This window comes from Jatropha curcas, chromosome 7 (assembly GCF_041381405.1).
Source record: "Jatropha curcas cultivar XTBG-Jc1 chromosome 7, XTBG_Jcur_1.0, whole genome shotgun sequence".
NCBI classification, from domain to species: Eukaryota; Viridiplantae; Streptophyta; class Magnoliopsida; order Malpighiales; family Euphorbiaceae; genus Jatropha; species Jatropha curcas.
In genome coordinates, this window is record NC_143157.1 from 26,778,080 (window position 1) to 26,880,490 (window position 102,411).

The 102,411-nt window shown below is 33.5% G+C and overlaps 15 protein-coding genes and 1 pseudogene across 20 annotated transcripts; 7 read left to right on the plus strand and 9 right to left on the minus strand.

The window, feature by feature from the left end:
• The first annotated feature begins 334 nt into the window (after positions 1–334).
• Positions 335–2,704, plus strand: LOC105632189 (Ribosomal protein L14p/L23e family protein). Its single transcript, XM_012214515.4, has 4 exons — positions 335–474; positions 661–945; positions 2,219–2,260; positions 2,448–2,704. The coding sequence occupies exons 1-4, from the start codon at positions 462–464 to the stop codon at positions 2,528–2,530; spliced, it is 423 nt and encodes a 140-aa protein (XP_012069905.1). The 5' UTR covers positions 335–461; the 3' UTR covers positions 2,531–2,704.
• Positions 2,705–3,608: 904 nt separating this feature from the next.
• Positions 3,609–5,744, minus strand: LOC105632188 (peroxygenase). 2 transcript variants are annotated; one of them, XM_012214514.4, is made up of 6 exons: positions 5,590–5,744; positions 5,160–5,309; positions 4,609–4,694; positions 4,337–4,431; positions 4,113–4,238; positions 3,609–4,028 (listed from the first exon to the last, which is right to left on the minus strand). In XM_012214514.4, exons 1-6 carry the CDS (start codon positions 5,693–5,695, stop codon positions 3,875–3,877), a joined length of 717 nt encoding a protein of 238 aa, XP_012069904.1. In that variant the 5' UTR covers positions 5,696–5,744; the 3' UTR covers positions 3,609–3,874. The 2 variants fall into 2 exon arrangements, with proteins under 2 accessions (XP_012069904.1, XP_020534220.1); XM_020678561.3 differs by having other exon boundaries at positions 3,778–4,041.
• A 1,518-nt stretch (positions 5,745–7,262) lies between these two features.
• Positions 7,263–9,500, plus strand: LSP1 (Eukaryotic initiation factor 4E protein). The gene is made up of 5 exons (XM_012214513.4): positions 7,263–7,594; positions 7,809–7,977; positions 8,075–8,200; positions 9,092–9,157; positions 9,238–9,500. Exons 1-5 carry the CDS (start codon positions 7,401–7,403, stop codon positions 9,283–9,285), a joined length of 603 nt encoding a protein of 200 aa, XP_012069903.1. The 5' UTR covers positions 7,263–7,400; the 3' UTR covers positions 9,286–9,500.
• Positions 9,501–9,714: 214 nt separating this feature from the next.
• On the minus strand, positions 9,715–11,043 carry PGR5 (proton gradient regulation 5). The gene is made up of 2 exons (XM_012214512.4): positions 10,605–11,043; positions 9,715–10,036 (listed from the first exon to the last, which is right to left on the minus strand). Exons 1-2 carry the CDS (start codon positions 10,863–10,865, stop codon positions 9,932–9,934), a joined length of 366 nt encoding a protein of 121 aa, XP_012069902.1. The 5' UTR covers positions 10,866–11,043; the 3' UTR covers positions 9,715–9,931.
• Positions 11,044–11,736: 693 nt separating this feature from the next.
• Positions 11,737–14,257, minus strand: LOC105632185 (Pentatricopeptide repeat (PPR-like) superfamily protein). Its single transcript, XM_012214510.4, has one exon. The coding sequence runs from the start codon at positions 14,191–14,193 to the stop codon at positions 12,049–12,051; it is 2,145 nt and encodes a 714-aa protein (XP_012069900.1). The 5' UTR covers positions 14,194–14,257; the 3' UTR covers positions 11,737–12,048.
• Positions 14,258–17,065: 2,808 nt separating this feature from the next.
• Positions 17,066–19,944, plus strand: LOC105632184 (putative metal-nicotianamine transporter YSL6). Its single transcript, XM_012214509.4, has 2 exons — positions 17,066–17,319; positions 17,768–19,944. Exon 2 carries the CDS (start codon positions 17,816–17,818, stop codon positions 19,814–19,816), a length of 2,001 nt encoding a protein of 666 aa, XP_012069899.1. The 5' UTR covers positions 17,066–17,319; positions 17,768–17,815; the 3' UTR covers positions 19,817–19,944.
• A 138-nt stretch (positions 19,945–20,082) lies between these two features.
• LOC105632183 (uncharacterized) lies at positions 20,083–21,636 on the plus strand. Its single transcript, XM_012214508.3, has one exon. The coding sequence runs from the start codon at positions 20,605–20,607 to the stop codon at positions 21,472–21,474; it is 870 nt and encodes a 289-aa protein (XP_012069898.1). The 5' UTR covers positions 20,083–20,604; the 3' UTR covers positions 21,475–21,636.
• Positions 21,637–23,296: 1,660 nt separating this feature from the next.
• On the minus strand, positions 23,297–28,463 carry ARPC2B (actin-related protein C2B). Its single transcript, XM_089724292.1, has 10 exons — positions 28,304–28,463; positions 27,389–27,455; positions 26,970–27,177; positions 25,856–26,022; positions 25,146–25,223; positions 24,915–25,047; positions 24,554–24,645; positions 24,394–24,450; positions 24,019–24,070; positions 23,297–23,628 (listed from the first exon to the last, which is right to left on the minus strand). The coding sequence occupies exons 1-10, from the start codon at positions 28,378–28,380 to the stop codon at positions 23,432–23,434; spliced, it is 1,128 nt and encodes a 375-aa protein (XP_089580418.1). The 5' UTR covers positions 28,381–28,463; the 3' UTR covers positions 23,297–23,431.
• A 696-nt stretch (positions 28,464–29,159) lies between these two features.
• Positions 29,160–33,307, plus strand: LOC149495083 (uncharacterized). Its single transcript, XM_089724143.1, has 2 exons — positions 29,160–30,021; positions 32,827–33,307. Exons 1-2 carry the CDS (start codon positions 29,789–29,791, stop codon positions 32,882–32,884), a joined length of 291 nt encoding a protein of 96 aa, XP_089580269.1. The 5' UTR covers positions 29,160–29,788; the 3' UTR covers positions 32,885–33,307.
• A 340-nt stretch (positions 33,308–33,647) lies between these two features.
• LOC149495084 (FK506-binding nuclear-like protein) lies at positions 33,648–35,205 on the minus strand. Its single transcript, XM_089724142.1, has 3 exons — positions 34,955–35,205; positions 34,788–34,873; positions 33,648–34,683 (listed from the first exon to the last, which is right to left on the minus strand). The coding sequence occupies exons 1-3, from the start codon at positions 35,039–35,041 to the stop codon at positions 33,927–33,929; spliced, it is 930 nt and encodes a 309-aa protein (XP_089580268.1). The 5' UTR covers positions 35,042–35,205; the 3' UTR covers positions 33,648–33,926.
• Positions 35,206–37,195: 1,990 nt separating this feature from the next.
• On the plus strand, positions 37,196–40,654 carry LOC149495085 (heterogeneous nuclear ribonucleoprotein 1-like). 2 transcript variants are annotated; one of them, XR_016321697.1, is made up of 3 exons: positions 37,196–37,583; positions 38,093–39,412; positions 40,012–40,654. XR_016321697.1 is itself a non-coding variant. In XM_089723934.1 (2 exons), the coding sequence occupies exons 1-2, from the start codon at positions 37,362–37,364 to the stop codon at positions 39,269–39,271; spliced, it is 1,401 nt and encodes a 466-aa protein (XP_089580060.1). In that variant the 5' UTR covers positions 37,196–37,361; the 3' UTR covers positions 39,272–39,629. The 2 variants fall into 2 exon arrangements, 1 of the variants encoding a protein (XP_089580060.1); XM_089723934.1 differs by lacking the exon at positions 40,012–40,654 and having other exon boundaries at positions 38,093–39,629.
• A 257-nt stretch (positions 40,655–40,911) lies between these two features.
• LOC105632242 (uncharacterized) lies at positions 40,912–44,208 on the minus strand. Its single transcript, XM_089723935.1, has 14 exons — positions 43,992–44,208; positions 43,805–43,910; positions 43,572–43,667; positions 43,431–43,468; positions 43,207–43,330; positions 43,045–43,107; positions 42,852–42,911; positions 42,605–42,766; positions 42,459–42,532; positions 42,287–42,380; positions 42,043–42,179; positions 41,880–41,960; positions 41,275–41,380; positions 40,912–41,173 (listed from the first exon to the last, which is right to left on the minus strand). Exons 1-14 carry the CDS (start codon positions 44,072–44,074, stop codon positions 41,087–41,089), a joined length of 1,311 nt encoding a protein of 436 aa, XP_089580061.1. The 5' UTR covers positions 44,075–44,208; the 3' UTR covers positions 40,912–41,086.
• A 3,990-nt stretch (positions 44,209–48,198) lies between these two features.
• On the plus strand, positions 48,199–65,320 carry LOC149495086 (uncharacterized). Its single transcript, XM_089723936.1, has 2 exons — positions 48,199–48,910; positions 64,533–65,320. The coding sequence occupies exons 1-2, from the start codon at positions 48,418–48,420 to the stop codon at positions 64,859–64,861; spliced, it is 822 nt and encodes a 273-aa protein (XP_089580062.1). The 5' UTR covers positions 48,199–48,417; the 3' UTR covers positions 64,862–65,320.
• On the minus strand, positions 50,729–60,256 carry LOC105632178 (uncharacterized). Its single transcript, XM_089723937.1, is given in 15 exon segments — positions 50,729–50,999; positions 51,101–51,206; positions 51,440–51,520; positions 51,603–51,651; positions 51,654–51,738; positions 51,846–51,939; positions 52,018–52,091; positions 52,164–52,325; positions 52,411–52,470; positions 59,111–59,173; positions 59,273–59,396; positions 59,497–59,534; positions 59,638–59,733; positions 59,862–59,967; positions 60,054–60,256. Coding segments are annotated over 15 exon segments (1,308 nt in total). The 5' UTR covers positions 60,137–60,256; the 3' UTR covers positions 50,729–50,912.
• Positions 65,321–66,555: 1,235 nt separating the features above from the next.
• LOC105632241 (uncharacterized) lies at positions 66,556–71,168 on the minus strand (annotated as a pseudogene). The gene is made up of 14 exons (XR_016321698.1): positions 70,964–71,168; positions 70,772–70,877; positions 68,883–68,978; positions 68,742–68,779; positions 68,518–68,641; positions 68,356–68,418; positions 68,190–68,249; positions 67,943–68,104; positions 67,797–67,870; positions 67,625–67,718; positions 67,382–67,517; positions 67,219–67,299; positions 66,880–66,985; positions 66,556–66,778 (listed from the first exon to the last, which is right to left on the minus strand). The product of XR_016321698.1 is annotated as an uncharacterized LOC105632241 (transcript).
• Positions 71,169–73,579: 2,411 nt separating this feature from the next.
• On the minus strand, positions 73,580–81,086 carry LOC105632176 (Cyclopropane-fatty-acyl-phospholipid synthase). Of its 3 annotated transcripts, none has more exons than XM_012214498.3 (23): positions 80,684–81,084; positions 78,694–78,911; positions 78,471–78,576; positions 78,191–78,352; positions 78,000–78,078; positions 77,704–77,854; positions 77,184–77,307; positions 76,887–77,067; positions 76,727–76,755; positions 76,350–76,498; positions 75,968–76,070; positions 75,774–75,869; positions 75,639–75,694; positions 75,421–75,544; positions 75,267–75,329; positions 75,093–75,152; positions 74,844–75,005; positions 74,694–74,767; positions 74,516–74,609; positions 74,231–74,367; positions 74,048–74,128; positions 73,865–73,970; positions 73,580–73,769 (listed from the first exon to the last, which is right to left on the minus strand). In XM_012214498.3, exons 1-23 carry the CDS (start codon positions 80,867–80,869, stop codon positions 73,698–73,700), a joined length of 2,613 nt encoding a protein of 870 aa, XP_012069888.1. In that variant the 5' UTR covers positions 80,870–81,084; the 3' UTR covers positions 73,580–73,697. The 3 variants fall into 3 exon arrangements, with proteins under 3 accessions (XP_012069888.1, XP_012069890.1, XP_089580059.1); XM_012214500.3 differs by having other exon boundaries at positions 77,704–77,851; positions 80,684–81,082; XM_089723933.1 differs by lacking the exon at positions 75,267–75,329 and having other exon boundaries at positions 80,684–81,086.
• Positions 81,087–102,411: the final 21,325 nt, after the last annotated feature.

Sequence of the window (102,411 nt, forward strand, 5' to 3'; positions counted from 1 at the left end):
ATATATAGAATGTGTAAATTCATTGTAAATCTATAGAAATAAAAATAAATTTGTTGCAAATCTATAGAAATAAAAATAAAGAGAAGATTTAGACTTACATTTCAAATAAAATTTGTAGAAATACGAAGTTTAAATAGATTTTAATTTTTAAATTCTCATCTATTAAGACCAATCCCAATGAATAACGAGTAATGGAGAGGAAAAAGGAAAAAGGAAAAAAGAAAAGCATTTGCAAACAATTTTTGGATTTTAACCTACAGTTTTATTTAGGCCCAAAAGCCTTACAAGGCCGACAATTGGGCCACTCGTAGCGGAATGACATTATACAGAAAGGCCAAGGAGTGAACCGGAATTACATAAAGAGAAATCAAAACACAAGACAAAAACCCTAGATATAAAGCCGTCTATATAAATTCCCAAAACCTTAATTCCAAACTTCGTTTTCCCTTCAGCAGTCGAAAATGTCGAAGCGAGGTTAGTCCTTTCGTTCTCCGCCTTCTCACTCCCTCATTCTTCCACTTTCCCTAGAAATGGAAGCATAAAAAAGTTTCAATGAGTCATAATGGATCTCTTGCCTGTTTCAATTCCTATAAGATCTGTTTGTTTTGCGGTAAAACAAAATCACTGACATTAGCTGCTGTTATTTTGTTGTCGTAACAGGACGTGGAGGATCGGCAGGTAACAAGTTCAGAATGTCACTGGGTCTGCCAGTGGCGGCGACAGTGAACTGCGCCGATAACACTGGTGCTAAGAACCTCTACATCATTTCGGTGAAGGGAATCAAGGGTCGTTTGAATCGTTTGCCCTCTGCTTGTGTTGGCGATATGGTTATGGCCACTGTCAAGAAGGGAAAGCCTGATCTCAGGAAGAAAGTCATGCCCGCTGTCATTGTTAGGCAGCGCAAGCCATGGCGCAGAAAGGATGGTGTCTACATGTACTTTGAAGGTATTAGTAGTGACAATTTTTGTTTTTACTGGGATTTATATTGCTTGCTTAGAACGCTTAACTGGTGTTGATGTCTCTTGTTAATAATCTCTATTATGTTTGGCTTGAATGGATATTTGAACATAAATCAGTTCATTTCTTTATGGTTACTGTGTATTGTTACGAAGAAGCTGTTGTCTAGTTTGGTGTTAAAGTTGCAATTAGTTTTATTTTGAGAATTTTTTTCATTGTAAAAAGGGGAATTGGGATCAAAACTTAACTAGTTTGGTGACTTTAGGTAGAAAGAATAGTGTGCATGCAGAAGTGGCTGGTTTAAGTGGCGTTCTGATGGGTGCATATCTTAATTCAAAGACTGTGCCTACTATGATATGATGCTTCATGAGACCAGCAATAGTGAACCACAGTCGAATATTTATTGAGTGGGCTATCTCTATCGTAGAATCTCACTTTTCGCAATTCGACATAGTCGATTTTCATTTCTCCTCCATGTTTTCCTATTCTTAGGATTTTTCAAAACTATGCTTTTGATGATCTTTATATGGATTTGCTGGTGATGTGGCGGGGAAGATTTTTTTTTCCTGTGCTTCCCATACCCAGCAATATAGTATCTACTAATCTTACCCCTAATCCAGATGGTAAATTCATTGTCATCCCTGTCACGGTTGGTATATGCAATATCCATAACCTTCATTTCCCAACTTCTGTAGTTTTTGATTTTTATATTGCTTTTGATGAATCTACTTATCTATATATGCCTTTTGCATTGAGGCACTAAGCCTTTTACCGGTTCAAATAATATGCTATGTTAAAAAATTCAATTGAAGTTTTCCCTGTTGCTGAAACTCCTATTGTCTAATGATATAATATGTTATCACCAGACATAAGTCAGGTATCCACCCAAACATGCAGTGGTTGATACAGTTACACGTCTGGAAAATCAACTGTGTTCCTCGTTACAGATATGCCTAGGCTATCAATGCTCATATCTGCTCCATTTGAACCGTACATTCTCTTTTAAAAAATATTTTGTTTTTTCAGATTATCAAGTTTTTCAATGTGTTGTATGTCTGTGTGTTCTTTGTGTTAGTCTGTTACTTCTTCTTTCTTTCTATGCATTTTACTTTTTTGCTTGTCTAGTTAACAAGGATGGTACGCAAAGTTTGTCATGCATGTTTCAAATTTGCTAGGGTCAATGCTTGTTGCATATGGGAAATTATTTTTTCTATGTATTTTGTGGTTTAGGTTTCTGAATCGGAAAATTCTGTGTTTGCAGATAATGCTGGTGTTATTGTGAACCCCAAAGGTGAAATGAAAGGTACAAAGCTGTATATTTAAATAATCACTATTTCTGCAATTTTAAGTACTAAAAGGTAGTGTAATTAAAGATGAAATCCTGGTGAATCTCTGGTTCTGATGCTCGCTTTAGGTTTGAGCTTTACAATTCAGCTTTCTAGTTATTCTTTTCTTGATCTTAAATCTCACTGATTACCCTGTTGATTCAGGATCTGCAATTACTGGTCCAATTGGAAAGGAATGCGCTGATCTGTGGCCAAGGATTGCAAGTGCAGCTAATGCTATAGTATAAGAGTTTGCTACTTTCTTTCCCCACTGGGTTGGGAGCTATATTGTCACAGTTTTATTCCTTGAGAGTGTAGGATGTTCCTTTGAACTTCAGCAAATTTTGTTTGTGGATTATGCATTTGGTTAATGACATGGAATTTATGCAGGAAATGTCAATTTTATTGGTTTTGTTTCTGAATTTCAAAATTTTCGGTTGCTCATCTCTATGTTATAATATTTACTATATAATTAAGTGTTCTATGATTAATTTCACAATTGATAATTGGAGTTATCGCTAATTACTTTGGATCATATGGAAACCAGAAAAAATGAAGAAAATGTTACAGAAGTTAAAAAAAGAAACAACAAACATTACATACATAACCGTAACGGCAACATTTCCGACCATTCGATACTAACTTGACGCTTTCCTCAACAGCGGATGGAGCTGGCATAGAAAGTCCTCTTAGTCTCGTGAAGCTTCAGCAATCTCATTAAGCTTGTCTTCAAGCATAACAAACTTGAGATGGATTTGACGTTTTAGGTCATGCTCAATAATGTCATTGTTAGGCTTTCTCATCAAATCTTGACTGCTAATATCCTTATGCCTTCACCAGGAATTTGTTCTTCTGTATATGATCAGTTGCCTCCTGACCCTCTTGGGATTTGTATTCCCATCCTATTTTACGGAATTCCACACGATAAGAGAATGCACCTTCAAAATTCTATGGAGTCGTTTTCTTTATCCTTCAAAACAATCTTTTTCTTATCCTTATCGGCTTGGTATACGGATAATCTCGTTTTTTATTAGCTTGATATATGTATAATCTCATCTCTCAAAAAATTCCCATAAAAACACAGAGTTTTAACTCTTATAGGAGGCAAAAACATGAGTTTTAACTGCTATAGGAGGCCGAATTTCGCGACAACATCCGAGACTTCCAAAATTTGCCTCAGGAATGCTATCAGACATTGCAAACTATGTAATATCAACTCAGTATCAGGCGAATTCTGGGGGGACAATTAGGGAGCGCCGGGTTAATCTCAGCAACACTAGCTCCACCTCGAACATAGAATTGAAAAGCTAGCCTTTCGAATTAGAGTAGACAAAAAAGAGACAGAGACAATGTTATAGCTGGAAAGAGGAAATATTTACCTCACAGACAAAAAAAACTAATAAACGAGTAATACATTCAAGGACACGCTAAGCTTGTACATATGACGATTTTTTTACTGGCTCTAAGATATTAATCTGAGATGGTTTGCAGTATCTGCACAAGGTGAATACCATTTCTCAATTTATTACAGAAGTAACAATTTGCTCATATCAGCTTTACTTCACATATAGCAGCCACCATTGCTTTACATTCTAATACATCTTAGACTCGCTACCCATGTTCATTTTAGCACAATATTCGAACAAACTACCATCAAAACAGCGCCGAACAGCTTCTTTAGATAGAAAGCCTTCTTCATCTCTAGCGAGAACATAGAGTATACCCCACTCTAACTTGGCTGCAACCCTGCAGGCCATTGCTGAAACGTAAAAAACCAAGCTTGAAACCAAGAAATCGCACAAGAACCTAAATATTAGTCCTGAAATATACCATCCAAATAAATCGAAGGCAACTCGCTGTCCCTGTGTCATGTCCCACAGCTCGCCAAATGTTAACTTATCAGGAGCTGTATTAGCATACTTGCTGAAAATGTTCTCAAGATTCACGGGCATATATCTACATGGAAGTTCGATAAACATGCAATAGAGTTGTAAATATCAAGGATTAAATTGAATGAGATATATTGACAGGGTAAATATATGTATAGTTCCTACCGTCCTTCCGTGTCGTAAGTTCCTGAATCGCTACCATGCTTGGCTTTGTGTATGTTGCGTATGTATATGGGTAAAAAGGGCGACGGAAACCACCCCTGTGCGAAAACAATGAAAGACAGACAAGAAGGGCAACATATATCTTATCTTCAACCTCAGATAACGTATAAGTTACAATCATACATTACTTCATTCCTTCTAAAGGGTGATGATTAAGAAGTCATTGCGATTTAATTGCTTTTAATATCAGAAATATTGAAGTCAAGTTTACTTACGGGCAAAGTAGGATAGCTCAGGCCTCCATTGATGACCAGGGCCATAACAAGAGAGACAATTGGGTTAAAACCAACTGCACGCAATCCTGTGATAATTGCAGATGGGAGAAATTTCATATTAGAGAGGAAAAGAAAGAATCATAAGCTTCGGCTAAGCTCATACTCGGACTCATCTACTAAACAGGTTTTCAATTTAAGCTCAAACTTGGTTGATTTAATAAATGAGCCAAGCACCATCCTGTTCATATAACAGTCAAGAGCCTAAACTAGACAAGATTTGAACATCACATTGAAGATGGTGAGTTTCTTTGAAATTTTAACTCAGGCTAGAATGCCAATCCAAAGTGGCCTATCCCTGAAGATTTTATGAAGTCGAAATAAAGTACCATAAAGAAATTTATTAGCAATCAACATTCAGCAGTATAGTTTTTTCCCACTGTTTTAGAAAAAAAGCATATATGATTAAAAACAACCTTGTGCCCATTCATTTCATCCAAGAATTAAATTTTACAAAAAAAAAAAAAAAAAAAAAATCCATGTATTCTGTTTACCAGTATAAGTCTCCCATGGGTAAACTATTCCATTGTCATCTTGGTCAAAAAAGGCCACATGTTGTTGAAGGACACTCAAGCCATAATTCTTATGACCTGGTGTTCCCTGAGGATGTTCAGTATCAGGAGCTTGCAATGCTCTTGCCATATCTGTTTTACACACAGTAAACTTTAACATATGAAAATTTACAATCAAGAAACTAGAATTTGTGTCCAAATTACATTCACAGAATCTGTTCATAGATCCAAAACACACCCACTTTTTCTTTTGTTGTAAGTATTTTAGATTCAGATTAATTAAAGATAACGACTTGACAAATTCTGGACTTGTTGCAAGAAAATTCAATTTTAAACAATACTTCTAATTCTTTTTAAACAAAAAACTGAAATTTAAACGAAAAAGGAAAAGAGAAGAAATAAAAATACTCACAAGGCTTGGGCAAGGTAGTCTCCAAATCATCTCGAACAGGTCTGTGGAAAGTAACGGGTGCAAAAGGGGCTGCTCTATCCAGTGAATCGTCCGTTCTAGTAGCCATCTTTCTCTCTTAATTTCTGTTTCTCTCTATAACAAGGTTTCATTTTTGCGTCTGTAATTTCCATTATAAAGAGTTGAAGAAGGGTAGCGTGGCATCCATGCAGCGAAAGATGGTCGCTTGGCATCTTATGGTTTGCTTGTGCCATATGCTGTGGCACTTTGCATGCTTTCAACCACTATTGCATCTGTTTTCTGTTTAAAAATTAGACCAACTAAAAAAATTAAAAATTTCAATTTCAAAATCGATGTAAATTAATAAAAAAAGCTAACTTGGGTTAGAATTATTTTTATGGCTGTAGTAAATGTGCTTTCTAATAAAATGTATAAGTAAAATATTTCTTTGAGCCGCAAGTCATTCGTAAATGAACTGCTGCCCACGGTGCCAGAACTTTCACGCATAGAGCGTAAAAATTCATTCTATACAATATGGAATTGCAAAAAAAAATAACTGTTTCTTTGAGTTACCAAATACCAATCCAGCTGCGTATGGACAACCTTATGAGATTGACAATAAGTGAAAATGATTTTTTCTTTTTCTTGTAGAAGACACAAATGTCTTCAACAAACAACATGTCTATATGTACCATTTGATTTTGGTAATGGCATTTCAATCTTGTATTTTCTTTATGTTTACATCATCAAGTAAATCATATGCATTTGTTTGCTAATAAGAAACCTCCTATCCCTTGTGTAAACATACCCAATTTCTTTCTATTTAAAAACAAAATAAACTATTATAAAGATAATAATTTAGAAAAATGAATGAATTGAAGGATGGTTGAAATGCATTTGATTACAAAAATTTATTCATTTAAATGTGTGATTGATAAAAAATAAAATTGAGATGATAAAATAATTATAGGTGAAATTGTAAAAGAATATTGAGATGAGTGATTCAGCATTTTTTTTTTTTCTTTAAGTGAGATTGAGAGAACAATCTTCGTAGATGCATCAAATATTAACTCGCTCACTTTATGCATTATTAGACTCGGCACAAAGAGCACTTGATCCTATAGTGTATGTTGAGGACATCTATTGTTAATAGAAGAAAATAAGTAAGTCATAGTTAGGGCCTTCTCAAAATTTAATTATGCTAATTTCTATTTTTGGCCTTTATCTCACATTAATAAAAATATAATTAAAGCATTTTTTATTTGAATTTATATTTAAAATATCCTCTATCTTGCTCATTTAGATTAGTTAGTTGATTTTGCCAGTTTTAAATTGCACAGAACCGTATGTCAGAAGAATGTTTGCTCGAGTTTAATGGCTGAATTATCCATGATATAATAGTTGTTGCTTATTAAGGATGTGCTTATAGTTGCTGTATTTTCTCTTTTATTTACCAAAAAAATATCTTTAATTATACTGTATTATGTTCCATTTTGATAAATTAAAGATTAGTGGTAATATAATTTCCCGATAAAACTTGTTTAAACCCAGCACAGGAGATGCAAGTAGTAAATCCTATTCTCTAATGATGGACATGGACCCGTATAATGGGCCAGAGAGCCCAATCCAATACAAATCTAATGCCGCGACCAACAAATTTGGCAACTGCAGAACACAAACCCTCCGTTTTAATTTAAGAAGTGGAGAAAAAAAAAAGAAGAATTCTCTGAATTTAGCATCTAGCCTCTCCAATCCACAGAAACGCAAATCTTTAGCTTAAGCAGAGACAACATACAGAAAGAGAAGGAAAGAGAATGGCGACCGAAACAGCAATAGAAGGAACTGCGGCGGAGGCAGCAGCGATTGTAACAGAGAAGCCACCGTCGCATAAGTTAGAGCGGAAGTGGACGTTCTGGTTTGATAATCAATCGAAGCCTAAACAAGGCGCCGCATGGGGCACATCTCTCCGCAAAGTCTACACCTTCGACACCGTTGAGGAATTTTGGTGGTATTTAATATCTCCCTTTACTTATATGCCGGTAGATCTGGTGATTCTTTTTCCTGTTTGTGTTTGTGAGGATTTAATTACGTTTCGTTTCAAATAAAAATTTTTCCCAACGTGGAGATAACCAATTTCATTATGTTCTTAGTTGATTTAATTTGGTGAGCTTAGGAAAAGGGAAAAAAAATTTCACATTGAAAGATTGTTGTTCTTTTTTTAGTCTGTATAATCAGATATTCAAGCCCAGCAAACTCTCAGTAAATGCTGATTTCCACTTATTTAAAGCTGGAATTGAACCCAAATGGGAAGATCCTGAGTGTTCTAATGGAGGGAAATGGTCCGTTGCTTGTGGCAGGAAGCCTATCCTTGAGAACATGTGGCTAGAGACTGTAATTCTCTGTCTCCAATTTTGAATTTTTACTTGTCTTAATTAAATTTTAGTGGAAGATTTATTGGCATATGAATAATGGGTTTATAATTGGCTAGTTGATGGCGTTGATTGGGGAACAATTTGATGAGTCCGATGAGATTTGTGGCGTGGTTGCTAGTGTGCGCCAAAGGCAGGATAAATTAGCTTTATGGACCAAAACGGCAACGAATGAGGCTGTCCAGGTTCAAAATCTCTCCTTCCTTTGCTGTATATACCATTCGGAAAATTGAAATATATATTTGCATGCTGATTTTAAATGATGTCTTGGAGCAATTGATTTTACCTTTTGTTTGGCAACTTGTATAATGATCCTAAGACTAAAATTGCTATTGAGCTTGCATGTTATGAAATTCATATAAAGGACACGCTTGGCTTCCTTGCATATGCTGGGTGGTCTATATCCTATCTGCACTCTGTCCTTGCTATTCCAAGGAGAGTGGAGAAAGTGTGATTACTTATGTCATGTTGGTTTAGCAAAGATTCGGATGCAAGAAAATTGTCTGCTTCCTCTCACTGTCCATGGCAATGTAGGTTCCAAACCTAAAGTACAATTCACTTAATTCTACAAAAGCATTAGATTTTGCATCTGGAAGAGAATATAGAATGTAACCTGATGATGAAGAGACATGGAATTAGTTCTTGCCAAAGCTGACATCCATATAACCTGGAACTTGGTTATCTATATGAATCTCTTGCTTGCTCTCTGTCTCTGTCTCTTTTTCTCTTTTATCACTCTGCTTTGGATGGGATGTCATGCTACTAATCCTGTTGTCTTGGTTTCTCTGTTTTGCTGATCACGTGTATGCTTATCTCCTTTATCCAAGCTGCTGGATATGGTGGTAATGCAAGAACTCTCCCTGGTTTACTTGATGACATGCATTTATCACATTTATTCAAGTTGGTCATTTTTGTTGTTCGCAAAAGTTTCCATGTTGCAAAAGACATTTGTCCTGGGTTTTTTGTGTTGGTGTTTATTGTCCTTAAATGCTTTGTGCTTAGGAGTATGCACTCTGTTTATTGTGGTTCCCCACCAGGTCCTAACTGAATAATGTCATTTTGATTTTGTTGTGCAGATGAGCATCGGCAAGAAGTGGAAGGAGATTATTGATGTCACTGATAAGATCACTTACAGCTTCCATGTAATCTTTATTTTGTTGTTCTATCAGATTCTAGGAAATTTTACTTTTCCTTGGAGGTCTAATTATCTTGATAATTGCAGGATGATTCTAGAAGGGAAAGATCTGTCAAAAGCCGATACAGTGTATAAGCACTCTTTGATAGTTTTGCATGATCAGCAATGCCAAGAAGTGGGACATATTTGGATGGAGATGCCCTAGATGGGATGTATTTTAATGTTTCTTTAGTTATTGACAATTTTCTATTTTTACCAAAGCATTGTAGCATCTGGAAAATCTGTATGAGAGATTATTGTGTTGTGCCTTATACATGTCGTAGAAGAAAGTACCTTACTTATTTTCGGTACTTGATTATTTAACTCCAGATGGAGTTATTTTTGGAAACAAGATAGATATGTTGCCACATGAATGATTGTCAATACTTCCAAACTGAAGGCTGCAAACAATAGGCTACTACGCTTGGGTGGGCATATTCTTGATTATTCATTTGATCGCTTGGCTTTTGTGATTTCTATAGGCTGAAAACTCGAAAAAGTTTGCAGATAATTGTGGCCAGAAAATGGAAAGGCATCGTTACAAGTATTATTTAGATCCAAGTAAAAGTTTGGAGACAAAGTATTACAACTAAAATTAAGAATGACAGAGTACTAAGCTTCTGATTCTAAAGTACTCAGATGAAGAGAACATTTACATCTGAAAGTGCTTGAAATAAACTATGGATTTGGAACATTTTAAATGCTGATGACAAATTTTTTGAGTATTTAATTGGCCCTTTACTCAAGCCAGAAATCCAAGTCTTTCTCCATTCTTCTTGGCCAACCTAATCAGTCCCTGCCTTTGTTTTGAGTCTGCTCCTATTGATTTGCAGAATTCAGTAATTACCTGAACAATTGCCATGTTATCAAGTTAAGCAACTTGGTAAAATTTCTTTTAAACACCAATTAATTGTTCCACCAAAAAAAAAAAAAAAAAAAAAAAGAATGTTTATCACTAAAATTATCTAAAAGCAGCAACCAAATTTTTTTGAAAAATCCACTAAAATGTGTGGTCTATAAGTGAAGTTAATGTTTCAGTTACACAAAACAGAACTAATAATAACAATATATACATTTTGGAAATGTTTGTGGTGATTATTTTCCAATTCTTTCTCTGAAACAGTCTATTTCTCAAATTATGAGGATTCAAAGAGTTTTCTGTTTCAGAAAATTAGAAAAAAAAAAAAAAAAAAACATAGAAGATAGCAGCAAAGCAAATCTAACCAGAAAAAAAAAAAAAAAGTATTTCCCGAAGAAATTAAACAAGAAAAAAAAACGAAAAAAAAAGAAAAAGAATCTGTGAGTCTGAAAAAGAGTGAAACTTTAGGAGGAAAAAGAAGTATAGAGCTACTGTAATTCATGATTTTGAAAAATTAAAAACTAGAAGAGAAATCCAGATAGATTACATAAAATACCTGTGAGTGTAAGGCAATTGCTTTCCCTCTAAGCTGATTGAACCTTTTCTTGCCAACTATATTGCGTGTAACAACAACAAGAGGTGCAAAAAGACCTTTCCCTTCATTAACATTTTTCATCATTGGAGCCATTCTTACTGGCTTTGCAACCCTAACATGGTTAGGCACTGACTTAGCCAACATGGAATAGTCTTCGCCAACCTTAAATGAACTGGTACCAAAACCTCCTTTAAACCCAGTTGCTGAAATTGAAGTAGCCATTGAAATATACTTCAAAAAATTAGTTCCGCGAGATTTCTTGAGCTCTACCTTCTCTTCCTACGGAAAGTAGTATAATTTTGGTGGGTTTCCCTTCTTTTTTCTTTTTGTGTATGTTCTTTGGCTGTGGAATGATATTTTTTGGTGTGAGATATGAGAGCCTTAGGTTTTTTATTGAAGAATGGTGTGAGAGAAGGTTTCATGGAACAATAATAGCCACAAAACAGAGATGGCTTGGATTTTAGTGGAGATTTCCAAACACGTATATTACTTGTACTGCTCCTGTTGTAAACTTATGGTTGCAGAAAATCTAGATCTTGAATTTTAATGGTTCTTTCTTCTGGGGTAGGGCCCATTAAACCATCTGTTCACACGCTGGACATTACCTGGCCGTTTCAATTTAGGTTGGAAGATTTACCTAATTAACTTGAAAAACAAAATTGAATAAAATCAGCAAATAAATGAACGACACAGGAATTGGAGTTGAATAGTTCTTGATATTGACTAGGACTATTGAATTGAGAAACACAATCAAATTGCATCTCCGTTCCTATATTCTTGGAAGGTACATAAAAAGCTGCTGCAACCTGCATGTGAAGAACATGCTTGTGGAATGTTCATATCATGTTGAATCCTAACTTTAGCTCATACGGCGAAGAGTTTCCGTAAAATGTTACAGTTGTTTCCAGAATTGTGAGTTTGTGACTCAAACCTTGATCAGAGCCTAACTAATAGAAAGTAAAAAAGAACACAGAAATAGGATAAAAAAAAAATCAAATGATAAATTATACAATATAAAATCACATCTATAGAACTCCAGCTATTAACCGGTTAACCTTTCAAAAAAAAAAAAAAAAAAAAAAATCCTCGGTCATAAAGAATTGTTTATTCTGTTTTTTCTTGTTCAATTTCAGTTGTTCTGTAATTGCTATCACAAGCCACTGGTACATATAACATACAATTGAGAAAATTTTCCTTAGCCTTTTCCATTCCACTTCAAATGACAGCACAGTTTTTGTTGATTGTTTTTGATACGGTTGTATTCTTGACGCCTAAGGAGCATCCATGCTTTTTTAAACGACTGGGGAACTGACTGGTAAGTAAATGAAATCCCCTTGAACAGCCTGCTTAATCTGGTCAGTTTCTGAAACAATGGAATTTACCAGTTCTCAAAAAATTTGGGCTGCTAACAAAATCCTTTAGATATCTTTTCAGTCAAGTCAGAAACAAGAGCATATTTGTTGCTCTCGTAACACGCAGTTTTAAATGCAGCCAAAGTTATTCTATCCACGCTGCGCTCCTTCTCCAACAACTTATGAAAGAACAATGCAGCAATGCCTACTTTCTTCTCACAACAGAGCTTCCTGATCAACGTATTAACTGTCCGAATCCAGAGTTTTTTCTCTAGCCTCTCCAAGATAATCATAGCAGTAGCAGAATCACCCTTTTTGCAATACTCATAAGCCAATGTCACCCTAGTAACTTCACATGGGATTAGCCCCTTGTCAATCATGGTTTCATACAACTGACAAGCCTCATCCAACTTTGATTCGTTGCAAAGCCCACTTATTAGAGCTCCATATGCAATACTATCAGGTGCGCAACCATAATCACTCATCTTATGGAAAAACTTTACAGCTGAGCCAACACGCCCATCTTGACAGTACCCACTTATCATTGATGTGCATGTTTCCTTGGTTGGAAGCAAACCAAGTTTCATAGCTTCCTCAAAAAGTTGCTCACTTTCTTTTGTTCTTTTTTGCCTACAGAAAGTTGCAATCAGAACATTATATGTATGCATATCAGGTTGTTGGCCAACTTTAAACATCCTGCTAAGAACCGCCAGGGCCTGCCTATAATCAGCCTGCCTGCAGAGCTCAGATATGAGGATAGTATATGTTACCCTATCAGCCTGTAATCCACATTTTAGTCCCTTCTTAAGCAGTTTATAAGCCTCTGGAAACCTTCCTTTTTTACAGAGGCCATCGATAAATGCATTATATGTAAAGTTATTAGGAGAGAATCCTTCTTTACCCATTAAATCCATCAACTCATATGCTCTTTCAAAGTTCCCTGCTTTACAATGCCCGTCAATGAGACAAGTATAAGTGGTGGTGTTAGGAACCAATCCCTGTTCTTTCATCCTGCTCAACAGCATCTCTGCTCGATTCAACTTTTTTTCCTTGCAATACCCATTGATCATGCAAGTATATGTACATGCATTCGGTTTGTAATTATCACTCCTAACAAGCTTAAGAAATAATCTAAATGCCCTTTCAGTCCAACCCTTCTTACACAACCCATCAATTAATGCTGTATGAGTGTATACATTTGGTTTCCAACCTTTTCTGACCATTTCCTCTAACATCTCAAATGCTTGCTTAATGCTACCCCTCTTGCACATCCCATTAATCAAAGATGTAAAATTGATCAAATTTGGTCTCAAACCCATATCAATCCACTTATTAAAATACCAAAAAGCTCTATTAACAAAACCTTTCTCACAAAATGTGCTAATCATTAAAGTACATGTAGCATAATCAACCACGAAACCTCTATCAAGCATATCCTTTAACCACCTATCAGCGTCTGAAATTCTGCCCATTCTACAATAAGCAACAACCATCAATTTATAACTGATGGGATCAGGACTCACTCCTCTATCACGCATTTCGTCAAACACGTTCTCTGCGTAATCAACCAAACCCATATCACCGGCAATCTCAAGAACAAAATTCAAGTTTCGAGAATTCAATACCAAGCCATGATTTTGCATTTCAATAACCATACTAACAGCCTCCTTCAATCTCCCAATATCAGCAAAGCTCCTTACCATATATTGCATCACTTCACGGGCTCTATCCAAATTGCCATTATGAATAAAAGAAGTAGCACAAACGATGTATAATCTCATGAAATGCCTAAACTTGGCAAACCCAATTGCCCAATTGAAGAAACTCAATGCCACCATCGAACCCGCTTCCTCTGCAAGTGAAGCAACAACTGTAATGGCCTGATCATGGGTCAAAGAATCGGGGTCGATTTGGAGATTAATCTTTGGAGGGGATGGTTTTAAGTAGGAGGTCTGTTGACAATAAGATTCCAAGACCAGTGAACAAATTGACCTGGCAGAAAACTGCGGCGGCGGCGATGAAGATAACGGTGAAGTGGGCTTATCGCTACTATATTCATCGTTGTTGTGCTGGTAGAAACGTAGCGAGTTAGTAGAGAAGACGGAGAACAGAGAGTAGTAGCAGAGAGAGTTAAGTGTTGGCGAAAATGAGAGTTTCATTTTAAGTCCATTGGATTTGCGAATGAGAAGAGACACCATTAACTCATCTATGCATAAGGAAATGGATGCTTCAAGAACTCGCTATGTGTGTTTTTGTGTTTATAAATGAAAACTTTAATTCCGAATATTTAATATTACCTCCTTAGCATTATTTGCAGTATTAAAAATTTAATGATAAAAATTATTTTATTTTTTTATTTTTAAAAATTTTTTAAAATGTCAATAAAAGTTTTTCATTTAATGAACAATCATAAAAATTAAATAAATTATTATGAAAAAAATTATTTTTTACATATATAAATTTAAAAACTTTATAAATATTTTAAAAAATTTAAAAATAATAATAACAAACAAATAAAATAAATCGGACGAAGTATTTATTACTTAATAATGCTAGTAGAAAAGAAAATTTTCTTTAATTACTAAATGTGCAGTATTTATGCACTATTATTTGAATCTTCGCTGCAGTAATTGAATATTATATTACTCATCATTTCAAAAAAAAAAATGATATTACTATAATTTATTATTTTAATTTAATATTTTTTATTTGAAAAATGCGTGGCGGTAGTGTTTCCTTTTCCAGAAAACATTCTTTAAATCGATACGAATTTGTAGTAAGAAAAACACGAATCTAATAACTTGCAGCCTTCACATATTCTTATAATAAAATTATCTCATTCCTAATACTTGTCAAAAAAATATTTTGTTCCAATATATTTATTACATTTATAATTTTAAAGAGTAATAATTTTTTTTATATATACTCTTTGTATATAATCAATAATTATTACTTCAATTTAATGTTTTTCTCAGAGAAAGTAGTATTAAATTAAGGGTATAGTCAATTTATTCAATAATTTATTGTAATTTTGACAAATTTAATGATTTTTTAAGGATGTGAAATTTTAAAATGTGACAAGTATTATGAACAGAGTAGTACTCCTTCGGTTCTCTTACTTTAGAGTAAATTTTCATTTTCAGTGTTTATTTTATATAAAAAACTTTACTTTAAATTGAAATTTTAAAAAGAATATCAAAAGAAAAAGTCTAAAATGCCTTTCAATAATCTCTCTTACCACCTCTATTTCTCTTCAATTAATAAGAATAGGGGCAAAGAAAATGTGGGTTGGAGAATTAATGAGCAGTTCAGTAGAATTGTGCTCAACTTTACAAATTTAAATACGAATAAAAATATTGCACCGGCTAGATATTCTAATATGATCATATATTTTAATTATTGTGGGTTAATAATAATAAAAAAAAAACTTTATAATGGAAGAATCTTTAGCACTCGCATCTCCCCAAATTCAGCCACCTGTAGCAACCGCCGGCAAGTAACCTTCCATTGACACCGTTTGACTATTATAAATGGCGTCAAGGTTTAAGAAGTAAAAAACAATACCTGACAACGATGATTCAACATCTAGGATACTTAATCAGAATATTTAATCAAAATCTAACCACACATTTTAATTGTTGCACGCTATTTATGAAAAAAAGTTTTTATATCAATTTTACACGTCATTAATCTAGGCCAAATTTAAAATTTATCAAACAAACTGAATTGAAATTCTTTCGTGAACTATGTATATACACGTTATATAGAAGTGTGTTCAACTTTATACATGTGAATATGATTATATCTATTTTTCTTGGGAAATTTTCATAACACGATCATGGATTTGTATTGTTATATCCTACCTTTAAAAATTGACTTTAAATCAACACTGTATCTTACTAATATGGGCACAAATTTTCTTTGTCATAATAAACAAATTCAATGCCCTTCCTCCTGGATTTAATGTATGAAGAAGATGAGTTCGTCATATCTGAGGACAACTTTCTGCTTACTAGTGCTTTATTTTTGGAAACTATATAAATCTTGTGAATTTGAAGTTGAACAAACTTTTGTAATCCTCAAATATTTTGATTTAATAAATGCATCATTGAAAGACTTTAGTAATGAGTTTGTTTCCTCACCATTACTTATTTAAAGCTGATTAGGGTATTGTTGGCAAAAAAATGGATAAAAATTTATGTTTAACTACTTTCTTAATTTTAGAGTTTTTTCTATTTTCTCTAAAGTAAAATAATAAAGGGAGTATTTTATAAGAAATTTATTCCTTAAATTTGAAAGGGGTATGCAATTTACCAAAAAAATAACTTATTTGTACAATTTATCCTTGAACTAATGCTAAAAGAACGAAAAAATCTAATTTCTTACTGAAAATAATTAAATATTTGATTTAAATCATAATCAAAAATAATTAATTAATTAATTAAATACAATCAAAATATAATTAAACAAAATTAGTAAATATCCTTCAAACCAAATATTCAATGTAATTAAATATTTTTCTAATTATATACTTTTTTTTAATCAAATGTGTTGTTTAATTATTTTTTACACTAAAGATAAAGACGCCGTAAATTTTTATAATAATTAATATATTTTTAAATATTTTTTATTTCCTAATTTTAAATTTTTAGAATTTTATTAATTAAAAATATTTTTATATGAAATAGGAATTTTTAATTATTTTGATGCAAATTTTGGGGAAAAAAATCATATATTGCGCCAAATTGAACTTCATTCCCTTGTATAACAATTGGATGGACAAAAATACTTTTATTATAATGCTTAAAATAAAAATATTAAAAAATGGAAAATATTAATTTAAATAAAGGAATACGTTTTATAATATTTTTTGAGAATTTGAATATAAAATAAACAAAAATATTTTGGACTTTGGATATAAAAAATGTTGGTCGGTTGTTTTTTTTTTAAATTAAAATTATAGTCTACTCCTACTCATTTTGTGGCTGGCAAAAGACAAACAAGGAACAGACAAAGATGTCATTAAACACAATTTTATATAGTCAACTTCCATCAATTATAAAATCCAAATGAATCAAATAAAAAAAAAATACCCACTCTCCATGGTCAACTTTTAAATAAGAATTGTTATTATCGTGCTCTGTTTGAAACATGACAGCAGCCAAACTGCTAAAGTCAAGCTTGGATCTTTATCAATTAGAAAAGAGAAAAGGTTGTAACTTTATTCCCTCGTCGGCGGCCAGAGGCGCCACCGTAAGCGTGGAAACGAAACTACTCAAACCCCCTCTCATGTCCAGATGTTTCTCTAACCAATCATAAATCAGGTAAGCTTTACTTTTTTTTTTTTTTTTAAGAAAAAAAAGTTGAGGGTTATTTTGTTTTTGTTGTAATTGTTTTCTATTTCTGGATCTTTAATTTTATTATTTTTATAATCTTGCTTTAAATTATCCCTCGATCTTGATTTGTATATTGGAGATTCCATTTGTACCATTTCGTAGGGTGTGTTTTTCGTTTGCCTTTCTTCTTTTCCTGCATTTGCTCTGAATTATTTGTTAATGGGGATGCTAACGTACAATTCAGTAGCTTTAACTTAAATGGCTAATAATATTGCTATCAAGATAATATTCAAAAAGTTGTTGGACAAAAATTAAAAGTTTCCTGTCACAGTTACTTTGTATTGTGATTTTATTTCTTCACCACACCCAAATATATACTACTTCTTTCTTTGTTAAATTTATACGGAATGATCATAACCAGATTCCCTACATGCAGCCTTTGAAGCCTTAAGATAGTTCTCTTGATTCTTGGGGTTGAAGTTAAATGGCAGCTAAGAAAACAGTTGTGGCTGATACCCTGGAGCCCTTGATTCCTCTGTCTCAGAATATGAGTAACCTTAATTTGAACACCTCTGACTTTAAGAGAATACCTCAGTGGAAGGATCAAATCACATTTAGAGGGTTGGTCGTGAGTGCTCTTCTAGGGACTGTGTTCTGCGTCATGGTGCATAGACTCAGTCTAGCAACTGGCTTGGTTCCTGTTATGAATATAGCTGTTGCATTGCTTGGATTTTTCATAATTAAGATGTGGACTCTTTTCTTATCGAAATTTGGTTTTTCGAGTGCCCCTTTCACTAGACAAGAGAATACTGTCATACAAACTTGTATTGTCGCTTGCTATGGTATTGCAACTTCTGGTGGGTTCAGCACATATTTGCTTGCAATGGATGACAAAATATATCAACTCATTGGTGTTGATTACTCTGGCAATCGGGCAGAGGACGTTAAGAATCCAGCCCTAGGGTGGATGATTGGCTTCTTATTTGTTGTAAGTTTTCTTGGGATTTTTAGTCTTGTTATGCTACGCAAGGTCATGATAATAGACTATAAGCTTACTTATCCTAGTGGAACTGCCACAGCAACGTTGATTAATAGCTTTCACACAAATGCAGGAGCAGAACTTGCAGAGAAACAAGCGAACTATTTGGGAAAATGTTTGACCTTGAGTTTCTGTTGGAGCTGCTTCAAGTGGGTTTTCAGCGGCGTTGACAATGCATGCGGATTTGATCATTTTCCAAGCCTTGGCTTAACACTTTTCAAATACTCATTCTATTTTGATTTCAACCCTAGCTTTGTTGGTTGTGGTCTCATCTGTTCTCACATAGTCAACTGCTCTATTCTTCTCGGGGCAATCATATTTCATGGATTTCTATTACCTTTCATTTCGAAACATTCTGGGGATTGGTATCTGGCTGATCTCCATGTTAGTGATCTTAGAGGTCTTGGTGGATATAAGGTTCTCATGTCAACTTCGCTTATTCTTGGTGATGGCCTCTACAATTTAATCAAGATAATAGCAGTCACTCTGAAGAAAATGCATAGCAACACTATCTATGAAAGCTCTGAACTCCATATGGAACAGAATTTAGGAAATGAGTTATTCCTCAAAGAGAGAATTCCCTCTTGGTTTGCAGCTTGTGGATTCACGTTTGTGGCTATAGTTTCAGCTATTACGGTACCAATAATCTTTCCACAAATTAAGTGGTATATAGTTCTTCTCTCATGTATCATTGCACCGATCCTTGCTTTCTGCAACTCATATGGTACTGGGCTCACAGACATGAGTATGCTTACAACATATGGAAAGATTGGCCTTTTCGCTATTGCGTCATTAGTCGGAAAGGATGGCGGTGTCATAGCAGGCTTGGCAGCATGTGGTTTTATTGTAACCAGTGCCTCTACTGCAGCTGATCTAATGCAAGATCTCAGGACAAGTTACCTCACTCTATCATCGCCTAGGGCTATGTTTGTGAGCCAATTAATAGGAACGGGGATGGGTTGTGTCGTTGCTCCATTAACATTCTGGTTGTACTGGACTGCTTTTGACGTTGGGTCTCCTGACGGACCTTATTCAGCTCCATATGCAGTTCTATTTAGACAAATGGCAATTCTTGGAATTGAAGGCTTCTCTGAGCTGCCTAAGTATTCATTGTGTATATTTTGCAGTTTCTTTATCTTGGCTCTGGTTATGAACATTTTGAGGGATGGAATTCCATCGAAACTATCAAGATATATTCCTATTCCAATGGCGATGGCAATCCCAGTTTTTGTAGGAGCTAACTTTGCCGTTGACATGTTTGTTGGGACAGTAATATCATATATTTGGGAGAGAAGAAATAAGAAGGATTCAGAGGATTATGTAGGTGTAGTTGCTTCAGGTTTAATATGTGGTGATGGTCTTTGGACAATACCATCAGCTGTCTTCTCAATTTTAAGGATCAACCCACCTATTTGTATGTCCTTTAGGCCTTCTTTGAATATCTGAATAGGGAAATTGTATTCTCCATTGAAGGGGTCATGTTCTTTAAAATTGCTGTAAATTCTTTGAGAGCAACTTGCTTAGGCATTATTGATTAAATAGATTTGATTAAGTGGTACCTGCAATTTCTGGTAGATCATATGTTCTAAATGATGGTAATTTCTAAGCACCTAAACCAAAAATTAGTTTGTTGCTGCAACCCAGATGATTTTAAAGCTAAAAGATTAATTGAAAACTGAAACGACATGACATCCCATTAGTAAATTACACCTGCAAGGGGTTAACTATGATTTATTTGACTCTTAACGTTATGGTCAGTTCTAACAGACGGCAATACTTTCGACTCTGTCGTTTAACTTTACAAGCGGAACGTTACGTGTTGACTGTAGTGTTGACGGCAGGCTGATTGAAACAAGCGCTCTTTCCGTATTACTTGTTGTGAAAATACAGACCCAGAGGGCCGTCGAACGACCGAACCGCAATTTTTCGCGTGCACTCAATCGGCGTTAAGGCTAAGTCTAGAGGACGGTTATGCTTAGACGACACGACTTTATGGCTGTCGTCGAACCACCGAACGGCAAAGTTGCACTTGTTTTCAGAGTGCCGTTAATGTTTGGACGACACGTTGTTTGAAACCGAAGCAGGCCAAACTACCGAAGAAAGAAACGTTTATGGCATTTTCTCAAACCTTAAAGGAATCCAAACAATCGAAGACCTGAAAGTACGCAGGAACAGAAACAGAGAAAACAGAGGAAGCAAAACATCACCGTTCCAATAAGAAAGAACAGATAAATATGGCATCAATAGCAACCCATTTCTCCACCGCCTTGATCCTTGTTCCAGTTGGGCTACGCCGCCTCTTCTGCTCCTCCTCCCTCTTCCTCAAGAACCCATCTTTATTTAGATCGAAAACGTGGTATCTATCTGATACTAAATGGAAGAATGTTGATTTATACATACTCACCATAGCCCTTCCTATTGCTTCTTTCTCTGAAATCTTCCTTTTCTTGTCTTTTTCTGGTCACCCAACTTACCGTTTCTCATTCTTGCATCAATCGCTGGTTCTTCTCCTTTACTGGGTGCTGACCTTTTTGTTTCTTTTGCGTAATAGCATTGACCCATTAGCTCTTAATGATAATTTCTTGTTTGCATTTACGGGGATCGTGTTCTTCATAGAGTATTCAGTCATTGGCAATGGAATTTCTGGTCTTATTGATGGGGCTGTTTATGGTCTGTGTCGTGATTTGACCATTATTTGTGGTTGCTGTTGCTTATATTTGGCTATTAGGCCTAATGCCTTTTTTGTGGAGTTTTGTTTTTGCTGTGCGTTGCTTTTGAGGGGGACTTGGTTTTTGCAAGCTGGATTGTCTTTATATAACGACTTCTTTGTTTTCAAGGGGTGTCATAAGATAATGGTTTCTCCAGAAAATGAAAATGCTGATATGAAGTGTGATCTTGAAGAGGATGGACTGAGGGGTGTTGCATTGGCTAATTTGTTGTTTATTGGCCATGTAATTGCGGTCTTGCTTGTGAGCTTTGGGGTATTTGGTTTGTTGACAACTAATAGAATTTCAAGGCATGGTGAGGCAAGTGGTGCATTGCTGGCAGGGCTTGAATCTGACAGTCATTCAATACGCCAACTTCCTGAATTTGAGCTGGAATGAAGCGCATGGCTTTTCTTTTTTCCTGTAATCTTCCTTGTACAATATTCATTTAATCAAGTTTAATGGTTTCTTTGTTCTATAAATATAAACATTAACATAGTTGCTGTTCCTAAAAGAAAAATGCTACATTGATCATCTCTTGATCATGAAATAACTTTCATACATGAATGTTCATGTTCAAGTTTTTGTTTTATTATCTGAGATTATTGAATAATGTTTGCAACTTTGCCCCTATTGTCCTTATTTATGTTCTTTGTGAGTAGTCTCTTATGCAAATGCCACAAAGAAGTCCAAAGCAAGAAATTTACTGTTTACTCAAAGTGCTCATATTTATTTAGCTTAATATGATGTTAATGCTGCACAACGCAATCAAATAGAAGTTGTTGTTTTCGTTAGTGTTTCTGAAGTTAGATTTCCTTTTTAACCTTTAATTATGTTTAATTCAAAGAATATGATTTGTACTTCGAATAGTGCCTCAGATTGAATGCATCCAAGGTAGCAGTTGGAGTTTATTATGATTGTATTTGTGTTACAATGTTTCAAAGCCATTTACATGCAGGAAAGAATTGCAAACAAGTTGCTGTCACTGATTTAAAATAGTAGAAACAATCGGAAAATCATAGAGATTGCTAACGTTTAGGTTGTATGTCAACAGCGATGTGAACTCCAAGTATTTGAATGCATCCAAGGTAGCAGTTGGAGTTTATTATGATTGTATTTGAGTTACAATGTTTCAAAGCCATTTACATGCGGGAAAGAATTGCAAACAAGTTGCTGTCACTGATTTAAAATAATAGAAACATTCGGAAAATCATAGATTGCTAACGTTTAGGTTGTATGTCAACAGCAATGTGAACTCCAAGTATTTGAACTTGAGATTTTAGTTCAAATTGTATGCAGAAAAAACAGGACATGTTTTTACCTACTTTGGTGTGTAGTTGCAATTACACTAAAAATATAGAAAAAACCTTGATTCATCTAGTTGTGAAAGGAAATTAAACATTTTCTGGACCTTTTCTCTTAGTTTCGTAACCATGTGCCAGAACTTAGAATAACTAAAATATATATATATATTTTTTTTTGAAAAAAAAAAAAAAAGCTTTGGATGTTATTTGTCTCTTCATGAGTTAATTTTAGCATTCTTTTAGTGGATCGCATATGATATTTAGCAGGCTTTGAGTAGCATCATATGTCTGGTCTTCATTTTTTTCATCATCATATTTCCTTCTGGAGCTGTAAACGATTTAAGTTGGTGTTCAGGATGAGCATAAGCAGCCTAAGCTTCAAAGGGAAGTCCCACCAGCACAAGCAAGTCTTGTGAAAATGTATTACTCCATTGTCCCACGAACTGATTTTTATCAGATAACATCTGATAGATTGGCTTACCTGCTTGCAGGAGTTTTTTCTTTCCAATACATGAAGGGTGCATACCAGTAGGAAGGAGATAGCTGTCAAATGCTTTATTTACTAGTCCTTTGAGTTTTGTAGGACTTCTGAAAAAGTTTAGCTTTCACAAGAATATCACCAGAATAGTAATTTCTTCATTGCTTTATTAAAAGATCCTTCGAAGTTCGAAGCAAGGGGAATTGACATGGGATTTCATTCTCAAACTTGCATAGCATTAGGGGCAACAGGTAAGGAAGATTTCTTTGTATTAAAATTCCATAGGACAAGAAACTGCATAATTGCTTGTGTTGCGTGCAATTTAATTGATATAACCTATGAACTTCTTAGCACGTAGTAACGTCATATGTAGATCTTGATATGGCTAGTTAATATTTTACTATGCTGTCTAGTGGATACTGAAATCATTTCGCTGTGGTTTCCACAATTTAAGTAGACTTTATTATCATACAATGCCGTGAGAAAAGGCTTATACTAACATCATGGATGATGTAGAAGTCCTCCAGTGCAATATTGCATGTCTTAGTTGCAAATAAAACATATGGACTATAAATTAATCTAGTTTGGTATATCTCATTTGGGAAGAAAACTTTGGGATTGTCAACCATCTTCTCTGAAAGCGCCCAAATCCATGGATCTTGATAAAACGAATTCGCTTGATCTTTCTAGTAACCTCACCACATCTTTGTTTAAGCATTTCAGATTTTGGGAAACGGACCAGTTTCGTAACATACCTGCATCTTGCCTTTGCTGGAAGGAAAATAGAATATGAATGAAACCAAAATGTAAAGGAACATTTATTTCTTTTGTTCTAAAAGCTAAATTTTCTAATGATCACTATGCTATAAATGTTATGCTGATGGGACTGATATATTATCATTCCATTATATTATAAAACAGCCTGTTTCAACACCAAGCAAATTAATTATTGGGGGGGAAGGGGGGGGGGGGGTGGTGTGGGTGTGGGGGGTGGGAGTTCCTTAATATTTCTCATCTCTGTAGTATATTAAACTAGAAACACATTTTTGGTGCCTCCGAAGGATAGAATTTTCCCTTTCCTTTTCTTTTTTTTTTTTTTTTTAATTTTTTAATTTTTTTAAGTTCATCTAAGGTATCCTAATAGATTGGCTGAAAACATACCTTTAACCCTTTTAACTTTTTCACCTTCCTCCTGATTTTCCTTGTGCAGGACCTGCAAAATGCACATGAGAATTAGTTTGCCATCTTGTTAGCTCAGTCTCTTGTGAAGGTTGCTCAAGCAATCTTGACTAATGTTTGCTTGTTTTTGCAATATTAGTTCCTAGGTTCAGTCCATATGTGCTGTTCGGTGTGTAGCAAGAGGCATATAAGAAAAGGAAAAAAGAACTTTGTTTTTTTTTTTTTTTTTGGAGTTTTAGAAAAGGAAAAAACTCTAGCCTAAAATTTTAAAAAAGAAAAGAAAAGCCTTTTGGTTTCTTCAGTTGGTTTGCAATCAACTATTGTGCTACTTTCGTTGTCCTAGTTCCAGTTTAGCACCTCAACCAAGCTTTCCAAACGCTTTTGCATCTTCCTCTTTATGAAGCCTCTGGTGCACTATTCAAAAAATTTTGTCAGCCAAAGATACACTCCACCATTTACACACTCTGTTTTCCCCAACAAAATATACACAAAAAAGAAAGCTATTGTTGAACCTTACCTTTACATGGTTTTTCACATAGGCATAGAAGTTTAACAGACTCCATACCTTCTTATCTAGTTTTTTACCTTCAACATGCCGTGATGAAATATCTGAAATATTATAAATATGTCAGTCTGAAGATGCTCAAAGCTTTTTCTTATATGGGATGTAGCTCAATATCTGAGAAGAATTAAATGCAGCCATTGATATTCCAATGAGAGATGTCAAATCCAAGAATTCATAGTTGCTGTTTGTTAAACTATGATTGGCACAACATGACTACTTTCAATGGACAACAATTTTTGCCCAAGGTAATTGTAACTTTGTAATGATATTTGCACCATGCTTTGTTTATATTTAGGATAGTAAGATAGGATACCAAAAGAAACAAACCCCCCATTTGTGCTCAGATCTTCTAAAGATTCTCCTCTCAATTCTGGTGGAGGAATGGGTGACCAAGTGCAAGGTGGTGCTTTGGCCCATTTTTCTGAACTTCCCACATCCATAAGCTCCTATAGGAAAACGAAAATAGAGAGAAGGCAATGAGCTATTTTGTTCCTAAGACAGCCAAAAAGAGGATTTCAGAGTCAAATTATCTAGTTTTGCAAACCTGAAAAAAGGCCGTTGCAATAATCACATCTGAAGGTTCTTTGAAACGCATAGGAAATACTGCAGTGATTTTCAGTGGCTGTGCAACATATCAATTTACTTTAATTTAGACAATCTAGATTTGGATAAAAGTATGCAGTGATCTTTATTCATTAGAATTCATAAGAGGCCGTGTTCACAATCCTGAAAGGTGACTACAGCATATTATTGGTTATATCAAGCAAAGAGGGTGGTTTTCCTAGCTGTGAATCTAAATATTAACTTTTGTCAAATCTTTCTCTAATATTTTTGAACGTGGTTTTATGGAAATTTACATAGAGGCCATAAGAGGTTGAATTAGCTGATTGTTTTAAGTTTTTGAAATATTTGTAACTTCCTGGAAAGTGGAAACTTTACAAAATAGCTAAACTTTATCAATGATAAAGGCTAGAATGAATTACGGTGTTTTGGATGGAGTATAAATGGTTGGAAAAATATTTCAATGAACTCTTGGATTTATACAAAATTCTGAAAGCTTTTCTTAGCAGATTGTAGTTCATCATGTACATGACCAGAAAATATTGACCTACTATGAGTCTCTGAGTCAAAATTAATGATAAACTGACATATTTGTGTCTGAAAATTATCATTTTGTTGCTAATATCGCTCTTTAGGCTTTTATGGACACCTTACCTATTTTAAGAAGTTAACAATTCCTTGCATCGAAATTACCTGTTTGATGACATAAAAGGGCTCTCTTGGGTGATATACGAGTTTGATTGGCTTATGCATCCCCTGAGATATTTCCTGGGCGTTTACGTTCATCAACATTTCTTTCAGCTGGGAACTTAGTATCAATGCTTGCACTGAAGAAATTTGTCTAATCACTTTTTCAGAATCTGAAACAGAAATACATGCATAATCATGAAAATGGAATGTGCAGAAATGACAGCTTGATATGAATACGACCATCAGATAATTTCTTAGAAAAAATGAATATGAACAGGTATATAGCTATCCCTTTAATGTTCTTTACTTATTCCATACAAATTGCTTAGAGAAGGAAGATTGTGACACAGCCAATGGATTTGACTTGCATGTTTTTATATTTGCTTAGCAGAATCATATGCTTAACTGTTTTCACTAGCACTGGTGTTATTAATCTGAGTTCTTTGACGTCTTTCAGATTTTAATCAATTACTGAATTCCCACATTCAAGTATCTGTGAAAAGTTGGTGGGGATGTTGAGCGTGAAATGATGATTCTGGAAAAGCAAGAAATATTTAAAGGACATATGTGTTCATGTACTTGATCAAAATGGCAGGTGTGTGCTTTGTACTTCCTCTAATTAAACTTTTGCTTTATATTATGATTTTGTCTTTTGGTGTGTGCATTGCATTGAGGCTTATATTTTATGTGCATACACTCATGTCTTATGTTGAGTATGAAGCATGGAGAATAACTTAAGACTTCATTTATGTAAAATTGCTTTTCTACTTCATGTTTTCAGTGAAAGTAAAATATTTGCAAATTACTAAACCCCATGTCTAGTCATTCCATTTTTCCTTCAATATGCAGCTCAGAACCTTTTGATTTCTAAGCTGTATCTTCTGTTCTTTGCAAACCATAATTTTACCTTGTTGTATTAGTGTTTTACAGTCAGTGAGATAGAAAATTAATAATGAAAAGACAAAGTCTAGGATTACTCGAGGAATGATTTTAGCCCAACTGAAAACTGCTCTTAAATTTAGTAAGCATATAATCTTGAAAGCGAGTTGTATGAAAATGTAACCACACACAAATATGCTATTATGCATCATATGGGTGATTTAGCATAGCAGCAAACCTTTTTCATTAGGAATCTTGGCAAAATTAAGTTTTAGGGTGAGCTGGTATCCTTCTCTTGAGGGTTCAACAATTTCCACGGCATCAGAACAAACTTCCTCTATCATCTGTATAGTGTATTGTGAAAGCCCGTATGATTGCAGAACCCCTTGGGACAGCAGTGGAGTAGATATTGAAAGGTACTTATTGTGTGGATCTGCTGCTGAAGACTGTTAAACTGATCAATATAATTCTCAAATATTTTGTAGAAGGTAGTTATTATTATACGCATACGCACACTCTATATGACAAGTAATATACTGAAAAAGTCTCTAGCCTCCAATCTTGTTGTATTTCAATGAAAATACAATTAAAATTGTTTTATGAAGTAGGATCTGGATGTTAAAGAAACCAAACTCTGCCAAAGTGTTGAAGACTTGCCTGAATGTGGTATTCTACAGACCCAAACTCATACAAGTGATGATCAATCTCCACAGGTTTCTCCGCACTGCATGAAATAAAAATTATCTATTGTCATTTACTTTTTTGTGTAAAATGCATGCAACTTGAAATACAAGTCATTTAATTGCAGGGAAGTGAAGAAGAAAGTCATGCACGTTAATCACAGATAATAATCTTTCGCCTTCAAATTAAGAAAGTCAAATCATTTTACATTGTCCAATCCCTTCAATATTGGAACTGTTCTGGTATTTACTTATTTTGCTTTCTTTGCTGACATGATGCCATCCACAATAATACCATGTGTTTATTTCAGCTGACTATATTTATGGGCTCAGTTTTTTTTTTATCTAGAAACATAAACGAGAGAGCCAATCAGAAGGCTAGCTCCACTTGCTAATATGAGTTTGTGAGTGGCACTAGAAAATGGCAAGAAGTATGTGGTGGAAAATGGTTTATAAGGTCTGTAGTGAACAAACTATTCAGTTTTGTCCCTCCAACCAACAACTGTAGGCTACTTCATTGGTTATCTACCTGGAAAACATATCTTGTCTGCCATATTCTGGTAGTTCAATAGTCGACAAGAGAAGCTACCTACAGCTTCCATGGTTGGTGATATTTCTTTGAACTATTAATGGATTGTCTTTATTTTTATTTCTTTTATCTAATGTTTTTCTTCATTTTGTAATCGAGTATTGAACTTATTCGACAGGTAACTTCAGAATATGGTGAATAATGAAAAACAAATACAACTCAAGTGAAGTTTAAAGGGGTAGGGAAATCAGAGCTCGATTGTTTTACAAATGAAGAAAACGTATGCAAGGAGCGAAATGAAAATTTACCATGAGCCTATTTGCTATTTTTATTTTTTGAAAGATGGATTTGGTGGTTACTTACTGGTATAACTTGAGCAGAATCTCCTTGAGAGCAGGCGAGGCCCTCTCGAAGCATGCCATCCTGAGCTCTCTTCTCATCTTCTAACCTTAACATATGAACTTCTTGTTAGATGTATGCATTTTGCCCATTATGAACTTTTTGAGTATAAATTAAGTTCAAGTGTTGCAATCATGCTTAGTTGCCTTAGAAGCAAGTACCTACACTTCACTTCGTTTCTCCACTGTAACTAACTTTTGTTTGTAAAACACGCTAGAAAGACATGGATCATCTCTCCTGTCTATATTCTCCATTTTTAACTGTATCATCTTATGATAACTGATTTGGCACTATCTAAATAGGCAATAATTTTTCTTTTTAATTTATTCATTAATCTTCACATATATATATATATATATATATATATATATATATATAAAGAGAGAGAGAGAGAGAGTAATAATGCTAAATTGATTCTTCGAACTAATATCATAAACTTCACTCTTTCTTATTATTGTAGGATAATTCGATTCCGTAATATTAGGATTCATTCAATGTGTGAAAATACATTTATTACATAAATAATCACAAACCTAAAACGAAATCAAAAGGTCATTATCTAATTTAGCAACACAAAGAGAAGTCAATGGGCCCCACTAAAGCACTTCGTATGTGTTATTACCCCACTCACTCAAATCAACGCCACAGTAACGACAGCCAGACCGTACTGTATTAGCATAAACAGACGCGTATTATATCGTCACAACGAGATTAACTAACATCAGCCAGTAATATCTCCTGGGCACCACACGCTACCTTATCACAGCCGTCCGATCCGATCTCCGCACACAAAAATATAAATTTTGAAATACAAAAGATATTCTATCCAATTAAGAAATGAAAAGTAACCATTTTTCCTGCTCGGCTCTGTTCTGTCTCTTCTTTATTTTTATCTTTTGAGCTAAATGCAATTGCGTTGTTGACTGGTTAAATGGTTTCATTTTCATGTTGTCTTGATTTGCTTTTATGGACGTTTAATCGGATTTTCTCGTTCTTTGCTTTCCTTTCCCTTTTGGTGTATCTAATCTAAACAGCCACTGTATCTTTTGCTTCTCAAAGCTTCAACTTTTTTCTGTCACTTTCTCTGGAAAATCGTTTTATTTTCTGTCAATGACTTACCTTTTTCGCTCTTGTTGTGTTAGGTTTCTGGATTTTATCTTTTCTTGATTCATTTCCAAGCTTGATCATATCGAAAAATGAGCGTTGACCTTGAAGCTGAATTGACAAAACTGTATCTGCTGCCTTTACCAATTAGAAAATCTGAATTTTAGGGTTAGGATTTGCTAATTCTCGACGTTTAGCGATCTGGGTTAACTAGGATTTCAGTTGAGCAGTAAAAGAAAGATCCTAGGTTCTTCAGTAACTATCTGCCGCTTCATCTTTCTTCCGCAATTTTGCTTTGATACTTTCAGCTCTCTAAGTATTGTGTTTGTGTGTGTGCAATTTTCGATGGATACGGATTGTAAAGATGCTAATGGGTTCACAAACAAGCCTTTGATAACTGTAGACTCTGAAAAACTTGAGAATCTTACTGATGATAGAGAAGATTACAGTGAATCCAATACTTTGTTGCCTCCTAGGGGAGGTGGGATGTCAAGAAATCCAGAGAGAGTGCGGAGAAAAGTTCAGTGGAATGATAACAATGGAAATAAGCTGGCAGAGGTTCTAGTATTTGAACCAAGGTAATTATATAGTGTTTGCTTTAGTTTAAAGAATTTTTTGTTGTTTTGGCTTTTTGCTTGCTATGTTTTGTTTTTATCCTATCTTTACTCAATTTGTTCGAAGTTTTGGTTTTTGGTTTAAATTTGGTGTAATTGATTTATACTATGTGAGTAAAGACTAACAAAGTTGGTTGAACAATCATTCTAATAGTGGAATGTGGATGCATGTGTCAAATGCTATAGTAGGATAAGGCTCAGTTTGACTGTTAAATCTGGGTGGTTCTTAAGTTACTTTTACCAATATACTTGTTGTGACTCTAAATAGTTATTGCTGTACCAGGCTAAAAACTTCACAGGATATGTTTGCATGTTTATCTGCATGCATACATGTGAGTGCTTAAAGTATTTGCTTCTATTTAGGGCTAAGGAAGTGAATCGAATGCTAATGGCGTGAAAATGCATTTTTGTTTGTAAATTATTTTTGCTTCCTGGTCAACGCCATTAATAAAATTTCAGGCTATTCTCACTAGATTTGGCTGACCTAGATAGTGAGTGTTCTGCATTCAGCGCAAGTAGACACCTAGTCTTGTTTGTATATGTTTTAGAAACTTGATTATTTTAGTTGTCATTTGAGAATCTTATTTCGTTTTGTTTTCATCAATGGCTATACCCCAGAGTATGTGACTTGTGAGTTATGTGATGGATGAACTGTAGCTGTCCTTTTTACATTTAAGCGGCTTTGTTGAATAATAGATAAGGATCGTTTTAGCCGAACCTATTGGAATGAAAGACTCACAAATGATTCACCAAATTCATATATACTTGATGAATTTTTTTTTTTTTTTTCTTTTTGTCATTGTCTTGTTGAAATCTTCCAACCATAACTGACTTAACGTTTGCTTGAGTTACAGTGAAATTTAGATTTATTTTAAGTTTCTCCTGAGAATACTTGGTCTTTGCGAATGTGTCTATTCACTGTCTACTCTTCTATGCATATGATTTTTAGCCATTACTGCTCCCTTTTAACAAAAATGGACTGTGAACTAAGTTTACTTTTTATGAAAGGGAGAGCTATTCACTGCCTATCCAAACTAGCATTTTATAAAGAGGCTGCACTAAGGCTAAGATACGGTTAAGCGAAGATTTGGCCGTTGAGCAGAGGCATTAACTATGGTTTTGATGCAACTCCTGCAACATTAGCATAAATGCTACTTTACCTTAAACCAATTTTCTAACTTATCCATCACTGAGAAGGCTTTACTGTATCAGTTATCAGTAGGCATTTTTTAACGATGAGCAACATATAAATTTCATTTGAAATTTGAAATTTGAAATTTTGAATCTGTAGCATAGATGATAATTGTCTTACCTTCACTGCTGGCATGCCTATCTGTCAAATGTCTGTTTTAACTTTTGAAAACCTCTAGCACTTCTGTAAGCTATCTACTTGAGTTGCATGTTAGCAGCAGTAGCATCTACTGTCCTACCTACTTATTTGTCTTTCAAGAGACTCTTCATGGAGAACTATGAGGTTAAGAAGAGAAATACAAATAGCATATGAGAACTTGGCTTTCATTTAGATGTAGCTTATGTGGAAATGTTATTCTCTGGGTTGGATCATTCAGCTAACATCAAGACTTTCCCTCTCTGTCACTAACAGATCTCAGTATGTTTCTTTAACTTAACCTAGTCTGACTCCTGAACTTTTCGGTTGGCTGCATGAATTCCTTTCCTTTTTTCCTTTTCACTGTTGGGAGCAAGGTTCTCTCCATTGGATTTATCTTTCTACAAGGCTCTGTCATAGTTTTCTGGTGGATCTGGGAATGTCATGTTTTTTTGCATTGATTCACTGCAATCTAGTCGCATGGTTTATTTCTATGTTTTGGTGTCATCAACGTCAACCATACAAAAAGACAGCACTATGGATAGAGCCCACATATCTACCAAGCCTTTGTTCTCAAACCATCTAAGCTCCCTTTTGGCATCTTCATAAAAATACTGGTTCGACCTAGTAAATGACTCAAGTTATTGCCTTTGTCTCTTCCATAATTTTTATCTTCTGCATAAGCCTCTGGCCTATTCTCATATTAATGCATATGGGAAAAATCAAATGAGTGAATGTTTTATCATATTTTTTATGCTTGCTTAAAATTGGAATTGAAAACAATGGAATTTTGGGAAGGATAGAAAGAAAGAACGTGAAGGATTGAAGTTTTTTTTTTTTGGTTTTGTTGGGGTGGGGATGGGTTGTTAACATTTTGTAATTTGACTATGAGGTACATGTAGACCATGTAAAATTCCACTCTATATCATGTTTCGCAGAACCATGTATAATGTGTTGAGTACTTTAAATCATGCTTCATAGACCATGTCAATTATGGTCAGATGGATAGAGGCACCCAAGTAGCTAGGTCAAACTTTCTCTAATTGGCCACTGTGGGTTACCTTGGATGCTATTCATGGGCCCTTCATTTTGTAAGGCTGCAGGAATCAGATTCTGAAGAATCAACTACAATCTGTAACTCCCAGTTGAACTGCATGCATAACTTATGTTAGAAGCATGACCCTGCTATCACGATAATGTTTCTCTGTTGTCACTTGACATGGCTTGTTGGCCTTCCCTCTATTGTGATGTGTGGAAGTCGTTGATGATGTGTTACAGTTGAGCATTCAACAAGTAATATAGGTCCTAACTGACAAAACCTGGTGAAACACTGAACTGCAAATGAGAATAGAATATATTAGAGGATTTACTTGGGCATTGAATACTTATTTCTAGGCTTTAGAGTTTGCTCCTTGCTCACTGTTTTCTGTTTGTGCCTGCAGTGACAATAGTGATACTGATGAAGAAGATGCTGATTCTTGCATCTGTAACATAATGTAGATACTTCAGCACAATAACTTGTAGATATCTGTGGGAAAGTCAATGAAGCATCCTCTAGGACCACAAATTTGATAATTACAAGTGAAAATGACCCTGTTGTCAACTCCTTGTTGCAAGGACCAAAGGTCTGAAGGCTGAGAAGGCAAAATGAAGTTTGATACAAGTTCATAAATTTTGCAGTGAGTTTTATCTTAAGCAGCTTCAGCTATACAGAACTCATCCCAGATTGTAACAGATAGCAATAGTTGTGATAGAGCTTACATATATTTAATGTCTGAAAATTCTTTGCCATTACCACTCTTGTTGATATATGAGAGATGAACACTTGTATTGCTTTCAATGATTGTTTGCTGATTTTGCTGAAGATGCAGTTACTTCAAACTCTGATAAATTTATTTAGATTGCTTTGTGACCTATTTGACATATTATGAGCTCTTTGTAGTCGCTTAAGTTATATTTGCCTATTTTCTGCAAGCTTTCATAAAACCTTATTGATTCCTGAATATTGATTTGGATTCCTAACAACATTCTCAGGTATGTAAGCATAAATTCCAGTTCCAAATCGGTTCCAGAATCATTTGAAAAAATATATTTAACAATGCAAGTACTTGTCGTTCCTTAGAACAGATACCTCCATTTAGCTCATTATTGAACGCCTTCTATTTTTGCCAACCGATTGTAGAAAATTCCTTTTAGTATAACCAAAAACTATTCTTTTGGAGGAATAAATGAACAGAGAATCAAAAAGAGAACAAAAAAAGAGTTAAAAAAGAAAATGAAACTCACTTTCTGAACACTGCAGAACTGCCAAAAAACAACATTCTTCTTCTCAACCAATCAGAAGAAGTGGATCAAAGAATTAAAAAGAAAAATACAAACAATAACATCCCAAATTCTTTCACTCCTGCCAACAGAAAATAACAGAAACTAACTTCTGGTACGATTTGGATTCAAACTTGCTATTTTCACTTCTGATCTGTTCAGATCAAATGGTGTTGTATAATTTTCTCAAATGGAAGGGTTTGAACAATGTGAGTTATTCTTAAGGCTCCAAGTTGGTGATATCTAAAATAGGCATGTCTTCTGTGCTTCTCCAAGAAAATGGCCTAACAGATGCACTTTTCTTTGAATCAACAGAAACTAACCAATTTGAAAGGCTGGCATCCACTGCGATTTCTTTATCTAATGCTACATTTTCTTTTCTCTGTCTCTTCACTGGCGGTAGCGTTCCCTTAGCCTTTACCGCTTTCCACTGACCAAGATTTTCTACTGGATTCAGCACAGGGTGAACATATTGACTCCTATTTCGAGCATTTTGATTCATCGAAACCAATTTTAATCCTCCTTCATTTGAATCCTGAAGAGGGTTCAGGTTTTTAGATTTGTCCTCAGCTAAAGAATCTTTTTTATTTGAACTAACTGATAAAGACTCCAATTTTCTGAAAAATTCTTCTTGGCTTATTCTCAAATCATGAATATCATCATCTTCATCAAAATCATCGTCTTCCTCATCATCGTCCAAGTCACTTTCTTCACATGCTATTTCATCTTCTTCATCATAGCTGTCACTGCAGTTTCGATATCTGTAATTTGATGGATAAGATGCCATTTTCTCAGAAAGAGACAAACATTGGCCTTCTTTTGCAGTTTCTTCGTTACTTTCTTCTTTCTTCTCCTCTTCATCACTTTCCCACCAATTATTTTCACTTTCTTTTGGAATCGGCTCATAACTCTGTACATTCAAGTTAAAGCTAACTTTCTTTCTAATTTTGCAGTTTAATGGCTCCTTTGCTTTATTTCTGTAAGCAATAAAAAAAAAAAAAAAAGAAAGCAACAGACACACTGAGCACAAGATGCACGAACATGAAAGAAAGAATTTTGAGACATTAGATGAAGAAGTGACCTGAGCTCAGAATCTGAGTTTGTGGGTTCTTGTGTTTTATCAAGATTTGCAGAAGCAGAATCCAAAGATTGATAACTGCAAAGTCCCTGCAAAAGTAACAGAGAATAAAAATTGAAATCTGGTAAAATAGAAACAGACATCAATTGAAAGATTGAAGAAAAACTTACTTGGTCTCCAGGTTGAATTCTGTTAACTGGCTTTCTGCGCTTTCTCTTTGAAGAAGAAAATCCAAAGCAACCAAGAAAGCAACCCATTAGAGGTCTCTAAAAAGTCTGGCTAGAGGTTCTTGTTCATGGCAAAATGGCTAAAATAGATAGATAAGAAAGAGAGAGGTTAGGTTGTTCATGTGATGTGTGGATTTGAAAAGTAATTTTGGCTCCAACGGTTTTTGAAAATAGGAACGTTGGACTTTAATAATGATAATGGAAGGTGTGGTGCTGTGGGTATAGACCAGTTTTAATAAAGAACTACAGAACAGAGGGCAATACAGTATTACAGTTTTGTCTCACTCACTATTTCTATATGTATTTGCAAAATTGCGGCTCTTTTTTTCTTTTTCCTCGCACCTTTCTTGCCCTTTTTCTTTTTCTCTCTAGTTTCAGTCTTCTGTTTGTTTAAGACCATATTATAAATTTAATTTATTTTTGCAAATTATGTGAATACTTTGTATTTAATCAAATACTAGGTTATTATGTGATCTATATTCCTTTTTTTGAATGTTCAAAATGTTTGTAAAGTTTCTAAATTTGTATATCTAAATAATTTTTTTTTTCAATAATAACATCTATGATTGTTCATTAAATGAATGACTTTTATTAATATCTTAATAAATTAAAGGTAAAAAAGGATAAAATAATATTTATTGACTAAATTTTTAATATGCATGTTTCGTTAAACCTACAAATAAAATAAAATGGTATAGAGCGAGTAAATGATTTGACATTAAAATCTATATCCCATAAATGCATCTAATTATTGATATAAATAGTTAATATAATTGATGTCGCATTGTTGATTTTTTTTTTAATCATTTCAAGTTTTTTAAAAAATAACGATAATACCAATTTATCCTTTAATTAATACTCATTTGATTGAGGCAAAATTTAGTATATTTAATTACGTAAGAGTAAAGTTTAAATAAAATGATTAAATTACAGGAAAAAAAAAATTTAAGTGAACAGAGGACATAATAACTAAGAGCTTAACAAATTATTTAACTTGTATGAAGGTTCTAATTAATATTTTCACACGACAATGTGAGATGGGAGATTGAATAGACTTTTTTTTTTAAAATAATTTTTGTAGCAATGATTAATTACCATATAAAATCAATATAATTGCATTATATCATTAGTTTAAATGTCTTTATAAATATGAAGGAATTAAAACTGAAACTACAATGCATTTATGTGTCGTTTGGCTAATTGCTAGGATAAGAAATGATGTGTTGCCAAAATTGTTTTCTTGAACCTAAATATTACTCCTACAAAATAATTTTAATGGGGCATTTTTCTAAAAAAAAAAAAAGAGAATTTTAATTTAACTTCTTAGGTGAAAATAACTTGAATTTGATTCATGATACATACTACAAAAATAGTATTTATAGGAAACTTTTATCAAAATTTTTTCGAAATTAGAAAAAGGCAAATTTTATTACATAGCAAAAAATGTGCATCTGTTAAGAATAAATTTTATATCTATCTCAAAAAGAAAAACAAGTTCAAGTTAGAAAAATAATAAATTTGACCTTGAAACTTTTGTTATTGCCTAATTTGATTTAAAAAATAATTTTTGGATATAAATATAGAATTTATGATAATTTACTCATTTTTAATAAAAGAAATTGAAATTTCAAAAGACAGAAAATAAGGATGAATGTAAAAAAAATATTTATAATTTATATTTAAATATTATTTTTGTAAAATTTGAATATTTTTAAGCTCTTATAAAAATATGAAAATTGATTTTAAACTCAAAATATACGTGTTAAAATAGTCAACAAAACTATTTTAAAACCAAATTGAATATTTAAGAAAATTTTTAATGCCAAATTAAACATTATTGCAACAAATAAACAAAGCAAACTTTTTTCTTTGATTTTTCTTTTAAATATTTTTATTCCTGGAAGAATAATTAATTTTAATTATTTTTTATTTAAAAAATGATTTTTATTGTCAGTGTAAATGTGTAATACTAATTGATTTTTCGGACCCAAAATGAAGTTCATAAAAATATCACGTGCACATCATAAGATAAACATTGTTAGAGGGCCTAGAGGCCTGCGTTTTCAGAATCTAAAACCCCACCACATCAAATCATGACCGTTCTTCGAAATCTGAAGAAATCTCAACCCTCCAAATCGCATACTCTACAAATTCCCTCTCTTTAACCATAAACACACGTACGCATCCTCTCTTTCTCTCACTTTCTGGTCGCCCCAAGCGAAATCCTTTCAAGCACTCAGTTCCTTCTCCCCAAAACCCCAATACAATAAAATCCCAGAAATTCCAAAAGAAACCAATATCTAAAGCTCAAGAATCGTCAATAGGCATATTTTCTTTTATAATAAAGTTAATGGATTCAGATCAGGGAAAGCTATTTATTGGAGGGATTTCATGGGAGACAACTGAAGAGAAGCTGAAGGATTACTTTACTCAATATGGCGACGTTTTGCAGACTGTCGTAATGAGAGACAAGACCACTGGCAGACCCAGAGGCTTTGGCTTTGTCGTTTTTGCAGATCCTGCCATCCTCGATACGGTTCTTCAAGATAAGCATACCATTGATGGTAGAACGGTAAGAGAGGGTTTTTTCTTTTTTTGTCGTTTTTATGGTTTTTAGTGTAGTTTCGGTGGTGGATTTTGTTTTTTCAGCCTAATTTCATTCGGTGTCAGATGATTTGGGAATTTTTGTTCTTGCTAATTGGTTAAAAAATTGTTTGCTTTGGACTTTTTCTTAATTTTATTTTAGAAATATAGATTCAGCTTCTGTTAATGATATTTGGGGTTTGTGGATTTCTGTCTCCAAGTGTTAACTTCAATGGTAAATTGGGATTCATCTGGTTATTGCCATGTCCATTTATTAGTTATTGGTGATATATAACATTTTTTCAATAAGTGGGATTTTTTCTGGTGTTATATAATTGAGTGCCAGCAAGTAACTTCCGTCCTAATTAGTTTCTGGATTTTCTAAGTTGGGTCTTTTAAAATTTTTGTTGCCTTATCTTCCGTAAGCAGTGTTGATTCTGATTTTCCAGTTAGTTTGAGTTTATTTTTGTCAGTCAACCACTAGCTTTGGTTTTTCAGGTTGAGGCAAAAAAGGCATTGTCAAGAGAGGAGCAGCAAACGAATACCAGAAATGGAAATATAAATCCTGCTAGAAACCCTGGCAGTGGTGGAAATATTAGGACCAAGAAGATATTTGTTGGAGGGTTGCCTCCCAATCTGACTGATGATGGATTCCGCCAGTATTTTGAGTCTTATGGTCACGTTACTGACGTAGTTATAATGTATGACCAGAACACCCAGCGCCCTCGTGGATTTGGATTTATTTCCTTTGATAGCGAGGATGCAGTTGACCATGTCTTGCACAAAACTTTTCATGATTTGAATGGTAAGCAGGTTGAAGTAAAGCGGGCTCTTCCTAAAGATGCTAATCCTGGTGGGGGAAGCCGCTCTATGGGCAGCGGTGGCGGTGGTGCTGGTGGTTATCAAGGATATGGTGCTTCTGGGGGCAATGCAAATTCATATGATGGTCGTATGGATTCAAATAGGTACATGCAGTCTCAGAGCACTGGAGGTGGCTTTCCTTCTTATGGCTCATCTGGGTATAGTGCACCTGGTTATGGATATGGTCCTGCCAATAACGGTGTTGGATATGGTGGTTATGGCAGTTATGGTGGAGCAAGTGCTGGGTATGGGGGACCTGCTGGTGCTGCATATGGGAATCCCAATGTCCCAAATGCTGGTTATGCCAGTGGCCCTCCTGGTGGCCCCCGAAGTTCGTGGAGTAACCAGGCTCCCTCTGGTTACGGTGCCATGGGCTATGGAAATGCTGCTTCTTGGGGGACACCAAATAATGGTACTGGTAGTGGTGGTCCTGGTTCAGCAGCTGCTAGTCAATCTCCTAGTGGGACTGCTGGGTACGGGAATCAAGGTTATGGGTATGGTAATTATGGTGGAAATGATGGATCTTATGTGAATCCTGCTGGATATGGTGCTGTTGGCGGGCGTTCTGGGGGTAACCCAAACAGCAATGCTGCTGGTGCAGGTGGAGAACTACAGGGGACTGGCAGTGGCTACATGGGAAGTGGTTATGGCGATACAAATGGAAATTCAGGATATGGAAATGCAGGATGGAGATCTGAACCATCACAAGCTTCTGGAAACTATGGAACTCCTCAGGCAAATGGACCTCATGGTGGGCAAGTTGGTTACGTAGGGGGATATGGTGGTGCTCAGACTCGACAAGGCCAACAACAGTGATCATGGACAGATTGATGCCAGCTGGATCTTCTTCATTGTTTAATTGGTACCCCTGCTTTTCTCATGAGGTCCTTTGAAGATTTCTCATTCCCAGCAGCAGGGGCAGTGGCTCAAATTGCATGCCAGTGCTCTTTGGGACTGGTTGGATTGCTTAAATCCCAATAGTTTTCAATATCTATTTTGCTAGTCTATAATAAGTAGTTCAAGGCATACTAGATGCCCTTCTATTTTAGTATTTTTGCTTATTGAGTGTAGTTTAAGTTTGGCGTGCTTATAGTTGTCTGCTAGTGTCCTCATACTTTCTTTTTTCATCGTAGTGTTTAATCTATTGTGCATTTAAAGTGTGCTTTGGTTTGAATGCTGTTGAGTATTCTGCTAACACTTCTTTCCCATCATAGTGTTTAATCTATTGTGCATTTGAACTGTGTTTTGGTTTGACTGCAGTTGAGTATTCTGTTGACATCTTACTAGCATTTACTTTTGGCCTTTTTGATTAGGCATAAGGAAATGTAAATATACATATGCTTTGATTTAGTATGACAAATAGACATGCAGAGATGAATTGAGGTTTTTCACTGATAGCAGTGGAGCTATGAGCCACTTGGGTTGATCAATTCGTAAAGGGTAGCGATAATCGTAGTTGATCACTTCGTAAATGGATAGCAATAATCGTAGTGGTAGTTGAGACTTTGAGGATGGCATAATCATTTTCCCCCTGTATTTGCCCTTGTGTTCTACAGGAGGAGATGCTCGAGTTCTAAGGTGGAGTCAAGTGTCCACGCATGGCCCGAGCTTCATAGTGGGGTTGTGTTCGGTGTGGGGTTTGGTTCAGCGTGGACTGGAATTTGAAGTGGACTTGTCAATTGAAATTGAGGGTTAACCTTGGGAAAGGCCATTTTTGCAGCTAGACGATGTCAACACTGTTGATCTTGTTTGCAGATTCTTGGCAATTCAAGTTATAAATCTCAACCTTGATTTCCAGTATCTGGTGGCTAATCAAATTTTTTGGGTGGCAAACATCATGTGGTACGTTACTTTGAGCTATTAGCTGTTTCCTGTGTGAAGATGTACCTGATTCTTTAGGCTATGGTGTGATGCAGTGGAGTAGATCACATTTCATTCAATTACTTAGAGCAGTAGAAGTTATCAATAGAAGTAGCGTTGGTAGATTTTTGGAATGAAGCAAATAACTTTTGATTATATTTATGGCAAGTTATTTTAGAGAAAGCAGGCTTGGTAAAGGCAAAATGGTCTTGGCTTTTCTGTTGTGATGCATTATCCAATACTAGTCATAACTGTTGGAATAGTCCAGGCCTCCATAAGGGTTGGTTTATGAATTTTCTCATTTCTAATAGAGGTAAACATTTGAATTTTCTTATGATATTTATTGATGGTGTTCGTATGGCTTAGCGTGGATGCAGAGGCTAAAATATAGTTTTTAATAGAGATGACGTTCCCATCTGCGGATTAGTACGTTTACTTTGAAGATATTTATGATTAAGTTGTAGAGTGTGGTAGGCTTTTTAAGTGTATTTCGACTTCATCGGCATGCCTTCGATGAAGTTAATTTCTTCAGGTGTTAGGGTTCAAATTTCGTTATTACTGCATTTATAATATAGTGATATTGAGAAACAGAAACAGAAAAAGAAATTAAAGGATATCATGGAATTTATTCAAGGAAGCAGTTCTTTGAAAGCGATGGAAAAGTTTCCCTTGTCATGGTGGTTCCACAAATAGCAAAGAAAAGTGTTGCAAAGCAAAAGGAAACTCTACGCATCATACTTATTAAATACCAGACTAGATATGTCTTAGCTCTCAGGAAGACAAGTCTGAATATGCCGACGGAAATCCTTTATATGGATGCCCTAATGCTCCGATATTGCAAGGACGTGAAAATACAACCTGACATTAACAGCAAGCAAATGCAATAGTGTAAACCAATTCCACAACTAATAACAAATAAACAAATAAATAATGTGTATGCTTGTAAAATGAATAATCACCTGATAATCTCCAATTGTATAAGCCTTGAATCCAGCAGCACAATAGTCAAAGTAGTATTCCCATGTTCTGATGAATTTTTCATCAAATCCCATCGCCATAATTTTGCTAATTAAGAAAATAAATCAATTATAATGAATACCCAACTTTAAATAATTTTTTTCTTCATTTTAATTTTCGTATACATGGTACTTTTTTTTTTGTTGTTTTTAATATAATTGAAATATTTATATGACCTTTTAATTTCTCTATTAGTAATTTTTCAATTTTTAAAGTTCATTTACTATTTTTGTATTTTTATTTTTTTTGTTATTATATATGAATTTTATAATTAAAATATTATTTTAGCTTTTATAGAAAATATGCTCTAACAAATAAAAGAATCTTAATAATTGCAAGCCGTCCCTCCCTCTCTCTCAAAAACCTAAAAACAATCTTTTCTTCTTTTATGGGTGGCCATCGTGAGAATAAAGTTATTTGAATAAATTGTTTTATTCAAATAAAGTTATTTATATAAATTCACTGGAAAAGGAAAGGATAAAACAATACCAAATTATAATGGGGCTATCCCTTATTTGTTTGGTATCTATAAAGAAAATATTGTTACCTCTTATTATCAAATAAATTTTTTCTCCAATGCCTCAGCGTATGATAATAATGACTTCCTATATTTTCCACATGTTCCATACTGCAATAATACAATTTATGTCAGCATATTGCAATAATCATAACAGATTTTGCTGGTTTCCTAGCAACAGATCGACTTGTACCTAAGTCTTGATGCAGTTTTCATGGCGGATGCTACCCAACTTAATGAGGGCAAACATCCACCTGGGAATATATACTCCTTAATAAAACCCGAACTTCGCCTATAATCATCATAACTTTCGTCTGCCATTGATATGAACTAGGAAACAATAATAAACCTTAATTCAGAGTTGGGATTTATTGCTTTAACCATGATAATTATTTATTTTTTTCTCTTTTCAAATTACTATTAATTATCATGATTACCTGTAGAACAAACAAGCCTTCTTCTGTCAATGATGATTCTACGCAACCAAAGAATTCGTCCATGAATTCATGTCCAACATGTTCTATCATTTCACTGAAAAATATCATATATAGTGAGTAGATATGTTCTGTCATATCTAGTGAGTAGAGGCATTCAACTAATGAAACTCACATAGATATGATTCTGTCATATTTATCAGTCTTTGGCAACTGACGATAGTCACACAGTAGGAGTCTGATATTATCCTGACAAAAGATTTGGCTGTAAGTTTCAGAACAGGGAGAAAGGGGAAGAAAGAGAGGGAGAATTTATCATACTTGAAGGCCGGCTTCCTTCACTTTGGTTTCTGCAAATTTGAGTTGCTCCTCAGATAAAGTGATGCCAGTGTACTTACACCCAGTTCTTTTCACAACTTCAATGGCAAAGGTTCCCCATCCACACCCAATGTCAAGAACTTCATGCTTCTGCTCAATCCTTGCCTAGATTTTCACATAAATGTGTAAATTAATAACTCAATATTTATATGTATAATTTTTAATGAGATTTTTAATGGGTTGAGCTCACTTTTTCAATCAGAACAGAAATTTTCCTCATCTGTGCTGTTCTCAAGTCTTCATCTTTTGTCTGCAAATAAACAGATTGCAAGTTTACAACTCACTAGAAACTAAAATACGATTATATGAGAGATTATTTAATTAGGCTTGCAAGTTAGACAAAATTCTGACTAATTTATTGTCCCACTATTTCTTAATTTTACCTTAAATATTCCAGTGGAGTACATCATTGTTTCTCCCAAAAACAGTGCAAAAACTTCATTGCTCTGTGAACAGATACCCAAAAAGAAATGTATATAATTAATCAATTAAGTCCCCAACTTCAGGATTAATGAGTTATTATTGATCATATCAGATTCACATACCACATCATAATGACTAGAAATGTTTCTGCGAGCCTGTGTGAGAGTATTTTGCCTTAAAACATGTTGATAGAACAATTTGATAGATGCAATACCAGCTGTGAATAACAATGCTTTCCACCAACCCCTGATAAAGGAACATCACAATACAAATAAACTTAAGGGATAATTACTAATACATAAGAGATAGTTACTAACATCTATCCACAGCCCCTAGGTATTATTACCTTTTCTTAGAATTTGAATCTTTATTGGCAATCAGTAGCTGCGACATAGTAAATTGATAAGAAATTTCCAAATACGTGTTTACAAAACAAATAAACAGTTTATGATAATAAAACTGAATTCTAAATTTCTAATTAACTTACAAGGATAAAATTCACAAGACCTTCATCAGTGTCAACAAATGAAAAATCTCCATCAATGTAAGCTTCTGCAAGACCTATGTCGGACCGTGTCATTACCTGGCAAAAATTTTCAGTAATGTGATTGCAATATATATATATATATATATATATATTTTTTTTTTTTTTGTAAAATGACATATAATACATTATCTCTCTCTCTCTCTCTCTCCCTCTCTCTCTCTCTCTTTCTATACCTTCCAGTAAAACTGGGGATTGTGAATTTCCAGAACAACTTTGAGAGAACATTTCTTCGTATCAGTTCCTTGAAAAGTAAGATCGGTGCCTTCTGGTTCCAATAAACTGCAAGTGATTGGAAAATACAGTATATGTTGACAAGATTACTCATCATTATGAAATACATATATTGACAAGATTACTCACCTTAAACACCCAGTAGAGATATAGTTCTGAAGAAAGTTAGCAACAAAACCGCGGCTTGCACCTTCTAACAGAGAAAGTTTCATATTGTAATGCTGCAAGTAGAAATGGAAAATATGCGTTTTCTTTTGGTAAGAAAGGGAAATGGAAAATATGCTTTATTTCATTAAGTAAGAAACCAAACTTCGTCGCCCACAACACTAAGTGGCCGAGTCGAAGTGGGACTTTCTATAAGAGAAGGAAGTTGTTAGAAGTTTGAACTCAATTGAGAATGACTTTTATGAAGAAAGGATTAAATTGTAATTATCACTCTATATTTGTAACATACATCAGTAAAATTACAATTTTAATTTTTTCATGGCAATTAATAAATTATTTGCATCTATTTTCATCACATTGAGGTCATTTGTAAAAATATTAACTGCTACTTCATCTTTTGTCTTCATTTGCATCATTTGCATTTAATTGTCTATTCCAGCTAGCTTCCTCTTCATCACTATATTTTATAAATTAATTCTGCCCCAATAAATACTATATTGATTTTCAATAAAGATCCATATTAATTCTCTCTCTTTTATTATTATTATTATTATTATTATTATTATTATTTGTGGTCCTCATGAAAACAGCAATTGTTTCTGAAATTTTTTTTTATTTTATGATTCATTTTTTTTTTAAAAAAAAAACATATTTTATTTGCTTTGCTACAATTGGAAAACAAATGTCTTTGCCACACTAACAATGTTGTAAATATTTTTATTATAGCAACCCCTATATAAATACTTTTTTTAAACATTTTGATCATGAAAATCGTCCTATTTTGTCTTTTTTTCATTCTTAATGAAAAGACAAACATAGGTGTGAGAATACTCGCAGAAATAAAAAATATACATATATAATTAGGTGATTATAAGTGCATTTTGTTAGATTTAATGACAATATATATATATATATATATATATATATATATATATATATATATATATATATATATATATATATATATATATATATATATATATATATATATATATGGTCAACAATCCCAACTAGTATATATGGGATTAAGAATTTAATTTTTTTTAGAAATATAATTTATTAATAATAAAATCAAGAATTACAAATACTCAATTGCACCACAAGAATTTGCTATTATAATTAATAAAAAGTTCGCTTTATATATATTCTTTTCAATAATAAAATTAAAATTAAAAGAAATAATATTGAATTTTTCTGAAGATGACCTTTAACTGATATAAATCTTCATAATAGCAACTAGTTCTTTAATTGATTTGGACGATAAAATAACTTCTTTGGATCTTCTATGCTTTGATTGCTTTTTCAAAAACTTATTGTATATGACGTACACGGATGAGTTTATGCCATTATAGGTTAACAGCGTCAATAAAGGAATAGACCGCTTTATCATACTTCATTGATCGAAGATACACATCAGTAAAACAAGATCTAAATTCTCCAACCAAACCAAATATTATACCTTTTAATAATTCACAAATAATGAATTAAACCCTTACGGAAAAAGGGACAAAAGAATTTCAAATATGAAGATAAAGTAACAATAATAAAAAATAAAGAAAAAAAGATATATTAAAAGAAAATAGATATAATTTTTTTTAAAAACGAATAAAAAATAAAAAACGATAAGAAAAAAAGAAAAGTGGGGGGATACCGCTAATTAACAGCTATAATAATCAGCGGCAATCCGATTAAGAATTTAATTGTTATTTGGAACAATTTCTCAAAACGAGGATTAGAATGTCCAAGAGAATTTGCCAAAAGATTTCTTCAAATGGTATGCATAAAGAGACGTGAAAGAAACCGAACTTGATAGTTGACATTCAGAATTCAAATCACCCCAAAAAGTTTGCTCCTTCCTTTTACTTTTTAAGATCGATCGGTCCTTTTTTTAATTAAATTAATTAAGAGTCTGCCAATGAAGCTTTAGCTTAGTGGTTAAGCCTGGATTGTCATAGACAGTTAGGTAGGTATGGTTGGTGGTGGAAGGATGGTCAAATTGCAAGCCCTTTAATGGCGGAAGCTACTAAGTTGATTGAAGCACCGCCATTTGAATGATCAAATTGTTGAAATTTTGGAAGAAGGAAGAATGGAAATGCAAATGATGATTAATAATATTTTGCACTTCATTGAATTAACAAAAGGATATGCATATTTATATGCTTACAAGTGAATCAAATAAGATCTAAAAATACTCCTAAAAATCCTTGATCCTAATAACAAAAATATCAAATTCTATACAGAAAATCTGCACTAAATAAAATTGAAATCTCAAAATATTTTTAATAATATTATTTTGAATTAATCCTAACACAAATAGTTGTGAAAATGGATAGTTTGCAGGTTCATCAAGCTCTGAGCAGTGCTAAGAGGATCATTCTTATGTTTGCAAAAAGAGACGTGAAAGAAACGTTTGATATCTGAATGATTTGCAAAAAGAGACGCGAAAGAAACGAGCTTGATTGTTGTTTTTTGACATTCAGATATCAATCCAAATTTGCTTCTTTCTTCTTTTTTTATTTTTTTATTTTTTTTTTATGATTAAAAAAATTAATTAATATTCTACCAAGCAGCTTCACCCCAGATGGCTAAGATGGAGATACCTAACTTCAAAAACAATATGGATTTTGTAAAGTTAGCCTCCTTTACGTTATTACTAAATAGTATAAATTTTTAATACTTTGATTCATAACTTTGAAATAATATTGAGTCACATCCAATCTAAATTGTAAAATTAAAATTTATATTTTTTATATGTTTACTATAAATTTCAAAATTAAGATACATGCAGATATGGATTGTAACTTCAAATCAGAAATTCAAAATTTAGAGTGCTTTCTTTGAGTACCATCCTTGCCAAAGTCGAGAAAATATGTATTTAAACCGGTTTGTAAATATAATCTAAATTTAGATTAAAATCACTAATGAAATTAATTTTGAAAAATAAAATTGTAGATACAATCTAGATCTCTCATTATAAAATCATTTTTTTAAAAGGTGAGGATGAATTTCTGATGAGAAAATAATATCAATATGCCATTTTTTCATGAATTTAAATGTTGAGGGAGATCCATAAAGTCTACAAAATCGAAGCCTTTTAAACGACTCAATGACTTGTCGTTCAAAGACAATCGATAAAAAGTGGCATATGAAATAGAGTGGAACGAGTAAACTGTAAAAATCGAAACGGCAAGATTTCCGAATGAAATTAATATTAAAATATCACCGATTAATTTAGTCACCACCAAAATGGACTACTATAATAAGCCAAGACTTGGGAAACCTTAAGCCCAAAGTTGAAGGTCCAAGCCCACATTCTAGAATACTCCACAATTCTCTACATATGAGATGTAATGAAAATATCTTACCTAACTAATGCCTATAAATACCACCCCTCCCCTCCTCTCATTTGTAAGAACCAAGCAAACACCAAGCAAAAACCAAGTAAGTAATCATTTCCTTAAGCTTTGTGAGTGTTTGCTTCTTATTAATACAATTATATTTGGTGTTTTGTGTTAGTATTATTTTGGTTGTCTTTCCCGTTATTATTTTTGGTGTTATAAATTATTAATCAATCTTGGAGTTTATCGCGCTAATATCCAACAAGTGGTATCATAGCATTAATCCCAACAAGTGGTATCAGAGCCTGGTTGTGGTGGTAGTTGTTGTAGCCGTGATATTTTGTGGTGTTCATTTACAAGTGTAGAGTATCGTTACTCTGCTGGAATTAACAGTCAAGGACTGTTGTTGAAGCAAGATTCACAAGCAAGGATTGTGATCTTGATTGGTCAAGGACCGTTGTGCATCGGTTAGTATCAGGAACACCAGTACCTTATGACGGATTTTTCTGGAGTTGCTAATAGCATTGAGAAGCTAAATAGCAACAATTACGGGAACTGGAGTACCCGTATGAGATATTATCTTATAGGTCAAGACTTATGGGATATCGTCGGAGAAGATAATACTACACCACCAGTTGGGGATGCGAAAGCTCTGAAAGAGTGGGAGACAAAATGTGGGAATGCGATGTATGTGCTGACAGTTGCAGTAGAAGATGAGCAGATGCAACGGATCAAGTTGGCTAAAACACCAAAGGAAGCGTGGGACAGCCTCAAGTCTGCTTTCGCCAAGAAGAATGAAGCAAAACTGCAACGGCTCGAAAAGGAGTTGTTCTCAATCTCGCAACAGAACCTCATTGTAAGTCAATACTTTTCTAAAGTAAAATCTTTATGTGAGGAGATTTCGAAATTAGATCCAGACAACGAGATTAACGAGACAAGGATGAGGAGGATCATCATCCATGGTCTAAGACCTGAATTTAAGGGTCTTGTGATTGCTACTCGTGGTTGGGCTACACAGCCAACCTTAGACGAGTTAGAGAATATCTTGTCCAATGAATGAGACTTTGGATGAAAAAATGTATAAAGTAGCTTTGAAGGATGATGAGAAAGCTCTCTTTACTAAAAAGAGGGGATTTCGAAACGTTGCGAGAGTAGATGGTGGAAAAGAAAGGAGCAATCAACAAGGATGGAGAAAGCAAAAGTGGAGACCATCACAGCAAGGGAGAGCAAGGCCAGGACAAAGGAAAGATAATTGGCGAGAAAGTGATCGTTGCTATAAGTGCAACCAAAGAGGACATTTCGCCCGAGAATATCGAAGCAGACGAGAAGAAGGAAACACAGCATCTGCTAGTCAATCTCCTAGTGGGACTGCTGGGTACGGGAATCAAGGTTATGGGTATGGTAATTATGGCGGAAATGATGGATCTTATGTGAATCCTGCTGGATATGGTGCTGTTGGTGGGCGTTCTGGGGGTACCCCAAACAGCAATGCTGCTGGTGCAGGTGGAGGGCTACAGGGGACTGGCAGTGGCTACATGGGAAGTGGTTATGGCGATGCAAATGGAAATTCAGGATATGGAAATGCAGGATGAAGATCTGAACCATCACAAGCTTCTGGAAACTATGGAACTCCTCAGGCAAATGGACCTCATGGTGGGCAAGTTGGTTACGGAGGGGGATATGGTGGTGCTCAGACTCGACAAGGCCAACAACAGTGATCATGGACAGATTGATGCCAGCTGGATCCTCTTCATTGTTTAATTGGTACCCCTGCTTTTCTCATGAGGTCCTTTGAAGATTTCTCATTCCCAGCAGCAGGGGCAGTGGCTCAAATTGCATGCCAGTGCACTTTGGGACTGGTTGGATTGCTTACATCCCAACAGTTTTCACTATCTATTTTGCTAGTCTATAATAAGTAGTTCAAGGCGTACTAGATGCCCTTCTATTTAGTATTTTTGCTTATTGAGTGTAGTTTAAGTTTGGCGTGCTTATAGTTGTTTGCTAGTGTCCTCATACTTTCTTTTTTCATCGCAGTGTTTGATCTATTGTGCATTTAAAGTGTGCTTTGGTTTGAATGCTGTTGAGTATTCTGCTAACACTTCTTTCCCATCATAGTGTTTAATCTATTGTGCATTTGAACTGTGTTTTGGTTTGACTGCAGTTGAGTATTCTGTTGACATCTTACTAGCATTTACTTTTGGCCTTTTTGATTAGGCATAAGGAAATGTAAATAAACATATGCTTTGATTTAGTATGACAAATAGACATGCAGAGATGAATTGAGGTTTTTCACTGATAGCAGTGGAGCTATGAGCCGCTTGGGTTGATCAATTCGTAAAGGGTAGCGATAATCGTAGTTGATCACTTCGTAAATGGGTAGCAATAATCGTAGTGGTAGTTGAGACTTTGAGGATGGCATAATCATTTTCCCCCTGTATTTGCCCTTGTGTTCTACAGGAGGAGATGCTCGAGTTCTAAGGTGTAGTCAAGTGTCAACTCATGGCCCGAGCTTCATAGTGGGGTTGTGTTCGGTGTGGGGTTTGGTTCAGCGTGGACTGGAATTTGAAGTGGACTTGTCAATTGAAATTGAGGGTTAACCTTGGGAAAGGCCATTTTTGCAGCTAGACGATGTCAACACTGTTGATCTTGTTTGCAAATTCTTGGCAATTCAAGTTATAAATCTCAACCTTGATTTCCAGTATCTGGTGGCTAATCAAATTTTTTGGGTGGCAAACATCATGTGGTACGTTACTTTGAGCTATTAGCTGTTTCCTGTGTGAAGATGTACCTGATTCTTTAGGCTATGGTGTGATGCAGTGGAGTAGATCACATTTCATTCAATTACTTAGAGCAGTAGAAGTTATCAATAGAAGTAGCGTTGGTAGATTTTTGGAATGAAGCAAATAACTTTTGATTATATTTATGGCAAGTTATTTTATAGAAAGCAGGCTTGGTAAAGGCAAAATGGTCTTGGCTTTTCTGTTGTGATGCATTATCCAATAATAGTGATAACTGTTGGAATAGTCCAGGCCTCCATAAGAGTTGGTATATGAATTTTCTCATTTCCAATAGAGGTAAACATTTGAATTTTCTTATGATATTTATTGATGGTGTTCGAATTGCTTAGCGTGGATGCTGAGGCTAAAATCTAGTTTATAATAGAGATGACGTTCCCATCTGCGGATTAGTACGTTTGCTTTGAAGATATTTATGATTAAGTTGTAGAGTGTAGTAGGCTTTTTAAGTGTTTTTCGACTTCATCGGCATGCCTTCGATGAAGTTAATTTCTTCAGGTGTTAGGGTTCAAATCTCGTTATTACTGCATTTATAATATAGTGATATTGAGAAATAGAAACAGAAAAAGAAATTAAAGGATATCATGGAATTTATTCAAGGAAGCAGTTCTTTGAAAGCGATGGAAAAGTTTCCCTTGTCATGGTGGTTCCACAAATAGCAAAGAAAAGTGTAGCAAAGCAAAAGGGAACTCTACGCATCATACTTATTAAATACTAAACTAGATATGGAGCATGGTTGGTTTGTCTTATTCTCAGGAAGACAAGTCTGAATATGCCGACGGAAAACCTTTATATGGATGCCCTAATGCTCCGATATTACAAGGACGTGAAAATACAACCTGACATTAACAGCAAGCAAATGCAATAGTGTAAACCAATTCCACAACTAATAACAAATAAAAAAATAAATAATGTGTATGCTTGTAATATGAATAATCACCTGATAAACTCCAATTGTATAAGCCTTGAATCCAGCAGCACAATAGTCAAAGTAGTATTCCCATGTTCTGATGAATTTTTCATCAAATCCCATCGCCATAATTTTGCTAATTGAGAAAATAAATCAATTATAATGAATACCCAAATTTAAATAATTTTTTTCTTCATTTTAATTTTCGTATATATGGTACTTTTTATAGACTAAGTCAATGTAATAAATTGTTTTATTCAAATAAAGTTATTGATATAAATTCACTGGAAAAGGAAAGGATAAAACAATACCAAATTATAATGGGGCTATCCCTTATTTGTTTGGTATCTATAAAGAAAATATTGTTACCTCTTATTATCAAATAAATTTTTTCTCCAATGTCTCAGTGTATGATAATAATGACTTCCTATATTTTCCACATGTTCCATACTGCAATAATACAATTTATGTCAGCATATTGCAATAATCATAACAGATTTTGCTGGTTTCCGAGCAACAGATCGACTTGTACCTAAGTCTTGATGCAGTTTTCATGGCGGATGCTACCCGACTTAATGAAGCAAACATCCACCTGGGAATATATATTCCTTAATAAAACTCGAACCTCGCCTATAATCATCATAACTTTCGTCTGCCGTTGATATGAACTAGGAAACAATAATAAACCTTAATTCAGAGTTGGAATTTATTGCTCTAACCATGATAAGTATTTCTTTTTTTCTCTTTTCAAATTACTATTAATTATCATTATTACCTGTAGAACAAACAAGCCCTCTTCTGTCAATGATGATTCTACGCAACCAAAGAATTCGTCCATGAATTCATGTCCAACATGTTCTATCATTTCACTGAAAAATATCATATATAGTGAGTAGATATGTTCTGTCATATCTAGTGAGTAGAGGCATTCAACTAATGAAACTCACATAGATATGATTCTGTCATATTTATCAGTCTTTGGCAACTGACGATAGTCACACAGTAGAAGTCTGATATTATCCTGACAAAAGATTTGGCTGTAAGTTTCAGAACAGGGAGAAAGGGGAAGAAAGAGAGAGAGAATTTATCATACTTGAAGGCCAGCTTCCTTCACTTTGGTTTCTGCAAATTTGAGTTGCTCCTCAGATAAAGTGATGCCAGTGTACTTACACCCAGTTCTTTTCACAACTTCAATGGCAAAGGTTCCCCATCCACAACCAATGTCAAGAACTTCATGCTTCTGCTCAATCCTTGCCTAGATTTTCACATAAAGGTGTAAATTAATAACTCAATATTAATATGTATAATTTTTAATGAGATATTTAATGGGTTGACTTCACTTTTTCAATCAGAACAGAAATTTTCCTCATCTGTGCTGTTCTCAAGTCTTCATCTTTTGTCTGCAAATAAACAGATTGCAAGTTTACAACTTACTAGATGTAAGAATTAAACTCAAATAATTCCACAATAACCTAGATCGTGCAAATCACTAGATTCAACAAAATAGATTGAATAAGAAAAGGTTGCGTACCTGACATCGTTGTTCGTCGATCTTGATGTGTAGAATTAGGTTTGCAGCCTTCCAGAGAATTGAAGAATCGATTTTGCGGAAGCAGTACGAAAGGAACGTAAAACTGAATCGTATTCAACTCCTCTGGGGACCACGACCTTTATATACCTGTAGGGTTAGTACAATTCCTATTTCGGTCCTTTAACGAAATAGGAATTATATAATGGTCTCTACACTTAATATCTATAATTAGTTGATACCTCAATAGTCAATTATTCACAATCAAGACCACATTTGAAATTGACTTTACAATTGGACTGCTGTACATATTTAATTTTACATATTAAGCCCACAATAGAAAATTAAATCCAACAATCTCCCACTTGGGCGAACATATGTTAAATAAAATACATACACCAAAATGAGCTCAACAAACGCAGTCATACAAGGTATCCAAAAACAATCTCGTCCATTAGTTATATTGATAAAGAGCTGAAGAAACATTCGCCATAGATCTCATGACTAAGTTCATCATCAACTACATTACCAATATCCCTAAATGACATAGATTCATTATAGAAGTGTAGCATGAAAACTACATGTAATGTGATCATCATGTCTGTTTCCAACTGGTCACCAACAAAAGTGAGATCAAGCAAAACAATAATAATAATACAGAGTGTAACCATCAACCAAAATGAGTACTCAACAAAATTTCATAATAAAACATATCCAAAATAAAATAGAGCATTCAAAAACATAATGTATGCATAAAGAGCAAACTCCCACTAAAACTAGACAGTCTCAAACAAAACGATACCCATATGAGCGGTGTGCTCATGGAAAACTTTCGGTATCACTGCCTTTGTAAGCGGATCCGCAATCATAGAGTTTGTTCCAATATGCTCTAAGGATATCTGTCCACTCTGTACCCTCTCCTTCACAGCCAAGAACTTAATCTCAATGTGTTTTGATCGAGAAGAGCTCCTGTTGTTGTTGGAGAATAAAACGGCTGACTTGCTGTCACAATACAACTTCAGTGGTCTTTCTATTCCACCTACTACACGCAGCCCAGTGACAAGGTTTCTCAGCCAAATAGCTTGATTGGATGCCTCATAAGATGCTACAAATTCAGCTTCCATGGTGGAGGTTGCCACTAGAGTTTGTTTCACACTCTTCCAAGAAATAGCACCGCCAGCCAATAGAAAAACGTAGCCAGATGTGGATTTTCTACTATCTTGGCATCCAGCGAAATCAGAATCAGTATACCCAATGATCTCAAGCTGATCTGATCTCCTATATGTGAGCATATGTCCCTTAGTCCTCTGAAGATATCTCATGACTCTTTTGGCTGCTTTCCAATGATCCATTCCTGGATTGCTGAGATATCTACCTAACATGCCAACTATAAAAGAAATGTCTGGACGAGTACAAACTTGAACATACATAAGACTTCCTACAGCTGACGCATAAGGAACCTTTTGCATTTCCTGAATTTCAAGTTCACTCTTTGGACATTGTTGATTACTAAATTTATCACCTTTTGCAATAGGGGTATCCAATGGTCTAGAATTCTGCATACTAAATCTCTTGAGCACTTTATCAATATAGCTCTTTTGTGATAATCCAAGAATACCTCGAGAACGGTCTCGATGTATCTGAATCCCTAAAACAAAAGAAGCTTCACCTAAATCTTTCATCTCAAAATGCTTTGAAAGAAAAACTTTGGTTTCATGCAACAAGACTTTACAATTAGTAGCAAGAAGTATGTCATCCACATATAAGACCAAAAAGATAAACCTACTCCCACTGAACTTATGGTACATACAATTTTCAACAGCATTTGCCTCAAAACCAAACGAGACAATTACTTGGTTGAACTTAAAGTACCATTGACGAGAAGCTTGCTTGAGTCCATAAATGGATTTCTTTAATTTGCATACCAGATGTTTTGGATCTCCAATTATAAAACTTTCTGGTTGCACCATATATATTGTTTCATCAATGTCGCCATTGAGAAACGCAGTCTTAACATCCATTTGATGAAGCTCAAGATCAAGATTTGCAACTAAGGCCATGATTGTCCTAAAAGAATCCTTCGAAGAAACTGGAGAGAAGGTTTCTTTATAGTCAATCCCTTCCTTTTGAGTAAAGCCTTTTGCTACAAGACGTGCTTTATATCTCTCCACATTACCTTGAGAATCCCTTTTGGTTTTAAATATCCATTTGCAACCAATGGGTTTCTTTCCTTCAGGTAATTGAACAAGATCCCAAACTTGATTGTCTTGCATAGACTTATACTCTTCGTTCATTGCCTCAATCCACTTATGAGAGTCAGAACTCTGCATGGCATGATAGAAACTAACTGGATCATCATCTATCATGTCTACAGTATCCTCATGTTCCTGAAGAAACACTATATAATCATCTGGAATAGCACTTCTTCTCTCCCTAGTAGATCTCCTCAAAGGCATTTGAACAGACTCTAATTCTTGAGGTTGTTGAATTTGTTCTTGAGGAAGAATAGCATTGTCTTGAATTGGATCTTGAATAGTGACAGGAGCAATTGGAGTCTGTACGCTATCAGAAACAACAAAAGGAATGAGAACCGAATCATCCTTACTTGGTTCCTCTTCAAAGACAATGTTTCTTTCTTTATTTCTCCCTCCAAAATCAACATCCTCAAAAAATGTTGCAATTCTCGTTTCAAAAAAAGTTCTGGAAGTAGGATTATAAAACTTGTAACCCCTAGACCGCTCAGAATATCCAACAAAGTAGCTGCTGATAGTTTTGGAGTCCAGTTTTGTTTCATTCGGCTTGTAAGGCCTTGCTTCAGCTGGACATCCCCAAACATGAAGATGCTTTAGACTAGGCTTACGTCCAGTCCAAAGTTCATAAGGTGTTTTAGCAACTGCTTTAGATGGAATCCTATTGAGAAGATAAGCTGCTGTCTTTAACGCTTCACCCCACAGAGACTCTGGTAAAGTAGAATGACTAATCATACTCCTTACCATATCCATAAGAGTCCTATTACGTCTCTCAGATACACCATTCATGCTGGGAGTACCAGGCATTGTATATTGAGGGACAATTCCACATTCCTGTAGGAAAAGCGCAAAAGGTCCTGGACGTTGTTCGCCTGAACCGTCATATTTACCATAATATTCACCACCACGGTCAGATCGAACAGATTTAATCTTCTTTCCTAGTTGATTTTCAACTTCGGCTTTATAAGATTTAAACACGTCCAAAGACTCAGATTTTTCATGAATGAGATATAAGTAACCATAACGAGAATAGTCATCAATGAATGATATAAAATATCTTTGGCCATTTCTAGTTGCAATATGGAATGGACCGCAAATATCTGTATGAATCAGTTCTAAAACATTGGATGACCGAATGGCACCTAGTCTCTTTTGTTTAGTCTGTTTTCCTTTAATACACTCAATACAAGAATCCAAACCTGTGTAATCAAGTGTATCTAAGATACCATCAGAAACAAGACGCTCAATTCTCGATTTGGATAAATGACCCAAACGTCTATGCCAAAGTACAGCTGAGTTATCAATATTCAACTTTCTTTTGGTACCTCTTGTAGTAACATGCAGGGATTCATGATAACTAGTATCAATGTCTAACATATATAGATTATCACATTCATTCAAGCAACCAGTACCCAAAACTTTTGAATTCATAGATAAAGTGAATACACTGTCTCCAAAAGAACAATGAAAACCAGATTTGTCCAAAAAGGAAACAGAAATCAAATTCCTTCTAAAAGAGGGAATAACAAAAGTATCTATAAGATCCAAAAAATAACCAGTACTTAAACATAATCTAAAATGTCCAATTGCCTCTACTTCAATCGGATCGCCATTTCCTACATAGACGTATCTTTCACCGTCAGTTGGCTTTCTGTAGTTGAGGCAGCCCCCTCTTTGCAAGCCAAATAGCAAATTTAGGACAGTCCTTTCTCAAGTGATCCGTCTTTCCACAAAAGAAGCATTTTGGCACATAAGGCTTCTTTTGTACTGGATCTACAGCAGTAGCAGCAGCAGGTTTCTCAATAGCCTTTTCAACAGTCTTTGCAAAAGGCCTCTTTCTTTTCTTGTTCTTGCCCTTCCCAGCTGAAGAAACAAAATGAGCACTCTCTCTTTTGTTAGAATTCATCTTTTCCTCCTCATCAACACAATGAGAAATGAGCTCGTTAAGAGTCCATTTATTCGGCTGACAATTATAGGAAGTCCTAATTTGTCCATACTGAGAAGGAAGAGAATTCATAACCATATGGACTAAAAGGTCATCTGGTAAAGCCATACCCAGTGCCTTCAGTCTCTTTGCAATCTGAGACATGCTAAGAATATGCTCCCGAACACCACCATTGCCAGCAAACTTCATGGAGGTTAATTTTCCTAAAAGTGTTCCCACTTCGGCTTTGTCATTCTTGACATAAGCCCTCTCCAGCTCGGCAAGATAGTTTTGAGCATTGTTCTTTTCAGCTGAGACAGAGTCTCGAACATGTTCTGGGACTCCTTTCTGCATGATCATCAGACCTAAGCGATTAGAACGCTCCCACTTCTCGTACTGAACCCTTTGAACATCAGTGCTCGTATCAGTAAGAGGAGCAGGTTCGTCCATCCTGAATGCAAGATCCAAATCCATACAGCCCAGAAAGATCATAATGTCTGATTTCCAATACTCAAAATTTGATCCCTCAAGTTTAGGGACACAATCAGGATTAAATGACATGTTAGCTGACATCAGAGAAAATAAACAAATAGATAAGTATAAGCTCACAATCCACAAATGAAACAATTCACATAAGTAGAGATTAAAAAATGAAAATAAGATACAGACACAACATTAATATTCTCATCTTTGGATGTAAAACATTAACTTGTAATTAGTATCTCAATGCAGCAATCAAATATTGATAACATAGTCCTGACAAATAATAAATCTTCCTTTGGGCCGATATATCATTGTCATGGAAAATAATCAAACAATTATCACATATTTATTGCCAAACATGTATTCAAAACTCAGCCAGATAGCAACCTTCCTTTGGGCCGATTAACTATCCGCAACGAATTCTAATACACCTGTCTAATATTCTAAAATAAATCAATTCAAGCAATAGAGGTCACTTTGGTGACTTATTGATCAAATCAATTTATTTTAACAAATATCAAACACAATAGGGACTTAATCACTCCAAAATTTAATCTCAAGTCGACAAATTAAATCATTTAATTGTAATTAAAACAAAACAATTGCAATTAAATGAATTGATTGTCTAAATATTTAATAATCTAAAATTATTTAGTCCAAAAAAAAATTATAATCTAGTCTTTAAGTCACTAAATTAGAGACTAAGTTATAAAATTGGACTAAATAAATTTGAATAAATAAAGTTTGGGGTCTAAACGAAAGAAAACAGAAATTTAAGGGCCTAATACGAAAAACAGAAGATTAGGGGCCTAATCTGAAGTTACAGAAAATTTAGGGACCTAATCTGAAGTTACAGAAAATTTAGGGACCTAATCTGAAGTTACAGAAAATTAAGGGACTTAATCTGAAGTTACAGAAAATTAAGGGACCAATATGAAATTACAGAAAATTAAGGGACTAATATGAAATTTTCTAGGGACCTAACCGTAATTTGCCATCCCTAACCCTAAAAACAAAAACGAACAGGTCCGCCGCCAACCAAAAAACGATCTGAATTTTTTTTTTTTTTTTTTTTTTTTTTTTCAAACAAAATCCGGCAAAAAAAAAAAAATAATAAATAAATATATAAAATATCACACGAACAATTAATCGTCAATGGCGTTTGTTCAAAACCTCTTACTTGTTCTTGGGGAATCCGAAGAACAGTGAGAAAAAAAAAATTTTTTTTTTTTTTAATTAAACAAAACCCTCAATCCGTAAACAGTAGGGTAAACAAATAAAAACATACGAAAATCAATCTAAAATCTAGCAATTATGCACAAGGCTCTGATACCACTTGTAAGAATTAAACTCAAATAATTCCACAATAACCTAGATCGTGCAAATCACTAGATTCAACAAAATAGATTGAATAAGAAAAGGTTGCGTACCTGACATCGTTGTTCGTCGATCTTGATGTGTAGAATTAGGTTTGCAGCCTTCCAGAGAATTGAAGAATCGATTTTGCGGAAGCAGTACGAAAGGAACGTAAAACTGAATCGTATTCAACTCCTCTGGGGACCACGACCTTTATATACCTGTAGGGTTAGTACAATTCCTATTTCGGTCCTTTAACGAAATAGGAATTATATAATGGTCTCTACACTTAATATCTATAATTAGTTGATACCTCAATAGTCAATTATTCACAATCAAGACCACATTTGAAATTGACTTTACAATTGGACTGCTGTACATATTTAATTTTACATATTAAGCCCACAATAGAAAATTAAATCCAACACGAGAAACTAAAATACGATTATATGAGAGACAAAATCTGACTAATTTATAGTCCCAATATTTCTTAATTTTACCTTAAATATTCCAGTGGAGTGATTCATTGTTTCTCCCAAAAACAGTGCAAAAACTTCATTGCTCTGTGAACAGATGCCCAAAAAGAAATGTATATAATTAATCAATCAAGTCCCCAACTTCAGGATTAATGAGATAGTATTGATCATATCAGATTCACATACCACATCATAATGACTAGAAATGTTTCTGCGAGCCTGTGTAAGAGTATTTTGCCTTAAAACATGTTGATAGAACAATTTGATAGATGCAATACCAGCTGTGAATAACAATGCTTTCCACCAACCCCTAATAAAGGAACATCACAATACAAATAAACTTAAGGGATAATTACTAATACATAAGAGATAATTACTAACATCTATCCACAGCCCCTAGGTATTATTACCTTTTCTTAGCATTTGAATCTTTATTGGCAATCAGTAGCTGCGACATAGTAAATTGATAAGAAATTTCCAACTACGTATTTAAAAAACAAATATACAGTTTATGATAATAAAACTGAATTCTAAATTTCTAATTAACTTACAAGGATAAAATTCACAAGACCTTCATCAGTGTCAACAAATGAAAAATCTCCATCAATGTAAGCTTCTGCAAGACCTATGTCGGACCGTGTCATTACCTGGCAAAAAATTTCAGTAATGTGATTGCAATTTTATTTTATTTTATTTTATTTTATTTTATTTTATTTTTTTTTTGTAAAATGACATATAATGCATTATCTCTCTCTCTCTCTCTCTCTTTCTATACCTTCCAGTAAAACTGGGGATTGTGAATTTCCAGAACAACTTTGAGAGAACATTTCTTAGTATCAGTTCCTTGAAAAGTAAGATCGGTGCCTTCTGCTTCCAATAAACTGCAAGTGATTGGAAAATACAGTATAGTATATGTTGACAAGATTACTCATCATTATGAGATACATATATTGACAAGATTACTCACCTTAAACACCCAGTAGAGATATAGTTCTGAAGAAAGTTAGCAACAAAACCGCGGCTTGCACCTTCTAACAGAGAAAGTTTCATATTGTAATGCTGCAAGTAGAAATGGAAAATATGCGTTTTCTTTTTTTTTTTTTCTTTTTCTTCTTTGGTAACAAAGAGAAATGGAAAATATGCTTTATTTCATTAAGTAAGAAACCAAACTTTGTCGGTGGCCGAGTAAAAGTGGGGCTTTTCATAAGAGAAGGCAGTTAGAAGTTTGAACTCAATTGAAAATGACTTTTATGAAGAAAGGATTAAATTGCAATTATTACTCTATATTTGTCAAATACATTAGTAAAATTACAATTTTATTTTTTTCATGGCAATTAATAAATTATTTGCATCTATTTTGATCACATTGAGGTCATTTGTAAAAATATTAATTGCTACTTCATCTTTTGTATTCATTTGCATTTAATTGTCTATTCCAGCCAGCTTCCTCTTCATCAATATATTTTATAAATTAATTCTGCCCCAATAAATACTATATTGATTTTCAATAAAGATCAATATTAATTCTCTCTTTTATTATTATTATTATTATTATTATTATTATTATTATTTGTGGTACTCATGAAAACAGCAATTGTTTCTGAAATTTTTCCTTTTTTTTATGATTCATTTTTTTTTAAAAAAAAAATGAATCATATTTTATTTGCTTTGCTACAATTGGAAAACAAATGTCTTTGCCACACTAACAATGTTGTAAATATTTTTATTATAGCAACTCCTATATAAATAATTGTTTTAAACATTTCGATCATGAAAATCGTCCTATTTTGTCTTTTTTCATTCTTAATGAAAAGACAAACACAGGTGTGAGAATACTCGTAGAAATAAAAAATATACATATATAATTAGGTGATTATAAGTGCATTTTGTTAGATTTAATGACAATATATATATATATATATATATATATGGTCAACAATGCCAACTAGTATATATAGGATTAAGAATTTAATTTTTTTTAGAAATATAATTTATTAATAATAAAATCAAGAATTACAAATACTCAATTGCACCACAAGAATTTGCTATTATAATTAATAAAAAATTCTCTTTATTTATATTTTTTTGAATAATAAAGTTAAAATTAAAAGAAATAATATTAAATTTTTCTGAAGATGACCTTAACCGATATAAATCTTCATAATAGCAACTAGTCCTTTAATTGTTTTGGACGATAAAATAATTTCTCTGGATTTCTATGCTTTGATTGCTTTTTCAAAAACTTATTATATATGACGTCCACGAATGAGTTTATGCCACTATGCGTGAATAGCGTCAATGGAGGAACAGACAACTTTATCATATTCCATTGATCAAAGACACATATCAGTAAAACAATATCTAAATTTTCCAACCAAACCAAATATCATACCTTTTAATAATTCACAAAGAATGAATTAAACCCTTACAGAAAAATGGACAAAAGAATTTCAAATATGAAGATAAAGTAACAATAATAAAAAAATAAAGAAAAAAAGATATATTAGAAGAAAATAGATATAAATTTTTTTTAAAAAGAATAAAAAATCAGAAGTGAGAAGAGAAGAAAAAAAGAAAAGTTGGGGCCTACCGCTAATTAACAATGGCAATAATCAGCTGCAATCCGATTAAGAATTTAATTGTTATTTGGAACAATTTCTCAAAACGAGGATTATGTATACAAGAATGTCCAAGAGAATTTGCCAAAAGATTTCTTCAAATGGTATGCATAAAGAAACGTGAAAGAAACCGAACTTCATAATTGATATTCAGAATTCAAATCACCCCAAAAAGTTTGCTCCTTTCTTTACTTTTTAAGATCAATCGGTCCTTTTTTTAATTAAATTAATTAATAGTCTGCCAATGAAGCTTTAGCTTAAATGGTCAAGGCTCGATTGTGATAGACGGTTGGGCAGCTATGGTTGGTGGTGGAAGGATGGTCAAGTTGCAAGCCCTTTAATGGCGGAAGTGATGGGTATAGGGAAGCTACTAAGTTGATTGAAGCACCGCCATGTGAATGATCAAATAGTTGTGAAAATGGATAGTTTGCAGGTTCATCAAGCTCTGAGCAGTGCTAAGAGGATCATTCTTATGTTTGCAAAAAGAGACGTGAAAGAAACGTTTGATATCTGAATGATTTGCAAAAAGAGACGCGAAAGAAACGAGCTTGATTGTTGTTTTTTGACATTCAGATATCAATCCAAATTTGCTTCTTTCTTCTTTTTTTATTTTTTTATTTTTTTTTATGATTAAAAAAATTAATTAATATTCTACCAAGCAGCTTCACCCCAGATGGCTAAGATGGAGATACCTAACTTCAAAAACAATATGGATTTTGTAAAGTTAGCCTCCTTTACGTTATTACTAAATAGTATAAATTTTTAATACTTTGATTCATAACTTTGAAATAATATTGAGTCACATCCAATCTAAATTGTAAAATTAAAATTTATATTTTTTATATGTTTACTATAAATTTCAAAATTAAGATACATGCAGATATGGATTGTAACTTCAAATCAGAAATTCAAAATTTAGAGTGCTTTCTTTGAGTACCATCCTTGCCAAAGTCGAGAAAATATGTATTTAAACCGGTTTGTAAATATAATCTAAATTTAGATTAAAATCACTAATGAAATTAATTTTGAAAAATAAAATTGTAGATACAATCTAGATCTCTCATTATAAAATCATTTTTTTAAAAGGTGAGGATGAATTTCTGATGAGAAAATAATATCAATATGCCATTTTTTCATGAATTTAAATGTTGAGGGAGATCCATAAAGTCTACAAAATCGAAGCCTTTTAAACGACTCAATGACTTGTCGTTCAAAGACAATCGATAAAAAGTGGCATATGAAATAGAGTGGAACGAGTAAACTGTAAAAATCGAAACGGCAAGATTTCCGAATGAAATTAATATTAAAATATCACCGATTAATTTAGTCACCACCAAAATGGACTACTATAATAAGCCAAGATTTGGGAAACCTTAAGCCCAAAGTTGAAGGTCCAAGCCCACATTCTAGAATACTTCACAATTCTCTACATATGAGATGTAATGAAAATATCTTACCTAACTAATGCCTATAAATACCACCCCTCCCCTCCTCTCATTTGTAAGAACCAAGCAAACACCAAGCAAAAACCAAGTAAGTAATCATTTCCTTAAGCTTTGTGAGTGTTTGCTTCTTATTAATACAATTATATTTGGTGTTTTGTGTTAGTATTATTTTGGTTGTCTTTCCCGTTATTATTTTTGGTGTTATAAATTATTAATCAATCTTGGAGTTTATCGCGCTAATATCCAACAAGTGGTATCATAGCATTAATCCCAACAAGTGGTATCAGAGCCTGGTTGTGGTGGTAGTTGTTGTAGCCGTGATATTTTGTGGTGTTCATTTACAAGTGTAGAGTATCGTTACTCTGCTGGAATTAACAGTCAAGGACTGTTGTTGAAGCAAGATTCACAAGCAAGGATTGTGATCTTGATTGGTCAAGGACCGTTGTGCATCGGTTAGTATCAGGAACACCAGTACCTTATGACGGATTTTTCTGGAGTTGCTAATAGCATTGAGAAGCTAAATAGCAACAATTACGGGAACTGGAGTACCCGTATGAGATATTATCTTATAGGTCAAGACTTATGGGATATCGTCGGAGAAGATAATACTACACCACCAGTTGGGGATGCGAAAGCTCTGAAAGAGTGGGAGACAAAATGTGGGAATGCGATGTATGTGCTGACAGTTGCAGTAGAAGATGAGCAGATGCAACGGATCAAGTTGGCTAAAACACCAAAGGAAGCGTGGGACAGCCTCAAGTCTGCTTTCGCCAAGAAGAATGAAGCAAAACTGTAACGGCTCGAAAACGAGTTGTTCTCAATCTCGCAACAGAACCTCACTGTAAGTCAATACTTTTCTAAAGTAAAATCTTTATGTGAGGAGATTTCGAAATTAGATCCAGACAACGAGATTAACGAGACAAGGATGAGGAGGATCATCATCCATGGTCTAAGACCTGAATTTAGGGGTCTTGTGACTGCTACTCGTGGTTGGGCTACACAGCCAACCTTAGACGAGTTAGAGAATATCTTGTCCGATGAAGAGACTTTGGATGAAAAAATGTCTAAAGTAGCTTTGAAGGATGATGAGAAAGCTCTCTTTACTAAAAAGAGGGGATTTTGAAACGTTGCGAGAGTAGATGGTGGAAAAGAAAGGAGCAATCAACAATGATGGAGAAAGCAAAAGTGGAGACCATCACAGCAAGGGAGAGCAAGGGAGAGCAAGGCCAGGACAAAGGAAAGATAATTGGCGAGAAAGTGATTGTTGCTATAAGTGCAACAAAAGAGGACATTTCGCCCGAGAATGTCGAAGCAGACGAGTAGAAGGAAACACAGCATCTGCTAGTCAATCTCCTAGTGGGACTGCTGGGTACGGGAATCAAGGTTATGGGTATGGTAATTATGGTGGAAATGATGGATCTTATGTGAATCCTGCTGGATATGGTGCTGTTGGTGGGCGTTCTGGGGGTACCCCAAACAGCAATGCTGCTGGTGCAGGTGGAGAGCTACAGGGGACTGGCAGTGGCTACATGGGAAGTGGTTATGGCGATGCAAATGGAAATTCAGGATATGGAAATGCAGGATGGAGATCTGAACCATCACAAGCTTCTGGAAACTATGGAACTCCTCAGGCAAATGGACCTCATGGTGGGCAAGTTGGTTACGGAGGGGGATATGGTGGTTCTCAGACTCGACAAGGCCAACAACAGTGATCATGGACAGATTGATGCCAGCTGGATCCTCTTCATTGTTTAATTGGTACCCCTGCTTTTCTCATGAGGTCCTTTGAAGATTTCTCATCCCCAGCAGCAGGGGCAGTGGCTCAAATTGCATGCCAGTGCACTTTGGGACTGGTTGGATTGCTTACATCCCAATAGTTTTCACTATCTATTTTGCTAGTCTATAATAAGTAGTTCAAGGCGTACTAGATGCCCTTCTATTTAGTATTTTTGCTTATTGAGTGTAGTTTAAGTTTGGCGTGCTTATAGTTGTTTGCTAGTGTCCTCATACTTTCTTTTTTCATCGCAGTGTTTGATCTATTGTGCATTTAAAGTGTGCTTTGGTTTGAATGCTGTTGAGTATTCTGCTAACACTTCTTTCCCATCATAGTGTTTAATCTATTGTGCATTTGAACTGTGTTTTGGTTTGACTGCAGTTGAGTATTCTGTTGACATCTTACTAGCATTTACTTTTGGCCTTTTTGATTAGGCATAAGGAAATGTAAATATACATATGCTTTGATTTAGTATGACAAATAGACATGCAGAGATGAATTCAGGTTTTTCACTGATAGCAGTGGAGCTATGAGCCACTTGGGTTGATCAATTCGTAAAGGGTAGCGATAATCGTAGTTGATCACTTAGTAAATGGGTAGCAATAATCGTAGTGGTAGTTGAGACTTTGAGGATGGCATAATCATTTTCCCCCTGTATTTGCCCTTGTGTTCTACAGGAGGAGATGCTCGAGTTCTAAGGTGTAGTCAAGTGTCAACTCATGGCCCGAGCTTCATAGTGGGGTTGTGTTCGGTGTGGGGTTTGGTTCAGCGTGGACTGGAATTTGAAGTGGACTTGTCAATTGAAATTGAGGGTTAACCTTGGGAAAGGCCATTTTTGCAGCTAGACGATGTCAACACTGTTGATCTTGTTTGCAGATTCTTGGCAATTCAAGTTATAAATCTCAACCTTGATTTCCAGTATCTGGTGGCTAATCAAATTTTTTGGGTGGCAAACATCATGTGGTACGTTACTTTGAGCTATTAGCTGTTTCCTGTGTGAAGATGTACCTGATTCTTTAGGCTATGGTGTGATGCAGTGGAGTAGATCACATTTCATTCAATTACTTAGAGCAGTAGAAGTTATCAATAGAAGTAGCGTTGGTAGATTTTTGGAATGAAGCAAATAACTTTTGATTATATTTATGGCAAGTTATTTTATAGAAAGCAGGCTTGGTAAAGGCAAAATGGTCTTGGCTTTTCTGTTGTGATGCATTATCCAATACTAGTCATAACTGTTGGAATAGTCCAGGCCTCCATAAGAGTTGGTATATGAATTTTCTCATTTCCAATAGAGGTAAACATTTGAATTTTCTTATGATATTTATTGATGGTGTTCGAATTGCTTAGCGTGGATGCTGAGGCTAAAATCTAGTTTATAATAGAGATGACGTTCCCATCTGCGGATTAGTACGTTTGCTTTGAAGATATTTATGATTAAGCGGTAGAGTGTGGTAGGCTTTTTAAGTGTTTTTCGACTTCATCGGCATGCCCTCGATGAAGTTAATTTCTTCAGGTGTTAGGGTTCAAATCTCGTTATTACTGCATTTATAATATAGTGATATTTAGAAATAGAAACAGAAAAAGAAATTAAAGGATATCATGGAATTTATTCAAGGAAGCAGTTCTTTGAAAGCGATGGAAAAGTTTCCCTTGTCACGGTGGTTCCACAAATAGCAAAGAAAAGTGTTGCAAAGCAAAAGGAAACTCTACGCATCATACTTATTAAATACTAGACTAGATATGGAGCATGGTTGGTTTGTCTCAGATCTCAGGAAGACAGGTCTGAATATGCCGACGGAAAACCTTTATATGGATGCCCTAATGCTCCGATATTACAAGGACGTGAAAATACAACCTGACATTAACAGCAAGCAAATGCAATAGTGTAAACCAATTCCACAACTAATAACAAATAAAAAAATAAATAATGTGTATGCTTGTAATATGAATAATCACCTGATAAACTCCAATTGTATAAGCCTTGAATCCAGCAGCACAATAGTCAAAGTAGTATTCCCATGTTCTGATGAATTTTTCATCAAATCCCATCGCCATAATTTTGCTAATTGAGAAAATAAATCAATTATAATGAATACCCAAATTTAAATAATTTTTTTCTTCATTTTAATTTTCGTATATATGGTACTTTTTATAGACTAAGTCAATGTAATAAATTGTTTTATTCAAATAAAGTTATTGATATAAATTCACTGGAAAAGGAAAGGATAAAACAATACCAAATTATAATGGGGCTATCCCTTATTTGTTTGGTATCTATAAAGAAAATATTGTTACCTCTTATTATCAAATAAATTTTTTCTCCAATGTCTCAGTGTATGATAATAATGACTTCCTATATTTTCCACATGTTCCATACTGCAATAATACAATTTATGTCAGCATATTGCAATAATCATAACAGATTTTGCTGGTTTCCGAGCAACAGATCGACTTGTACCTAAGTCTTGATGCAGTTTTCATGGCGGATGCTACCCGACTTAATGAAGCAAACATCCACCTGGGAATATATATTCCTTAATAAAACTCGAACCTCGCCTATAATCATCATAACTTTCGTCTGCCGTTGATATGAACTAGGAAACAATAATAAACCTTAATTCAGAGTTGGAATTTATTGCTCTAACCATGATAAGTATTTCTTTTTTTCTCTTTTCAAATTACTATTAATTATCATTATTACCTGTAGAACAAACAAGCCCTCTTCTGTCAATGATGATTCTACGCAACCAAAGAATTCGTCCATGAATTCATGTCCAACATGTTCTATCATTTCACTGAAAAATATCATATATAGTGAGTAGATATGTTCTGTCATATCTAGTGAGTAGAGGCATTCAACTAATGAAACTCACATAGATATGATTCTGTCATATTTATCAGTCTTTGGCAACTGACGATAGTCACACAGTAGAAGTCTGATATTATCCTGACAAAAGATTTGGCTGTAAGTTTCAGAACAGGGAGAAAGGGGAAGAAAGAGAGAGAGAATTTATCATACTTGAAGGCCAGCTTCCTTCACTTTGGTTTCTGCAAATTTGAGTTGCTCCTCAGATAAAGTGATGCCAGTGTACTTACACCCAGTTCTTTTCACAACTTCAATGGCAAAGGTTCCCCATCCACAACCAATGTCAAGAACTTCATGCTTCTGCTCAATCCTTGCCTAGATTTTCACATAAAGGTGTAAATTAATAACTCAATATTAATATGTATAATTTTTAATGAGATATTTAATGGGTTGACTTCACTTTTTCAATCAGAACAGAAATTTTCCTCATCTGTGCTGTTCTCAAGTCTTCATCTTTTGTCTGCAAATAAACAGATTGCAAGTTTACAACTTACTAGAAACTAAAATACGATTATATGAGAGACAAAATCTGACTAATTTATAGTCCCAATATTTCTTAATTTTACCTTAAATATTCCAGTGGAGTGATTCATTGTTTCTCCCAAAAACAGTGCAAAAACTTCATTGCTCTGTGAACAGATGCCCAAAAAGAAATGTATATAATTAATCAATCAAGTCCCCAACTTCAGGATTAATGAGATAGTATTGATCATATCAGATTCACATACCACATCATAATGACTAGAAATGTTTCTGCGAGCCTGTGTAAGAGTATTTTGCCTTAAAACATGTTGATAGAACAATTTGATAGATGCAATACCAGCTGTGAATAACAATGCTTTCCACCAACCCCTAATAAAGGAACATCACAATACAAATAAACTTAAGGGATAATTACTAATACATAAGAGATAATTACTAACATCTATCCACAGCCCCTAGGTATTATTACCTTTTCTTAGCATTTGAATCTTTATTGGCAATCAGTAGCTGCGACATAGTAAATTGATAAGAAATTTCCAACTACGTATTTAAAAAACAAATATACAGTTTATGATAATAAAACTGAATTCTAAATTTCTAATTAACTTACAAGGATAAAATTCACAAGACCTTCATCAGTGTCAACAAATGAAAAATCTCCATCAATGTAAGCTTCCGCAAGACCTATGTCGGACCGTGTCATTACCTGGCAAAAATTTGCAGTAAAGTGATTGCAATATTTTTTTTTTTTTGTAAAATGACATATAATACATTTGTTAGGATTAATTCAAAATAATATTATTAAAAATATTTTGAGATTTCAATTTTATTTAGTGCAAATTTTCTGCATAGAATTTGATATTTTTATTATTAGGATTAATGATTTTTAGGAGTATTTTTAGGTCTTATTTGATTCACTTGTAAGCCTATAAATAGGCACATTCTTTTGTTAATTTAATGAAGTGCAAAACATTATTAATCATCTTGTGCATTTCCATTCTTCCTTCCCTAAAAATCTCAACATGGTATCAGAACTTGTCTGTTAAATGGCCACAAACACCATTCCATTTTCTTCCCCTCCAATTTTTGTTGGTGAAAATTATCAGCTATAGGCCGTTAAAATGAAAGCTTATGTACAAGCTTATGACTTATGGGAGCATGTTGAAACAGAAAAAGAAATCCCTCCATTGCCATCCTATGGTTCAAATTAAGAATCATAGCGAAGAAAAAGCCAAAAAATTCAAAGCAAAAACCTGCCTTCATTCTTCTGTTTCGGATATAATTTTCACAAATATTATGACTTGTGAAACAGCAAAGGAGATATGAGACTCATTAAAAAATGAGTATCAAGGCAACGAGCAGACAAAATTGATGCAAGTTTTGAATCTTAAAAAAGAATTTGAGATGCAAAAAATGAAAACATTTGGAGGTGTCAAAGAATATGTTAACAATCTCATGTCCATTTTTAACAAAATTAGATTACTTGGTGAAGAATTTCCTGAAAGAAAGGGTGGTTGAAAAAATTCTAATAAGTCTATCCGAAAAATTTGAATCCAAAATTTTTTCTCTTGAAGACACAAAAAATCTTTCTGAAATTTCCGTTGATGAACTAACTAATGCAGTACAAGTTGTGGAGCAACGGAGAGCATTTAGAGAAGATAATACTATAGAGGCTGCTTTTGTGCCAAGTCAACGAACAAATTTTTATCAAAAAGAGGAAAATTTCCACCATGTGGCATATGCAAGAAAGATAATCATGATGAAAATGATTGTTGGCATAAAGGTAAACCTCAATTTTTTAATTGTAAGAAATTTGGTCATATTCAAAAAGATTGCAAGTATAAAAATCAATCAAATTTTGTGCAAGAGGAAGGAACTCTTCTTTGAGTATCGGAGAGATGTACTCCAAGAGAATATTGGAGAGAAGTGCTCTAAGAGAACATTGGAGAGATGTGCTCCAAAATAAAGAAAGTGATGAGAGGTGCATCAATATTTGAAGAGAAGTGCTTAAAAAAAAAAAAAAAGGAACAATTAAAATTCATTTGCTAGTTTGATGAGAAGTGCATCAATATTTAGTGAGAAGTACATCAAAATGATGAGTTAGAGAGAGGTGCTTCAACAAAATTAATTGAAGAGAGGTGTTTCAAATGCTAGATTAAAAATTTTTAATTGTTAATTATTGTAATAAAAATATTATGTTTGAATTAAAAGAGAATGTTAGGATTAATTCAAACTAATATTTTTAAAAATATTTTGAGATTTTAATTTTATTTAGTGTAGATTTTCTGCATTGAATTTAATATTTTTGTTATTAGGAATAATGATTTTTAGGAGTATTTTTAGATCTTATTTGATTCACTTGTAAGTCTATAAATAGGCATATTCTTTTATTAATTTAATGAAGTGCAAAACATTATTAATCATCTTGTGCATTTTCATTCTTCCTTCCCTAAAAATCTCAACAACATTATCTCTCTTTCTCTCTCTCTCTTTATATACCTTCCAGTAAAACTGGGGATTGTGAATTTCCAGAACAACTTTGAGAGAACATTTCTTAGTATCAGTTCCTTGAAAAGTAAGATCGGTGCCTTCTGCTTCCAATAAACTGCAAGTGATTGGAAAATACAGTATAGTATATGTTGACAAGATTACTCATCATTATGAAATACATATATTGACAAGATTACTCACCTTAAACACCCAGTAGAGATATAGTTCTGAAGAAAGTTAGCAACAAAACAGCGGCGGCTTGCACCTTCTAACAGAGAGAGTTTCATATTGTAATGCTGCAAGTAGAAATGGAAAATATGCGTTTTCTTTTTTTTTTTTTTTTCTTTTTCTTCTTTTGGTAACAAAGAGAAATGGAAAATATGCTTTATTTCATTAAGTAAGAAACCAAACTTCGTCGCGCACAACACTAAGTGGCCGGGTCGAAGTGGTGCTTTTTATAAGAGAAGGAAGTTAGAAGTTTGAACTCAATTGAGAATGACTTTTATGAAGAAAGGATTAAATTGTAATTATCACTCTATATTTGTCACATACATTAGTAAAATTACAATTTTAATTTTTTCATGGCAATTAATAAATTATTTGCATCTATTTTCATCACATTGAGGTCATTTGTAAAAATATTAGTTGCTACTTCATCTTTTGTCTTCACTGGCATCATTTGCATTTAATTGTCTATTCCAGCTAGCTTCCTCTTCATCAGTATATTTTATAAATTAATTCTGCCCCAATAAATACTATATTGATTTTCAATAAAGATCCATATTAATTCTCTCTTTTATTATTATTATTATTATTATTATTATTTGTGGTTCTCATGAAAACAGCAATTGTTTCTGAAATTTTTCTTTTTTTTTTTATGATTCATTTTTTTTAAAAAAAAAACATATTTTATTTGCTTTGCTACAATTGGAAAACAAATGTCTTTGCCACACTAACAATGTTGTAAATATTTTTATTATAGCAACTCCTATATAAATAATTGTTTTAAACATTTGGATCATGAAAATCGTCCTATTTTGTCTTTTTTCATTCTTAATGAAAAGACGAACATAGGTTTGAGAATACTCGTAGAAATAAAAAATATACATATATAATTAGGTGATTGTAAGTGCATTTTGTTAGATTTAATGACAATATATATATATATATATATATATATATATATATATATATATATATATATATATATATATATAGATATATGTATATGGTCAACAATCCCAACTAGTATATATGGGATTAAGAATTTAATTTTTTTTAGAAATATAATTTATTAATTATAAAATCAAGAATTACAAATACTCAATTACAACACAAGAATTTGCCATTATAATTAATAAAAATTCTCTTTATCTATATTTTTTTGAATAATAAAGTTAAAATTAAAAGAAATAATATTGAATTTTTTTGAAGATAACCTTAACCGATATAAATCTTCGTAATAGCAATTAGTCCTTTAATTGATTTGGATGATAAAATAACTTCTTTGGATCTTCTATGCTTTGATTGCTTTTTCAAAAACTTATTATATATGACGTATACGGATGAATTTATGTCACTATGCATTAATAGCGTCAATGGAGGGACAGACCACTTTATCATACTCCATTGATCGAAGATACACATCAGTAAAACAAGATCTAAATTCTCCAACCAAACCAAATATCATACCTTTTAACAATTCATAATCAATGAATTAAACCCTTATGGAAAAAGGGACAAAAGAATTTCAAATGTGAAGATAAAGTAATAATAACAAAAAAATAAAGAAAAATAGATATATTAGAAGAAAATAGATATAAATTTTTTAAAAACGAATAAAAAATCAAAAGCGAGAAGAAAAAAAGAAAAGTGGAGGATTATGAATTTAATTGTTATTTGGAACAATTTCTCAAAACGAGGATTATGTATACAAGAATGTCCAAGAGAATTTGCCAAAAGATTCCTTCAAATGGTATGCATAAAGAGACGTGAAAGAAACCGAACTTTCTTTACTTGGTATTCCAATCACCCCAAAAAGTTTGCTCCTTTCTTTACTTTTTAAGATCAATCGGTCCTTTTTTTAATTAAATTAATTAAGAGTCTGCCAATGAAGCTTTAGCTTAAATGGTCAAGGCTGGATTGTGATAGACGGTTGGGCAGCTATGGTTGGTGGTGGAAGGATGGTCAAGTTGCAAGCCCTTTAATGGCGAAAGTGATGGGGCTGGATTGTGATAGACAGTTACGTAGCTATGGTTGGTGGTGGAAGGATGGTCAAATTGCAAGCCCTTTAATGGCGGAAGTGATGGGTATTGGGAAGCTACTAAGTTGATTGAAGCACCGCCATGCGCATGATCAAATAGTTGTGAAAATGGATAGTTTGCAGGTTCGTCAAGCTCTGAGCAGTGCTAAGAGGATCATTCTTATTTTGGAGATATATATTTATGATTAAGTTTAGAGGATCATTCTTCAAATGATTTGCAAAAAGAGACGTGATAGAAACATTCAGACGAGAAAATATGTGACCAAACCAGTTTGCAAATATAATCTAAATTTAGATTAAAATCACTAATGAAATTAATTTTGAAAATAAAAAATTACAGATACAATCTAGATCTCTCACTATAAAATCATTTTTTTTAAAAGGTGAAGATGAATTTCTGATGAGAAAATAATATCAATATGCCATTTTTACATGAATTTAAATGTTGAGGGAGATCCATAAAGTCTACAAAATCGAAGCCTTTTAAACGACTCAATGTCTTGTCGTTCGAAGACAATCGATAAAAAGTGGCATATGAAATAGAGTGGAACGAGTAAACTGTAAAAACCCAAACGGCAAGATTTCCGAATGAAATTAATCGGAAGAAATAATTTCCATTTAGAGCTGGTACAATTAAATGATTAACAAATTATGAGATAAAAGAAAAAAGAATCAGTAAGCTGAAGGAAAACCTTGGAAAGGATTGCCAAGTGCAGCTATATTGCCAGGACGTGATAGAACAACCTTGGTCAAGAAATAAAAAATGATTAGCAGTTCAATATATACATGTATTCTGAGCAACTCGTTCAACAGAAAAAACAATACAGGACTACAAATACCTGATAATTTCCAAGTGTATGTGTTTTGAAACCAGCTGCACAGTAATCAAAATAATATTCCCATGTTCTAATGAATTTTTCATTGAATCCCAAAGCCAGAATTTTTCTGAGAAGGAAAAAAAAATATGGTTGCTGCCTCTACGTTACAGTCAATTCCAAATCAAAAAAAGGAATGATTTTTACCCCTGGTTGTCCAAGAAATTTTTTCTCCAATATCTCAGTGTTTGATAGTAATGAATTCCTATATTTTCCACATGCTCCATACTTTGAATGGAAAAAAATAGAGTTAATTATGCAGAAAATGAATTAGAACAAACAACATATAAAACTAAAAATGAGCTAACAGTGATGGCTTATAAGTTATACCAGAGTCTTGATGCAGCAGACATTGCTGATGCTATTCTTGTTAATGATGGCAAACATCCACCAGGAAATATATATTCCTTAATGAAGTCTGAACTTTGCCTGTACTCTTCATAACGTTCTTCTGGTATTGATATGAACTGAAAAGAAGAAAAGACGAAGAAAAGAGAAAAGGAGGCACCTTTTTTTTCAATCATTAAATTCAACTCTTCATCTATGATACTGACTGAAATTAAACGAGGACAAAATGAATATTCCATTTTTCCCATTTGGCATTAGACTCATTACCTGTAGAACAATAAGCCCATCTTCTGCCAATACTGATTCACAACAACCGAAGAACTCCTCCATGTATTCATGGCCAACAGCTTCTATCATTTCACTGAAAAAGGCCATTGAAACTTATGCTATTTATTTGGTATTCTACAGTCAGATTTGGAATTTTGGAATGGAAGAAGGACCTCACCATGATATGATTCTGTCATATCTGTAGTTCTTAGGCAATTGCCGATAATCACAGAGTAGAAATCTGATACTGTCCTGGTATATGAAAATAAATACTAATTAGGAAAGCTTTAAGAGAAATGAAAGTTGCAAATATTGTTTAGGTCAATACCTGAAGGCCAGCTTCCTTCACTTTCATCTCTGCAAATTTGAGTTGCTCCTCCGATAGAGTGATTCCAGTATATCTACATCCGGTTCGTTTGACAACTTCAATAGCTAAGGCTCCCCAACCACAACCAATTTCAAGTATTTCATGCTCCTTAGTGATTCTTGCCTGGTTTGGTTAAAATAAAAACATTCAAAATGAATAATGAGTATCAGAAAAATCTTATAATCTCCCAAATGGTTAAGGAACACTCACTTTTTCTATCAGGAGTGAAATTTTTCTCATCTGTGCAGCTTTCAAGTCTTCATCTTCTGTCTTTAAAGTAGTTAGATCCACAGAAATATATCATATCTCAAAGTTATAGCACATGATTGATGCAATCATTTCTTTCTTGAACAGCGAAATAGATCAGTAGGTTAGATTTCCAACCTTAAATACCGCACAGGAGTATGTCATAGTTTCGTCCAAGAACAGACCAAAAAGCTCATTACTCTAGTAACATGAACCAAAATAAATTTCATTCAGGAGTTCATGATGTAGCTTTTAGACATTTCTGAAGGCATCAAGAAATTGACAAACTTACCAGATCGTAATGGCGAGAAATATTCCTGCGAGCTTGTGTAAGAGTATTTTGCCTTGAAACATGGTGGACAAAAAATTGTGCAGATGCAATACTAGCTGTGAAAAGCAAAGGTGTCCACCAACCCCTGAGGTGAACAGAAAAAGACTTCTTGATAAAATAAGAGTTAGGAAATGTCAGCCAGCAGTATCATGTTCTGAGAGTCAGATATAACAGCATACTTTTTCTTATTCAATCTTGCTACAGTCTTATTAGCATCTCTATTCACGATCAGAACCTGTAATATAAAAGAAAGTTCATTAAAATTTGATTAAGGAATGGAGAATATGGTATAGGAATCGTATAAATTATCTCACCATAATAAGGTTTAGAAGACCTTCATCTTTGTTAACAAAGGAAAAGTCACCATTGATATATGCATCTGCAAGACCTAAATCAGCCTGTGTTGTTATCTGGAAAAAAAAAAACCGTTAAGCATTTGCAATGCCCTTTAACTTATTTTTTAATTTTGAAAATTTCCTCGTCATTGATCCCAATACAAAACAAAAACCTTCCAATAGAGCCGGGGATTGTGAACTTTCAGGACAGTTTTCAAGTCACACTTTTTAGCACTTCCCTCAAAGGTAAACATTGTGCCACCTTCCTCAAGTAAACTGTCATAAGACAATTTAAATTCGTCAATTCCTGCATATACTGTTAAATCTATTTCAGTAGCAAGGCAAGAAAAACAAAAAGGAAAAAGAGAGCATGAATCAAGTTGAAAATGTATAATAAAAACTGGAATTCATAAAAAACAAGCATATAAAAAGCTTATGAAAGTGGGAGAATGTATGAGTTGCGTGTTATGTATTGTGTATCAATGCATCATACGCAAGCAACGAGTATCAAAATCATATGATAAAGGCTGTGATTATCTGTATACATGAACTCACATTAAACAGCCAGTAGAGATATAATGTCCAAGAAATCTAGTAACAAAAAGGCGCGCCCCAGTTTCTAACAGAGAAGGTACCATGTGTTTTGGATTGCACAGAATAGTGCAACTTTTACCAAGCAAACCATTTGCGGCAACCATGCCAGACTGCAAAAGAAAATAAACACTAGAGAAGTGGAATCAAGAAGGCTGTTGTTCACTTTGTTTTAATTTTTTCCGAGTGCAGAAAACACCATTTGCGAAACAGAACAGAATAAAAATGCTAGCACCTTTTTTTTTTTTTGTTTGAGAATTTGTTTCATGTTTTCTTAAGGATTGTTCTTAACAAGAGCAAGTACATTATCAAACATATCTGTACTTAATATTGGTTAGTACCTTTAATCCATCCTCATGGAAACCATAACCTGAAAAAGGAAATATTAACATGTATTACATTGAATAATCACAAAGCTAATTCAGCATTCTAAACAAAGCTTGATGGAGGAATTGAGGCTTACATAGGTGCCATTTCTTTTATATAACCAAAATAACATACCCTGATAGGCTCCACAAAACCAAAGTCCCCTTCTGCCTTGAATATGTTGAAGCTCAAGTGAAGCTTTTGATGCGGCTACAGATGGGACTGGATGGCCAGTTGACCACTTCAGCAAGGTATGGTCTGGTATATTATCTGGATTCAGTGTCACCAGGAAAGGTGGACCTGTTTCACCAAGATTCTGCAAGAGTATAAACGCATTTAAACAACATAATCAAAAGTGCTTATGTCAAACCTTAATTACAACAGAATTCCACATTCCATTGAAAATAAAGATCCAGAGAATATTTTACAAACCTGAAGCACATTTAGCCAGTATGTCAAACATACTTTATTTTCTGTACTTCCAAGGAAATTCCATGCACTCCATGCTGCTTGATTTTGAGGCATAAATTTTCTATCACGGTGAAGGAAGATATGGCTGCAATCAAAAGTTAAAAGAGTGATTGCACATTTTAGCAAATGAACTATCAGAATTATGATGGAATCAGCTTCAACTAATTGTTTTTGTAAAGGGGAAAATGGAGCCATTAAATAATCATACGTTTTTATGCATCTCCTATTTGCATTTATAATTTTTAGCACAAAACCATTTGGCAACAGCAAGTATTCAACTCTACGCAATATAAATCAAATCTAGCCAGCTGGCTGCATCAGTTTAGCATTTCATGTTGCTTCTCACGTTTTATAAATAACTTTTAAGTGCTTTTTAATGCATATATAAATAAATAATTTATAGGAATTATGTCTCAGTTATGTGTATTCCTACTAAGACGTCAGATATACCCAAACAATGATCAGTAATGAAAGCTGGTACCTATACATATACTGAAAAGCACCAAGCACTCTTTTTTCTTCAAATGTTGCTTGCTCTCCTAATATTTTCAGTGCATCTGGAGCATGAACAGCCATTATGCACCCACTATACATATCTTCAGAACCATCTGTACAGAAAACTGTGCAACCTGCTAAAAAGAATACTCTTCATATTCATTACTATAGTTACAATGGTAAAAGAGTCAGATATTAGAATAGATAATTATTCTTAATGGTTGAGTTCAAAAATATAAAATTTAGCAAAAACAAACCATAAACATTAGTGTTGCTGCTTACCCTCATCATTAGTGGAAACAGAGGCCACTTCACAGCCAGTTCTTATTCGACAGCCCCAAGTTTCCAGCTTTTCTTTGACCTGATTTATTTGTTTGGCAAGCATTTAAATATTAGCCGAAATCTTATAAAAATTGTCGTAGAAAAAATGAAATTCGAAACATTCCAACTCTCCAAAGCAATTAAACAAGCACCTTGTTGACATAAGACTGTGAACGGCTTTTAACAGTAAGCCACTGTGGGCGGCCAAAGAGCTGAAGTAAATGATGATTACGGCAAAATGAGAGTATAGAGAAAGCTGAAAAGCTCATAACTTTATCTGAAGGGCAGGACCATATTGAACCACACATTGGAACCTATATATACAAACACAAGATTGTGTCACTGCATTTTGAGTAACATTTAGAATTGAAAATAGAAATGAATCAAAATCTCCAAGAATGAAGAATAAACACAAAGCATCAAAGATCTTACAAGATAACCCTTCTGAAATAACTCAGAGTAACCCCTGGAATTGATAAAATGCCCTAATGTTTCACTCCTATCAATATCAGGATTCTTCTCAAGCGTTCCAAGGTAACTGTATAAAATGAAATACTTGTAAATACATTTGATAATATTATGTAAAACATAGCTCACTATGCTGAAAATATTGGTTTAATGTTATCATTTAAGTGAAAAAAGAAAGTGGGTTGACCTGAGGACATCATCCTTAAACTTGATAATTTCTCGAAGCATTTGCCAAAAGTATGGATTAAGAATGTTCTTTTTCTGTGCAAAAACACCTGAGAGGCCATTTCTGCTACCCCATTCATAGCCATTACCTTTGTCTAAACTAACTGAAAAGGACATATCTGATAACTCCATATCCACTCCAAGACTCTCAAACAACTCCATCATATTTGGATATGTTACCTGTGAAGGCCAATTCAAAATCCAAAATATTACTTTGTAATTTGCACATTCCATCCAAAAGTTTGTGAATTTGTTCATAAACAATGGACTTAAAATTGATCAAAACTTGAATTTGCCTTATAGAAAGAGACACTTAAGATCATTTTGGGTATTATTGAAGGGCTCATTATCAATCAGATTGTGTTCTAACTATAAAGCTATTTAACACCAATTTCTTATGAACTAAAATATTTCCGATTATACTTTTGACAAGATAATACATTTACTAGTTCTTTTTAAAATACATAGCAAGCTTTTTTTGTACTTTTGATTTAATTTTTGTTTAACTTTCTATTGACTTCTACTTCCACCGTTATATATAAAGACGTGACCGCATTTGAACAAAGTTGTATTCAGCTGAAATGGCCAAAAAGTGGATCTTTGACTTCATCTTACTAGATATGGGCCCCATTTTCCAATTTATTACCCTTTAATCTTTTAACTTAGGTTAATTATATTTTTACCATGTCTGAAGTTTTAATTTTTCAATTTTGATATTTTTATTATAACTGAAACATTAGAGGTTGGTTGCCGATTGTGTAGGTTGAGTGTATAAACTTTCCCATAGATAATCATAATTTAAAAAATTATTCACTGAAATAACTTTTTTTAGTTTTTTTATTTATTTCATAATTTGCAAGAAAAATTGAGAAATTACATAGTTTATATTGACCAGACGTGTGACTATGAACCAACCACGCAACAATCATATCCAACCAAGCTAATTCTAGTTTGTTCCACCATGCAAAATGACAAAACAATCCAGCTACGTTCTGTTCCTATGCGCACTCCTTTTATAATGGCAGTGCATCAATTATTCAACTTGCAATCTTTCACCTTCACGCCAGCAAAATCTTTTGGCTTATATATAAGTATTATTCTTATTCTAATCCTATAAAATTTTTTAATTATCTAAAAAATAAATTAATTTCAATATATATTTTTATTCTTATTTAATTTAAAAGGTAAAGCGAACATGTCCGACTTTCTAATAATTAAAACAATCAAATTGTATTATTTGAAAAAAATAATATACAACCTTCTCTTCTTCAGAGTCTGATTCCATCCTCGTTAAACAATAAACAAATTATGGAAGTGTTTGAACTAATCATAATAAGTAAACAACAAAATAAATTAAAAAAAATTTAAAAATGATGAAAGCATCTTGTTTAAGATAATACAATTCTTAATCAGGGAATCATTAGGTATGTCTATTAGGAGGCCAAATGAACCGCAATATTCTAGATTTTTAATATATCAAAAAATTATATATTTAGTACCATTTTTTTCTCATATTTCAACAGAGAAATAAATATGATAATTAATAAATTAAAAAATATAAATTTATAAAATTTATCGATATTCGAAAAATATTTTACTTTTATTTTTCTTAAAAAATATATTTTTTTTATTAGAAAAAAAATTTTCCATCGACTTATTAGCGCCCTAAATAAGAAAAAAAAAAGTTGAGTTGTAGAAAATATTTTCTTACAGCTTATTTTGCGAAAACAAACTGAATTTTCTTAAAACTGTAATTTTATCACTGTTTAAATGATTGGGACAGTAAACATTTTCTTATTAAAATTTTTATTTTGGTTATTAATTTTTACTTCCATGTTAAATACCCCTTAATTTCCGACATGATTGTTAATGTTGTTTTTATAGAAAAAGAAAAAGGAAAAAGAGAAAAGAGGAAGACGATGAAAGAAGAGGAGAAAAGAGTAAACACGTACACGATTGAAGACCATGAAACCGAGATCTAAATCAACACCGTCAAAGGAAACAGTTCGAGCATGGCCGCCCAAGTAATCCTCTTTCTCGTACAGAACAACCTCAGCTCCGGAGTTTGACACGACATAATAAGCTGAAATAAGCCCACTAATCCCGCCTCCAATCACTGCAACTCTCATTCTTGACATTATAACTAAACTCTTCTTCTTCTTCTCGTTCTTCCTCCTCTTAGCTAGTAGCTAGAAAGAGAGAGGGAGAGAGGATATACGAATGTGACTTCTTCAAACGACACTACTCATAGACTCATTAAGAAGAAGAAGAAGAAGAAGAAGAAGAAAGGACTTGAAGGCAGAGAGACTACTAGTAATATGAGCGGCTAAGCCAATTTATGGAATTTGATTGGCCCATCGCTTCTACAAATGTGCCACACCTGAAAATTCCCCTACGCCGGGCGTATGCTTGGTCCCATAAATTAAGCCAGTAAAAAAAGTTATTTTAAAAATATTAGTTTTTTTTTATGGTTAGAAATTTATACATTTAAATCAAATTATTATTTATAATTAATCTGGTGTATAGGTGGATTCATATACCAAACATAACTTTTACATGTACTTGTGAGATCTGATGATATATACACTAAACTAATTAATCGTTATATATAAAATTAATCATAACGATACATTATTATTTTATTTTAATTTATTTTCAATAAAAATGCAATGTAGGTAAATATTGCACATTTAATGCGTACGGATATTAATTAGGATTTTAATAGTCGGTTTTTATATTGTAATTTTTAATCTATAATCGCTGTAATTTAAAACACATCACACCAATTGCATCAAATCAATGACTGAAAATTGAAATCAGTTTTCTTACGGAAATAAATATAATTTAAAAAATTACTTTTTGAAAAGGTTGAAAATTCACATGCGATATAAAAATAAATAAATAATTTAATTAAATGGATTTTGGTTCAACGAAGTTGGGACCGGTTGGACTCACAGTGCACGTGCTCAACTAATAGTTTCATGGCCTCGTGGATCAGTTATAAACACACACAAGAAAAAGGAAACCTGCCTTTTACCTATTATTTAGTTATTTATCTATTATTAATATATATATAGCATATTGTGTTGTGGGTCCCTCCAATATGTGAGATCATAGACATTTGAAAAAAATAATAATAATAATAACAACACGTTTTTATTTTGACAGTCAAAGAGAGACTGCCTAACAAAGAAAGAAAGAAAGAAAAAATTTATTGAAAGTTTGGACGCGTGATTAACGCATTCATTCGGTGGACGCGTTAATTACGTGTCCCCTTCTCCTATATAGGAGAAGGATTTTCACTTCATAATGTACAAAAACAAAAGCATAGAAATACATAGAGTGTATAAAATTTTAGGAAAAGGTTCCTAAAATTGGAAAAGAGAGAAAATAGTGAGGATTGAAATTTTGGAGTATTTGTTGTTAAACACTTAGAGTATCACTATTTTTGTAATCTCTTTTGTACCTACTATTTTTAGTAGAAGAATTATTCGGAGTTTTTGTCCCATGGACGTAGCCCGTAACAGTTGAAGGGTGAACCACGTAAATCTCGGTGTTCTTATTTTTTATCTGGCATTTACGGTAATTATTTAATTTTTACCGTGGTTATTATTTCTGGTGGATTCGATCGTCAATATCCAATACGAAATTATTGGAGGTATATGTGGTAATAGTAATTATATTTTACTTTTACCACCGGTATTTTTCCGCGAGCCCCATTCGGGATCAGTTAGAATCCAAACAACTGGTATCAGAGCCTTTGGTTGGTAAATTCTATCAATTTTCTACAAAGTTACTATTCATGTGAATAGTGAAATTTTGTCAGATTTAGAATTCAGCATGGCTAACGACGGGGCAATGATCAAATTGACGGATTCGAATTATTCAATGTGGAAATTCAGAATGGAGGACTACCTCAATTGCAAAGATCTGTTCGATCCAATTGAAGGTGACAGTGCAAAGCCGGAAGAAATGAAAGAAAGGCAGTGGGAGAAATTAAAAAAGCAAACATTGGGTACAATACGCTAATGGATAGATGCTAGCCTATACAATCATGTGAGAAATGAAAAAGATCTCCAAGTTCTCTGGAAGAAATTACAGAATATGTATGAGGCTACGAATGCTCAAGGAAAAGTCTTCATGATGCGTAAAGTCATGAACTTGAAGCTGTCAGAGGGACGATCAATTACAACACCTGAACGATTTTGAAGGACTCGTAACTGAATTAGCAGTTAGCAGTATGCCCTTAGAAGACGAGATACAAGCATGCCTACTGTTGGGATCTCTACCGGATAGCTGGGATACTCTTGTGGTATCATTGAGTAACTCAGCTCCAAATGGTGTGGTAACGATGTCTATGGTAAAGAATAGATTACTTAATGAAGAACTACGAAGAAGAGATGTTGCCAGTACCAGTTCACAAGCCCTTGTCACAGAGAATAGGGGTCGGAGCAAGAGTAGAGGTCCAAGACATGTAAAGTTAGGTGGTAGATCCAAGTCCAGAGAGATGAGAAAATGTTACCATTGCGGTAAGGAGGGTCATCTCAAAAGAAATTGTCGTTTACTCAAACAGGATAATGCAGACCGAAGACAGGAGAATGACAGAAATACACCTGCTACAGTCTCAGAAGAAGATGGTGAGGTGACTTTAGTCACTCATGATGCAGATTGTTGTCATATTGGAGATGCAGATACCGAGTGGATAATAGACTCCGGTGCTTCATACCACTGTGTTCCAAAAAGGGAATACTTTTCCACTTATAAAGCAGGTGACTTTGGCACTATTAAAATGGGAAATAATAGTGTCTCGCAAGTGGTGGGAATCGATGATATCTGCATAAAGACAAGTGTCGGGTGCACATTAACACTTAAAATTGTGAGACATATCCCCGATCTTCGGTTGAACCTATTATCTGTGAGCGTACTGGACAAGGAAGGCTATCACCATCATACAGATGGCGGCAATTGGAAACTCACCAAAGGGTCTTTGGTGGTGGCGAGAGGAAAATTGTGTTGCTCGCTATATAAGCCGCATGCAATAATATGTGCGGGACAACTAAATACAGTTACAGATGATGCTTCACCAAATTTGTGGCATAGGCGACTGGCACACATTAGTGAGAAAGGGTTGAATATGTTGGCTAAGAAGTCCCTCATACCATTAGCCAAAGGTAAAATAAACCCTTATTATTATTGTTTGTTTGGGAAGCAATATCGGGTCTCATTTTTGAAAAGCTCTAGAAGGAGAGACAACAAGTTGGAGTTGGTACATTCTGACGTATGTGGTCCCATGGAGCTAGAATCACTTGGAAGAAGTAGGTATTTTCTTACCCTCATTGATGATTTCTCACGGAAGACATGGATATATTTGTTGCGCACAAAAGACCAAGTATTCAAGCACTTTCAACAATTCCATGCAATGGTGGAAAGGGAGACTGGAGTAGCATTGAAGTGTTTGCGCACGGATAATGGTGGTGAGTATATCTCTAAGGAGTTTAGAGATTATTGTAGTCAGCACGGTATTAGGCATGAAAAGACAGTTCCTGGTACGCTTCAACACAACAGCGTTACTGAACGGATGAATCGCACCATTATTGAAAGAGTCAGGTCCATGCTCAAAATGGCCAACTTACATAAACCATTTTAGGGAAAAGCTGTCAATACTGCTGTCTACCTAATCAACCGACTACCTTTAGCACCATTGGATTTTGATATCCCGGAGAAGGTCTGGACAAGTAGAAATATTTCATACTCTCATCTGAGGGTATTTGGCTACAAGGCATTCATGCATGTTCCGAAGGAGCAGAGATCAAAACTTAATGACAAGTCAGTTCCTTGCACTTTTGTTGGTTATGGAGACGAAGAGTTTGGCTATAGGTTGTGGGACCTAGTGAAAAAGAAAGTTGTCTGGAGCTGAGACGTAGTATTCCACGAGAATGAGTTCGTGGTAGATACAACTTGTAAAGAATCCACAAGTGATGATGTTATTGACATTACACCAGGAAGCATTCCTACAGATGATGCCACAGGAGGAGGAATGCTAGAATCAGAACAACAAGAAGAAGAAGAGCCAGTCGTAGGGGATCAAGAGACAATTGTAGATGATAACAGTGATGCAGAGGGTGTTGAGCAGGGGGAGCCAGAGAACCCCATTACACCAAAAGGAGTTGAACTTCAGTTGAGAAGGTCAATCAGAGAGCGCCAACCATCTATAAGGTACCCTAGTTCTGATTACATTTTGATTACTGATGAGGGGGAGCCAGAGAGCCTCCAAGATGTGCAATCTTGCAAAGATAGAGATTGTTGGACAAAGGCCATGCAAGAAGAGATGAATTCTTTGAAAAAGAATGACACGTATGAGCTGGTGAAAAAACTTCCAAAAGGGAAGAGAACACTCAAGAACAAATGGGTGTACAAACTGAAGAAAGATGATGGCAACCTAGTGAGATACAAAGCTCGATTGGTCGTCAAAGGCTTTACTCCAAAGAAAGGTATTGACTTTGATGAGATTTTTCCACAAGTTGTGAAAATGAGTTCGATTCGAGTTGTACTAGGTCTTGTAGCCAATTTGAATCTTGAGTTAGAGCAGCTTGATGTAAAGACCGCATTCTTGCATGGGGATCTAGAGGAAGAAATCTATATGGAACAACCAGAAGGTTTCAAGGTCAAGGGAAACGAGGACATGGTTTGTCGCTTGAAGAAGAGCTTGTACGGGTTGAAACAAGCACCATGACAGTGGTATAAAAAGTTTGATTCTTTCATGGTGAATCAAGGATATAAAAGGACAGATGCAGATCCTTGTGTATATGTTCAGAAATTCCCTGATGGTAAATTTATCATCCTTCTCTTATATGTTGATGATATGCTAATCGTTGGACCAGATGCACACATGATTAGCAAGTTCAAGAGTGATTTGTCAAAAGCATTTGACATGAAGGATTTAGGATCGGCAAGGCGAATTCTCGAAATGGAGATTATTCGTGTAACATCCCTTCCCGGTCCATCCGTTAACTCGAATGAACCGAGCCGAGACGCTACAATCTGGTTGAACCTATGTCCTTTCATGCTAATATCATTCTGTATGATGAATATGATGTCACGCTGTTGTTTTTTACATTATTTATATATAGATATGTACTTAAGAGTTACATGACATTAAACTAGTTTCCAAAATGAAATGGGCCCAACTATATGCCCTGTACATGCCATGATAAGTATAGACAGAACCAAAATATCAAAATGAGTAGATAAGGAGTAGGACTTACTTGCACTAAAATATAAAGTTTAGGTATTAAAATATAACATATGGAAAATGTAGGTACTATTTGGTAATTTTAACATACAATCAAAGATATATTTGGATTAAGAATATTTGGATTACACGAGACTTCCATTTCAGTTTGCTTTCTTCATTTTCTTCATCTTCATCTTCAACGTCTTCTTCATCTCCTTCATCTTTCTCTTCATTTCCTTCCTTTCTCCATCAATTTTCATTTGATTCAAACAGTAAATTCAACTTAGAACTCTATCCAAGTAAGTAGCCTTTCTTGAATTTCATACTTTTGTGATATTTTAGGTGATTTATAAGAGTTATTATGTATAGGAGAGAGGAGCTCAAAGTTGGAAGAAAAGGAAGCTAAGAAGAGGATTTAAAGCTCTTTTGGTTTAAGGTTTGATATCTCTTTTAGTTTAACATATTTTCTTGTATGAGAACTTGTGTAGTGTGATGATGGTGAGCAGATCTGTTGCTGAATGTTGAGTAAAAGGTCTGGAAATGGTGAGAAAGCATGCAATGAAATGAATAAATGAAGTAGATATTGATTTCATGCTGAACCAGGTTTATTAGACCACTGACTAGTAACTTCACCCTAATTTTACTCTATTTAACGATGGAATTAGGAAGTGGTATAGAAGAGTTATTTGTTCCTCTATGTTTTATTTGTCCATGAGTTTTTGAATCACCTAAATTGGACTTATAAATTGAGAGATATGACCAAACTAGTACAGACTGTGCAGGCTAAAAACCAACAGTCTGGGCGGACTGGAAGTTGCTAATTTAGGTAAATATTTGACTACCTTACCAACGTAATTAAGAGATGTGGCAGAAGACAAATTTGTACCCTAATGTGTTATCTAACTAGAGAATGTAGAATCACCAAAATTGGAATTATAAATTGAGAGCTATGACCAAAATAGTATAACCTATGCAGGCTAGAAACCAACAGCTGGGCAGACTGGTAGTCACTAATTAAGCTCAATATTTGACTACCTTACCAATGTAATTAAGAGATGTGGTAGAAGACACATTTTTAGCCTAATGTATTAGCTAACCACAGAATGTAGAATCACCTAAATTGGAGTTATAAATTGAGAGATATGACCAAAATAGTACAAACTATGCAGGCTGGAAACCAACAGCTGGGCAGACTGGCAGTTGCTACTTGAGCTCAATCTTTGACTACCTTAACAACGTAATTAAGAGATGTGATAGAAGACAAAGTTGTACCTTAATGTGTTAGCTAACAATAGAATTTAGAATTACTACAATTGGACTTATGTATACAGAGTTATGCTAGAATTTGTGAAACATGTACAGGTTGCCCTGTCAGATTTCAAGGCTACATTAGAAATGATGTTGGGATGCATATGTAGCTTCATGCAGCCTCAAATTATTCCTGAATTTGAACCTTCTGAGTTGAGTTACATTAACAGCAATAAATTCCTTAATCTGACCAGTAGAAATTAAGTTATCTAATGATTGGTACAAGTTGCCTCACGGGTGCATCAATTAGATTTCCATGCAAATTATCAATTGTGTGCATTTACTTCTATTTCTCTATGCAATCCTCTTAAAGCATGAAACAGGTTAGAAACATATAGAATGAGACAGCATACATGTAAACAGTATGGTTTATGAATTTGATGAAGAATTAAATATGCTTTTGTTTTGTATTCTTGAAATACTGATAATATGCTCCATTGAGGTTAGGCAGAAACCATGTAAATAAGACTGTCGCGACATAGGATAGCAGATCTGTACCCCATACAGTTTGGTACTCCGGCTACCGGCCGTTGAGTGGATATGATTTATATACGAGCCATAGCAGCCCAGCCATACAGTATTCATCCAGTTTCATACAGTATTCATATAGTTCTTCTTATCTCTTAGGTTTCACTATACCTTATGGAGCCATACAGTTGACAGACCCAATACCAGAGTTCCATGTTGGTACTGTTATTGGATGAAGCAACCCAGCTGGCAGTTGATGTTCTGCTTTTACTTGTTGACATGTTAAACATCTCGTTACAACATTTCTGATTTCTTTCTTCATGCCCGGCCACCAATAGCCTTTCTTCAAATCCTGATACATCTTAGTACTGCCTGGATGCATTGTATATGGACTGTTGTGAGCTTCATACAGAATCTTATGTCTGATTTCCGCTGTCTGTGGAACAGCAACTCAATCTTCATAGAACAATACTCCACTGCTATCCAATCTGAATTTCCCACCATGGTCTTCCTGTACTTGTTTAACCATAGTGCTATTTGCTCATCTTTCTTCTGTGCTTCTGCAACTTCCTGAACCCAAGATGGTTGTACTTGCATCTGTGCTAGAATAGCTCCCTCCCGTTGGAACTCCATGCTGATTCTCATTGAGCTCAAAGCATACAATGATTTTCGACTAAGGGCATCAGCTACCACATTAGCTTTGCCCGGATGGTAATTAATGACATAATCATAATTAGCCAGAATCTGCATCCACTTCCGCTGTCTTGAATTCAAGTCTTTCTGTGTCGGTAAATACTTTAAACTCTGATGATCTGTGTAGATGTAACACTTTTCACCATACAGATATGTAACACCTCATTTTTCTGTGTCTGAAATAGTAAGTTACCGGTCTGTGAATAATGCCATCGGTCCGGGAATAAGTATTATTTTGGTCCGGAAAAATTACTATCTATGTGTTATATTTTCTTTAATATTTTTGGAGTATGTATACATTATTTTTATGGGTAGAAAATAAGTAACGAACATTTTTGGAGAATTTAGATAATTAGTGAATAGTGAATTATGGTGTTATATTAAGTAAGGAAATTTGAGGAATTATTTTTAAGGATTAAATTTGAGAATTTTATGGAGATAAATAATATTTTGAAGGAATTTACTTGGAGATTATTTGTAGCCATTAAATGAGATTACTTGACTTAATCCTAGCCATCCAATTAGGAAAAAAGACTAAAATACCCTTGTTGCTTTATATAAGTCAACCATCAATTATTGTGCAACCATTTTTCTTTCTTCTTCTTTTTCCTTACACGTCTCCTCCTCCTTCTTCTTCTTCTTCTTCTTCTTCTTCTTCATTTTCTTCAATTCTTCCTTACTAAACACATCAAATTCACCCCAACCAACTTGATTTAAGTTATTAATCCTAGAGATTAAAGCTTGGAAAGTGATTTTTGGTGAATTATTTCAAGAAATTTGGAGATTCTCTGCTTGAGCCAAAGGTTGGAGAAACATCTACCATGGAGTAAAGGCAAAGTTAGAGCTTAGAAAGCTTTAATTTAAGCTTGCTAAAGCTTATTTTTAAGGTTAGTGTTCATAAACACACTTACCCTACTCAAATTTTTGATTTTGTGCCTTTATGCTATTATGTGGATATTTTGGGATTTTGTATGAAATGATTGATTTGTTAAATTTTGGTTGCAATTACATGCTCTTGGGTGATATGTGATGAGTATTTATGTTGTGGTAGACATTTCTACTTTGTATCTTTGTTGTTCGTGTTCCTTTCATGGTTAAAGTAAGCTGAATTTGGGAAAAATGGGTTATTGAGTGAGATTAAGGACCATTTTTCGATCCTTTCTAGTTTCCCTTTGTGTCTGAGTCCTTCATAAAAGTTTTAGGTCTATCTCTTAGCTTTCCAACCCATCCTCTTGTGTCCAATTTGGAGATATATAGCTCAACTTATGGCTGAAACACCCAAACTGACTGTGTTATGACGGGCCACATGCATCACTGAATTGATTGCCCATTTTGACCACTATAATGGCAAGATTATGTTCTGAATTCTTCATGAAAGTTGTTTCCCTGTGTCTTGAGACTTCTCTGGTTTTGGATTGATTTAATTTGAGTGTTTGGTTAAGGAGTAATTCAATAAACATTGGACTTGGTTCTGCTGAATCAGGTCTGGACTGTTGGTCCGTGTTCCTAGCTTTTGTTTGCTACCTTGAAGATTGATCTGGGCTATGATCCTTTCATAACATTTGTATAATTTTGTCTTAGCTTTCTAATGAATCTAATTTCGTTCCATTTGGAGACCTATAACTCAAGTTATGTCTTAAAAACCCAGCAAAGTTCAAGGTTATTTTAATGCTGAAAATTTCCTATGCCTTGAATCATGGGTTTATTTGGATCAATGTATGTATGAATCATGTGTGATCAGGTTCTCTTGATTATTTGTATGTTTGAGGATTTATTTGACAAAAATAAGATATAATTTTGAAAAGTGTTATTGTGGATATGTTTAAATGGATATAAATGGGAAAAATTGTTGGAAATTTTGGGATAAAGTGTGGAATTAGTTTAGATAATGCATGATGAGGATAGAAATGGATACCTTGGTGCATAAGAGTTATGTTAGTATGCTTGGTTGGAGAAGGAAATTCCTCCCCTTAGTTTTCATTAAGAGGCCAAACCACTCTAGGGTGGTAAGGCTTACTTAATTATTATTATTTTTTGTATGGTATGCTATCTATATATATCTATGACATAAATATGATTATTTTGATAACTTTCATATGTTTAGAGTTTTTAAAAAAAATGGATATTTAAGATGTATGTGCTTTGAATTTTGAATAAGGAAAGTATGATTTTATATGATAAAAAGCTTCTTATGATAAATTTCATTATGACTTCAAGAACGTTTTAAAAGAAAAGGAATTTATGAGAAATTTCCTATATTAAGTAATTATGTTTAAGTATGAAGTTTTCATGAGTCACTTAAGTTCAAAAGTAAGCTTACATGTATGATTTCATATGATAAGAAATTTCCTATGTTATGTAATTACATTTAAGTAAGAAATTTTCATGAGTTACTTATGTTCTAAAGTAAGCTTACATTATGAATTTAAGAAGACTAAAGAATAAGACAAGTTTTATAAGAAGTATTATGAATTAAGAATTAAAACAAGGATTTTGGGCTCTAATATAGTTGGTGTGAATTTGATGCGAGATTTGATTTTATTATGTATGATGAGCATGCTCGGCATTTGATGCCATTATGATAAGAAGCTATGATCATATGCTAGGCACGTGGGTGTCTTATGTTAGGGCGGACGCGCTCTATATGTTATGAAAAGGTTGGCGACCTAAGGCCATTATGAATAAGTTATGAAAACTTATCTGCTTCTCTTTCTCCTAAGTGTATGCGAGCCCTTGGAAAATATTTTTAAGGCACTTAAATGAATAAGATTATATTATTTCAGTAAACCTTAGTTTAGAAATAAATGATTATGTTCTCAAATGAATTTTCAAAGCATGATATTTCGATACATGGTTTTAAAATAAATAGTATGTGTATCGGTATAATAAATGTCCAAGTAATGAATTTATGATTTGGAAGAATTAAATTATTTATGTTATTAATTATAGGTTTATTTGATATTTCTTTTGCTATAAATGTAAATGTATGTTCTTTTGATGAAAATTTATATTTTAAGTGTGTTGCCAGTGCAACATTGGTAAGTTTGTCATTTATGAGCACCACTGAGTTTTATACTCAGCGCGTTGAGTTTTATCACGCGCAGGTTGAAATCCGTGGTTGCTACTTGAAGATCAGAAGAGTAGCTTCAGACCAGAAGCGACTATTTTAGTAGTGGTAGAATTAGTTTGATGTACTTAAGAATCATGGCATGTATAATTATTACATTTTCGGAGATTATGTTATTTGAATTATAACTTAAGCATGTAATGATAAATTAGTTTGGTGTATATATTTGGAGATAAGCATGAGATTTTATTTAATGTTTGGATATAAAATATGTTTAAGATAGTTGGTATGATTAAGAACATAAGGACTTGATATATATATATATATATATATATATATATATATATAGTACATAAGGGAAGGAATATGGGCTTCTGCAGGATTGGGTTTATAATGGGCCTTAAAATACTGATATAATGCCTGGATTTGAGGAGGGATAATTTCATTGGAAATTCCCCTAGTTTCCCACCATTTTTTAAACCAGTTAGGCACCTTACAATCAGTACGAAAGGATGTGTCAAAATAGATTATCAAGTGCAATGATAAACACCAGTTTTACTTTTGCCTTATCAGTTTTACTTTTGACTATAATAGATTCAAAAGCTTCATCATTACTATCTTCGTTGGAGGATAGTGAGAATGATGTTGAAGTTGGGTTTATTTAATGTTTGGATATAAAATATGTTTAAGATAGTTGGTATGATTAAGAACATAAGGACTTGATATATATATATATATATATATATATATATATATATATATATATATATGGATTGTAAACTCTAAACTTGTAAGTTTAAATTTGAATTTCATATTTAAATAAAGTTATTTATTTAAACTTATAAATTGCTACTACTAAGCCCTGTTAAAGGCTTCCTTCTCTTCTCCCTCCACAATCTGACTTAGTTCTGGGGATCCCAGGCTAAGGTTGCAGGAACCCTCAACCTTAATTAAAATCAGATACTTAAAATTGGTTGAGTTAATTGATAAATATTAGTTTGTAAATTGATAAGTATGCTCTGTGGTTGCACCTTTGTGTGATCTTCCACATCAGAAAATTGTAAATTTGTATGTTGATTCTGAAGTAAAATTCATCAAACATATACTGTTCATTTACTGTTCAGATTAAAACAAATACTGTTCATCTTTAAACAATTACTGTTAAAATTAAAATTCTTTGGTATATCAGCTGGAAACACATAACCTCCTGGTGTTTATCATTGCACTTGATAAACAAGGGAAACTTTGTGCTACAACGCTAAGTACCATATGAATTATATTCATGTTTTTGTAAATTTAAGAGAAAATAATATTTTAATTACAATATATAATATTAATTTAAATATTTTTGAAATATTAATTGATTTAAATAATAGATCTATTTCAGTTGATATGTTTAATATTAATTTGGATAATATAAATCATTTCTTGTTTGAGTTATAATAAATACTTAAATCGGTCGATCTTGGTTGGTTATGGCTCTGATACCATAACCAACCAAGATCGACCGATTTAAGTATTTATTATAACTCAAACAAGAAATGATTTATATTATCCAAATTAATATTAAACATATCAACTGAAATAGATCTATTATTTAAATCAATTAATATTTCAAAAATATTTAAATTAATATTATATATTGTAATTAAAATATTATTTTCTCTTAAATTTACAAAAACATGAATATAATTCATATGGTACTTAGCGTTGTAGCACAAAGTTTCCCTTGTTTATCAAGTGCAATGATAAACACCAGGAGGTTATGTGTTTCCAGCTGATATACCAAAGAATTTTAATTTTAACAGTAATTGTTTAAAGATGAACAGTATTTGTTTTAATCTGAACAGTAAATGAACAGTATATGTTTGATGAATTTTACTTCAGAATCAACATACAAATTTACAATTTTCTGATGTGGAAGATCACACAAAGGTGCAACCACAGAGCATACTTATCAATTTACAAACTAATATTTATCAATTAACTCAACCAATTTTAAGTATCTGATTTTAATTAAGGTTGAGGGTTCCTGCAACCTTAGCCTGGGATCCCCAGAACTAAGTCAGATTGTGGAGGGAGAAGAGAAGGAAGCCTTTAACAGGGCTTAGTAGTAGCAATTTATAAGTTTAAATAAATAACTTTATTTAAATATGAAATTCAAATTTAAACTTACAAGTTTAGAGTTTACAATCCAGACTTCGAACTTCGAATGCTTACTAAGAACTCTTAGGAGGGAGGATGAGAGAGTTTAGAATATTTGGGTATATAAGCTTATGCCTTCACAAGAGGATAGGCTCCCTTTAAATAACATAGAAAAGAATCTTTACTATTCTACTTTTACTATTCATGAATAGTGATTGGTCTGCCACCGAATCTTGAATAGTGTTGACTTTTACTGTGGATGAATAGTTGTTTGTCTGCCATCGAATCTTTACTGTGGATGATGCGTTGGCTTTTCCTGTAGAAACAGTGATTTGATTTTTACTGTTGAATGATGGTGAAATAAGGTTTCACCTGCCTTTTACTCAGATGAGGACGATGTGTCCTTCTTTTTCTTTTCTTTTTTCTTTGCTTTGCTTTTTTGCTTTAATTTTTCTTTTGCCTTATCAGTTTTACTTTTGACTATAATAGATTCAAAAGCTTCATCATTACTATCTTCGTTGGAGGATAGTGAGAATGATGTTGAAGAAGAGGAAGCCATGTCAGCCCACTTCTGTTTGCTTGATTTAGATATTTTACTGGAACAATCTGCCTGCTTTTTACTGGATGAGGGTTTTACTGGAGAATCAGAATCTGTTGAAAGATGTTGAAGCATTTCTTGACAGATTCTTCTATACTCATCTGGAGTTTTAGCAGCAGCTAACCTTGCTTGGCATTGTGCTTTTTGGATTCCGAAAGTCGGTTGATCCTTTAATGCAAGAGTGGTTGCATAGGTTAATGGAGAAACCTGTTTTAATTTATCACGTATCCAGAGATCAATTTTAAGTTCCGTGGTAGAGTTCTTGAAAGATCCCCACCATTTAATCTTGTGTCTTTTTACCAACATAGGAATCTGGTATGTTCCTACGGCATACTGAGTGTCCAAATACCATTGATATACCCAGGGCGTGAAGAAGGCCATACAATAGTACATAAGGGAAGGAATATGGGCTTCTGCAGGATTGGGTTTATAATGGGCCTTAAAATACTGATATAATGCCTGGATTTGAGGAGGGATAATTTCATTGGAAATTCCCCTAGTTTCCCACCATTTTTTAAACCAGTTAGGCACCTTACAATCAGTACGAAAGGATGTGTCAAAATAGATTAGCCATGAATGCGTAGCAGTGGGATTTTGAATAGCAAAAACTCTTTCCCATGCATCACGATAATCAAAATAATTGTATACAGTACTGTGAACATGTTTATATAAAACTTTAAATTGTACAGGGGTAGAAAGAGAGGGTTTAGGCCAGTCCTTGGGATGAAGAATCCGTTGGATTTTAAGTGAAGAATATAAAATAACAGATTTATTTTTTGAATCATAATTATGTTTAATTTTTACAGATCCAGTATCCAAGAGAATATTATGATAATATTCTTGGGGTTTTGAAAGATCAGTTGGAGCAAAGTACCAATCCTCAGGGTAGTACTGTTTTAAAACAGACCAAGGATTAGTGTTATTATATCCATCTTCTATTTCAATTTCATAATTGAAAATAGTTTTAAGAAACCATTTATGTATACCTTGCGTATACTGGATTTTTGGCAAATCCACAGCCATCAACGGATTTGATAAGTCTTTACTGCCTACCGTTTGAGACAGACTAGCCGTACCATGAACGGGTACGATCGCTTTAGGAGTAGAAGACATACCTGGCGCCTCTGTGGAAGAGGACGCTATACTTTGTAACGCCTTAAACACTTCTGGAGATTGACTTAGCTGTTCAATCCATTTTTTAAAATCTGGAGAAAGTTTAGTGTTTAGGGTTTTAGGTAAATCTTCTGAATGCTCAGAGAGAGCTTTAGTGGGTGATTCAGGTTCTTCTTTAAGGGCTTTGCCCTTATCCTTTTTCCTGCCCATCGTTCTGTAAGAATTCGCGAGTCAGAAAGTCTGGAATGTTATTTTTATCTCCTTTAATAAATTCAATATCAAACTCAAATATGCTAAGTAAAGCTTGCCATCTTGCAAAAATTTGTTTAGAAGCCAGATTTTTTACATCTTTTTGTAAAACATCTTTTGCAGATTTACAATCAATACGAAGTAAAAATTTTTGATTTAATAAATCAGATTGGAATTTATTGATGCAAAGTACTATACTTAAAATCTCCTTTTTAATAGTAGAATAATTTATTTGAGTTTGGTTCCAATGACCAGACGTATACTGAATAATGCGTTCTTTACCATCAATTACTTGTTTTAAAATACCGCCATATCCAACATCTGAAGCATCGGTTTCAACAATTTTAAAGGCTGTTGGATCAGGGATATAAAGATATGGAATTTCTGTTACTAAGGCCTTTATCTTTTTTATTAACTGTGTATGCTGGGCTGTCCATGGGCCAGCATTTTTCTTAAGCCTATCATGTAATGGTTTTATCATGCAATTCAGGTTTGGATAAAAATCTATAACATAGTTTAAACATCCAAGAAAACGTTGAAGTTGGGTTTTATTGGTTAATTCATCAGGGAATTTAGTTCCAAAAACCATAGCTCGTTCTATGGGCTGGATAATACCCTGTTCTATGTAATGACCCAAAAATCTAACTTTAGTTTTAAATAAGTCCATTTTAGTTTTACTCAATGCTAATCCATTCATTTCAATTACCATGCAAAATGTTTTTAAGTGTTTAAAATGTTCTTCTAATGTTCTACTAAAAACTAGAACATCATCAATGTATACTATACAAAATTCACTATGGGGATTAAATATATCATTCATGATCCTCTGAAACTCAGAAGGAGCATTTTTTAATCCAAAAGGCATTACATTCCATTCATATTGACCGAAGGGAACTGTAAATGCTGTTTTATATCTATCATTAGGATGAATCTGGATCTGCCAATAACCAGATTTCATATCAAATTTACTAAAAATATTTTCCTTATATAATTGTCTTAATAGATCTTTTTTATTAGGTAGTGGATATCTTATCCATTTTAAGGCTGTGTTTAGTGGTTTATAATTAATCACTAATCTAGGTACTCCTCTTTCTATTTCAGCATTTTTATTGACATAAAAAGCTGCACAAGACCAAGGACTTCTAGATTTGCTAATTAAGTTTTTATTTTCTAAATCCTGGATTTCTTTTTTACAATGAACTATGAGTTCAGGGCTCATCTGAATAGGCCGGGCTTTAGTTGTAATGGACTTTTCATCAAAGTCCTTTTCATAGGGTAAATCTACTATGTGTTGTTTACGATTCCAAAATGCATTTGGGTGATCTGCACATAATTTATTTTCCATAAATGCTTTTAATTTACCAATTCTAGTTTGAATATCCTTATCTTCTAGTTGCTTCTTAATCCTTTGAAGATATGCATAATTTCTCAAATGATTTAAGTCTTCTTCTTTAGATTTTATTAAAGAATTAATTTCCAAAGTTTTAATAGAATGAGCTCTTAATAAATTTAAATTTTTTCTCCTAGGTTTTTCAGTAAATTCTAACCTAGCTCTACTTCCTTTTACCTTGAATTTAATGCAATCTTCTTTTACAGAATATGGTGTAATTAGGTTAATGAATGGTGTTCCTAAGATTACCATATAATTTATCTGTGGTGAAAGTAAGAATATTGTTTTAATTTCTAATCCATTATTTATAATATCTGCTTCAATTTTACCAAGAATTTCTAATTTAGATTTATTAGCTGTAGTCAGTTTTTCATGGGTTTCTGACCAAAATCTATGTGGTACTAAATCAGATTTTATACAATTTAAATCTGCTCCTGTATCAAATAAAGCTATACCATTTATTATAAAATCATGTGAAATTTGTAAATTTAATTTTACTAAATATTTTCGAGATGTTATTTCTTGTAAAAGAAAGAGAAAATGTGGATTTATGTCTTCGTCTTCATTTAGCTCATTTATTCCATCTGTTATTTTATCATCTGGTTCATCCGAAGAGGAACTAGATATCAGTTGAGTTTCTAAATGTTTTATTTTGGCATCATGTACTTGTGCTTGATGTTTTAATTCTTTTACTTCATGTTTTAAAATTCTAAGTTCTTTATATAGATCTTCTAATGATATTTTTGTTTCTAATTTTTTATTCTTATTTAATATGGTAGTTAAATCATAAGTATTAGTCTGAATTTTAGGTGTGATTAGTTTTACTTCTTTATCTTCTGCAAAACTTGTAATTAATTTTTTAAGAAGTTGACTTTTAAGTTCAGTATCTGTCAAGCTATGTATTACTTCTAAAAGTGTATTCTGATCTTTTGTTAACATATTTACAGATTTTTCTGAAGAACTGGTTGTTGAACCTAGTTCATCAATTTGATTTTCACTTTCTTGTACCTCAGAGTCTGATGTATCAGAAGTAAGATACAATTCATGAATTTTATTTATCACATCATCTTCTAAGTTTAATTCATGCAATTTTTTATTGAACTTGCAAAATTTAGATGTGTGTCCTTTCTTACCACATTTAAAACAAGTTAAGTCTTTATATGAAATTTTATTAGTCTTTTTATATGGTTTTTTACTCTTAGTTTTTTTATGGTGTTTACGTTTATCTTGGTGATAAAATTCTTCTTTACTAGGTTTAGACCTATAGTGTTTTTTATAGTGTTTTTTATAGCTTGTGGGTTTAGAGCATTGACCACTACATTGCTGAGTTGGGGTTATACTATAATCAAACTGTTTACAAAAACTTCCTAATTCTTGTTTAGTCTTTTTTAATTCATATTTTAAAGTCTTTTGAAGTTTTAAATCCTGACAAATTTGTAATCCTTCTTTTTGAATTATACTTATTAATTGCCCATAAGTTAATTTATTATATGGAATTGGATTACCATGTTGTTGTTTTATGTAATTCCTAACCCTTTCTCCTAAAAAATAAGGTAAACCAGCTAAGAATTTTTCTTTCCAAAAAGCTTGATTAGAATCTTCTCTTAACATTAATCTTGTAAGAAAAGTGGTTTTATAAAATTGAAATTGACCTAAGTGTTTGCATTTTAAATTGCTTAAAAGTTCAGCATTTTTATCTTTTATATGTGATGGATCGCCTATAAAATGTAATGAAATGGTTAATATTAAAGTTGCAACTGCATCTTGAATAGGTTCACCATTTTCATCAAATAAAGGTTGATCCTGGTCATTTACTTGAACTGCATTTAAAATATCTAATTGATCTTTTTCAGTGAGATGATAATCCCACCATCCCTTTAATTGTCCTGTAAATCCTGCAATGAGGATTTCAGCAACGGCTTTATCAGATATAGGTGACTGGGTTTTATAAGCATTTGCAGCCATGGTCATTTGTTGCAAAATACTTAAAATTTTATATTCAGATAATCCATCAATATTCCATTCATATAATGTATTAGCATTATAATGAACCAAGGCAGGCAGATTGTTCCAGTACTATGGGTTTATCTTGAAGTAATTGTTCTATCTTTTTTAATTGTGTATTCAAACAAATTAAACTAGCATTACTAAAATTATTTTGCTCAATTAATTTTTTATCTGAATCATTTTCTCTAGCTACTTTATACGGTGCACAAGTAATATCATTATCTTGGTATTTAAATTTACTAATGGCTTTAGGAGGAAAATTACTTTGAATTATCCTATCATTTACTATCCATTCTGGTCTTTTATCACGAATTGTTATTGGGTTAAGACTTTTAGTTGAATTATTTTTAATTAATGAGAACCAGTCTAAAAATCTAATTCTAGTCTGAGTTTGAAATTGATATTCAACATATTCTTGTTTTAAATCTTCAAAATTATGAGTTTTCAATATTTTATTAAACTTCCTTAAATTCTTTGTTTTTGTTATTTCTTTTACCAAATCTTTATTAATTTCATCTTTAGTTAAAACATTTAGTTCTCTATTTAATTCACTAACATTTTCAGTGATGGCTGAAGCTGTTGGTGACTCTGGTGAAGTGTTTACTAAATTAGATTGTTGATTTAAATAATTGTCAACAGGGTTATAAACTGCCTGTGAGACTGAATTACTATAATTAACTCCTTTCATTTGAAATGATTGACTAGATGCAGGTATATCTGATGTAGAATACCTAGGTTTTACTAAGGTTTGAATAATAGGTTTAGGTTCATTTTCTTTATATCTTGCATAAATTACTGAAGGTATTTTCGGCTTATCATCATCTATAATCTCAGAAGATGTTGATCCCGTATACCTAGAACTTTGACTCCTATTAAATTTTAAAGTTACTTTACCATCTTCAAATTGTTCAATTTTTTGTAAATTGACATTTGGTTTAACAGGTTCTGGTTCTGGGGGAGGGACAATCCCTTCCAAAATCCATTCCTCCGGTAAGGTGATATCCTTCCATTGGATAGTTTTAGGTATAACGGTTATGGTATCAGAGCCAAACGATTTAAGTATTGGTTACTATCACCCAATAAAGTGTTGATTGTTTACTATATTAATGAAGCTTTTAGCTTTGCCCACTGAGCCGATTCCATATGAACCCGTTGTAAGACCCATTTGTTGAGATTTGTTGGGCAGTGAAGGGTATAACCGGAGGGCATAATCGGGTAGCTTCTAAGATTCTTTAATATATTATACAATGGATCCTTTATTGTGTCGATCTGTAAGTAATGTTAAGTCGGATGATTCTGATTCCTCAGAAATAAAAAGAATAATAAATAGAAATGAATTAATATTGCAAGATTTTAGTAAAGCTATAGATGATTGGGAAATACCTAAAGTAGATAAAGAACAAATTTATAAAATTAGTAAATTTCCTTTATGGAACACAGATTATGTTATTAAAACTGAAGAACGTGATTTTCAATTAAGCAAACCTTTTGAACGAATCACTCTTCTTTCATCTAAAACATTACAACAACATAAAAATAAAAAGTATAAATATATTCATATAGGATTAATACAAGTAGGTATAAAACCTTTAACTAGAGAAGGATTAAACACTAGTATATTGGCAGTCGTAAGAGATGCTAGATTTTTAAATTTTCAAGATTCTTTATTAGGATCTGTTGAAACAAGTTTAAGTGAAGGGCCAATCTCATTTGAGGTTTATCCAGATATGACTGTTTCTTTAAATGATCTTAATATTCTAGAAAGTATAATTTTAGAAGTTAAAACTCATAATTATAAAATGAAGCAAGGATCTATTCCAATTGCTTTAATTTATAAAATCCATTATAAAGCTATGAATTCAGCTTTTAGTACTAAATACAAATTACAACCAAGCTTGATATCCTTCCATTGGATAGTTTTATTGAGATAAAAATGCTGAACTTTTAAGCAATTTAAAATGCAAACACTTAGGTCAATTTCAATTTTATAAAACCACTTTTCTTACAAGATTAATGTTAAGAGAAGATTCTAATCAAGCTTTTTGGAAAGAAAAATTCTTAGCTGGTTTACCTTATTTTTTAGGAGAAAGGGTTAGGAATTACATAAAACAACAACATGGTAATCCAATTCCATATAATAAATTAACTTATGGGCAATTAATAAGTATAATTCAAAAAGAAGGATTACAAATTTGTCAGGATTTAAAACTTCAAAAGACTTTAAAATATGAATTAAAAAAGACTAAACAAGAATTAGGAAGTTTTTGTAAACAGTTTGATTATAGTATAACCCCAACTCAGCAATGTAGTGGTCAATGCTCTAAACCCACAAGCTATAAAAAACACTATAAAAAACACTATAGGTCTAAACCTAGTAAAGAAGAATTTTATCACCAAGATAAACGTAAACACCATAAAAAAACTAAGAGTAAAAAACCATATAAAAAGACTAATAAAATTTCATATAAAGACTTAACTTGTTTTAAATGTGGTAAGAAAGGACACACATCTAAATTTTGCAAGTTCAATAAAAAATTGCATGAATTAAACTTAGAAGATGATGTGATAAATAAAATTCATGAATTGTATCTTACTTCTGATACATCAGACTCTGAGGTACAAGAAAGTGAAAATCAAATTGATGAACTAGGTTCAACAACCAGTTCTTCAGAAAAATCTGTAAATATGTTAACAAAAGATCAGAATACACTTTTAGAAGTAATACATAGCTTGACAGATACTGAACTTAAAAGTCAACTTCTTAAAAAATTAATTACAAGTTTTGCAGAAGATAAAGAAGTAAAACTAATCACACCTAAAATTCAGACTAATACTTATGATTTAACTACCATATTAAATAAGAATAAAAAATTAGAAACAAAAATATCATTAGAAGATCTATATAAAGAACTTAGAATTTTAAAACATGAAGTAAAAGAATTAAAACATCAAGCACAAGTACATGATGCCAAAATAAAACATTTAGAAACTCAACTGATATCTAGTTCCTCTTCGGATGAACCAGATGATAAAATAACAGATGGAATAAATGAGCTAAATGAAGACGAAGACATAAATCCACATTTTCTCTTTCTTTTACAAGAAATAACATCTCGAAAATATTTAGTAAAATTAAATTTACAAATTTCACATGATTTTATAATAAATGGTATAGCTTTATTTGATACAGGAGCAGATTTAAATTGTATAAAATCTGATTTAGTACCACATAGATTTTGGTCAGAAACCCATGAAAAACTGACTACAGCTAATAAATCTAAATTAGAAATTCTTGGTAAAATTGAAGCAGATATTATAAATAATGGATTAGAAATTAAAACAATATTCTTACTTTCACCACAGATAAATTATATGGTAATCTTAGGAACACCATTCATTAACCTAATT

What these genes read in the sequence shown, in the direction of transcription:
- PGR5 (XM_012214512.4), bottom strand. Translation starts at nt 10,865, where the DNA reads ATGGCTACTTCAATTTCAGCAACTGGGTTTAAAGGAGGTTTTGGTACC. An exon ending in CAATTGCCTTACACTCACAG is followed by an intron (nt 10,037 to 10,604) that starts GTATTTTATGTA and finishes GCAATTGTTCAG; the next exon opens with GTAATTACTGAATTCTGCAA.
- LOC105632189 (XM_012214515.4), top strand. An exon ending in TGTCTACATGTACTTTGAAG is followed by an intron (nt 946 to 2,218) that starts GTATTAGTAGTG and finishes CTGTGTTTGCAG; the next exon opens with ATAATGCTGGTGTTATTGTG. An exon ending in CCCCAAAGGTGAAATGAAAG is followed by an intron (nt 2,261 to 2,447) that starts GTACAAAGCTGT and finishes CTGTTGATTCAG; the next exon opens with GATCTGCAATTACTGGTCCA.
- LOC105632183 (XM_012214508.3), top strand. Translation starts at nt 20,605, where the DNA reads ATGGCATCAATAGCAACCCATTTCTCCACCGCCTTGATCCTTGTTCCA.
- LOC105632188 (XM_012214514.4), bottom strand. Translation starts at nt 5,695, where the DNA reads ATGGCTACTAGAACGGACGATTCACTGGATAGAGCAGCCCCTTTTGCA. An exon ending in CCCATGGGAGACTTATACTG is followed by an intron (nt 4,695 to 5,159) that starts GTAAACAGAATA and finishes CAATTATCACAG; the next exon opens with GATTGCGTGCAGTTGGTTTT. An exon ending in TGAGCTATCCTACTTTGCCC is followed by an intron (nt 4,432 to 4,608) that starts GTAAGTAAACTT and finishes GTTTTCGCACAG; the next exon opens with GGGTGGTTTCCGTCGCCCTT.
- LOC149495086 (XM_089723936.1), top strand. Translation starts at nt 48,418, where the DNA reads ATGAATGAGACTTTGGATGAAAAAATGTATAAAGTAGCTTTGAAGGAT. An exon ending in CAGTGGCTACATGGGAAGTG is followed by an intron (nt 48,911 to 64,532) that starts GTTATGGCGATG and finishes ACGGGAATCAAG; the next exon opens with GTTATGGGTATGGTAATTAT.
- LOC105632242 (XM_089723935.1), bottom strand. Translation starts at nt 44,074, where the DNA reads ATGAAACTTTCTCTGTTAGAAGGTGCAAGCCGCGGTTTTGTTGCTAAC. An exon ending in GTCTTGTGAATTTTATCCTT is followed by an intron (nt 43,469 to 43,571) that starts GTAAGTTAATTA and finishes ACTATGTCGCAG; the next exon opens with CTACTGATTGCCAATAAAGA. An exon ending in ACTCCACTGGAATATTTAAG is followed by an intron (nt 42,912 to 43,044) that starts GTAAAATTAAGA and finishes GTTTATTTGCAG; the next exon opens with ACAAAAGATGAAGACTTGAG.
- LOC105632176 (XM_012214498.3), bottom strand. Translation starts at nt 80,869, where the DNA reads ATGTCAAGAATGAGAGTTGCAGTGATTGGAGGCGGGATTAGTGGGCTT. An exon ending in CACAGTCTTATGTCAACAAG is followed by an intron (nt 78,079 to 78,190) that starts GTGCTTGTTTAA and finishes CAAATAAATCAG; the next exon opens with GTCAAAGAAAAGCTGGAAAC. An exon ending in GTCTTCTAAACCTTATTATG is followed by an intron (nt 75,695 to 75,773) that starts GTGAGATAATTT and finishes TTTATATTACAG; the next exon opens with GTTCTGATCGTGAATAGAGA.
- LOC149495085 (XM_089723934.1), top strand. Translation starts at nt 37,362, where the DNA reads ATGGATTCAGATCAGGGAAAGCTATTTATTGGAGGGATTTCATGGGAG. An exon ending in ATACCATTGATGGTAGAACG is followed by an intron (nt 37,584 to 38,092) that starts GTAAGAGAGGGT and finishes TTGGTTTTTCAG; the next exon opens with GTTGAGGCAAAAAAGGCATT.
- LOC105632185 (XM_012214510.4), bottom strand. Translation starts at nt 14,193, where the DNA reads ATGGTGTCTCTTCTCATTCGCAAATCCAATGGACTTAAAATGAAACTC.
- LOC149495084 (XM_089724142.1), bottom strand. Translation starts at nt 35,041, where the DNA reads ATGGGTTGCTTTCTTGGTTGCTTTGGATTTTCTTCTTCAAAGAGAAAG. An exon ending in GAATTCAACCTGGAGACCAA is followed by an intron (nt 34,874 to 34,954) that starts GTAAGTTTTTCT and finishes TTACTTTTGCAG; the next exon opens with GGACTTTGCAGTTATCAATC. An exon ending in AACTCAGATTCTGAGCTCAG is followed by an intron (nt 34,684 to 34,787) that starts GTCACTTCTTCA and finishes TATTGCTTACAG; the next exon opens with AAATAAAGCAAAGGAGCCAT.
- LOC105632184 (XM_012214509.4), top strand. Translation starts at nt 17,816, where the DNA reads ATGGCAGCTAAGAAAACAGTTGTGGCTGATACCCTGGAGCCCTTGATT.
- LSP1 (XM_012214513.4), top strand. Translation starts at nt 7,401, where the DNA reads ATGGCGACCGAAACAGCAATAGAAGGAACTGCGGCGGAGGCAGCAGCG. An exon ending in ACCGTTGAGGAATTTTGGTG is followed by an intron (nt 7,595 to 7,808) that starts GTATTTAATATC and finishes TTCTTTTTTTAG; the next exon opens with TCTGTATAATCAGATATTCA. An exon ending in CAACGAATGAGGCTGTCCAG is followed by an intron (nt 8,201 to 9,091) that starts GTTCAAAATCTC and finishes TTTGTTGTGCAG; the next exon opens with ATGAGCATCGGCAAGAAGTG.
- LOC149495083 (XM_089724143.1), top strand. Translation starts at nt 29,789, where the DNA reads ATGGATACGGATTGTAAAGATGCTAATGGGTTCACAAACAAGCCTTTG. An exon ending in GTTCTAGTATTTGAACCAAG is followed by an intron (nt 30,022 to 32,826) that starts GTAATTATATAG and finishes TTGTGCCTGCAG; the next exon opens with TGACAATAGTGATACTGATG.
- ARPC2B (XM_089724292.1), bottom strand. Translation starts at nt 28,380, where the DNA reads ATGAGAAGAGAGCTCAGGATGGCATGCTTCGAGAGGGCCTCGCCTGCT. An exon ending in CAAGATTCCTAATGAAAAAG is followed by an intron (nt 26,023 to 26,969) that starts GTTTGCTGCTAT and finishes TTTCTGTTTCAG; the next exon opens with ATTCTGAAAAAGTGATTAGA. An exon ending in ATGTGAAAAACCATGTAAAG is followed by an intron (nt 24,451 to 24,553) that starts GTAAGGTTCAAC and finishes TTTTTTGAATAG; the next exon opens with TGCACCAGAGGCTTCATAAA.